General features: G+C 36.8%; 1 pseudogene; it reads right to left on the reverse strand.

Moving 5' to 3' along the window:
• Positions 1–124,956: 124,956 nt before the first annotated feature.
• On the reverse strand, positions 124,957–125,398 carry LOC130872239 (FAU ubiquitin-like and ribosomal protein S30; annotated as a pseudogene).
• Positions 125,399–144,179: the final 18,781 nt, after the last annotated feature.

Below are 144,179 nucleotides of genomic sequence, written 5' to 3' on the forward strand. Positions count from 1 at the left end.
CATCTTCCTCTCTAATCAAGCCCCATTCCTATTACCCCTCCCCTACCTTTCTTTGTCATTGTATTCTACTTTTCACCTTCCTTTAAAATTTTTCTTTTCTTCCATCTGATGACCCCTTTCTAGTTCCTTAGATTCCACAGTATTCATTTTTTTCACCATTATAAATATATTCTGTGATTAGTGTGGAAATTGTATCACAAATTTGAGAATAGACTAAAAACAAGGTATACATTTTATGGTATAGGAATAGTGTCTCAGTAAAAATGAAGTGATAAAATAGTGATAGTTGATTCAGTGGTCACCTTAAAAAAAACAAAATTATACAATAGAAAGCCAACAATAAAAGATAGAATTATGGTTCAATGGTTTGATTTTCACTAGAAGATGTACAAACTCCACTAAGATAAGGAATTTTAGCTTCTGTTAGTCTAATCTCTCTACCCAATGAGCAGCCTCCTTACAGAAGGCTGAAAAGCAAAAGACAAGAATTGTTGGACAAGACCACTTAAATACAGGAAAAAACTAAACTTAGATTTTTTCTCAAATAAAACAATTCCTAGAATGATTTAAATCTTTAAGATAGAAAAGGATAATAACTTGTAGGAAGCTGCTAGTTTCTGGCTGCTCAGACCCAAAATAACCATCGGAAACTCTATTAATTAAATCACTGCTTGACCCATTAGCTATAGCTTCTTATTGACTAACTTACATCTTAATTTAACCCATTTCTATTATTCTGTGTATTGTCTCATGGCTGTGGCTTACAGGCAAGGTTTTGGCATGTCTGTTCCTGACAGCAAGCTATATGGCATCTCCTAACTCCGACTTCCTTCTTCCAGAATTCAGTTTAGTTTTTCCCACCTAGCTCTAGTCTTTTGCCCTATCACAAGCCAAAACAGTTTCTTTATTAACCAATGGTGTTCAAAGCATACAGAGGGAATTCCACATCAATAACTCGAAGATAAAATGATATATGAAATGAAGTAACTTGAAGAAATGATCATGTAACATCCTGATTTTGGAGATTCTGATGTCTGCAACTGTAATGGACTAAATGTTGAGTTTTTAAATTAATTTGTAGATGTATATTCATTGTAATAATCATAATATTAACAAAGAAATGTTTATTCTAGTATTACTAGTACTTTAACCATATTCACTCTGGTTACCTTATTCTCTAACCTCTCATTAATTCTCCTAGAGTATCTATCTTCCAAATTGATATTTTGTGTTTATAGGTGATAAAAAGAAGAAAAATGTGATACTATCTTCAAGGATTTTAATTAATTTGCTAGCATCATCATTTTAAGTTGCATCCATTTTCTTGCAAACAATTTCATTCTTTGGGAAAGGATAAATCTCCATTGTTTATATGAATTATATTGTCTTCACACATTCATCTGTTGATGGACTTCTGAACTTATTTCATAAATTGAATATTGTAAATATAATCAAAATAAACATAGATATTCAATTATCTCAGAGGTAGTATTGACTTGGAATACTCTAGGCCTTTATTAAAAGTATATCTGTGTCATGTGGAAGTTCTATTTTTAGGTTTTTGAGGAACTGCCATGTAATATGAGGAGTGGGCTACATCCCACCACCTGGCTAGCTTAACCCCCAAAATAACCACATGGAAATTATATTAATTAAATTATTTCATGGCTCATTAGGTCTAACTCTTATTGGCTAACTCTTACATATTTGTTTAACCCATTTACATTAATGTGTATCGCCACTTGACTGTGGCTTACCAGCATGAGTCTAACCAGCGTCCACCTAGGGCAAGAGAATCATAGCATCTGCCTGTCTGTCCTTCTTCCCAGCATCCTGTTCTGTCTACTCCACGCAGCTAAGTTCCGCCCTATCAAAAGGCCATGGCAGTCTCTTTATTCAACCAATGAAAGCAACAAATAGAAGAACCTCCTACACCACTGCCATACTTATTTCTTTAGTATATCTACACAAATTGCCTTTCTACCCAAATCTGACAGAGGACTAATATACAGACTGTATAACTAGCTCAAAATTCTAAATATCAAAACTAAATGCTTAATTAATAAATGAGCTATTGAAATGGACAGGCAGTTGTCAAAATATGAAGTGTAGATAGCCAATATACATACTAAGGTACTCAAAGTCCAATTTTGTTTCCATTTTCATGGCAGCCCAGCAAAACAAAACACAATGCATGTGGTCATATCCTTAAACCAAACAACAAGTCACAAACACAAGTTCTAACTGTTGGGACTAATTGAGTCCTGTAGTAGGGAGCTGAGGGCCACTTCTCACCACTCAGCTCCCGGCCACTGGCTAGCTTTACCAAAAATAATTACGTGGAAACTGTATTCTTTTAAACACTGCCTGGCCCATTAGTTCCAGCCTCTTATTGGCTAGCTCTTACATATTGATCTAACCCATTTCTAATATTCTGTGTAGCACCACGAGCTGGCTTACCAGGAAAGATCTTAATCTGTGTCTGTCTGGAGTAGGAGAATCATGGCGACTGCCTGACTCTGCTTCTTTCCCCCAGCATTCTGTCTGTTACTCCACCTACCTAAGGGTTGGCCTATCAAATGGGCCAAGGCAGTTTCTTTATTAACCAATGAAAGTAACTCCTCCATCACAGTCCTGGCCTTCAGTTGCTCTTCCCTGCTAGAGCCTTCTAATTGAAGTTACTAGAAGCTGTGCCTAGCGTAGAGGATAAGAGGATGGTATTTTCACCTGTTGGCCATTGGCTGCAGGGTATTTAAACCTCCATGGTGCTATTAAAGGGCTCTTTTTGGTAGCAGTGTTGGAAGGTCTGTGTGTTGGTCTGTCTCTGCCTGTGTATTCTCAACCTCCAGCCCCTTGCCTGAAGCTCGCGAACTGGGTTCTAGAGCATAGAGCGCAGACGGGGGGGCATGGTGCATGGCATTAAATATTAATGTTGCCTTTATAGTCCTCAAGTGAAAGCAACGGACCATAGAAGGACCATTCTGAATGAATTCCCTGTCTACTATGTTTGTTCAAACTTAAGAGGAGTCACCCCTACATTTGCAAAGGATGGCAATCCTCCATCTATGGCATTTCTACTCAGTATGGGTCTACTCTTAAGTTTTGTTTTATCTTTTTTCTACACCAAGCAGAAATTGACCTGAATCATCCTTCCCTTTTCCTTCCATCATTTGATGAACACATGCTCCACTCCAACTGTGGGAAGTTCTGCTTTGTATGTTTTCCTCTCATGAAAGATAGTGAGGACTAGCCCTATTACTACTACTATCCCTTGTCATTCTGGAATATAATTTCAGAATTCTGCATTGAGCAATTAAGGCAAAGAAAGCCATGTAGACTTGAACATACTTTGCCAAGGCAACCATCCAGATTTTTATATGTGAGACCTGGAGGAAACTCATAGGAATAAGACTGAAACAGAAAGAATTATGCTATGAGATTTTCTTAAAATATTTTAAAGTAATCCTTCCCAAAGAACAAATAAATAAATACTACTACATTTGAAAAATCAATTGAAAGTTGTTGTATTGTACTTCTAAAAAGAGGAGATAGGACAGTTCTTTCATAGCTAACCTCATGATACAAATTCTTTAAAGAGCAGGTCAACAAATTACCCCATACCAGCAAAAGGGCCACAGCTGCCCTAAGGAAGACCACCCAGATTGAAGAAGTTGTTCTGTACCTTGCTCTGCATCTGCTCCTCTGGTTTTATGCCAGAGTACACAGCTGGCTTGATATTCTGCCCATTGCTACAGAAGAGGTCCTGGCAGCTGGGTACACAGGGTATCTTATCCCCTCTTCTATACATAAAACCTCATGAAGGGAGATTCTGTATATTTTGTAGTTTGAAAGGCTATTGCTTTACCATTGATTTCCATAATTACAGTAGTTATTTGGCTAGTTGATAACAAATAACAAAATTCAGCAATATGGATTAAAAGACAACAGATCGTGGTACATGGAGAGTTTTGGATTGACAGAACACATTCACCCTGTCCATGTTGCCATGGAAATTATACAAAAATGGAAAAAAAATAAACTAAATATTAAAACTGGAAGGAATGGCCTGTGATTTAATTCTAATTTAATATCAGAAGGATATTAAGACATGACTTGAGAAGGTATAAAGACGTGATACAGAAGAGTTAAGTAAGATGACTAAGTTAGGACTAAAAAATCCTTTATTAAAATGGTTTGGTTTTTCCCCCAGTCTTCTGATGATATTTCTTGGCACAGTATTTTGTCTCAGGGTCTGAAAACTCACTTGGAGTCCTAATGACTAAGCAAATTTCACTGGGTTGGCTAAAATGATGTTTTCTAGTGCTGTTTTATAGCAGGAATTTTGCTGAAGCATAGCTCCTTGGGTTTAATCTCTTATCCTAATTAGAATCATACACTCCATAATTTTCTGGTATCCAAACAAATTCAGTGGGCAGACATGAACATAATTTGGCCAGAAAGACTAGTAATCAGAACTTTCTCCTAAGCTGTAATGAAAGAATGATGACCAATGAACAAGAAGCCTGGTATCAATCTTGTCATCAATTTGATTTATTTCAGAAAGGAAGACACTAGCAAGCATATGAACAAAATCCTATGACTGTGGCATGAACTTTAATCAGTTTATTAGATCCTGAAACTCTAAACAGTGTAGAAAGTAGAATAATATCAAAGAAAATTTGGGCATTATGTTGAGGCTGAATGGTGTATTATGATGTAGGTTTTGCTTCTTACCTGTGATTAATTTGTACTCATTTGATCGCTAGAATAACAGTTGTCTTAATTTGCATTGAAGGAAATAATATCAAACTTATTTAATAATATATAATAATAACATTAATACTAATGATAACCGTTTACAACTGAGACAGTGTATCCCAACAGCTGCAAATGCTTGCTGGGCCAAAATTATCTTGGAGCCTGTAACTCGAGACCTGTAGGACAGAGAAAAACCTGGCTTGAGTTTAAGGGAACTGAGTGAGAATGAGACAGCACAATCTAGGTAGATGCCCCTCCAGCCAGAGGGTGGGCTTGGCTGTCTCTCATTGGTTGGAGGTACCCCAACATCACACCATGTTACTTAACCTATATAAACCTATATAAGCTGATACTCACAGTAATAACCAAGTTCCTGGTTTATCTGGTAGTCACTGCCACATGACTATATACAGATTAATGGAGATGGGTTAAATTAAGATGTAAGAGTTAGCAAATATGAAGCTAGAGCTAGTAGGCCAAGCAGTGATTTAATTAATACAGTTAATTTCTGCTCTGAGCTACTGGACAGTCTGGAAACAAGCAAGCAGTCTCCTGCAACACATCAGGAATCTTTTCTCATAGGACATGTGGAATCAGGTAGAGACTCTGGTCAGAGCTAGGGAAAAACACTTTGATATACCCCTGCCGCTGGGATTCTATCTAACTATTACAGCCCTTAAAGCATGTTTTCACCCTGTTGCTCTGCCTCCCCCAACGGTGGATAAGGAAAAGGTCAGAGACCAGGAGAGTTCTAAAGAATCCAAAAATAACCAACTGGCTAGGAGAGTGGGGAAGAAGGAGACAGGCGAGGAACAGAAAAGGTCAAAGATTGGGAGAGGTTTGAAGAATCCAAAAGTAACCAATTAACCAAATGAACAGGAGAAAAGGAAACAGACAAAGGGGAAGAACAAAAATGGGCTCAATTTACTGAAGAGTGGTTCCAGGAGGAAGTAATAAGGAAGGCAGAGGCAAAGACAAAATGGAAAGTAGATATCGTCTGTTACAAAGAGTGGCCACCTTCTTATGTCTTCAGCTGCCATGGACAGGGTAAAATGGGAGAGGTGAATGAGACAAATAAGAGGGCTCGATCCTTGCCAGGAGGAAATGAATATACACTTGGGTGGGGCCCGATGGAGACAAAGGAAAGGTCAGGCTTCTGATCCTCCCGAGGTTGTCTGCAAACCTCCTGGGACAAGACTTGTTAGGACAAATGGATACCATTATTACCACTCACCATCTAGTCTTTTATGATGATAAAACTGAACAAGGTGTCATCAGGCAGACCCCTGACACCTGGATTCATCCCCCAAAACAGAGGCCACTGGCCCCAGGATCTCCCCCATTCGGTGGGCACCTGGTATTGATGGAACAGTGGCCATCACCTTAACTTAAACTTAAGAAGCTCAAGGAAATCACCAGAAGTCTGCTTAAAGAAGGATAGATAAGGCCCTCAGTGAGCCCCTGTAACAGCCCTGTGTTTGGGATACATAAGCCTAATGGGAACTAAAGAATGTTACAGGACCTACAAGCAATCAATGCCCATATAGAGCTAGTAGGGGCCCTTTTAAGGGGCTTACCTTGGGCCCCAGCAATCCCCTTCCAGATTCACCTCACTGTAATTGATCTAAAGGACTGCTTCTTTTCAATTCTTCTTCGTGAAGAGGATTGCAAAAAGTTCACCTTTTCCATTCCTACAGTTAACTCCTCTTGACCTGACAAGAGATATGAATGGGCTGTTCTACCACAGGAGATGGCCAATAGTAGGCCTTTTGCCAACAATATTTGTATAGTTTTCTCTCTCCTTATTTTTACAAAAATAATACCATCTTCTATGTTTATATGGATGTTCTAATCATTGGGCATTTGGAGGATTTAAAGCTAGCTCCTTGGGACTTGTTTGAATATATAAAGGGCCACATATTAATTCTCTGCTTATGTGAGGATGAGATTTTTAAAGATTATTCAGTAGATGGGAGTAATAATCCAGTTAAAGAATTGTTATGTTGCCTTAGCATGTGGATGGATATAAAGATTGATGATGATGGTGGTAATGATAATAATGATGATGGATGGAGGGCTAGATGATACATACATACATACAAACATACATAATTAGAACTGGACTAATGTGCTTACTCTTCAATATAAGAAACTAGAACTTTTTATTAACAGTCTAGGCCCTGAAATATTTGACGTTCAATCAGTGATTGAAGTGTTACTGTTTCCATTTAGTCAGGGACCATCTACCACAAAATGATAAGAAAACATACAAAAATAGTAAACAAAGTTGTGAAGTCCATATTAGGGCTTTCAAACGTAAGTAAGCTTAAAATCTGAGCCCTTTCATTGCATCTAACATCCTCTAATAAAAATTAGATGTAGCTGAATTCAAAGCAAATATGCTTAACACATCATACTGTGGTAGTGAACTTTATTCTCTGAAAATACTGACTTTCAGAAATAAATCAGGTCATGCCAAACATCTAAACACTTGTACTTTTCTGACTCACAAGAGTGGGCATCTTTGTAAGAAGTAAATTAGATTTACTGAAAATGAAATTTTGATGAAGTGTTACTGAAGTAAAATAGTGTATGAAATCCTATGTTACAACAGGAGTTCAATGACAACTTTTGTATCCTTACCACACAGAAATAATGCACCATTTGATGCTCTGGACTCAATTGTAGGGTAGTGACTATTTTGGTGGTTTCCTTTTTGTTTTTGCAATATGTAATTAATAGTATTCCACTTTTAGGTCCAGGTCTTTGCCTGAAACTTCCTGAGATACAGATTTGCTACAAAAAGGTTCTTTGTTGTTCCTTAGCCTCTGAACAATGACAGAATTTAAAATTAATAACATCTTAAGGAAATCAATCCTCCCTTTCACCCTCCTTCATATGCCCTTTCTCTTCCCTTTCTTTCTTTCTTTCTTTCTTTCTTTCTTTCTTTCTTTCTTTCTTTCTTTCTTTCTTTCTTTCTTTCCTTCCTTCCTTCCTTCCTTCCTTCCTTCCTTCCTTCCCTCCTTCCTTCCTTCTTCCTTTCTCTCTCTCTCTCTCTCTCTCTCTCTCTCTCTCTTTCTTTCTCCCCTTCTTTTACTAATTTCTCTCTCAATCCCATCTCTCTTTCTTTCAATGACTATGCATATGTGCACTGGGAATTGAAACTAGGATTTCATGCATGCATTGTAAGAACTTAACCACTAAATACATCCTCAGTCAAATCTTTAATATCTTCTCCTTTTCCCGCATCATGTTTGTAAAATCTTAAGACAAAGTCTTATAACCACCACCCCACAGTTTATGTTACTGAGAATATAAAATTATCAGAAGTTCTTAGCATGGTTTTATAGATCCTTCAAAAGCTGTGTTATCAGGAAGGCCAAAGCTGATTCATGAATAAGAGGATGATGAATTAAAACAGTCACCTTCTTGTTTTACAGCTTTGGTATTCAGCTTAATATTGAGACTTTTCATGAAAATTGCCTTCTTTGGAGGAGCATTTTTTAAATTGCTAGCCCTTTAAAATTTTACTTAAAATTCTTTGTTAAGATTACACTGGAAGAAGCTTAAATAATGGAGGGAATCATGCCTATGGAGATCAGATGTTTGATTTTAAAATAATCAGGTGAAAGTCTCCTGGTTGTTTTAATTCTTTTATTTAAGACATAGAATTACTTGTCAGTTATGGCTGCAGATATTCTGACATGATAATGGAGGACAATAAGATGCCAGAATCTGCTTTTCTAAAAGAAATCCAAAGTACATCTTCAGATGTAGATGTTGGTGTTTTTCTAATTTGGGATGCTACTTGAGGAATATATCATCTCATGAACCAATGGTATCCTTGCTTGACACTTTGAGGGAAATCTATATATGAAATGTGTTTGAGTTCTATTCAGACAAACATTTATTGTGGGAAGGCTACTTGGTCGTTCTGGCAGATCAGTCCTGAAATAATCACACAGAATCTGTATTTAATAAATCACTTCTTGGCACATTAGCTCTAGCTTCTTATTAGCTAACTCTTACATCTTAATCTAACCCATTTCTAGTAATCTGTGTACCACCACAAGGCTGTGGTTCACCAGGTAAAGTTCCCGCATGTGTGTCCAGTGGGGGTACATAGCCTCTCTGACTCTGCCTCCTTTATCCCAGCATTCGGTTTAGCTTTCCCCTCCTACCTAAGTTCTGCCCTATCAACAGGACAAGTTAGTTTCTTTATTCACCAATGGTATTCACACCATACAGAAACTTTCAAATTTTTCAATTTTCAAATTTTCCTTTGTTTTCTTTCTTACTTCCTTTTTTTCTCGAGCTTTATTAGTCTGTGGTTCTTCACAGAACAGTTTGAAAATTCCAGCCTTTATCATTAGTACATAAAATATGTACCTTGAGGGACATTTTTATAAATACCTTCTTTTGATAGCCCTGGTGGGATTAATGAGGCTAATGCCCTCCTTATACAGCTTATTTTAAAACACCCATGTTGCTCAGTTCATGCTTTCTGGAAGAATTGCATATTTTAGATTTTTTTTATGTATTACGAAGTCTGCTACATCTTGTGCTATATGAGTTCATCAGAAGGGGTTCTCCTGAAAAGTGGGAAATTTAGAATGCTGGCCTCTGTAACTGAGCCTTCATGAGTGTGGAAAATACATTTCTGTTATTTGTAAAGTACAAATACTATAGTACTTTGTTATGGCAATTCAAGAAGAGACAACTTTTTTGGAAACAACACACAACAACAAAAAAAGAGAAGCAGATGGATCTTTGCGCAAAGGTACACATCTTCAGCATAAGTTTTGAAATAATTACTTTAAAACTTTGTACATTAATAAGAACAGTGTAGAACCAAAAATATCTTAAAAATAAAGAAAATAAACTACTGGATAAGTTCCCATTTATTTTGCCAAAACTAACACTATGCTTTTAATTTTATACAAATTAAAAATATCAGATTCCAAAATCTTTAGTTATCATAGAAAAGGGGTTTTATACCACATATTTTAAAATTACATACTCAGAGATTTATTTCCATGAAGTTGGGACTGGAGGTGGATTTGGACTTGTAAATACAATTATAGAAATAGAACCATTGCCAAATGTCTTTTAAATTTATATTTATACAGAACATTTGTGTTGCATTGTCACATAGTCATATATTCAAACAGCAATTGCACAGAGCACAGAGGATGAGTCATGTGAAATCTGAATTATCTTGTCTACTTAAGATTATCTTAGTTCTATTCATCTCTTACATCTCACTGGGAAGAAAATAAGAATGAAAAATAGTGATGATTAATATCTTCACAGAAAGAAGCACAACATCAAACCGAAAATAACGAAGGAAATGCCCAATTCCTTGCAGCATTTGAACTGAAATATTGGGGCAATATCCTCTTACAGATGTTCAGAGAGATCATTATGAGAGTAGTATGGCTCCTATCCTGGGAAATGTACATTGGAAATCTTTTCCCTTAAAACTGTAGGCACTTATGGAATAACATATTCATGAATAAGTAGTGAATACTCAGTGTTGTGTGAATATACAATGAAAGGACTTTTTAAATACTTTAATTGAAAAATAAATCAAGCTGTTAGAACCTGTTCCATCTCACATGCTCTGGTCTCCAAGCAGCAGGAAACTTGTTGACAGAGGTTTCTGTCCCACCCAGTCCCACAGCTGGTCATCCCAAAGAAACATACAGGGCTTACATTAATTATAAACTGATTGGCCTAGTAGCTCAGGCTTCTTATTAATTAAATCTTACATCTTACATTAACCGATTATTCTTGCCTGTGTTAGCCACATGGTTTGGTACCCTTATCAGTAAGGTGGTTTTCATCTGACTTCCTCTGTGTCTTGATGATGACTGCAGACTGACTCTTTCCTTTTCCCAGAATTCTCCTCTTTTCTTCACCCCACCTCTACTTCCTGCTGGGTCGTCCTGCCTATACTTCCTTCCTGGTTACTGGCTAATCAGCATTTTATTAAAATAATACAAATGATAGCATAAAAGAACATTGTCCCACAGCTGAAACCCACCAGAGTTGAGGAAGATAAAGAGGAATATGACAGAGCATATGGCTCCAGAAACCAAATCCTGAGTCACATCATCTCTAGACATCTAAGTCCCATCAAGAGGCCACACAAACATAATAAATAATAGAATAGAGGGCTCAGTGCTGCAGCGTTTTCTAAAACCAAAGTAAAGCATGCACACAAAATACACAGCACATTTCTGCATCCATTAACTGAAATACAAACCTATTATTATCCTAAAAAGATTGCCGAGAACAAATCAGTAGAGAATCCAGGCATGCATCCCAGTTTCTAAATGTGAAGAAAGAAAGAAAAATAATCAAACCTCAGTTGCTATAACTAATAAAATGTAAAAGCACTAGGAAAGATTCTCAGGGGTAGAGCATTGGCTTAGCATGGGCAAGGACATAGAATTGCACAGCAACAACAACCCAATGTAACCAGAGAATGTACTGAAGAAAATAAAACATGGAATGGATCGCAGTATAAGAAATAAAGTGAATAATTTAAAGGATCTACAAAAATAAAATCACACTTGAAAAGAGTGTACCTAGTAGGGCAGGAATCAGATAGAGTAAGAACCCACAAAGGAACCAAATGACAAAAATAAGAATCCTTATCAGATGTGAGTAAATATCAAGGCTTGATCAGAAAGATTTAACATCTGCCAAGTTGATATTTTGAAGTAAAGAAATAAACATTTGTAAGTGGGAACATAGGCTAAGACCTCTTTAATTATGGGACTGTCTTAGATCACATATATTGCATTAGGTCTCATGTAGAGCCCCAAATACAATTTTGGAGCAGTTGATTAACTCCTCACAAGGTTGTGTTTTCAAAGCTAGGTTAGATTATCAATGTCTTTATAATAAATACCTCATATTTTTCTGTAAAATAATCAAAAGTAGCTCTAATAATGCATTTCTTTACATCATGGAAGCCACAATATTTTCTACATTTTAGTGAATTACTGTACTTTGTCATACATTTGGAACTTTGCTCAAAATTTACTGTCTTAATTTGCAATAAATATTTTATGAAAACTATCTTAGGTATACTTCAAAGAAATATTTATAATCATCACCTCACCCGCTGAAATTTTAGTCTTTCATTACAAAAAATTTCTGTGCTTAAAGTGACAAATTTATCGACATAAATTTCCTTTTGCTACATATATATCCCCTAGGGTGGTGATTGTGTTAATATTCCCACAATCAACACTTTCTTATAGAACTTCCTTAAGATTTAGTGTAACTATGAAGAGAAAGTTTCTTTTCACAGTGCTGAAGGGGGATAATCATGCAAAGAAATGAATTATAACAAATATGTGTCCATATAATAATGAGCTTCAAAAAGAATTGGAAAACAATATTTTAAAACACAGTTTTCACAGTTTTTTCATGAGTATTTTAATAATCTGTTCTCAGTAATTGATAACATTTACTAAGAAAAAATCATTCCATGTAAAATCCCTTGAATTGTATTGGATGAAATAATCTAACTGAATGTTTCATAGTATATTAAGAAAAAAAAATCAAAGGGAAAGGAGAAACAGAATTAAATAGTGACTATTCAAAGAGAGAAGTAATGTGCACTTGACAAACTAAGTGTGTGCATGTGTGTGTGTCTTTATATGTTATTGATATTATTTTCCAAGAATGTAAGAGCAGGTGATGTCAGGTGAAAAAAAAATATAATTAAGGAGATAGTAAGGTTGCAAAAGTGAAAACTATCTCCCTTAGGCTAAGGTATTTGAGCATTTGATGATTAATTAGTATACTCTTTGGAAACATTACAGAACATTTAGGAGGTAGAACCTTGCTGAAAGTAATTGCCAGAGAGCTTTTATAGCCTGACCCTGCTTCGTAATTCTCTGTCTATGTGCTTTCTGTGTGAGCATGGAACATGATCTCAGGATGACATATTTTAATTTATATATTACTATATTACTTCCTTCCTCACTTTCCTCTTTCCAGTCCCTCCTAGATAATCTCCATCATACTTGTCCAATATCCCCCAACTTTCAGTTGAAAACTTTTTTCTTTCCTTCTATTTTTACATATATATGAAATATGTTAGGTACATATGAATTGTATAATACCATATGATATTACACATATATGCTACATGTGTGTACATGTGTGTTTATGCATATATGTATATCAATAGATCTTAAGTTCATTTTTGCTATTTGTGTTTATATGGTTTCAAGACTGATCACTCTCGTTGGACAGTCAGTAAGAGCTCTCAACTCTGAATGATGATAATTTTCTCCTAGCAGTCAATAGTCACCTATTATTCTTTATCTAGGTGTAGGACCCCACACAGTTTTTCTCATGCACTTTAATATATTGTTGCTGCAAGTCTTAATTAGCATAATGCAGTCTATTCTGTCTGTAAGTTCAAGCTAAATAAACCCTGTTCCTTTGTAATTTGCCTTTGTTCATGTTATTTTTATCATAGTGTTGAAGTGCCAATACACAATAGAAGTTATATATTTTACAGTGACATAAATATGTCATCTGGAGACATGTCAATGAAAATTCCTCTAATGATAATATGTATCTACTAGAAAGTGAAGGCAAACATAGTTCAAAACTAGAACCAAATGAGTTACAGTAAAGAATGGCTTAGCAAATCAGACCTACTTGTAATATAGCAGCATGAACATTATGGAAGTAAACAGACACTTTTTTATTGGAGTTAAGTCTTGCTCCACAAAATGTAACCCATAATTTACACTATTATCAGGCCAAGAATTTGTAACTACAGAGGTCATAGGTCACAGGGGAAAGCCACTTATCAAGTTGCTAAATAGATACAGTATTAAGCTGACTCCTAGTAATTTGTCCTTATATCCATGGATTAATGACTCTCTCAACTCTCATCAGAGATATTTTTATTCTCAGTACATCACAATTAGCACAGAGACTTATAATTGTTCAATCCACTTCCTCCTAAATTCCAGGGATTATTGTGGAAGATAGGTTCCCCACAAAGTCATGATTTATGACAGGCCAATCACAATGCTTATTTCATTCAGCAACAACAGACAATATGTGTAAAATATGTCAAAGCAGACAGGACCATGCTCTGTTGCAAAATATAGGATAACATGGTGAACCCTGAGTTTGTGTTTGAATTATTAAATAAAATCAACCTCGAGTCAGGAGGCAGAGCTAGCCACTAGTTGATAGAAAGTAATCATAGAGAGTCAGAAGGTATCTGGAAGACAAATAGAGGGATAAAGGGAAAGTAGTAGGGAAGGACTTTGTTTCTTTATTTATTTTATTTATTTTCCTACAGAAATTCTTATGTAGAGGGAAGATAACATCTTAGAATGAATATTTTTACCACAAACAGAGTAAAAATTAAACACCTATGTAGAAAGGATTTCTGAGTTGGTTCTGAATGGAAAATTGAGATTTTCTCAATTAGTAGGAATAGACACAGCAGAAACTGTCATACCTTTTAGTAATGCTGAAATTGACTTGTAATGGACACAAAATGAACATTGGCAAATGTTAAACTCATGGTCAGTTAAAGACAGGAGAGACTAGGTCACAGCAGTCTTGGAGCCTGACCCACAATTACAATGGAAGACCTTGTTAAAAGAAGACGCTAAGACCACTGAAAAAAGGAAATAGTGCTAGACATATGGAATTCTCAAAAGATCAACTTCTTGGACAGAGAAATTATGCTGCATACAAAGGCAATTTCTATATGAGCACCGCACCCTAGATTTATGTCATGCATTATCTTTGAATACTTGGGAAAGAATTTAAAAAGCAGGAAAGAAGATTGAGTCATTTACTAAAGGTATACAGGCCTGAAAGAAACCTTCACTGGTTGATATTAGCAGTAAAACAGAATGATAACAAATTCAGATGCTAAACAAATATTAATTGAATCTCTGACTTTTGAAAATGAAAATTCTCATTGAAAAAGAATAATTAGGTCTTTGAAGGCAAATTCAGTGCCCTTGGAGGAATGGATCCAAGATACAATCAATATTGAATCTCATGACCATAGTGATACTTGGATAGGAGAGATGATTTCCAGGGGTTTGAAGAAAAATCAAAATGTCAAGTGCTTCAATTGTGGTAAACACCTTAAAAGGGACTGTAAATACGGCATTCCTGGAAATAAAATTTATCTTGCTCCAAATGATAGAACAGTTTTAGAGAATAAAACAAGAATTTCAGGAGAATCCATAAATCAAAACTGATAAAGGTTTGATTTGAACAAGAGAGAGTTTTTAATTAGAAGAGATAATAGTTTATCAAGGAGCATGGCCATTTAATCTAAACTAAGTTATAAACAAAATGCTTTCATTTGATCAAAAACAACTTGCTAAAACTGAACCTCCACAAAGTCAGGGCTGGAAAAGTGTTTTGTTTCTGTTTTTTCAGGAAAACATAGGCATCCAACTAAAGAATCTAAAGACTACTGGACAAATAAGACACACGAAGAAAAAAAAGACAAGTCATCAGAAAAAAAATGTTCCAAGGGAACCCATTCTCATTGTATGGATACCTTGCTCAACCTAGATATAGCAGGGAGGACTTTGGACCTTCCCTAAAGCAATGTACCTTACCATCTCAGAGGAGTGAATGGGGCATGGAGTGGGGGAGATGACAGAGAGAATACGAGGAGGGGAGGAGTGGGAACTGGAACTTGTATGTAAAATGAAAGAATATAGTTTGTTTTCTTTTTAAAAAATAAAATAAAGAAAAAAAGCCCCAAGAAAATGCTTAAATAGGACTATTAGTGTAACACATTTATTAGTGTTACACATGGTGTAACAGGATATTTCATAAATCTTTCAAAATATTTGGTTCTGTTGTTCTCCACATACATATAATGCAAATTGTATTTTGTAGTCGTAGTCCAATTAAAAATTGAAAGTGACTTTGGAGTTGGGCTATGGCTCTCTCCTTCTCCAAACCAAAGTATGTATGTTAAAATAAAATCCAGAATCTCTTTCTCATGTCAGAAGAGTGACCCGATACGGTACAGAAGAAAAACAAAAATTAATAGCCTCTGACTTCTGAGTCATATTGATAAATAGAATGATAGTTATTTAGTTTTAACTACATTTTTTGTCAAAGGTAGGAGGTGAATCTTGTGGGCCATAAAAGTTCTGCTGGGCCACTACTGGAGAAGTGGGACAAAAACTGCAGAGCTACAGCTATTGGTGAAGCAGCAGTAGATTCAGCTTCAACCACTGTGCCGGATATAAAGTAACAATTATGGCTGAGGTTTTTTTTTTATTTTATTGGGAATCTACCTATTATAATTGAAACTTCTAAGGCTCATCTGAGTTACTGGGTATTCAGACTTGCTCTGGTACGACAGAGGAGAAATTGTTGCAGCATAACCCAGACCTAAACTTAAACATTTTTGTCACAGAAAATATGTTGTGAATATCATATGTCTTCAGCCCATCCTACAATTTAATATCTATGGTGACTGTTAGAAAGCAAAATATTTCTAGGGACTGTAGAGTATCAGTCTTAGGAACTTATTAAGATCCAGTTCTGAAAACGATATAGGACTTCAAACCCAGCTCTTCATTGAAAACCGTTTGCAGCGAACAGTTGCTTTTAGATAGTTTTGCTTTTCTTCTACATCACAGGCTCTGGGTGTTAAGCTCACTGGTAACATTCAAAAAAAATTTCTGTAAAAGCCCATTTTTATTTATTGGTCTGTACTAACTTAGTGTTACAAAACAATTATTTAGGTATTTCAATTTTATTTAGGTGATGTTTAATAACCCCATTCATTTCTGAATTTGCATTTAATAAGGTATGTGTATAACATGAGCTGATATGAACATAACATTTAGCGAAATGTGTTTGAAAACCTTAGTATCTGCACATGTGAGGCTGGAGAAAAGGAATGCCAGGAATTTGAAGTCAACTGTAGCTACACAGTGAATGTGAGGCCAATATGGACTACAAAGCATGACTTTGTCTTAGCAAAACAATAGCAACAATAACAACACCAACAACTCCCAGAAAACTAAAGCAATAACAAAAAATAATGAATTAAATAGGAGCCTCTAAAAAGTAATATGAGTCAAAAAATAAATGAGATTAAGGGTATAAGAAAAAATTTGAAGAAAGGATAACCTTAAAAATGACTGAGAAAACAATCATATAAAATACACTAAGCATATTTCTAATATAGTAACACATATTAATGAAAAAATTTTTCCCTTAAAAACTTACATGTAAAGAATTATCGCCTAAAGTTAGGTTGTTTAATATTAGTGTTTATATTTATAAAAATTTCAGTATAGTTTATTCTCTTGTTATTTTATTTTGTAAAATGTTTATATAAATGAGCATCTACAAAACGCTGAATTAAAAACTGATATTTATTTAACAGAAAAATAGCTTGAATTGCTAGTATAGTATGATTGCTTATTATAACACATATTCTTAAGTCGGCAGAGGTTGACCCCATAAAAGCCAAGATTCTGCCTGTATTGGCTTGAAAGTTTATTGCAAAATATTTTTCAGCCAAGGACACTTAGAGGAGCTTAGCCAAGTGACTGTGAAGGTGCCAATGTGGAGTAATCTTTATAAGATGGATGCTCCATTGCTGAATTAACTGCCAGTACAATTCATGTCATGTCAAATTAACTCAAGACATTTGCTTCCAAGACACAGAAGCCGATCTGTCTATTAATTTCTAAGTAGAACTATTCAGCATGTACTCACTCTCTCAATGTTAATAAATGTGCTGTAAGAACTCCCTTATGGCTGCTGCTTTTTATTAAGCCAAATTTCTCTCTGTGCTATTCTTGGCCATTACATCAGTTTTGAAGTACAGGTAGAAGAGAAGAAATGGACAAACAGAAAATTCTAACCATTTTTAAGATTCTGTCATTTTTTTTCCTTCTTTACTGCAGCATCACTGTGGAATTTTGTATTGTTTGCCAAGGACTTTGCACAGTCTTTACTTTTCTATTTCATTCACTGAGGACTTCTTCAAATGACTGAAAATTCTACAGTGGTGTGGGAGGTCCTTCTGTATATGTGTTACTTTAGTTGGTTAATGAATAAAAAAGTTGTTTTGATTAGAGCAAGGTGGGAATTCCAAGCAGAGATAGAGGAGAAAAAAAGGTGGAGTCAGAGAGATGCCATGTAGCTACCAAAGCAGAAAGACAGTGGCTCATCAGAACCTTACCAGTAAACCACAAGCCTCTTGGTAATATGCAAAATTATAGGAGCGGGTTAATTTGAGATGTAAGAGTTAGTTAATAAGAATCTTGAGTTAATAAGCCAAGAAGTGTCTTAATTAATAAAGTTTCTATGCATTTATTTTGGGTTTGGGCAGTTGGGAACAAACAAGCAGTCTCTGACTACAGTATAGGTCTTTAACAAATGCTAATTTAATGTTTATCAGTTAATTTTTCAGTCTTTCTGTTAGCATAAATATGATGCTATAAATGACAAGGAAATTTTCTGAAATAAAAGCCCCATTAAGTAAAAAAAAAAAAAAAAGAGGGTTGATTTAGAAAGAGTGACCTGTCAGAACGAACAAATTAATGAATAAGTAGTAGAAATATACCATCTACCAGAGACACTGGGATCAGGGTTTAAAGAGCTCCCACTTAAATTAGTCAGTCAATGTGTAGTGGCTAGCCCTAGAAACACAAATACAAATAACATTATAGTGATCTAGTGGGTTGTGCAATGTATATGTGTGTGTGTGTGTGTGTGTGTAAATTCATACACATATATAACAATTAATGGAAAAAAGAGTCCATGAATCCATGAATTAGCAAGAAATAAAGGATGTATATGTGTAAAAGTTTTGAGAAAGGAAATAGGGGAGAATATATAATATATATGTGTAATTGTAAAAAATACAATTTAAAAATTCAATAATAAAATTATTTTTAAAAATTCACATTGCTTTTTTTTGTTATTTAATTTATCTTAAATTGATGCCTTACATAATAAGTTCTTTATTTATATAATCTATATTTTGGTGGGTTCTCAAATTTTTGCAGACCAAGTAGCAAGTCTCATTGAATATGATGACACATAATAGCCTATTCTAAAAATTCAAATCATAGCGCTTACCTAGGAATTTTCTAGGGCTACACTTGACTCAAATAAATTGCAATTTTAGTCACTGGGTGATATACAGAAATTATGTAACAAAGGCATTGATCATAAAGTCAATGTTTATAATATGCTCAATTATATAAGCATACAACTTACCTTTCTGTACTCTTGTATATAGCATCAGTTTAACTTACAAATTGTCAGTAGATATGACGCTTTCATGCTTGTTTGATTTCTTTGATGTTTATCAGTCTTACTTCTGAGAGTGCTGTTGGCTCTCTATGGATCCAAATTCAAACAGCTGTTTTTCAAGTTATGTTAAGTGTAGACAAAAAATAAAAGGAATATGATCTCTTTTTTGCTCTACCCTGGCTTTTTAGATCCTAATATTTCAGTAAAGTATAGTTACTTTAAAGTATCAATTAAAAATTAAATGATCATAATCTACTTACTAACAATTTGGGATTTTTAACTGAATGGGGAGTACAACACTAAATAACTCAAACTTCAAGTTTTTGCAAGCAAAGGGATTACTGGACATTGATTGAATGATGTTAAATACAAAACTGCTTTGATTTTTCTAGCTCTAAATTATGTGTAGGGAAATTGTTCCAAATGCTAATATTTAGTGTTAGGTGACTGAGAACTCTCCTGTATATTTATGCATTAACAGTTAAATGGTTTGTACATTAAATTTAGTTTGTTGAATTGAAGAGTGACTTCATATTTAAAAAAAAGGAACCCTTCCAACTGCTTCTGCAAACTATTGCTGTAAGGCCAAAGACAACTAACAGAACAAAGCATGATTTTTACATTTCACTAGTGTTCACCAGTTTCTAATCCAAAATAAGCTTTTATACTCAAGCATATTTTTGTTTAAAATTTGACATAGTATTTATCAACAATATCATGTGTTTTTGATAATTGAATTTTCTTCTTATAGTTTTGGAATCATTTTTTCAATACCAAAAATACCTATTTAGCTATAATAAGAAGGCACCTTTCTCAAAGTGTCATCAAGTTCCCTCCAACATCCTTGAGCAAGCACACAACTAAATACTTCTAGTAGTATATGGAGTCACATGGAAGAATCTTCAGGAAAATATAACAATATAAAGAACAAAATAATCCTGGCTTTAGGTTCACTTCATTACTAATAGCTGAGTAATTTTATTGTGAAAATATTTAAATGTAAACAGGGTTATATTTTAAAGATATGACCATAATTTTGCAATAATTGCCTAAACTGTGAAGGCCTGACAAAAGCTCAGCTGTTCTTCAGCCTCTCAGGACTTGGGGCACAGAAGTGTATCCTTAGTTGCTATATGGTGTACAGAGATAGAAAAATAATTGCTTAGTCTTCTACAATGGCACTCACCATTTGTCATGCTAGGAAGTGCACCATAGAAAGTCAAGTTATTAACCAACTTCTCATATAAATGTACAGCTGTAGAAACTAATTAATAACATTATTATTTTTGTAATGAAGAGAGGAAGCAGAAAGTGAAAGAAATCATAAAACGTGTTTCATAAAAAAAATTATTGTTTTCAGTTTATTTTTTGTCTGTGCATGTACTTGTCTCTGAATATGCATGTGTGTGTGTGTACATGTTATTTCCAGAGTTTCTCCTCTCCTACTGGTCAGATGAAGGTATTTTTTCAGACTACTAATAACTAGCATTGAAATTAGTGAAACAAATATGTTATTATAGTATTTATGCATGACTACACAAGTGGGGAGACAATTTAAAGAGAGGTTCATTTTCAAGTGGAAATAGAGAATGTCAGAGTGAACCAGGGCAAGATACAAACCTCAGGCACATGCCAATTCCCTATAATGTCATCAGAATAAGACTCAATCTCTCCATGAGTTCACGGCCAGGCTGGTCTACAGATTGATGTCCAGGTCAGCCAGGTGTACAGAGACAAGCCCTGTCTTAAAAACAAACAAACAAGCCGGGCGGTGGTGGCGCACGCCTTTAATCCCAGCACTTGGGAGGCAGAGGCAGGCGGATCTCTGTGAGTTTGAGACCAGCCTGGTCTACAAGAGCTAGTTCCAGGACAGGCTCCAAAACCACAGAGAAACCCTGTCTCGAAAAACAAACAAACAAACAAAAAGAATCTGAATCCACCAAGTAATGAATCTATCAGTCAGGCTAGAGGCCTTGGAATCCAACCACTTCCCCAAATCTATGAGCTGGCTACCCAGATCTACACAACAAGAACAAAAGGGGCTACCTGTAAAACAACATGTTATTACATAAGTGTCATAAATATAAACAGTCCAGGGACAAGTGTGAGATGGTTCAGCAGAAAAGAGTATTTGCTACCATACCTGATTACCTGAGTGCTACTCCCAAGAGTCACATGGCGGAAAGAGAGAAGCAATGCCCAAAAGCTATCCTCTGGACTCCACGTATTAGCCAGGGTAGACATGTACATACATACAGGTAGAATACACACACCCTATACCACAAAATAAATAAATAAATGTAGCAAAAATATTTAAACAAAAATAAAATAGTAGCTAATAAATGCTTCTTTCCAATGCTAATTTTTCAGTAGCAGAAATTTATTTAGTATCTAAATTCATTAGAATAATCCACAGAAACAAATGAAGGGAATTTTATTTTGGTTTTCTTTTTCAATGAAAGGAATTTGATTTTGATTTTCTTCTCCATGAAAAAGGAAATTATTGTATACTCCATGATTTAAGTAAGTTATCAAATCTAGCACGTGTAGTTATGGAAATACATGAATCTAGTGATGCACTATCTCTACATATTGAACATCTTTTAAAAGATGTTGAAAATTAAGAAACTTGTGGATAATATTTTATTATAATTAAAAACTTTTAACATATTAATTTATATTAATATTAAAAATGAATATTCTAAACTGTAAGGAAAGATATTTCATAGAGAATTTAATCTAACAAATTGCTAATATTTAAAATCTATTAAAACATGGACTATCTAGTGATCCACATAATTTTTAATTTATATTTGAGATTATAATTTAATTACAGCATTTATTCCTTTCCTTTCCTCCCTCTAAAGACTCCCAAATAACCCTAAATTCTCTCCTTCAAATCTATGGCATCTTCTTTTACTAATGAACATGTATATGTCTATTTTTACATGTATATATTCCTCAATTTGACCTGCTCAGTCCATGGCTACATATAAATTTTTTTTTTCAGGACTGATCTTTTGTCACTGGACGAGCTTTTGGTGTGCTCCATCCTGGGGAAGGCCATTTCAGTTTCTCTTTCCCAATTTTTCATATTCTTATTTTTACACATTCTTAATATGAGAAAAATTGTTTTGGGTATCATGGAAAATATAAGTTCTGTCTTTATATTAAAATATTCCATGCTTTGCATATGAGATATAGTAATGTCACTATCTACCCTATTTCATTCAAATAAAATATTTTATTCATGAAAGCGATTTACCTCAGCTTTAGTCAAGCTTTGGATTAAGAAAACAGAATTCTGGTAACACTCCATGTGAAAAATGTACTATGAGTCCATGTATCTCTTTCAACGCACAATGCCATTTGGCTCAGGACTTGGGTGAAGATCAATGTCAAGGTTTTGCTGCTCCAAATTGTTTTCAAGAAATGACTCACACCATCAAGTGAGAATTTCCTTGTAATTTTCTTTACTGTTCACTGTTTCACACTAAGAGCATCAAAGCCCTGCAATTGTAGGAATTATTAATGACATTGTTTTGTTTGCCTATCCTATAAATATCATTTAGGCTTTCTTTAATGTCATTTTAAATTTGGGAGTAGAAGAGAAGAGGTTGAGATGGGTTGTTTAGGTGTTCTGTTGTCCATTTTTATCAATATTCATAATATAGTGACTACTATTTATTGTATTATCACATATCAAATTTACCCATCACTTATCTTTTGATGTCAGAGTTTGTATGAATCTGTATTGATGTGCCAACTGAGAAAGTCATTATTATTTGTTTTCCTTACATGTCCTAGTAGAAAATACCCAGTGATTATCATCAACCTGTGTGATTACTATGTCTTAATAAAAAAAAATTATTACACACACACTGAGACAATAGGGATGTTCTATCGGGAACTCACCAAGGCCAGCTGGACTGGGTCTAAAAAACCATGGGATAAAACCAGACTCACTGAACATAGCAGACAATGAGGACTGCTGAGAAGTCAAGAACAATGGCACTGGGTTTTGATTCTACTGCACGTACTGGCTTTGTGGGAGCCTAGGCTCTTTGGATGCTCACCTTACTAGACCTGGAAGGAGGTGGGAGGTCCTTGGACTTCCCCCAGGGCAGAGAACCCTGACTGCTCTTTGGGCTGCTTAAGGAGGAGGAGTTGATTGGGGGAGGGGGGAATGGGAGGCGGTGGCGGGGAGGAGGCAGAAATCTTTAATAAATAAATAAAAAAAAATTATGCTGAAACACTATTCACTAAGTCTCTTGCTTCATATGGCCAGGAACCAGCAATTGTGGCACTCACAAAGAGAATGCTTCTCGTAGGAAACCAGTGCTCTTTAAAAAAAATATATAATTGATAACGTAGATTGCAGTTCATACCTTTGGACAAGTTCTCCTACCCCATTACCTAGTGCTCATTTGGTAATTTGCAAGTGATTTTGTGAATTTGATTCCACAATGTTTCACCCTGATTGTCCAAATACCTGTCTCCAAGTATTTTGTTGGTATTGTCTATAGTACTAAATCTAGTGCTGCTTATGTAAGAGATCTTAGTACTTTTCTGTAGTTGTATGTAGCATGAATACTAATTTTTTTCTCTTTTCTTCTTGAGACGGGGTTTCTCTGTAGCTTTGGAGCCTGTCCTGGAACTAGCTCTTATAGACCAGGCTGGCCTCAAACTCACAGAGTTCTGCCTGCCTCTGCCTCCAGAGTGCTAGGATTAAAGGTGTGTGCCATGACCTCCTGTCTCTAATTTTTCTCAATAAAACCCCAGAGTCAAATATTAGGGGATGAAAAATGAGAGATCAGAGGCACAGTGCAGTCAGCCACTAGAGAGACTTTTACCTCTACCAAATCCTCAAATTGAAGGAAGGTTGATAAAAATTTGGAATATAAGGAGAGGGTAGAAGGGGAGGGAAGAAGAGCAGGGAGTGGAGAAAAAGTTAGCTCAATAAAAACAATATATATATATATATATATATATATATATATATATATATATAGTCATCTGTAAAATGTTTTCAGCGAGACAACTCCTTTAGTCATTTTATGTCTTGGAAAGTGGTTAAATTAAGCTGCAATGTGAGGATGATAGTAATTAAAAGAACTCTCAGACAATGAGAACAGAAAGATGGTCTCAAAGACATAGAAAACTAAGGAACATAATCTTTAGGCAAAAATGATCAACTCTGTTTTCTATATCATCACAGTTCTGTTCGAACATTGTTTTGTATGTGTGTCAGAAAAGGGTCTTGTGTACCATGGGCTGACATATGGCATTCTGTTTAGTGGAGATGACCTTGAACTCATAATCCTTCTACATCCACTCAAGTATTGGGCACATAGCTGTGTATCACTACTTGTATCTCTGCATTAACATATTTTTAGCATGTATTAGAAGACATGTAAAATACATGTCTCTAAAATACATATAACTCTATGTCGTATCAAATGGTGGTATTAATTGGCAATGCATTTCAATTCTAAATAACCTGAATAATATACTTTTTATGTACTCTAAATAGAATGCGTGGAATTATATTCAAATTACCAAGTCTTTTAAGTAAACAATCAAATATTTAGTGTTAAATTATTACCAATTATTTCTTTCATTTTAATTCATGGCAATTTATCACTAAAACAAGAACCTTATAATAACATTAACATACATTTCTATTATCATAAAGTTCTCAAATGCAACTGAATGAAAACAGTCAAAATCTTGACTTGAGTAGACTGTCTAGCTTCAGTCTGTAAGAAATTCAGTCATGGGGCAATGCTAGCTCCACAGCACCAACTTGACCTAATTGCTGTGTGTAAGAAGACAGTCTGACATTCAAGAAACTGAAATATTTATGTTTATTTGTGGCTCAGATCATATGACCATGTAAACATCTTTCTCAACCCATTTTATGGTTTTATTTTACTTTTTCCTCCCACATCAGTGACATAGACTTTGTGAAAACATTTCTGTTAATAGGCTTGTTTTATGAGAACTGGTATTATTAATACTTTTAATAAATGTTAATTTGTTAGTCATCGTTCCATTTGACAAATAACTAAGGAAAACAACAAAGGGAAAGATTTATTTGCCACCTGATTTCGACTCTGATCTATTAGCAGAGATATTTTTTGATTTGTGAAGTAAGTGAATATCATAGTGGGGATGTATACAAAACAAAAAGCTACTCCAAGACCCTTTATAAGGATACAACTTCTAATGATCTAAGTTCTTTCTATTAGGCATCATTTTCTAAAGGTACTACTACTTCTCAGCCGTGTCACAGACAAGCAAACCATCCTTTAGGATATAGCACCTTCCTGAGATATATAAGATCTGAACCATCCTTGTGTTATATTAATAAATGTTAGGATTATATACATTAAGCTGGCTAAGTATTATATTTTAGCAATATCTTTTAATGTACAAAATAAGAAAAAACCAAAGTAAGGCCAATTGTTGGCTAATCTAATAAATTCTTTCATGGTGACTTATTATATAATTGTTGATTTTACAGTTTGTAAGGGAATGGACATGAGCACTACAATAGAAGATGAAATGAGAATTCATTGATGACTATTCTAGAAGAGTCAACCTTTGTCAAGAGGCTTGAGAAACTCCTAATATAAAGAATCTCAAAAAAATTCAGCCAGGCTTGTTGGCTTAGTCTATGTATCAGCTATTTGGGATCTAAGGCAAAAAGATTTCAAGTTCAATATCAGCTGGTGTTACCAAGTTATTTCAAGTCCAGCATGGACAAATTAGTGAGATATTATTTTAAAATAAGAAGAAAGAATGAAGGCTGGAATATGTAGTTCAGTGACAGAGAGATCTTGTCTTTATTCCTCAGCACACAAGCAAAACAAAACAAAACAAAACAAGTCAATACAAGGATTGCGCAGAAGATTTATTGCCAATATAAATTTTAAGACTCTGCTGTCAGTAGTATTTGGTTTGAAGACTGATGCTTGCCATCTGAGGGTTCACGAACACTTGCTAGATTGAAGACTAACTAAGACATAGAACATTGAATAATTAGGTTAAGAGCACAACGTTATCTTTCCTTGAAATTTCGCAGTGATTGAAGAAGATAGATAAGTGGTATATTGATTGAATGGATAAATGAAGTATATTTATTTTGGAGGGTGTAAGTTAATAGAATATATTGGCGTAAAGAGTTATGAGAATCGGGGAACAGAAAATCATCCACATGTATGGTAGAGTCAGGAGTAGAGTTTGACTATAGCAGAGGATACAATGTCCTAGAGATTGCCTATTAGTCAGGGATTTATTAGTGTGGCTTATAGACTGTGGACTGGCTAATTCAAAAGCTTATATCTCCTGATGTACAAGTCAAACTCTATTGGTTCTGCTGTCCACAAGGTTGAATATCTCAGTTGATCTCCTGTTGGGATTCTATAGAAGTAGATTTTAACGCCAATGAAGGAGACCCTCAGCAACAGGACAAGTGAACTTGCCAGTGAGAACAAAAGGAAGCAAGCAAAAGGCAGAAGCTTCCCTTGTATGTAGGCTGCCACCAAAGGGTGTGGGTCACATTTAGGCTGGTTCTTCCCACCTCGAATGATCCAAACAAGAAAGGCCCTTATAGACGTGTGCAGTTGCTCAGGTTTAGATGAGTACAGAGGGAGACAAACTGACAACCAAGATTATCCATCACCAGTGACCAGGAAGGCAAAGGTGTGGACTTCAGAAAAAAGAAACTTGGAAAGGGAGTCATTTAGTAAGTTGGGACATTTCTCTTCTTTTTTTGGTGCTGACTTTTTTTTCAATATATAATTCACATTTATTTTATAACATTAAATTTATTTATTTACTTTACATCCCACCACAATTTCCCCTCCCCCCTCTCCTCAGATTCCATTACTCCACCTTCCCTCTGCCCCTCAATCCACTCTTCTTCTGTGTCTGTTAAGAAAGGGACATGGGTGTCAACAAAGCATAGCATCTCAAGTTGCAGTAGGACTAAGCTCCTCCCCTTGTATTAAGGCAAAAAAAAAGCAGCATGTATCTTTCAATAGTTCAGGGTTGAAATTTAATGACCTGGAGGAAAGATGAATTTTCCTTTTAAATCTAAAGAGATTGCTTATTGCAATAAAGATAAATAGGACAAAGCTCTGCTAGTTTTCTTAGAAAAAGTTAGTAATTCACTGTGTTGTGTACCATTCTGGATGCTTTAAGGAATGGTATTTTTTATAGCTATTGAGTTAGGACAGTGGCATAAGGGACTAATGAAGCAAATAACTGGTAAGGCTTTCATTTGGAGCTGAAAAGATGTTCCAGTAATTAATTGCACTTACTGTTTTTGCAGAAGACCAAGAATTGTTTTCCAGCATCCAAAACACATGGCTCAAAATTACAGGTAGTATCCATGTCCATAGATACTCTCTTCTAATTTCCATTGTCATCTCAGTACATATGGTTCACATGCAGACAGATAAGTAGGCACACACACATACTTAGAAATGAACTCAAAAATTTTTTCACCCCATTTCCCTTACCCCCATATCCAAGCGGATGACTATATGTTTTTCTTTGGGTTCACCTTCTTATTTAGCTTCTCTAGGGTCACAAATTATATGCTCAATGTCCTTTATTTATGGCTAGAAACAAATTGTGAGTGAGTACATCCCATGTTCATATTTTTGGGTATGGGTTACCTCACTCAGGATAGTGTTTCCATTCATTTCCATGCAAAATTCATGATGTCATTGTTTTTTACCGCTGAGTAGTACTCTAATATGTATATATTCCACACTTTCTTCATCCATTCTTCCATTGAAGGGCATCTAGGTTGTTTCCAGGTTCTGGCTATTACAAATAATGCTGCCATGAACATAGTTGAACAAATGCTTTTGTCATATGATAGGGCATCTCTTGAGTATATTCCCAAGAGTGGGAAATCCCCACTGGGCCTTGGGGTAGGTTGATCCCGAATTTCCTGAGAAATCACCACACTGATTTCCAAAGTGGTTGCACAAGTTTGCATTTCCACCAGCAATGGATGAGTGTACCCCTTACTCCACAACCTCTCCAGCAAAGGCTATCATTGGTGTTTTGATTTTAGCCATTCTGACAGGTGTAAGATGGTATCTCAAAGTTGTTTTAATTTGCATTTCCCTGATCGCTAAGGAGGTTGAGCATGACCTTAAGTGTCTTTTGGCCATTTGAATTTCTTCTGTTGAGAATTCTCTGTTCAGCTCAGTGCCCCATTTTTTAATTGGGTTAATTAGCATTTTAAAGTCTAGTTTCTTGAGTTCTTTATATATTTTGGAGATCAGACCTTTGTCTGTTGCAGGGTTGGTGAAGATCTTCTCCCAGTCAGTGGGTTGCCTTTTTGTCTTAGTGACAGTGTCCTTTGCTTTACAGAAGCTTCTCAGTTCCAGGAGGTCCCATTTATGGAGTGGGATGGGGGTAAGGGGAAATGGGGTGAGAAACGTGAGAAGGGGAGGATTGGGGGAGCTTGGGGAAATGGGATGGTTGGAATAAAGGAAGGGTGGATATGGGAACAGAGAAGTATATATCCTAATTAGGGGAGCCATCTTAGGGTTGGCAAGAGACTTGACTCTAAAGGGGCTTGCAGGTGTCCAGGGAGATGTCCCCAGCTAGTACCTTGGGCAACTAAGGAGAGGGAACCTGAAATGACCCTATCCTACACTGATGAATATCTTGCATATCACCATAGAACGTTCATCTGGCGATGGATGGAGATAGAGACAGAGACCTACATTGGAGCACCGGACTGAGCTCCCAAGGGCCAAATGAGGAGCAGAAGGAGGGAGAACATGAGCAAGGAAGTCAGGACCACGAGGGGTGCACCCACACACTGTAACAGTGGGGCTGATCTATTGGGAGCCCACCAAGGGTAGCTGGACTGGGACTGAAAAAGCATGGTGTAGTGAGAGCTGCAGGCTGTGTTCCTGCAGCCCCAGCTCCTGGGCACCTGGCTAGCTTATGCCCTGAAATAACAACACACAAACTGTATTCTTTTAAACACTGCTTGGCCCATTATATCTAGCCTCTTCTCGGCTAACTCTAGCACCTGGACTAGCCCATTTCTAATAATGTGTGTAGCACCCCAAGGTGAGCTTACCGGGAAGATTCTAGCCTACGTCCATCCTGGGTCGGAGCTTCATTGCGTCTGATCTGGAGAGCAGAGGCATGGTGTCTAAACTCACTTCCTCTTCCTCCCAGCATTCTGTTCTGTTTACTCCACCCACCTATGTTCTAACCTATGAGGGCCAAGCAGTTTCTTTATTAATTAACCAATGACCTTCCTCCATCAGCATGGGATAAAACTGGACTCTCTGAACATGGCAGACAATGAAGGCTGATGAGAAGCCAAGGACAATGGCACTAAGTTTTGATTCAACTGCATGAACTGGCTTTGTGGGAGCCTAGCCTGTTTGGATGCTCACCTTCCTGGACCTTGATAGAGCGGGGAGGACCTTGGACTTCCCACAGGGCAGGGAATCCGGACTGCTCTTTAGACTCTAGAGGGAGGGGGAATGGAGTGGGAGGAGGGGGAGAGGAGTGGGGAGATGGGGAGAGGAGTGGGGGGAGGGAGAGAAGAGTGGGAGGAGGGGTAGAAAGGGGAGGGAAATGGGAGGCGGGGAGGAGGCAGAAATTATTTAAAAAAAAAAAACTAAGGCAAAAGCAAATAAATAGATGAAACATGCCATGATAAAAAAAAATTAAGGATGTATTATTGCTGTGTGAGAATGGTCTTTTATCCTGTCACTTGTATTATTTTTAATAAAATGCTGATTGGCCAGTAGCCAGGCAGGAAGTATAGGTGGGGCAACCAGCCAGGAAGTAGAGGTGGGGTAATGAGAACAGGAAAATCCTGGGAAGAGAAAAGGGCAGTCTGCAGTTGGGACCATGTGGGACAGAACTTCAACCAACATATTAGGGCATTACTCTCCATCACTGAAGTTAGGTCCTTTGCCACTGAGCTAAATGTACCACTGCTGAAGTTTCTGTAAGCATCCTCAGGGCTACCAGTCCGGAATAACTTGTAACTACCACTGAACCCAACATTGATTCCAGCACCACAGTTCCCAACTCTTGTCCTGCCAGAGAGGAATATAACCCTAATAATATAGTCCTCTCTTACATGTGGAATTTCTAGCAATTGTCACTAAGAGACCCATTTAACCATCTTTTGCAGGACAATATACTATACATAGTATTCAAACTTCCAAATCTTTATGATACTAAGGACACAGAAAGGCCAGAGTGTGACTTCATGATAATGGAGTTGGTTTGGTCACCAAACCTCCTGGAGGAGAAGAGTTGAGATTGGGAAAATCGTGTATGGACAATTTCAATAATAGAAATACTCGGAGGAGATTGTAGTGTGGAAAACTGTCTGCCTGCTGCCTATACTTTAAGATACAAATGTCTATGTCCCCCACTTTTTTCTTTCTTGTTCTTTTCATATTTGTGTGTACAGCAAGTGGGCACATGTGTGTGTGTGTGTGTGTGTGTGTTTGTATGTGTGTGTGTACATACAAGTAAAGGTTTGATACCAATATGAGGAATCCTCCTCAATTTCTCTTCCTCTTCATTCTTTTGAGGGAGTGTCTCATAATTGAGCCCAGACATAGCCAGCTTCTCCCAGGTATTCCCTGTATCTGTTTTCCTAGGCTGGACTACAGTTGACCTGCCAGCCCACCCAGCATTTACATGGATTCTGGGGATATAGGATAAACTCCTCTCTCCGGCAAGTACTTTAGCCACTGAACTATCTCTATATCCCTATTTCTGCCTCTTCTCATCCCTATGCCCTGATCTGGGGAGTTTGTCATGGATAATACAAACTTACATACATGCACATATATGTGTGCATAGTTATTTGTATATATTTTTATTTTTTATCTAAAGCTTCATATTTGTTAGACACAGTGTTTTTTTTTAATTTTTTTAACAATATACATTCTTGATAGTGTCTTAACTTAAATATGACAACTCATTGAGTAATTTCAGAACTAGAATCTCTAGATCTATGTGTGTCACTGGAAACAAAAGCATGCAACAGCATGAAAATAGGTACATGGAGCTTAAGCAACTTCCTCAGTAGTGTATATTAGTCCGAGGTAATAGCAAGTTTTTAGTATTTTAAGGAAAATAAAATGTGTCAAATACTTTCACAGCTTTTCTTCACTGAGAATTGCATGGTTTGAACTGAGAAAGACCTTACATTAAATTAACACCCACACCCCTGCCAGACTGAATTTCAGTTGCTTTCATACAAATCTCATTTTCTATTTAAGGATATTTTGAAATACGCTTGTGGTAAAGTATATAAAATATGGAAATGTGTATAGTTGTCAAAATGCAAATAATTAACTGGTCAGTTTTTCTGGGATGCTTAGAAGTGGCTGGAAACTTTCAACAGGCTTCTAGGAGGATAATGACATCATGTTTCATACCAGGACCAATATAGATTTTCTAAATTTAGAAAAACAAATGTTTCTGTGTACATTAGGGCTGTGCTGAAGTCATGACATCATGCTGCCTAGAGAACAGCCAGGGTAAATCATACCACTCTCTGCCTCTTTAGAAGTCAAGCTATCTTCAAAAGTTTCTCACTTTTGTCCTTTGGAAACAACGGAGTTTCTTTTTGGCAATATCAAGTAGCAGCTAGTTGGCTGGTTTAATGGTTCCTACTAATTAAGACAATCATCAAGCCATGGCCCCTTAGAAAAATTAATCAAGTAGTGCTCATCACTAACTTTCTACCAGGTTGTATGTCAAGGAATTGGATATGTCCCAACCTGTAACGTGTCAGGGTTTTGTTGCAGTTTGTTTGTTTCATTTAAAAAATAACAACACTCAATATCATCCATATTTGCATACCAAGTAATGGTGACAAAGTTTGTGAATTTCTGGTTCTGGTCATGTGGAGTTTTTGTGCTTTGTTTTTTGCTTTTTTTAAGTTAAAAATTTTTGTTAGCAGCTAAAAGTTAGAAACAAAAGCTGAAACAACTACTTGAACATAGGAGACCGACAGTGCCAATAAAAGTTGGTTCAGAATGAAAAGAGAGCTACATTTGTAGAAGTTGCCAGAAAAGAGAAAACTTGAAGTCGAGGAAGAGATAACCGATGCTGGTCTTTCAAGAGAAGAAAATTGTGGAGTTGGATCTGGTAACCTGGGCATTGAGAGGACGTTCAAGGAAACACTCCAGCAAGCCTGGGTGTGCATGAAGATTAAAAATTAATGGACTTAAAACTAGAGGATAAAGGAAAGTACAAATTTCCCCTTTAGTGTTAGGAAAATGTAGCTGGTACTTAGTTTTTCTATTATCACAGATGGTGGGTTACACCTCAGAAATAAAACCCTAGGATGAATACTTTCATGGGATATTTTTAACCTTCGGAGAAGTAACCTCTTCCTTTCAAGGCATGCCTGAGGAGCTTTTGACGTGTCCAAAAGCCAAGGAGAATTAGCATTAATATCTGCACTATTTTATATATTACCCTAGGGAAGCTCACATCTGTTTTCCTCTTTTATCCCCACACTGACTCTGAATTAGGAAAGACCAACATTATGCTCTTTGTTTCATGGATGAGGATTTGGAATCTCATCAAGTAAAGTGAGATGGGGAAAGACAAGCAGCCAAGATAGATTAGAACTCAGATCTCATGAAGATTTCCTAGAGCTCACTGCACCCACACTGTAACCCCTGACTTAGAGAGTCTAGTAGTAGATTTGAAACAGAAGTGCAAACTGGATTTCCGTCCTTTGGATAACTTTTCTTTATTTACTTTATTTCTCCGCATTGGGATCTTTGAGAGGGCTAACACCTTAGTGTATGTACAATGGATTTTTCCTATTAGGTAAGCGCTGTCCTTTGCTTCACCCACCAAGCAGCTGGGCTAAGTCACTCTTAAAGAATGCTTTGTGCCAGAGGCTCATGCAAAAAATCTTTAGTGAAAAATCAATTTATTAAAGCAAATCCTGGCTTTTTAAAAAATCACTTTACATTTAAGAATTCCTCTGTTAAGCATTAAGGTGTTCTCACCCCAGAAATAAGTAATATTTTAAGTGTTTGAGTATATATTGTAAAGGTAAAAGCTATTATGCAGTCTGAAAACAGGACTGTTTACGAAGTCATAGAATGTGTACTTTTAAAAAGCTTAGAAACCAAACTCATGAAACACAAACAACACAGCTTTGACATGCAAAAGCAGTAGACTACAGTAGAGCTAGTTATTTTGACTCTTACACAACAGAACAGTACTTTTTTTTACTTAATGACTGATTTGGTTGATTTGCTTGGGAATTTCTGTAAAATAATTCATGGCGATGGATTTATTACCTGTTTAATTTAAAGGGAGAGAGAGTTAGAGAAAGAAAGACTAAAACTCAACACGCAAAGATTGAGGTCTAGCTTTGTTTGCCTCTGGCCTAGAACTTGGCTTGTTTTTCTTCATATGAGATGAGACTCATGTGACTTTCCCCCTGCAACAGAATCTGTCAGCATTCACAGTAGTAGGTTCTGAAAGATCAGTTACTTCCAACTGTCTGCTCTCTTAAAATAGAATTGCCATGAAATGACAGTGGGGCTTGTGTTTTGCTTGGAGCAGATAAACATCAATATCTGACCTGAAGAAGTAGGCTTTCTTAGATGTTTCCCTGAAGTTTCAATGCAGGGAGAACTGACACCTTCCAAGGTTAGAATTATTCCGATGCTCCAAATGAGATTGGAGAAAACAACACCAGTCTCTTTCTTTGTCTGAAGCTCAGCTGGAATATGTAACAATTTCCAAAAATATAATGTGACTCCAGCAGAGAATCACCTACTGGGCTACATTCTAGAGTTAGCTTTTATAAAGCCAGGTCAGCATAACAGAGAAATCAACCTGCCTGATGAAAAGACAGGTTCTGAGAGGAGACGGGAGGCAAAGCAGTAACTTAGATATTGGTCACTGTTGTGTTGATTTATGTGTTTAGTTTGTCTCATTTGCCAAATACTCCTTATTCTTTTGGAAATAAATATAAATAAATTGAATAAGCATAGTTATCTTGCTAATTTTTAGTAGAGAAAAAGTAAATGGTGACTTTGAAAGTCTACCCATGAAAGTGTGCATGGAGACATAACAGATCACTTTTGGAATCACATGTCATGTCAAAAAAATCAAGTTAGCCTGCTCAATATATAGAGAATATATTTCTATTAAAAATATTACCAGATGTAGATGTGGCTGAGTGATTAAAAGTACTTCCTTTACTTCCAGAGTATTAGAGTTCAGCTCCAGAAACCATCTCAGTCAGTCCATAAACAAATGTAACTTCATGTTCAGGAGTTCTGACAACTTCAGGACTCTGTGGGTGTCCACATCACTTATAATACATATACTCAAAAAATAGATAGTTAGATACATAAATATTAATCTTTAAAAAAGTACCATGCCAGGTGGTGGTGGTTCACACCTTTAACCCTTCAGCACTTGGGAGGCAGAGGCAGGCAGAGCTCTGTTATTTTGAGACCAACTTAGTCTACAAAGCGAGTTCTATGACAGCTAGGGCTGTTACATGGAGAACTCCTGTCCAAAAAAAAAAAAAATTAGGGTGATGGCTCAGTAGATAAAGTGATAATCACACGAGAGGATGCGATTTCAGATTTCCAATGCAAATGTAGTTTATGTAGAAGTTGTACTGTGGTAATGACCACAGTTTTCAGCAAGCAGCGAGAGGGGAGTACTAGGCAGGTTTGGTAGCTAAACTACCAAGATCTACTGTGCTTTGGCATCAGCAAGAGTCCTTGTCACAATGAATAAAATGGAGTGAAATAAGAAAAAAGACATCAGCCTTAGGCTTCCACATCAATATGCACACACACACACACACACACATTAGCATAGAAATATACACATATACACCTCCTTACATATATGTTCCCATGCACATAATGGAAAAAAAACCTTATTCTAAACACTCTGCTTTGGACTGGGAGGAGACAACACGAGCCTTTCCCGTGCCTTGTGGTATCAGGCTATTGGTCTCTATTATGGTGATGAAATACAGGAGAGAGAGAGAGAGAGAGAGAGAGAGAGAGAGAGAGAGAGAGAGAGAGAGAGAGAGTTTCCTCTGGAGAGAAGTAGATCCAAAAATGTGAAGGTGGGGAGGAGTGGGCTCAGGTGAGTGACCTACTTACCACCTAGGGACATTGTGATATCTGAGTCTGAGATAACGTTCTATTTATATAGGTTTTCAACATTCAAATTATATTATTATGTATAATTTGCACTATCAGTATATATTCATTATGATACAGTGTTTGAAATTATTAGATGACTAAAGAGAAAATAAAACGACTTTATTTATATGTAAAATGATCATGTATTTTTGATACAAGGACACAGTTCTCTGAGTGAATTCATTTCCTGAATTTCTGGAAGATTCTGTTCTGGAGGTACTCTAGGATAGACTTTTTCTCTTGCCTTATCCCAAAGATGGTAGATGGTTCCTTAGTTTCCAGATGTGCCTTTTGTAGGAGGAGGGCCCGCTTATTTGTCCCTGTCATGTGGTTAACTTAGCCAGGAAATACCCACACAGAAACTGTATTAATTAAATCACTGCTTAGCCTATTAGCCCTAGCTTCCTATTGGCTAACTCTTGCATCTAATTTAAGCCATTTCTTTTAATCTGTTTATCACCACGAGGTCATTGACTAACAGCAAAGTCTCAGGGCATCTGTCTCCAGTGGCGACAGCTTCATGGTGTCCCCTGACTCTGACTTTTTCCTCCCAGGATTTCATTTAGCTTTCTCTGCCTAGATCTGTTTCCCTATACCTCTATTATAGGCCCAAAGCAGTTCCTTTATTCATTAACCAATCAAAGAAACACATAGACAGAAGGACTTCCCACACCAGCATTTCTCCCAATTCTGCTCTCTCCTCTGAAGGTTGTCCTTCATAGTCTCAAGAAACATGATGGACTTTGTCTCTGTACTGTGTAAAGAGACATCAAATATTAGAAATGAACACATTCCTCGATTTCCTAATGTTCATCCTGTTGAACCTGTAAGAAGCATTCATCAGTACATTTCCAATTGAATAATTACAATTTGCCTTTAATTTTGCAATTTATATTGTATTGTATATTCATGTGTATGTGTGCATCTGTGGACCAGTGTGTGTTTGTGTGTGTATATTTCTCAACTTCCATTACTTAATGTTTATTTCTTTTTGAAGCAGGTCTCTCAAAAGTTAGAGATTCACCTGATTTGACTGAACTAGGTGGCCAGTGACCCCAGGGATCCATTTGCCTCAGTCTTCCCAGTGCTGGAGTTACAGACACATCCTACCATGTTCAGATTGTGTATAGGTTTTCTGTAATGGAACTCAGGTCCTTCAGCTAGGCACCAACTTTCCTAAAGGCTTTGGTCCCTCAGTCCTGCCATTGCTAGTTTCTTTTGATTTTTGCTCTCTGAATTCTCACAAAAAATATTTCTAATGTTCAGGAGCCATTATCATCTTTTTGAGATCACTGTTGTTCATGAAAATAGTTTAAAGAAATAGGTCAGCAGCTTAAGTTTCCCCTGTATGAAGAAATACATCATTCAGAAATGTACTTTCTTAAGGCTTATTCAATGCTGAGGAAATATTCACTGTAAAAGAAAGTAAGGAAAAATCTATGATTTTGGATAGTTTTCCCTTTTTAAAAATCTGTTTTTTTCAACCAAAACGACCATGTGGTAAAGTGCTTGTGGCACAGACACAGGTCTTTTTCTTCTTGTGGAAAAAGGGCACTGCTGTTTTACCATGGCCTGGAGGCCCTTGGGAACCTGCTGCCAAGGACAACCGCTGTGAGGTTGTCAGTGAGCAGGAGTTTACAAGTAAAGGGTGAATATTGCTCCTAGGTTGTACTCTCCAAAGGAGCTGAGGTTACAGATTTCTTCTTAGAGTGTTCCTTTAATTGTCATTTCTCTGATCTTCTCCAGCATCTTTCAGGCAGAGACAGCCCACACTGGTGGTAGATTTACCAACATAGTTTCGTGTGCTTTCAGGAGATTTGGAATAAGTGGGATGAATGCATAGATAGTGTGGGTTATTGGATTCTAAAGGATAAATTCTTAGGCTGTGTAGAAGACATTTTTTTTACCTGCTATCCATGTGTAATTTATTATTTATTGTAAATATTAGTGAAATGAAGTAATGAGAAACATGTTTATAGCAGCTTTGGTGTCTGAAATAAATCCTGGCTCTGTACCAGCATGCCTGCACCTGTCAACTGCAGGAGAGAAATGAATGCAAAATATATGGTGTCGACTACTGTGGAGCATTCCACATATTTCTGTTATTTTGCTCTTATGATAGTAATTTAAAAGTATGTATGATACAAATTAAAACATCTTGTGATTATGTTTTTTGGAGGGGAGAAGAAAAAGGTTTGTTTGGCTTACACTTCTGAATCTCTGTCTTAGGATCTCTACTGCTGTGAAGAGACACCATGATAACAACAACTCTTATTAAGATAAAGCATTTAATTGGGATGCTTGCTTACACTTTCTGAGGTTTTGTATGTTATCTTCATGGTATGATATGGTAGTATACAGGCAGACATGTTGCTGGAGCTGAGAGTCCTACATCTTGATATGCAGGCAATAGGAAGTGGTCTAAGACACCGGGTGATATCTTGAGCATGTATGAGACCTCAAAGCCTACTCCACAATGACACATTTCTTCCAATAAGGCCACACCTTATAATACTGTCACTCACTTTGGAAGTCATTTTCTTTCAAATCACCACACTCTACTTCCTGGCCTCCAAAGGCTTGTAGCAATATCATAACATAAAACTACATTCACTCCAACTTCAAAAGTCCCCATAGTCTATCACAATCTCAACAATGTTTAAAAGTATAAAGTCTCTTCTGCTATGCAATTTCTTTCTTTCTTTCTTTCTTTCTTTCTTTCTTTCTTTCTTTCTTTCTTCCTTCCTTCCTTCCTTCCTTCCTTCCTTCCTTCCTTCCTTTCTTTCTTTCTTTCTTTCTTTCTTTCTTTCTTTCTTTCTTTCTTTCTTTTTTTTCTTTTGGACTTTTTGAGACAGGTTTTCCCGAGTGCTGGGATTAAAGGTGTGTGCCACCACCACCCAGTGATTCATGCAATTTCTTAACTGTGATCCCCTATAAAATGAAAATCAAAAAGCAGATCACATACATCTAACATATAATGATACAGAATGTATATTACTATCACAAAATGTAAGGAAGGGAGCATCGTGAGGAAATACTGAACCAAAGTAAGACCAAAAGCAAGTGAGCAAACTCCAAGCTCTGTATCTCCATGTCTGATATGAAAGCGCTCTTCAGATTTCCAATTTCTTTCAGTTTTGTTGACTATAACCCACTTCTCTTTCTTGGGCTGTTTGTACTCCCTGTTAGCAGCTCTCCTCAGCAGCTATCCCATGACTCTGGCTTCTCCAACATCTTGGGTTCTCCAAGGCAATCCAGGTTTCAACTTCACAGCTTCACACAATGGCCTCTCTAGTCCTCCATTCAGGGACAATCCTGACGCATGCCTGACCTCAGCAGATTTCCTTAGTAGTGGAGACAAACTCCATAAAGCTTTTCTTCTATCATTAACCCTAAAGCCAGAACCACGGGACTGAAGCTGCCAGTTTCTGCTGCTTTCTGTGCCTGGAACATGGTCCCTTTGTTCAGTTACTTCTTCACCAGCTTTCTATTTTTGATAGGTACCTCCACTGCCTAATCTTTGCTGTCCTTGAACTTGCTCTGTAGACCAGGCTGCCCTCAAACTTAGAGATCGCTAGCCCCTGCCCCAGAATGCTGGGATTAAAGGTGTGTACCCCCACACCTGACTCTGAGCTTCTCCTTAATTCTTTTTCACAAATTTAGCTGGGTAGAACTTGCCCTGAAATCACCATTCCCTTTATTCCATTTCTTAATCCATTTATCTCCTTGAACACAGGATTTACCTCTATTCCTCTTCCTGGTACCTCTTTTCTCAGTCTATATATTTTGTATTTTTATTTGTTCAGCTTGCTCCTTTTTATTATAAATCTTCGTCATAGTTAACACTAATGACCACATGACAGAATCTATGCTAGATTGTTTTGAGATTTCCTCTGCCAACGGAACTAATCCAAATCTCTTTACTTTAGCCTCAGGCAGACTCCAGACACTGGCAAAAGGCAGCCACATTCTTCACCAAAATATCACAAGAATGATTTCTAGGCCATATGTTAATATCCTTTTCTAAATCTCTTGAGCTAGCTCCCCACAATTCAAATCATACAGAGCACCACTTCTTCCATTCTTCTATAAGAATGCCCCAGTAAGCAGCACTTAACACATTCAACCACTTTTCTAATCCACAGTCCCAAGGTTCGTATTCCTTCAAACAAAAGCATGGGTAGGGCTATCACAGCAAATACCCTGATCACTGGTTCCAAATTCATTCTTAGGGTTTCTATCCTTGTAAAGAGACACCAGGACCACAGCAATTCTTATAAAGGAAAAACGTTTAATTGGGGTAGCTTACATTTTCAAAGGTTTAGTCTGTTTTCTTTCTGCATGGTGCGACGTGGTGTCATGCAGGCAGACATGGTGTCATGCAGGCAGACATGGTGGCATGTAGGCAGACATAGTGGCATGCAGGCAGACATGGTGGCATGTGGGCAGACATGGTGGCACGCAGGCAGACATGGTGGCATGCAGGTAGATATGGTGCTGGAAAAGTAGCTGAGTGCCCTACATCTTGGCAGGCAACAAGAAGTGGTCTCATATTGTGATTAATTTATGATATTAACTTATAAAATATTCTAGTAAAATAACTTCATTTTACTGTGTTAAAATTGCAAGGACTTTTAATTTTTTTTAACACAGAATGAATCCACGGCCTTTCATTTTCTGTGAAAACAGAAGCAAAACCCCTTCTTCAAAGTAACATTATCTTTTGACTTAAATTTTGAAGTCAAGGCATTTTCAAAATATATATGTTGGATTAATCCACCAGCATTTATAATCAAATGTCTTTTAGCAGCTGTTACTTTTTCATGAGCCATCAAATATTTGAAAGACAACACGATAATATACAGTATCCAGATTCTGTGTCTTTTCCATCTTTTTATAGTGTAATTTTAAACTCACATTTTTCTATTTTTATTTTTAAATTATGGTTTTTGAGATAGGGTTTTTCTGTGTATCTTTGAATGTCCTGGAACTCACTCTGTAGACCAGGCTGTCCTTGAACTCACAGAGATCTGCCTGACTCTGTCTTCCAAGTGCTGGGATTAAAAGTGTGTGCGACCACACCCAATTATTCTTTCTTTTTTCTAAATGACTTTATCCTTTTTCTTTTCTCTCTCAAGGCTACATATATTTTTAAACACACTGTAAACTGTTTAAATGTTTAATTCATCTGAATCTATCTTTACTATATATCTCTCTTTTTCTGACCACAAGAGTCTTTAATTTGCTGAGCAATATGACTAGGATTAAAGCTGTCACTTTGATGGATGAATCCACCCCATTCTTTAGCTATCCAAGAATCTAATTTCATGGTGGAGGCACTGGAAGGAGCCAAATTTATTGCCACAACTCTATGGAGTTTCAAGGTCTCTGCTACCACCGAGAAGTATGTTATTGGCTATTCATCACCACCATTTAAGTGTTTGGTGGTGGGGCCTTGGTGTAGGAGTTCCTTATGTTTGTGTGTTGATTTCATTGGTTAATGAATAAAGAAACTGCCTTGGCCTAGTTGATAGGGTAGAACTTAGGTAGGCAAAAAAAAAAAAAAAAAAGTGAATGCAGGGAGGAAGAAAGCAGAGTGAAGAGAAGTCATGAATTCTCTGCCTGAGATGGACACAGGTTAGAATCTCTGGTAAGCCACTGTCACATGATGATATACAGATTAATGGAGATGGGTTAAACTAATATGTAAAAGTCAGTCAATAAGAAGTTAGAGTTAATGGCCAAGCAGTGTTTTCATTAATACAGTTTCTGTGTGGTTATTTTGGGTATAAGCTAGCCGGGTGGCCAGGACAAACAAGTGACCCTCTCCTTACAACAGGGCCTCCTAAAAGAGCTGCAAGGTTTTTGCTGCTAAAACTGATTCAGGAAGGCTCTCTTAATGAGATACACTTGCCTCTATCAAACAGAGAGCCTACCTGAGAAAATGCTGCTACCAAAAAGCCATGCTTAACTCTGTTATTTTGTGTCTAGAATTACTTCCCAAGCTCCCTCAGGTTTTAAGTGGATTTAGTTGTTCAAGTTGGTGCCATTTGATGGCAGAGGTTTCTGTCCTGCCCAGTCCCACAGTCATTCAGTCCCAAAGAAACACACTAAGGTCTACATTAATTATAAATTGGTTGGCCTATTAGCTCAGGCTTTCTTATTGACTAATTCTTACATTAACCCATAATTCTTGTCTGTGTTAGTCACATGGCTTGGTACCTTTTATCAGTGAGGCATTCTTATCATACTTCCTCTGTTTCTGGGTGATGACTGCAGATTGAGCCTTTCCTCTTCCCAGAGTTCCCCTATTCTGGTTGCTCTGCCTGGCTACTAGCCAATCAGTATTTTATTAAACCAATGCAAATGACAAATCTTTACAGTGTACAAAATGATTGTCCCACAGTATTTATGTTGATAAGACACATGTTCTAAAGAAAACTTTGATTGTATACTCTTTTTTAGAATCCACAGTCATTTGATATATATACATCCCAATATTACAACAAAAAATGCTTTTCAAGTGGTCCATATACTTATACTACACAGAGACTTCTTGTAGAGTGCATCTAACTTAAGAAATCATTAAATGCTAAAAATGGGAAAATAATTCCATGAGGTATCCATCTTAAATATACTCTGGCGTGATATAAACAGTAAGGTCACATGACGAATGGCAGATCATCAGAAATTCTTTTATAAAACTCAAAATTCTGCACATTCTTTTTTTCATCTGATCCATCTGTAGCTGCTGAGCTGCTGTTACATTCTAAATAACTTAATTTTCTCATGTATATCTATCATGTTGTACTTCTATACATGATAATTTTATGATTTCACTTTTCTTTAGAGTCAAATAAAATTCCATTGTGCATGTATGTTACATTTTAATTTTCCATTTGTTTGTTGCTGTCTATCTAGGTTTATTTCAGTCCCTTGCCATTGTGAGTAGAGCATCAATGAGAATGAATATAGAATTATCTTCCTAGTGAGATATCAAGTCCTTATGTAAATGCTTAGGCGTAGTATAGCTGAAGGATATGATGTTTCTGCTTCTAATTCCTTTAGAAATAATTAGAAGCTTTCCAAATTAGTTATACTACTTTGCACTACCGCCAGCAGTGTCTGAAAGTTCGTTTTACTAACTTCAAGTCTTTTTTCATTGCCCAAAAACAGTCTTACCGAGTGCTTATCAGTCTATCATATCTAGCCTTTGTTAACAAGATACTGTTGAACTATTAGTTCTTCAAAAGCAATTTTAAAATATTCTAGAAAGTGTTAAATAAAAAATAATGTTTTTAGAGTGTTTGTACTGTAGTGAGTTAGTGAGCTAGTCAGTATGTATAGGTATATGTATTGATTCTGTTTATGGATGGAGCATCTCTTTAGATACACAAACATCATTGTGAATATGTAGATAACAGCAAAAGACAGCCAGTGTCTTTCTTGTCTACTGCTTATGCTATTTCCTTGAGAAAGGCTTTATTACTGAATCTAGATCTAGGCTGGCAGCCGTTAAGCTGCTGTAACTCTCTGGTCTCTGTTCTTCAATGCATTTTGGGTTATAGCTATATGAAATATCATTCCTAGCTTTTTTGAAGGTTCCAGGGATTTGACAACAAATGTTCTTACATGCTTAGCCATTGCCAAAGTTCCCTCAATTTGTTATGACTACCATATGAAACTTAGATGGGATTGAAAAGTAGAATCCTCTCATTCAAATGCATTTCTCTTGAAAGTGTATAGCAGTAGTGTTTACAAATCATGGACAGATATAGTGGTATTTAAAAATGAAAAATGTACTAAAAACAGGTTCTTTTTTTTTTTTTTTTTTTTTTTTGGTTTTTTGAGACAGGGTTTCTCTGTGGTTTTGGAGCCTGTCCTGGAACTAGCTCTTGTAGACCAGGCTGGTCTCGAACTCACAGAGATCTGCCTGCCTCTGCCTCCCAAGTGCTGGGATTAAAGGCGTGCACCACCACTGCCCGGCTAAAAACAGGTTCTTGAATGGAGATTTAATCAGTGTTCATTCATGGCATGCATGTGTGTGTATTTTCCCTCTTATTTTATACTGTATCATACATGTATGGTATGTGTAAATGTTTATGGATGACAGAAAGAACAAAACCACTGATCAGGCAAGGACTAATGGGCTAATGTCACTAACTATTTGGAAAATCACTTTTAGACTCAAAGGTAAAACACCTCAAATGTGGTCTCACATCAGAAACACCCTGGATGTTCAGGCAGGAGTAAACTCTCTGCTGAATCACTGATTTCTTTTTCACTCTTAATAAAATAAGCTAAGCAAGAGTTTGCCCACAGCATGTAGCTACATTACCTAGGAGGGAGGCTCCTGAAAGAATTCAGTGACTTAATTTTTCTTCTTAACAATAAAAGGAGGTAATATGCATAATTTGGGAATCTAATCTGCTGAACTCATTTTGAACTTTAAATTAAAATAACTACAAAAATGAAAGTCCTCACCAAGTTTCCCTACCTTAACCGTCTCCCCATACTTGGAACTAAATGATCTTTTCACACATATGACCAAATTCCACAGTAATTGAATTAGTAGGGGGGAGTATTGGTTTCAAAATGATATTTTTTCATACTCACACATGCGATTTTGACAAGTACTGATAATATAGCTTACAGAAGTATTTGTTAAGCAGAAAAAAAAATTCAAGAGTGGTAATTTGGATAGGATTGAAACAGAATTAAATCACAGCAGGTTTAGGAAAAATGAGCCAAATAATATGAGATTTACTGGAATTTGGCTAGGGAGTTGCTTAGAAGCACGTCTGATGCATTTCTAGTTATAAAAAAGATTTTTACATTGCTCTTTCATGGAGACTTAACTTCAAAGAGATTATTAGCAACTGCCACTATGAAGGTGTGGGCAAGACCTTTGTTCACACCCTAGGATTCAAGAGAATGAACCCCCTCACCATTTTGTAACAATCAATTAGATTGTTAGAACAGGAATTTGGCCTCTGTTTGAATATTTTAAATATAAAACATTCTTCTGAGCTGCAGTTATCCCTCCAAGATGCATAGTGAAGGAGTTTACAGAGACAAAATCAAAGCTGGTGGCATGACTGTTCTGCTTTTGCCTGTATTAACTCTTTTCAAAATAAAAGCCTAGCATTGTGACTTTTACGTTATCCTTTAATGTAAAAAAATCAGAATTTTATTTATTTATTTTTAAGATTTTTAAAGTATCAGAGTTGAAGTAGCTACAGGGCATTAAGAACGCTCCCTTTATTGGAGCAGTGATTTCATTCCTGAGTGAAACACTTGAAACTTCCTGATGGTTAAAGCCCTTGTGGTGACTGCATTTTTCTGTAAAGGCTGAGAGTGTGGGACAAGAGCTCCATGACTCTAATTTGAAACTCTCACAATCCAGTATCTCTGGAATATATGCTAGTTTCATTCTATAGAAATTACATTCAAAGAAAATGTATTTCCATTGACTCTTTTTTTATATAATTTCACTCTAAATCATTAGATAAAAGCTTAAAGGGAAGATAAAACAGGTGCTTACCACACACCTGCCACAACTTCAGCGTTTGTGAAGTTGAAGCAGAAGGCAGGAGGTTACTGTATTTAAGGTCAGTCTGACATATATAGTGATACTTTGCTTCAAAATAAAGATAAAGGGTAAGAGTAGGGAAGGGAGAATGAAAGAGAAGGAAGAAGATAATTTTGGAGGGGAGTAAGGAGGAAGGAATGGAGTGAGGTAGGAAAGAGGAAGTTGATGGAGGAAGGTCATTGGTTAAAAAATAAAGAATCTGCTTGGCCCTCATAGGTTAGAACATAGGTGGGTGGAGTAAACAGAACAGAATGCTGGGAGGAAGAGGAAGTGAGCTCAGACTCGATAGCTCTCCTCTCCAGAGCAGACGCAATTAAGCAAGCCGCCAGGTCAGACATGCTGAATCTTTCCCGGTAAGACTGGTGCTACCCAGATTACTAAAAATGGGTTAGGCAAAATATGAGAATTAGCCCATAAGAGGCTAGAGCTAGTGAGCCAAGCAGTGTTTAATAGAATACAGTTTGTGTGTTGTTATTTCGGGTGTAAAGCGAGCCGGGTGGCAGAACACAGCGCATAGCTCCACAGAACAGGAAGTAAGAATGAGAAAATGAGGGGTGGATAAAATGAGTAGCTTCTGGGACACTGTGCAGCATAGCTCTGTGGTTTGTGGCTGTGCAGTACACTTAGCCCTGGGATCATTTTCTTTACCAGAAGAGCTCTCTGAGTCTCCTCCTAGAATCTATCAGAATCGATCAGGACTAGGAATAATAAAAAGCAAGCTGAGGTCATGGCAAAGAATAGCAAGATTTCTGGTCAGCTAGCAATCTCTTTTTCATCAGACATGCAGAATGTAACTGAAGACACATGTCAGCAAACACAGACATTCTTAGTTGGTATCAGTTACAACTACTTGACTCATCCTCTTATTAAAGCTCACATCACACACACGTTACCTAGGCCAAATTCCCTTTTGTAAGTGGGAAAAATACTTTTAATAAAAAAACCCTTACACCTCTTCATGACATAATATGCTATTTTGGAGGCTTCTAAATAGTATACATCCCTTTCATTTCATCATTTCATGATTCCTGAATGCTAGTCCTAACCATATGGTTAATGGAGGTTCATAAGGTAATTTACATATCTGTTATTGGTCTCTGTACTTATTTCTTACTTCTTGGAGTATTTGGAGGTTGAAAATCCACTCTCTCTATTTCTACTCGAGTCTGTAGACACACAATTGCTTTCTAAAGTCTATGAGACCTGGTTGAAGTAATAATTTTTGTCTTCTGTTAAAACAAAATGCTCTCATTTAATTTGGATTCTTCCAGCCCTCTGGGACGTGTGATCTACTTTGATCAAAGTGTCAACGAATCTTTTTTTTTTCCGAACCACAAATTATCACAGGCTGCCGTACATGACTATGGAGTGCTTTCGAAAAGTCACAAAGAATCAGGAAATCACTAGCGTAAGTAGGAAACCTTAAGAGCCAACATACAAGTACAAATCATTCCCTTGAGCACCTTGATTTATCCACATCAATTAATCATGTGATCTGCTCAATTTATAGTATAATCTTTTCTGATCACACATGCCAGGCTTCCGGAAGATGATGGAAATTGCAGGAGAATGCTAGTGAGGTTATTTTTTTTTATATTCTTATCATTGATTGTTTGTACATAGATTAATTATTGCTTATAGGATTTTTAAAAATCTGTTTTTCTCAAGATTCTGTTTTAAAAGATAAAACAATATCTAGAAGAACATTCATTTTTAATAGAACTAGAGTAATCTATTTATGACTCCTTAGACATATATTCTACTGCTATCCCTTCCCAATTTTAGCTGCCTGATGTTTAAAAAAAAACAGTAAAAACAAATAAAGCAACCATGGTATGCTGAACATAAATTTAAAATTTTATATAACAAGTGACTGTTTTAGTTTGCTGTCTATTGCTCTATTAAACACGATGCCCAACAATATGTTGGGGGAAGAAAGGCTTTATTTGGTTTACACATCCTGCTCACAGTTGATCTACAAGGGAAGCCAAGTCAGGCACTCAAGCAAGGCAGGAACCTCCAGGAAGAATCTATAGCAGAGACCACAAAAGAATGCAGCTTACTGACTTGTTCTTCATGGCTCTTTCAGATTACTTTCTTTATACAACTCAGAACCAGCTGGCCAAGTTTGACACCAACCCCAATGAGTTGTGCCCTTCCATGTCAATCTTTAATCAAGAAAATTCCTCACAATCAAATCTACAGGTCAATATTAAGGAGACGTTTTCTCAACCAAAGTTCCCTCTGTCCAGGTAACTTTTGATGTGTCAAGTTGACAAAAATGTAACCAGCATAATGACATTTCATCTTGTCCACACTTTCTTATTTGGTTTGTACTAATTAGTGCATTAATTTATTGAGTAGAGTTTACTGAGCATCCCAGACTCCATAAATTGTTTAAGATTCTAGAATTTATGCTGCAGATAACACAGGTGAATCTTTTTGTCCTTGTGATGCTTATAGCTACACTAAAATATGTTGTTTAAACAATCATGAACAAGAATATAGATTATATAAATGCTAGTCAGTGGTTCTACAATACACTACTGTAATATCTTTGAGCATTTGTTCATTATTTTTCTTTAAGATCAAATTCTTCATCAAAGCCTTAAGATACGTCCACAAAATGAAAATTTATTATATAGACAAATTTAGATAGCCTATTATTGCTAATAGATATGAAAATAGAAAGATAAGGTAGTCAAAGCATTTAGAATTGATCACAAAAGATGTTTATCATTTAACAGGTATTCTTACCATGTGCCAATGGATCTATAATTATTTGTTTAAGGTACAAAAGCTTTCATCTTAAATGTCAGCTAATTCATGATCTACCTGCAAGTAATTGAATGCTACAGTGAGATTAATGAAGACTTTTGTGAATTGTGAAAAGCCTAACCAGTCATTTTCCTGTGAGCCACTATCTCCTTTTTCTATTACAGAAGAAATTTCCTTAGGTCTCCTTCCCATACTATATTTAAAAAACAGTATTATCAATTAATTAGTTACTAAATATACGGGACAATAGTCCCCCAAATTCAATAATTTTATTCTCAGTTCAATATGATATACTGGTAATGTTGGTATTTGATCAAATATTTGATATTTTCTTATATGTTCTCACTGATGGTTTGGTTTCTCTCTTTCTGTTTCTGTCCCTGATGCTATATCCTAGATGGATACCATACAGTAGTATCCAGCACCATTGCCTCTTTTTAAATTTGTTCCCCTAACCCCTTAAATCAGTAAAATTAGAAATCTTCCTTTGTAATGAAGTTAAAGAACATTACTTAATACAAGAGCTAGTTCCATGATAGGCTCCAAAACCACAGAGACACCCTGTCTCGAAAAACCAAAAAAAAAAAAACCAAAAAAAAAAAAAGAACATTACTTAACAGTGTTAGCTACCACTTATCCGAATTTCACACCTCTTATTTGGTCATCTGCAATTAAACCACATATCTTGGATCACACATGTGGGTAAAGTTATTAAAAATGACAAAAATATATTTGGTTCTCTTCATAAACATGAATGTTAGAAACTCTGTGATAAAATTCTGAAGTAAGGAATAAAGACTCTTCACTGATTTGACTTCTGTACACAGTCCCCTTTCATTCAGAAAACTAATGATAGTGTTGTTACTAAGCATCTATCATGTGACAACTCCAGGAAATACAATTTTTCTTTTCAGCCATAATTTCTGCATACTTTGCATATCAGGATTGGTATCTAACAGAAAGAATCTACAACATTTGAGAAGCCACAGAAGTACCTTGAACATTAGTGTGTGGTAGGTACTCTGTAAGCAAACTACTTCACAACCAGCTCTCCTTCATTAGATCTTCACCACTTCAGCAGTAAACAAAACATTTTTAAAATACATTATATTTTCACTTCATGGAAACTCTATTTGATTGATCAGCTGAATACCCATGTGTTATGTGGTTTGGGTAGAAGAATGAAGAGAAATACTATTTGTGATGTGTTCTTTGAATTCCAAATACTTTATATGAATAAGAGTTCTATCTGAGGCCAACAAAGAGTTTTAAAGAAAAATATATCTATTTTAGCAGCTTATGGCCTTTCTCAGTGATGCTGTCTGAATGTTCCACCAACCTAACTGTTTTCTTGGGATGTGATGTCATCTTCTTGTATGTTCTAGCCTTATTCTTCTTTAGAGTACACAGAGATGTGCAGACTCAAAGACGGCTGTGGTGCAGTCAGAACACCTCAAAACTCCTGCAAAAGGTTTTTCCTCTTTGTTTACAAAAAGTTATTAAAAACTTTTCTCCAATTCTTATATATCTAGCAAGTTTGAGAAGTATTAGAGCTGGTAAATTTCTTCTTCTTCTTCTTCTTCTTCTTCTTCTTCTTCTTCTTCTTCTTCTTCTTCTTCTTCTTCTTCTTCGTTTTCTTTTTTATTTATTTATTTATTTATTTATTTATTTATTTATTTATTTATTTATTTTTATTGAAAAAAAATTTTCCGCCTCCTCCCCGCCTCCCATTTCCCTCCCCCTCCCCCCGTCCCTCTCCCTCTCCCCACTTCTCTTCTCCTCCCTCTCCAGTCCCAGGAGCAGTCAGGGTTCCCTGCCCTGTGGAAAGTCCAAGGTCCTCCCCCCTCCATCCAGATCTAGGAAGGTGAACATCCAAACTGTCTAGGCTCCCACAAAGCCAGAACCTGAAGTAGGATCAAAACCCCGTGCCATTGTCCTTGGCCTCTCGTCAGCTCTCATTGTCCGCCATGTACAGAGAGTCTGGTTTTATCCCATGCTTTTTCAGTCACAGTCCAGCTGGCCTTGTGAGCTCCCAATAGATCGGCCCCACTGTCTCAGTGAGTGGGTGCACCCCTCGTGGTCCTGACTTCGTTGTACATGTTCTCCCTCCTTCTGCTCCTCATTAGGACCTTGGGAGCTCAGTCCGGTGCTCCAGTGTGGGTCTCTGTATCTATCTCCATCCATCGCTAGATGAAGGTTCTATGGTGATATGCAAGATATTCATCAGTATGGCTATAGAATAGGTTCATTTCAGGTTCCCTATCCTCAGGTGCCCAAGGAACTAACTGGGGATATTGCCCTGGGCATCTGGTAGCCACTCCAAGTTCAAGTCTCTTGCCAACACTTAGGTGGCTCCCTTAACTAAGATATGAGTTTCCCTGCTCCCCTATCCAACCTTCCTATATCCCCAATCATCCCGTTTCCCCAAGTTCCCCTCATCCTCTCCTTCACACTTTTCTCTCTCCATCTCCCCTTACCCCCATCCCACCCTACCCCCAAGATTCCAATTTTTTGCCCGGCAATCTTGTCTATTTCCCATAGCCAGGAGGATAACTATATGTTTTGCCTTGGGTTTGCCCTCTTGTTTAGCTTCTTTAGGACCATAAATTATAGACTCAGTGGCCCTCTATCCATGGCTAGAAACCAATTATGAGTGAGTACATCCCATGATCTTCTTTTTGGGTCTGGGTACCTCACTCAAGATAGTATTTTCTATTTCCATCCATTTGCATGTAAAATTCGAGAAGTCATTGTTTTTTACCGCAGAGTAGTACTCTAATGTGTATATATTCCACGCTTTTTTCATCCATTCTTCCATTGAAGGACACCTAGGATGCTTCCAGGTTCTGGCTATTACAAATAATGCTGCTATGAACATAGTTGAACAAATTCTTTTGTCATATGATAAGGGATCTCTTGGGTATATTCCCAAGAGTGGTATTGCTGGGTCCAGGGGTAGGTTGATCCCAATTTTTCTGAGAAACTGCCACACTGATTTCCAAAGTGGTTGCACAAGTTTGCAGTCCCACCAGCAATGGATGAGGGTACCCATTTCTCCACAACCTCTCCAGCAAAGGCTATCCTTGGTGTTTTTGATTTTAGCCATTCTGACAGGTGTAAGATGATATCTCAATGTTGTTTTGATTTGCATTTCTCTGATTGCTAAGGAGGTTGAGCATGACCTTAAGTATCTTTTGGCCATTCGAACTTCTTCTGTTGAGAATTCTCTGTTCAGTTCAGTGCCCCATTTTTTAATTGGGTTAATTATCATTTTAACATCTAGTTTCTTGAGTTCTTTATATATTTTGGAGATCAGACCTTTGTCTGTTGCGGGGTTGGTGAAGATCTTCTCCCAGTCAGTAGGGTGCCTTTTTGTCTTAGTGACAGTGTCCTTTGCTTTACAGAAGCTTCTTAGTTTCAGGAGGTCCCATTTATTCAATGTTGCCCTTAATGTCTGTGCTTCTGGGGTTATACAGTGTTACATTACTGTGTGTCACAGTCCCAGCTGTTCTGGAACTAGCTCTTGAAGAATAGGCTGGCCTAGAATTCCCAAAGAGCCACCTGTCTCTGCCTCCCAAGTTCTGGAATTAAAGGTGTGCACCACCACTGCCCAGCTTGGTAAAATTCTTATTCTGTAAACGTAAGAACCAGAATTAACCCCCCCCACACACACCCCAAAATACCCTACAAATTAACCTGTGGATGAAGGAACAAAAATTGTAATCCTAATACTGGGCAATAGAGGAAGGTGGTAGCCTGGAGATTCTGTCTAGTCAGGTGATGGGCTCTCTCTCTCTCTCTCTCTCTCTCTCTCTCTCTCTCTCTCTCTCTGTCTCTCTCCCAAGGTAGAATATTGCTCCTGAGAAATGACACTTGATGCTGATTGGTTAAATATGATTAATGTATAATTCAATCTCAAAGGTTCAAGACAGTTTTTAGAAACAGCAAACATGGTGGAGAAACACAGTTGAACCCATTGACAAGATAAGCAGAGAGTGAAGTTGCTAAAGAATTCCTCTAGACTGGAGCTCTGGAGGGCAGTGTCCACCATGTGCACAGCATGAGCCCAGGTTAGACAAGAATGATTAAGTAGTGATGTGTAGTTGTCTGGCTATAGAGAGTTGGTCCAAGCCTTGTAAAACAGAAAGGAAAAGAGAAAGATTTTTTTCTGAAGGAAAAATCCCATCTAATATGTGGTCATTTACTTGATCATTTCTTTTTTTCGCTGTATGTTCCTTCTCTGCATTAAAGGTGGGTTTCTTTTTCTGTCTGTCAAGATGGTGGCTGTTTCTCTGCACCGAGAACAGCTGTTAGGCGTAAGAGCATCCCCTTCCTCTCCAAAAGTCATCTGGGGAAAATGCATTATAGAATGCAAGTTCATTAGTCTGCACCGGAAAACTCACAGGGAAATCCAAAGCAGTACTTCAGTGGAAGACAAGGGCTTTGTGCTCTCCTTTTAGTGGTGGCGGAAATGGGAGGTGCAGGCAGCTTTTGATGGTTGGTAAATCATTAGTTACGGGAATGAATGAACTCCGAGTACAGGCAGTAGTTTGTAAGTGGTTCTTTTTAGAAGCATACAGGGGACAGATAAGAGTTCGTGACAAAGTCTGTCTAGGAGTCCTGAAACTCTGCTCTGAGATAATGAAATACCATGGAGAGGAAGGAAGTAACTTCTTTGGTTGCTGATGGATCTAGTAATTAAGCAGATACAGGGTTTTTAGGGTTACTAGGGTAAAACATGTATTAGTCTCCAGTGCTTTTGACTTTCAGTGATCAGCATGAAATGATACAGTACTTTTCAAAGACAGTTTAGTGTCCTTCCTGCTTAAAATGTGTGAGAACACCTACCTTTTCTTGGTTATGCTTTCATTCCATAATGATATTTTCTTTCTTTGAAGTGCCTTATATTACTTATTCATTTCTACTGAAGTTATTCTCCCAAATGTGTCCCGCTTTACCCTTAATTTTGGCTTTGTCTAGTGTACTTCCAGAGTTTATCCTGTGTTCATTCTTGATCCTTCAGTCTGCTGATTTCAAAGCTTTGCCTGGTCATACACTCATCCATTCTCTCCCCCAACAGAGATACACAGATGGACACCTACATCTGTTTTCAAGAGTTCACATCTGCTCTTTGGTGTTAAAACCCAAAGAACTCTGGTTGTGTTTCGAACTACCTATGTGATATTTCAGTAAAGTGTGTTTGCTATAACTTAATGCTCACTAAAGCAAAATTGGACAAGTTTTATTCTACTTCCAAAAATTTCACCATTCCAAATGTTACCATTTCTGATTATATCACCACTCATATTTTAATACTTTATCAACTTATTCTCAATCCACTGCATTACCATAGTCCATATTTTAAAAGTTGGTGTTTTTTACAACAATCCTGGGAAACATATGTAAATGTTGAATCACAAATTGTAATTAATTTACCATTTGATTTTACTGTTATTTCTTTGGCACAACTAAATGATTCCTTCCTACCTACAAAGAACCCAAGATGACCTTCTGTAATTCTGATGTTCTTTCTCATTTACTGTTTGCTAAATTTCAGGCTGTGCTCACTGGGTATCTAGATTAATCTAAAATGTCTAGATTATTTCAGCCTTCATTATGCAAAAAGCCTCAACATTTTTTGCATGTGTCTAATAAACTGGAGGACATGTGGGTGAACAAATAATCAATCTGATATATGACAGAGTAATATATTAAATCATGTGATGGAAATTGCCACACCAATGTTCCGTTTCTGAGCCAACCAGTACATGTTGCTCTAGTAGTGAGCCGCAGGCTGCATTCCCAGCACCTGGCCGCCCACATGGCTAGCTTTACACTCGAAATAACAACACACAAATTGTATTCTTTTAAACACTGCTTGGCCCATTAGCTCTAGCCTCTTACTGGCTAATTTTCACATCTTGATTAACCCATTTCTAATAATCTGTGTAGCACCATGAGGTGGTGGCTTACCAGGAAAGATCTTAACCTGCGTCCATCTTGGAGAGGAGAGCTATAGCATCTGCCTGAATCTGCTTCTTTCCCCCAGCATTCTGTTCTGTCTACTCCGCCTGTCTAAGCTGTTGTTCTATCAAAGGCCAAGGCAGTTTCTTTATTAACCAATGAAAGTAACACATAGACAAATGACCCTCCTCCATCATGTTGCTGTTACCATTTTTAATTGACTAATGCAGGAGTTCACAGATGTTACATAATCCTTATAGTTTTTGCAGTGTGGCAATAACAAAGTCAGAAGAATCTACAGATTTCAGCAGAACAACTCCAGTAATGATTCTTTCCATTGCTCCTACTCTTGTAGAAAAAAAAATATTCAGGCCTCCTTTGCAAGTAAAACAAGCATTTCTACAGAGAAATCTTTGTTTTGGATGTCTATTTTGCATTTTTCTCATCACAATCCATCTCAATGACATCTTTGTAAAGTTCGACTTGTTTCTATTTCAATAGACTATCTGACTTTGCAGTGTAGCATTCCATGCCTTCTAAACCATCCTAAAATGCCCTTTCTCATACACACGCTTAACATATCTTTGGAGAAGAAGCTGATAACAAATACACTGCAGCGCTCTCTCCAGGGAAAATTGTGACTGCAATCGAAAGGCCAAATGCATGAGGCACCACATGTAACTTGACCTTTCTTTTGATTTAATTTTAGCTGAATAAAAATATAAATACATTTTGAATTTTGTTCTAATCTGGGACAGGAAATGAGGTAGACTGCAAAGATAAAGATGAGTTCAAGAAAATCCAGGAAGTGACATGCAGCTAACTTCCATTCTTATTGTTATTTGGAACAGTGTGTCCCTTCCTACTTTGAGTCTGGGTCATTTTTCAAGGAGTACAAGGACTTGGCAATACAACACAGCTTTTATGAGGAATTTAATTAACACATGTTCACTCCCAGTCCTAAAGTCAGTTTTTAATTGGGAGGCATTGATATCAAACTGGCCCAGTAGAATTTAGCAGCATTACCTGTTCATTCTAGTTGTGCCAAGTACCTCTTGTGTGGTCTCACTTGTAGAACACTTTGAAAACTGCTTACCTACTTCAAACTTGATTGACTTGTGCATTAAAAGTCCTTAGGGATGTAAAGCCTTAATTACTTGGAATAATATTTATACTTAACCAACTTATACATTACTTTCTAATTAACTTCCTCAACAGAACAATCATGCTTAAAAATGTGGATTCTTAATTTTTTAAAGTTTACTTTCCTAATCGTACAGATGAGAATATTTCTAGGAAATAACTTTAGCATGTGGTAAAATCTTTTCAGTATCATGTTCTTTAATTTAATATGCTCTTCCTTATGACAGTAACAATCCTGTCCTTAAAATAGCATGGTGCCAGAGAGACAATTTCACAGGACTTAACTCAACAAATAACCTCCGTGTCTTTTCCTCCTGGCCTTCCTTTTGAACCCTGTGCTGTCCTGAATTTTTCCTTTAGGAAATTATAAAAATAACTCTGATCCTAATGAGAACACAAGTATCCAAAGCAATTTTCAGAGATTATCAACCCCTGAGTCATACTATGTGACAGAGCTCTATTGTACATGCCATCACACATTCTAAAAGTGTTTCACCAATTTCCAAGCAAGGCTAAGTTGAAGGAGGATTTTAATCTGGAGGGAGTCTTTCCTTTCTCAATAAAGATGGCAATGTATCTGGAAGCATGTGGATCATATACTGTGTGCCTTCTTGTTAATAAATACATGTAAATGATCCTTAACATTAATAGTAACAAATACAAGATGCTCAGATTATGATAAAGTGTAGCCATGAAATATTCTAATCTTATGAAACACACAAGAGAATTTAAGTTTTCTGTTGGTCCTGTTAGATCCAATGTTTTAATGCTGTGATTTCATTTGAAAGAAAATGTATAATTCTTGGGAAATATCCTTAGTTATTACATTTTACATATATACTCAAGTGAATTTGAAAGGGAAAAGAAGAATTTCACTGTAATACAGAAAACAATAATGATATTTTAAATTTGTGACAGAGGAATGGAGGAACACTATAGAGTGTTTATAAGGATGTAACTGTATCTCACTAGCTCCAATTAGTGACACATGCTTTTAACCTCAGCAATCAGGATGTTGCAGGAGGATTCTGTTAATTCAAGGTCTTCCTAATATATTTAGAAAATTCAGTACAGCTAGGGCTACACAGAGAGACACTGTATCAAAAGACAAAGATGAGGGAGGGAAGGGAGTAGAGGAGGAGGAGAAGAAATAGAAAAAAGAAAATAGGTGGAATGAAAGAAGAGTAAGAAACAAAGAAAAATAGAAAGCAACTAAAATATGGTCAGTTGATATAACAATTGTCTAGGTTCTTAACACACTTCACAATATATGAGTTACAGAATGTTAAAATCGTTAGAAGGGAAGTAGTGGGCATACTTTTTTGTAATTTCAGTAAAGTGATAGGTATAGCTATACTAACTATTGTGGTCCACTAAAATATTGCATTGTCATGTGTAGAAAGGACAATTTGCAATGGTGGAGGCAATAATAGAGGCAAGATCAATCACACCTGCACAAAGATGGGGACGAAATAGCCCATAATGACAGTATTATTTATTTCTAAATTGTGAGTTTACATGTAATTGTTAATATGTTCATATATTCGTAAGGTCTTTAATTATCATGTAGTCTTTAAGGTTCCTATGTATACACACACACAGAGACACATACACATATTAATGATGGGGGAAAGCTTACAAGTATTTGATGAATGAAAAAATGCAACACTTATCAGAATTAATTATATTGGTTTGGTTTTTATTAACCTGTAGAAAAGAGTTTTCATTTAACAGTCAAGTGAGGATTTTCATGTGTGTTCGCTGGCATATAAGAAATGTCATTGGACTAGAGATTTCTAAAATTTCAGTGATTAAAAGTAGTAACAGTTTGGTTATCTTATTTCTTTTCTCTTATCCGTTTTCAAGCTGCCTCATTGACTCCACACACTGTAATATCTTAAGCCTCTTAATATGTGCAACAGTTTTGCAACCAATGAAGAATGGTGAGAAATACGATATTAGCTGGGTAATTGTAAACTTTTGTGTCTGTACCCCAGAGCTGTGTTATCAGAATGAGTGCCAAAGTCTCATTTAGAGAAGTACAAGCTGACATTAGATGGAGCTGTTGCTCTGAGCTATATGGTTAGAAATTGCTGTATATCTGTCTCCTAAGCCATCAGGCAATTTTTTCTTTTGAATACCATAGCTTCAAGAATTTTTTTGTGATTTTAGTTTGTTTTTTAAATTTAATTTTATATTCCATCCACAGCTCTCTCCCCCAACCTTCTTCCCACCCCCTCTCCTCTCTCCCAGCCCACCACCTATTCTCCCATGGGAAGTCAGCAAAGTCTGGTACATTAAGTTGTAGTGGGATCAAGCCCCTCCCCCTGCATTAAGACTGAGCAAGGCATCCCACCATAGGGAAGAAGCTCCAACAACCCAATCCATGCACCAGGAACAGATCCTGGTCCTACTGCCAGGCACTTCACTGAAGTTTCGCCACTGTCTCCCACATACGAAGGAACTAGTTTGGTCCCATGGAGGCTCCACAGTTGTCGGTCTCCAGTTCATGAGTTTCCACGAGCTTGGTTCAGCTGTCTCTGTAGATTTCTCCATCATGATCTAGACCTCCCTTGCTCATATATTGTTCCCTCCCTCCTCTCTTCAATTGACTTCCTGGAGTTGATCTTGGTGCTTGGTTGTGGATTTTTGCCTATGGTTCTCTCAGTTTCTGGATGAAGGCTCTATGGTGATAGCTGTGGTATTCGCCAATCTGATTACAGGGGGAGGTCAGTTTAGGCTCCCTCTCTACTACTGATAGGAGTTGTAATTGAGGTGATCCCTTTGGCTGCTTGAGGATTTCCCTAGCACCAGATTTCTTCTTAAGGCCATAGTGACTCTCTATGTGATGATCTCAAGAGCTTTCATTGTTCTTCCACTCTGTCCTCTTCCACCTCAATCATCTCCCATTACCTCATGTTCTCATCTCCAAACCCCTCCCCTTTAACACTCCCTTTCATCCCCAGTTCATCCAGTTACCCTATCCTGGGTGATTCGTGTGTCTCTCTTAGAGTTTTCCATGCTACCTAGTTTCTCTGGAGCTATGTCTGGGTATCCTTTCCTTCACATCTAATATCCACTTATGAGTAAATACATACCATGTTTGTCTTTCTGCACTCGTGAGACAGAGGCAGGCAGATCTACAGAGTGAGTTTCAGGACATCCAAAAATACACAGAGAAACCCTGTCTCAAAATACCAAAATGCTTCAAGGATTTTTAAAAAATGTGAATTATAAGTGTAAACAAGAGGGCCTAGTCTCTGAGCTCCTTTCCAATTCTTGACCAAGCAGATATAAACATTAAATAGACATTGTAAGAAGACATCACAACAATCTATAGGCAATGGCAGTTAGATACTGAGAGGGACATGCAGGCTTCCTGACAGGGAGTTGAAAAAAGAAGGGAGCCGCAAAATTATGCTTTCTAAAGGGAGAGAGCTTAGACACTAGTGAGCATGCCCAGAAGAAAGTATTTTTTAGTAACTGTCCCTAGAGATGGGATTTGGAGTTTTTGGTTTCATGGTGCATTAGGGAGACATTTACTTTTCACATTTTCCAGAGTCTTCATTTTAGGCCTTACCTCTCCCTGGCTCCCGCCATGTTTGAACTTAGGCTGGACTTCTCTCAGTTGTGAAACAAGGTTTGGAGGGCTCAGAACAAAGGAATTTGTTGTCATGGTACTTTGTTCTAGGGTGGAAAATATATAATGTAATTTAGGACAGTAATAAAATTAATAATACATTAGGATGTGTTTAGAAAAAAATTACATTCTTGGAAAAAGCCACTAAAGCATTAATATTGAGAACAATATAGTGTTGTAGAAGCTGCAGGGCTGCATTCCCGCCCAGCTCCCACATGGCTAGCTTTGTACCCGGAAATAATTACACAGAAACTGTATTCTTTTATTTATTTATTTTATTTATTTTTATTTTTTTGTTGAAAAAAATTTCTGCCTCCTCCCCGCCTCCCATTTCCCTCCCCCTCCTCCCACTCCTTTCCCCTACCCCCACTGCTCTCCCCCTACCCCCACTCCTCTCCCCCTACCCCCATTCTTCTCTCCCTAACCCCCACTCCATTTCCCCTCTCTCTCCAGTCTGAAGAGCAGTCCGGATTCCCTGCCCTGTGGGAAGTCCAAGGTCCTCCCCCCTCTTTTGAGGTCCAGGAAGGTGAGCATCTAAACAGGCTAGGCTCCCAAAAAGCCAGTTCATGCAGTAGGATCGAAACCTAGTGCCATAGTCCTTGGCTTCTCATCAGCCTTCACTGTCCACCATGTTCAGAGAGTCCGTTTTCATCCCATGCTTATTCAGTCCCAATCCAGCTGGCCTTGGTGAGCTCCCAATACCAGGCAAAATCTGGGAACTGTATTCTTTTAAACACTGCTTGGCCCATTAGTTCCAGCCTCTTATTGGCTAACTCTCACATCTCATTAACCCATTTTTAATAATCTGTGTAGCCCCACAAGGTGTGGCTTACCAGGAAAGATCTTAACCTGCGTCTGTGTCGGGTGGGAGAATCATGGCGACTCCTGACTCGGCTTCTTTCTCCCAGCATTCTGTTCTGTCTACTCCGCCTACCTAATTTTCTGTCCTATTAAAGGGCCAAGGCAGTTTCTTTATTTAACCAATGAAATCAACACAAAACAGAAGGCTCTCCCACATCAATATAGAATGTGTGCATAGAGGCAAAACAGTTAAAGCATGTGTCTTAATTAGATTTTCTATTGTTGTGAAGAGACTCCATGTCGTTCCTATGAAGAAAAACATTTATTTGGGGCTGGATTACAGTTCAGAGGTTCAGTCCATTAACCTCATGGTGGAACATGACAGTATGCAGGTTGACACAGTGCTGGAGAAAGAGCTGAGAGTTCCTATATCTCTGATTTATAGGCAACAGGAAGTTACCTGAGATATTGGTTGTGGCTTGGGCACATATGAGACCTCAAAGCCTGCCTCCATGGTGACACACTTCCTGCAACAAGGCTATATCTAATTCACCAATCCACACCTCCAAATAGTGCCACTCCTTATGAGTTTATATTCAAACTCCCATTGCATGTGATTCTTTTTTTAAGGGAGAGAGATCAAACAAAGAAGATTGAAGAAGGACACTTAAAAGAAATCCCACACTACCTCAGAATTGAAAAAAAGATGGTTATTTATTTAGGGGTAAACTTCCAAATTAGATTCCTCTGCTGAAACAGAGATTAGAAACCAAAATCCACAATGGGAACAGAGAGGCAGGAAGAAACCGGATGCAGGCTCTGCATCAGTATGTATAGTATAAGAGGCCATGCCCCAGTGGGTGGGTAACTATTAACTGTAAGATTTCCTACAGCGAAGATCACATTGAACACTGGATCATGGGCAACTATATATAATTTAAGATTTAGTAAAAGATTTTTGAGAAAACTCTTTTAAACTTTGAGAAATGAAAGTTTCTTTCATTTCTTTCCACCTAGCCAGAATGAAACCTTAGGCAGAACCACATTGGCGCTGTACTGTTTAATCAGTTCAACTAACTACCAGGGACAATGGAAGCCACAGTGCAAACTATTGGTTTAGTAATTTGAAATGAGCAACAACACATCCATTAGATCCCTTTGATGGACCATGCTAATGACACATGGTGCTATGCAATCTTATAGTCTGGAATCAGAATAGTTTGGTTCTCCTTTTTACAGTAGCAAAGTAATATGGTTGAAGGAAGAAGCAATTGCATGGGTGGCCCAATCTGCATAATTCAACTGTAATTAATAGCTCCAGATCTCTTTGAAGACTGACGTTAGTAATGTAAACAAACAGAGGAAGATGCTGTGGTTACAACCAATAAAATATAATTTAATTTAAAAATTACAGAATAACTTAAAACTTAAGCTGTTTCAAGTGCAAATGCTATGAAAATAAACTCATGGAGAGATAGCAAACTAAAGTAGAAAACAACCACTCTTGAATGACTTATTTTAAAATGTATTAAACATGTACATGTATTTACAGGGAGATAAATGTGCACACTTGTACACACACACACACACACACATCTACATCAAGATTACGTAAGACTGAACTGTCCTGCAAACTGCCATGGTAAGACCAAGATAAAATAACTTAATTGAATTGGCAGTAGATGAACTTGGCATTTGCCTGGTCGAGGGTCCTGCTAGGGGACAGCAGCCTGATGCAGAGGATTAGTTGGAAAATAATAAGACATGTACTTGTCAAAAGAGATGAATTTAGGAAGTACCAGTAGTTCTAATTGAAGGAAATTCATCTTTAATAAACTGTGACATCTTTAAGTTTGGTTTCCATATAGGCAGGACACGTAAAGAATGAAAATGATGAATACAAGGTACAAGTGTCTCAGCCAGAAAATTGAAATGTACTATCAGAATTTTGACAGCAGTGAGACATAGGAAGAATAAAAAATAAATAAATAAATAAATAAATAAATAAATAAATAAATAAATAAATAAACAGGAGAAATAGAGGAGAAGCTAAGGCCTACAGGTGAGCAGGAGTATATTTTGGGGGAGCAAACTCTACTTCTAGAAGCCAGTATCAATTCAGAAATTTAAAGCCACACTATCATAATACACCAGGGTTAATTTTGGTAACTTTTCTTTCTTCCAAATGACAAAACTATCAGCTATTATCATGCAAGGAAACCGGGATATAAATTCTATTCAGTTGAAATTAGTAATCAGCCTGAGACTAGCAGGAGTTTATATTAACATGAACAGAGACTAAAATAAGAGGGCATAGTAATTTTAGCCACCGATGGCTTCATAGATTTCCCCCTTAAATAACTTGTCTTAAACCTTGTGGAAGTCCTTCAGGCTGTGTATAGAATTTTTAATCAGTTGTACAAAGTGAAGGAAATATTATGTGTTTTTGTTTGTTTGTTGTTTTGCTTTTCTGTAGCTAAGTGAAGTGTCATCTTTAAAGAGAAAAATCAATCAAATAAATAAGCTGCATGGCTGCACTGTACAGTGTTGTTGGAACAAATGCTCAATAGTGAACAAACAGTACTTAACAAAATCAGCAGAAGAAGCAGGAATAAACATATTGTATCACAATCTTAGGTTCAAAAATATTTTCTCCGGGAAAGAAAGGCCCATGAGATAGAGGAAAGGAGCAGAAGGAGAGAGAACATGAACAAGGAAGTCAGGACCATGAGGGGTGCACCCAACCACTGAGACAGGGGGGCCGATCTATTGGGAGCTCACCAAGGCCAGCTGGACTGCTACTGAAAAAAACATGGGATAAAACCGGACTCTCTTAATGTGGTGGACAATGAGAGCTGACGAGAGGCCAAGGAGAATGGCACAGGAACTTTCATCTGGCGATGGATCGAGAGAGAGACAGAGACCCAATTTGGATCAACCGTCTGAGCTCTTAAGGTCCAAATGAGGAGCAGAAGGAGGGAGAACATGAGCAAGGAAATCAGGACCACGAGGGGTGCACCCACCCACTGTGACAGTGGAACTGATCTATTGGGAGCTCTCCAAGGCCAGCTGGACTGGGACTGAATAAGCATGGGTTGAAACTGGACTCTCTGAACAAGGCGGACAGTGAAGGCTGATGAGAAGCCAAGGACAATGGCACTAGGTTTCGATCCTAATACATGAACTGGCTTTGTGGGAGTGTAGCCTGTTTGGATGCTCACCTTCCTGGACCTAGATAGAAGTGGGAGGACCTTGGTCTTCATGTAGAGCAGGGAATTTGGACTGCTCTTCAGTATCGAGAGGGAGGGGGAGTGTACTAGGGGGTGGGGATAGGGGGAGGGGAGCGGGGGGAGGGGGCAATATGTGGGAGGAGGGGGAGGGAAATGGGAAACGGGGAGCAGTTGGAAATTTTAAGTAAAAAAGAATAAAAAATAAATAAAAATTAAAAAAACAGCTTCTGCTGAAGAAAAAAAAAGAATCTATGTAATTGTTACATTGTATGTTAGATAAGTAATGATGTTCATTTGTCAAAATGATGTTTAATTAAAGTATTGCTTTATATAAAATTTAAAAAAAAAATCATGTGTCTGAGAAAGCAGAAACTTGGAAGACTCATAGATAACCTCCATCAGTTTTATATAGAGGTGGTTGTCAGAACTGCTGACCAGGAGAATCAAGGAGACTCTGAAGAGACACAATCTCCAGGACCCGCTGGATTAAAGCAGGTAGTGCAGAGGGCTCCACTAAAAGGAATCCCGCTTTTCAGTTGTCAGCTGTGTTGGGTGTACTTTTCAGTAATGCAGCTGTTCTTTCTAGGTTCACTTCTGCTTCTGTAAGCAGCTGCTCACCCAGACTCCTGTTAGGAGCCACAATAATTGCTCATAGGCTCAGCAAGTTTGACGCTAGTATAATTGTTTGGTTTGTTGTGAGTTCCCTTTCTGAGGTGAAAGTGTTGAGTGTCCCCTGGAAAAGCTTTTCAAACAACAAAGCTGTATTAGACTCACTGTGGGAAATAACAATTAGAAGAAAGACCAAAGTTTTCCTAAGAGAAGTAGGGAACATTACTTGCTTACATATCTTTCATCCATAATCTCTCTCTCTCTCTCTCTCTCTCTCTCTCTCTCTCTCTCTCTCTCTCTCTCTCCCCCTCTCTTTTTCTCTCTTTCTTTCTCTCTATTCAATCCAAATACATTAGTATACCCCAGACACAGTAACACCTATTTCATAAATTTCAAAATATATCAATTGGAAGAACTTGTTTCCACTTGAAAGACCTTTAGTTTTCCTGTGTGTTTATGATACATGGCTTTCATTATTGTTATTATTTGTTCACAAGATAAGCCTTGCTGATGTTGTGAACAAAGAATCTGATAATTTGGCCATCCTTTCAAATTTAACCAGATCTATACTCCTACCCACCCCAGCCAAATAAGCATATCTTCAATTGAGCATTTAAAAATGTCCAATGAAAGGACAGACTGTCAGAGTCTTGAATAATTTTAAATTCTGGTTTAATAGTTCATTACTGTGGATGCTGGCTCACAACTGCCATGGAAACGAAGTCCTCATTATTCAGATAAAGAAATAAGGACACTATTCCCCCTTTCTCCTCTTGCCTCTGCCTGACAATATGAGCTTAATTTGAGCTTTAATTACCCCATTCTCAGCTAATGCACAGCACCCTAAAGTAAAAGCATCTCTATGCTTGTTCTCTATAATAGCTAGACCTAATAGCTAAATGTCTGCAGGCTTCTACTGAGGTAATAAAGGATCTTAAAACAAATCAGAACATGACAGTGGAAGGATGTTGCACCAAGGCTACTTCTGAATGATTTTAAATTCCCAAACCACTAGCTTCCTTTAATTTGGACTTTGCCTTGTTAACCCACAACATTATTCATATCAGGAAAGTCTTCAAAGAAGAAACCCAAAGATAAAGAAAAATATGAATAATATATAAACCAAATATACAAAGAGGCAATAGAGCAGAACATGGTGAAACCCTCTTCTTTGCCTTGAAAATCTATCAGTCTATTATAGGGGAGATAATTATCCAGGGGAGAAAGAAACCTTAGAATAGGATGCAAATCAGAGTTTGTGGATTTTGAGGCTACAGGTGCTAATACTGATACAGAATAAGTTGTTTTTCCTGAGTTGCCAGATTGTGATTTAGTATACACACACATTATATATTAAAAATATAAATAAATATATATATATAATCATAATATGTATCACTGAAAGTAAGCTGCTCACTAAACCATATACTATATATGTGTATATATATATATCATAATACAATATAAAAACACATATTTATTACAGACTTGGGTTACATCACCTCTTGAATTTTGAAACTGTCATCAGAGTATGAATTGGGAAATAGAGTGGATTTATAATCCAATATGAAGAATGTCATCAGACAAACAGATTTGGACATACACACTTGTTTTGAATATTATGTTGGGTGAAAGCAAAATTCAATGTGTTAAATCATGAGTATAGAGTATTAAACATAGACAAGAAACTCCAGACCTAGGAAAAGGAGACACTTATGATTATTACTGCACAACCCTTAGCACGCCAGAGAAACTAGGTAAAACAGAGTCATAAAAGATTGATCCTCAGAACCTTCATGAAACCCTACAACCTGTTCAGAGGAGACACTTATAACAGCTAGATACTCATAGCCTGGAAGATCCAGCCTTACCAACATTCATAGCCATGAAACAGTTCATTTCTCAACCTATAGTTTTTTTGTTTTAAAAGTCATGATGAGCTAATATATAATATCCTGGTGATGGAACCAATATAAAATTATTATTTGAGTCTTGAAATAATCTTTTTGATGAAAAGCTCTGTCTAAACCTAACAAAGCTGATAGAAATGCCCCAAACTGTTCTAGATCCTGAACTTTTTGTTATTTGAATATTTCTTAATGCTGATATTTTTATTAAATTAAATAAGTTGATGTGGAGAAAATTTTAGTAGTCTGCTTGTGCTTTCTGTGCCAAAGTTTTCTTTGATCAAAATAGTGCTGATTATAAGTTTTTAAAATTTTGGCCTTGTCCAAAACTTAGCTTGGCTCTTGATGTGTAATAGCTTTTTCTTTTGAAGAACCTAAAAATAGGAGAACTGCTTCCAGGACATCTCAGACACTTTTGGATATAAATCCATCATGTAATGAAAGATGCCTGGGCCGAATCAGAAGGCAGCGAAGAGGTACAGACAATTGGCATGTTGTTATTTTCTTCCTAATTAGGAAGGACCAGTAAGTAAGAGAGTTGTTAGCTATCCTGAGAATCAAGAAAAAGAGGTTGTTGACCCTGGGCCCTTCCGTTCAGAAAGAGACACTGGGAATCTAATTTTAGCATTCTATTGTGTGACTTTTCCTTGAGTGACATGAAAAAAAAAATGTCTTTATTCACACAAATAGCAGGCCAATGACAGACTAAATGAATAATTCCATCCAAACCATTTATGAACCAATGAGTTTAGTGGACTTAAATGCAGAAGCATGAGAGACTTAGTCGAGAAAGCGGAAAGCGTATCCTAGCAAGGGTGACTAGTAAAAGCAGAGTAAATGGTTTTCTATATGCAGTCTGTGTGCTATTCCACTAGAGCCTCCTCGACAAGAAGTTCTTTACTGCTGGTACAACTACAGGGAGGGATTCGTGAATCTATTACGTTTCACCCACTTTAGAAATCTTGTAAAATTTCAGAGCTTTCTGAGAATGAGAAGTCTCTAAACTCCCTTCAGGAGAGGGTGTTTCAATTTAAATATAAAAAATTTTAAATAAAAAATTAGTGGTATTATAGTCAACATAGGTGAATGATCTCTACACCCAAATCATGCTACTTTACTAGGTCATTTTTCATTTGTTGCTGTTATCAATGTATGTAAATGATACATCCTGCTATATATCAAATCCATTTTCTTTTTTTTTTCAAGTATATTTAGCAAGTTTATTTTTTGTTTTTTTAATTAATTAATTTATTTATTAAAGATTTCTGCCTCCTCCCCGCCACCCCCTCCCGTTTCCCTCCCCCTCCCCCAATCAAGTCCCCCTCCCTCGTCAGCCCGAAGAGCAGTCAGGGTTCCCTGCCCTGTGGGAAGTCCAAGGACCACCCATCTCCATCCCAGTCTAGTAAGGTGAGCATCCAAACTGCCTAGGCTCCCACAAAGCAAGTACGTGCAGTAGGATCAAAAACCCATTGCCATTGTTCTTGAGTTCTCAGTAGTCCTCATTGTCCGCTATGTTCAGCGAGTCTGGTTTTATCCCATGCTTTTTCAGACCCAGGCCAGCTGGCCTCGGTGAGTTCCCGATAGAACATCCCCATTGTCTCAGTGTGGGTGCACCCCTCGCGGTCCTGAATTTCTTGCTCGTGCTCTCTCTCCTTCTGCTCCTGATTTGGACCTTGAGATTTCAGTCCGGTGCTCCAATGTGGGTCTCTGTCTCTGTCTCCTTTCATCGCCTGATGAAGTTTAATATTCAGGAGGATGCCTATATGTTTTTCTTTGGGTTCACCTTCTTATTTAGCTTCTCTAGGATCACGAATTATAGGCTCAATGTCCTTTATTTATGGCTAGAAACCAAATATGAGTGAGTACATCCCATGGTCCTCTTTTTGGGTCTGGCTTATCTCACTCAGGATAGTGTTTTCTATTTCTGTCCATTTGCCTACAAAATTCAATAAGACATTGTTTTTTACTACTGAGTAGTACTCTAATATGTATATTCCATACTTTCTTCATCCATTCTTCCATTGAAGGGCATCTCGGTTGTTTAAAGAGAAACCACATCTTGTTCCCTATAAAGAGAGTGAATTCTGACTTATGACATTTTAGTGAAAATATGTCATCATTTATTATTAAGTAATTGAACTGATTATTCTAGATGACTAAATACAGCTGAAGAACTGAAAAATGAAATGGGTGCAAACATTTATGCACTAGTGTCTGTGATACAGTTCCATAATATCCAAGAAGGATAGCATAATTTCCCCTAGGTTCCAGATCCGATTAAATCAGCATGACCTTTCTGTAAAAGTATAACATATGAAAATCAAAATGATGACTCAGGCATTTGAGTAATATGCAATGTGTCAAAAACAGCTATTGTGGGCAGTTGGCTCTAAGCATCACTGAGTTCACAATCCTTGTCCAAGAACAGATAGCAGTAGTTTAAGGTCCTCAATCAAGCGAGAGATCTATTTGTATTCCAAGATGAAATTGCAAACTTGATTTTCTTCTGTCAATTTTACTAAATATGTTTTTCACTTTGAATGTATGGTTTTTGTTTGATTAACTGAAAAAATATGAACCAAGTACAACTGCACATAACTATCGTCACAACACTTGAAGGGAGGATAATGAGTTCAAGGCTAACCTGAGCTACAAAGTGAAGACTTATCTACAAAAAGTTATTTAAAAGTATAGAGCCCAGGTGTAGATAAGTAGGTGCTTTTGGGGGGCAAAGACATTGTCAGAACACTTAGTGCTACTGTAAAAAGTGAGTGACCACACAGAAAACTTAGAACCAGAAGAAACTGTAGCTCTATTTATGCTGCATTTTCTATTTCTATGCCTAGACCTGGGGAATGGGTTAAGAGCCAGAAAAAAAAAATCCCTCTTCTCTGCCACATCTAACCTACACTTTGATACAGCTCATTTCCCACAAGAGGATTGTTTTCTTTCCAGGAAAACTGGACTTAAGGGCTTCAGCAACTTTCAGTGAAATAGCTAACACTATAAAGAACATCATGCCTACCCTATGTCTAATGGAAACTTGAGCATCTATTGGAACATATGAAGCTATGAAGCTGTCTCACTACCCTTGTCCATATCTAAACTATCTCACATCAAAGCCATATCACTTAGGAATCCTTCATATATAAATGCTTAGTAAACTTTAGTGATTCTCAGAAGTGTTTACAACACAGTACTTTGCTCTCAATGTCTTTTTAGTAAATGCTTGACCAAGACCACACACACAATGCTTTTGCTGAGACACAGCAAATATAATCAACCAAAGTACAGTGTAAATCCATATTTATAGAAGAGTTGTTTTTATGTGGGCTACTGATCTACAACTGTAATGAGTCTTTTATATCTTTTGGTAGCATAATTTGGTTTCTTGGAGACAGGGTGTCTGGAAAGTCATATCTTAAAATCAAAACTGTACACATTACTTAATTCAAATACAACTAAAATGATTATCAATAAACAATAAAATTGTCTTCTCTGAAGATAAAGTCAATCAGAAATTCATATTTATTAGAAATTCATAGTTCTAATTTATGTCTCCTGAATATTCATTTTCTGTTTCCCAGTCATTACTTTTGAAAATTTAAAGTGTCTAGGATCAGATGTTCTATAGATAAGTAGGAAATCAAACAATTACAGGGCCATCAGGCAAAAGGAAAGACTGGTCTCAAGACCAAATAATAAAAAGATAAAATTAATGCATCAGTTTAATCTTGTTTAAATGTTTCTTCTTTATAAACTGTAGTTAACATTTCCTGTGAACTTTTATTTCAGATATTGAGCAAATTTCTATCATTTTATGTTTTTTCTTATAAATTATTATCCGTGTTTATCTGCAAGGGTGATGCAATGAACCTAAGAATCAAGCTGGTGTAGCTATCCTAATATCTAACAAAATAGACTTCAAACTAAAATCACTAAAAAGAGACAAAAAAGGACATTTCATATTAGTCACAGGAATAATCTATCAAGAGGAAATCTCAATACTGAACATCTATTCCCCAAGTACAATGACACCTTCAAATGAAAAAGAAAACACTACCGAAACTTAAATCACACATTAAACTACACACACTAATAGTGGGAGACTTCAACACCCATCTCTCACCACTGGACACATTTGCCAGACACAAACTTAATAGAGAAATAATAAGGGAGATAACAGATGATATTATTCAAATGAACATCTATAAACTATTCTATCCAAACATAAAGAAGATATGTTCTTCTCAGCACCTCATGGAACCTTCTCAAAAATGCACTGCATACTAGGTAACAAAGCAAACCTCAACAGATACAAAAAAATTGAATAACCCCATGGATCTTAATGGGTCATCATGGCTTTAAATTAGAGTTCAACAGCAACACTCATTTCACAAAGTCCACAAACACATGGATATTAAACAATGCTGACCTGAATCACTAATGGGTCAAGGAAAAAATAAAGGAAGAATTAAAGACTTCCGAAAATTCAATTAAAATGACCATAAAGCATACCCAATTTTATGGGACACAATGAAAGCAGTGTTAAAAGGAAAATTTACAGCTCTAAATGCCTATATAACAAAATCTGGAAAAATCTCACACTAGTGAGTTAACACAACACCTGAAAACTCTAGAACAAAAAGAAGCAAACTCACTCAGGAGGACTAGAGAGCAGGAAATAATCAAATTGAAAGCTGAAATCAACAAAATAGAAACAAAGAAAACAATACATAGAATCAATAAGAAAAAGAATTGATTCTTTGAGAAAAACCAACAAAACAGACAAGCCTTTATCCAAACTAACCAAAAAGCAGAGCTAAAATATCCAAATTAACAAAATCCGAAAAGCAAATGGGGACATAACAACAGACAAGGGGGAAATCCAGAAAATCATCAAGTCATACTTCAAAAACATGTATTCCACAAAATTCAAACACTTAAAGGAAATGAACAATTTTCTGGATAAATGTCACTTAGGAAAATTTAATCAAGACCAAGTGAGCATATTAAATAGGCCAAAAATGGCTAAAGAAATAGAAACAGTCAACAAAATTCTCCAAACCAAAAAAAAAAAAAAAAAAAATCCAGAACCAGATGGTTTCAGCACAGAATTGTACAAAATTTTCAAAGAAATGATACCAATACTTCTCAAAATGTTCCACACAATAGAAACAGAATGAACCATGCCAAACTTTGCCAAATTCTTTTTACAAGGCTACAATTACCCTGATACCCAAACCACACAAAGACATTACTAAGAAAGAAAATTACAGGCCAATCTGTAATCTCATGATTAAACAGACCAATCTCATGAACATTGATGCAAAAATAATCAATAAAATGTTGGCAAAATGAACCTAAAAACACATCAGAAATACATCAACCATGACCAAACAGGCTTCCTCCTAGAGATACAGGGATGGTTCTATATAAAAAAGTCTGTCAGTGTAACCCACCATATAAACAAACTGGAACAAAAAAAAACTGTATGAGCATTCATGAACTTGATGTTAGCAGGGATACAAGGAGAATACCTTAACATAATAAAGGCATAATAATAAATAAACATAATATCCACTAAGCCAACAGCTAACATCAAACTAAATGGAAAGAAATTCAAAGTGATTCCACTGAAATTAGGAACAAGACAAGGCTGTCAACTCCCTCCATATCTATTGAGTATAGTACTTGAGGTTCTAGTTTGAGCAAGAAAACAACACCTATGTGTTGTCTGAGTTTTCTTTCCTGTCTGGTTCCCATAATCATTAAGTCCAAAGAAATCACACACAGGTCTACATTAACTATAAACTGAGTAACCCACTAGCTTACTTCTTAGCTAAGGCTTCTTATTAACTCTTATAAGTTATATTAACCCATTATTTTTGTTTATGTTAGCCACATGGCTTGGTACCTTTTTTAATGAGGCAGTCACATCTTGCTTCTTCTGTGGCTGGGCCAGGACTGCCAAGGAATGGGCTTTCTCTTTCCCATAATTCTCATGTTCTCATTGACCCTCCTCTACTTCTTGTCTGCTTTTCCCACCTATACTTCCTGCCTGGCTACTGGCCAATCTGTGTTTATTTAAAATATAATTGACAGAATATAGACAATTGTCTCACATGACCTATGAACACCTGACTTTTGACAAAGAAGCAAAAAATATCAAATGGAAAAAAAGAAAACATATTTAACAAGTTGTGCTGGCATAACTGGATATCAACATGTAGAAGAATGAAAATAGACCCATATCTATTGCCGTGCACAAAATTAGAATCCAAATGGATCAAAGACCTCAACAAAAAACCAACCACTTTGAACCTCATAGAAGAGAAAGTGGGAAATAGACTTGAACTCATTGTCAGAGGATCCACTTCGTAATATAACCCCAGTAGAACATACACTGAGAGAAAACTTTAATAAATGGGACCTCCTGAAACAGAGAAGCTTCTATAAAGCAAAGGACACATTCAACAAGACAAAACAGCAGTCTACAGAATGGGAAAAGATCTTCACCAATGCCACATCAGACAGAGAGCTAATCTCCAAAATATACAAAGAACTGAAGAAATTTATCATCAAAAGAACAAGTAATCCAATAAAAAATTGGGTACAGACCTAGACTCTCAGCAGAGGAATCTAAAATGACTGAAAGACACTTAAGAAAATATTCAAGGTTCTTAGCCATTGGAGAAATACAAGTCAAAACAACTCTTAGATTCCATCTTACACCTATAGGAATGGCTAAGATCAAAAACACTGATGAGAACTTATACTGGAGAGATTGTGGGGTAAAGGGAACACTCCTGCATTGCTGGTGGAAGTGCAAACTGGTAAAGCTTTTGGAATATCAGTACAGTGATTACTCAGAAGATTAGGAAACAATCTACCTCAAGACCCAGAAACACCATTTTTGGGTGTATACCCAAAGGATTCTCAATCATACCTGAAGGACATGTGCTCAACTGTGTTCATAGCAGCATTATTTGTCAGAGCCAGAACTTGGAAACAACCTAAATGCCCTTGACATAAGAACTGATAATGAAAATGCAGTACATTTACACAATGGAGTACAACTCAGCAGGAAAAAAATGACATCTTCAAATTTGTGAGCAAATGGATAGATCTAGAAAACATCATATTGAATGAGATAACCCAGATCCAGAAAGACAAATATTTGTACTCACTCACTAGTGGTTTTTAGACATAAAGCAAAGAAAAATCATCCTACAGTTCTCAATCCCAGAAAATGTAGACAACAGAGAGGACCCTAAGAGAGACATACATGGATCTAATCGACATGGGATATAGAAAAAGGACAAGATTTCCTGAGTAAATTGGGCGCATGGGGACTATGGGAGACAGAAGAATGAGAGTGGAATGAAAGTAAGGGAACCAACAAAAATACATAGCTCAATAAAAACAATTTAAAAAACAAAATAAAATAAAAAACTTTAAATACAATCAGAAAAATATCTTTAAATACAATTAGAGAAAAACAAATGACATGAAGCCCCTTCTCAAATAATTCCTACCTCAAAATATATTGTTTCTAAAAAAGTAAAAAACACCTCTTGAAAATTGATAAAAAGAATGACAAAGACATTGTAAAAAAGGAAAAGAAAATCACTTAAAAGAACTGAGAACACAATTTTAGAAAAAAACAAAAGGACAAAGGATATCTTTCAGTAACTAGAGATGGTAAGAAGTTTATAAAAGAATGTATCTTTATAGCAGACCTATGAGGGAATATGATTTTCTTGAAAGCTTAAGGTTTTCATGTGAAGGACATTGAAACCTATGCTACATGATTTCATATCTGTTGATAATAGTGCTTCAAATAGTAAAATTTAAAGAAGAATTCAATTCTTGTCAGGTGAACACTTCTATGTCAAAACTTTCAAAATAACAGAAAAGCCTTATAGTGACTTAACAAATACACCACTAATTAAGAAAATTCATTTTTTTCTCTGTTATTGTGATTGTGGTGTTTTGGAGACACATGAGAAGCTATAGCCAAAACTATTGTCTAACATTAAGACATGCAAACATAAAGAAAACTTAAAGTTCTGCAGTTCTCTGTTCACACTTATAATTTACTTGCTTTATCTAATTTAATGGAAAAGAACACAAATTTGATTTATTATAACATATCAAAGGTATAATTAATGTCAGAAGAAAATTTATAATGTTATTAAATGCTAAATTCTTGAGTGCACATTCTGACAAGTTTTTGTTAAATCCAAGAATATTGGCTTAACTGAATGTAAGGCAGTTATGCTGATTTCAAAGGAAGTACATAAAACTTGCTCTTGTAAAATAAATATTTGAAGCATGCCTTCTAGTCATACACATAAATAATAAGGTGGAAAAGAAATAGCACTGAAATTTTGAATCCAGAATAAAATAATTGTTAAAAATAATAAAATAGAAATATAATGAAAATAAATGATGATAATAAATAAGAATAATATTAGTTCATTTGTTTTCTCCTAGCTCTATATATTTTCATAAGCCTTCTACATGCATAGGTAAGGCATGGGACTAAGTTCTTTAGGACTGTAGGATACTAATAATAAGCCATTTTGATGAACACATTGTTCAAAGCTCAGCAGGCTCAATATACCTTAAGTATATAAAATGGTATTTCATAAATTATCTTTAATAATGAGAAAGGGAACCTGGAAGTGTGAGTCCTTATCATCAGCATAGGTACACTCCTTACCTGAAACAACAAACCTCTTCCAAAATTACACCAATACTTCTATGACCCCATGCCCCACCCCAGATATTGACAATGAGACCTTATTGTGTATCTAGACACCAGACACTTCAGTTGGAGTCATCAGACCATGGAGGGTAACAAATAACCTTGACAGTTGCCTGATGTTCTGGAAACAAAATGACAGTCTACAAAATGAGAAAACTGCTTACCAATTAAACACCTAATAGAAGATTAATTTATAGAAATATGCAAACAATGAAAAGAACTGAGCATCAAGAAAACAAATAACCCAATTAAAAACTGTGTTATAGACTGGGTTATAGAGCTAAGTATAGAGTTTTCAAAAGATGTCATGGAAATGTTTAAGAAATAATTGAAAAATGTTTAATATTCTGAGCCAGCAGGAAAATGCAAATTAAAACTACTTTGAGATTTATTCTTACCCAAGTCAGAATGATCAAGATCAATTAAATAAATAACAGCATGATGATGATGATGATGCAGGGTAAGGGGAAAACCTACTTAATGTGGGTATAAGTGTAAAGTAATATAGTCGCTATGGAAATCTGTGGAAGTTCCTGAAAACTCATTTACTAAAAGGTGCAGCTATACATTTTTAGGCATATATCCCATGACCTTACATCTTAAGCAGTGATATTTGCTGAACCATGCTCATAGTTTCTCTATTCATAATAATCAGAAATTGGAGATAGCCTGAATACCCATCAATGAATGAATGCATATTTAAAGTTTTATATATATAAATATATATATATATTATTCAATTGATATATATATATATATAAATATATAGATATATTATTCAATTGATAAAAACCATGAAATTATGGATAATCTTGATTCCATTGTTTACTTATAAAGTTTTACTATTTCGTATATTGATTTAATTCTGTCTGTATTATTTGGAAGGGGTCTTGTTGTGGATCCTACACTCTGTCCCCAACCCTTTGCATTCAGTTTCTACATCATTTACTTTTAAATATTTTGCACATATTTGGTACTTTTTTTCATGTACCAGTTTAGTCAGTCATGTCCCTAGTTTACAATGGTATGGACTGAAAATGGAATTTCATATTGTATTTGCATTAAATTTAAATGGTACTTTATTTTCTTTCTTAGAACAGCCAGCTTTGGGTATTGCATACATTGTTATTTTGTCTCTTGGAAAGCTATGGTTTTTCATCATGACTACCAGATTGCTCAGAAATTATGACTCTAATTTTCCTTGTGTCATCACATAATAATGTAGTATTTACTTCAAATTGCTTAATAACTAAATCTAAAATTTTTATATCATTTCAGGATCTATTGACATTGACTTATGTCCTAGGGGTGCAACATTTCTTCTTGTATAAAATTCAGAGCCAAACATAGTTTATGGATAATCTTGATTCTATTATTTATTTATAAAGTGTTAATACTTTTGTATATTGATTTAATTCTGTCTGATAAATTTTATTTAATATTCTGCTCTATGTGTTATTATAACATATTACTTTTCAGTTTACCTCAATAATTATAAACTGAAAGATCATCATTTTATATACTATCACATCTAGAATCTTAATAAAATTATTAAGATCTTCTTACCTAGACTCAAAATTTAGGTCACTGAAGGGTATTCCTTCAGTGAATACTCTTTTGCATTTTAATTCTTCTAATTTTAGGTTTGTTGTAATATGAGCGGCAGGGCTGCGTCCCCGGCACCCAGCCACCCGCATGGCTAGCTTATGCACTGAAATAATTACACGGAAACTGTATTCTTTTGAACACTGCCTGGCCCATTAGTTCCAGCCACTTATTGGCTAGCTCTTACACATTGATCTAACCCATTTCTAATATTCTGTGTAGTACCACGAGCTGGCTTACCAGGAAAGATCTTAACCTACATCTGTCTGGAGTGGGAGAATCATGGCGACTGCCTGACTCGGCTTCTTTCTCCCAGCATTCTGTTCTGTTTACTCTGCCTACCTAATTCTCTGTCCTATCAGGGCCAAGCAGTTTTCTTTATTAATTAACCAATGAAAGCAACAGATAAATACAAGACCCACCTCCATCATAGGTTTAATGGACTTGTTTGACTATTGTTACATCCATTTGTGCATGCTCAGGTTTATTTGAATTTTAGATTTTCTAATTAGACTTTGGAGATCATTCTTTCTGTAACTAATCTTTTTTTCTGAGATTTCTCCCCAAAATTTACATTTAATTTAACCTCATTACTCCTTATTTCTGGAATCATAACAACCAGACTAGTTGCTTGTCATTGCAACAATATTTAGAAATATATTTTATGCAATTTGGAACACATCATGAAAATCTAGACAATGAGAATTTTATTTATGGAGAAATTTAGTAACAAATGCATTTATTGGGTAAGAATCAAGAGCTATGAGTCTAACATTTCAGGCATGATTTATAAAAGTGCATGAGAGAAGCTGATCAGGAAACCACATCTGCTACTGGCTTTATTGTTCCTTTAAAAATTTATACTGCTCTGAAATTTGCTGCTTTTGGCTGATACCAGAATTTCAGTCTGTCAAACACTACAAGTACAAAGAGTTAACTTGATGCCTTTCAGGGAAGTTTATTTTGACCAAACACTTAGAGGGTGAAAAAAAAAATCTGTTGATCTGTGGCCAACTCTACAGCATAAGAAAAAAAGAAAAACTCTTTAAGTTTTCCATAATGTCCTTCACACAATTTTCATAGTAAATTAAACACACTGGCTGCCTATCATTGCTGGCTACCTCCATAATGTCTTCTGTCCATCACAAGACATTAAAAAGATTTTATTGGTTGTTGTTGCTTCTACTTTATTTGACAAAATCCAAAACAGTTTAAAGAGTGAGATTATATTACTGGTCTTTTTTGCACACTAAAAATAATGAACACATAGTATGGAAAATCATATTGTTTTGAGTTAAAATTTAGGATGTTCCTTAACAATGAGATCTCTAACACAAGGGTAAAGTCTCAATAAAACTATTTTTAAAATTGGATATAAGTGACATTATTTACAAATATAATTACTAAGAAGATCTTAAATCCACATAATTGTTTCTTGTGGAGTGAAGCATAATGAATAAACTTAAAAAGCTATATAAAAAGGAGTATTTACATTATTTGCTAAATTTACTAGAATCTGAACATATTCTCCTATTAATATCTTGGTACAGGAGAATTGTCTGTACTCTGCTAATCATGTTTTAAATAAACACTGATTGGTCAGGCAGGAAGTATAGGCAGGAAAACCAGACAGGAAGTAGAAATGATGTAATGAGAACAGGAGAATTCTGGGAAGGAGGAAGTTGATTCCTCCCACTCCTGCCCAGACCACCAAAGCAGCAGGATGTGATCTGCCCCACTGAAAAAGGTACTGAGCCACATGGCTAACATAAATCAGAATAATGGTTAATACAAGCTACAAGAGCTAATAAGTAGCCTGACCTAATGGGCTAATCAGCTTTATAATTTATAGAGATCTCTGTATGATTTTCTTTGGGGCTTGCCAGCTGTGGGGAACCGGGCAGGACAGAAACCCCAACAAGCCAGCCCTTCATGTTACAATATCTCACAGTATTTCATATACAATGCTCACTGGTGCAACAAGTATGGTGATTTCCCAGAAAGTTAGGAAACAACCTATCTCAAGACCCAGCAATACCACTTTTGGGTATATACCCAAATGATACTCAATCTTACTACAAGGACATGTACTCAATTATGTTCATAGCAGCATTATTCATAAATACAGAACCTGAAAACAACCTAGGTGTCCCTCCACCAAAGAATGGATTAAGAAAATGTGGTACATGGATCTACATAGGAAGAAGAAAATGACAAGATTTCCTGAGTAAATTGGGAGCATGGGAGTCATGGGAGAGAATAAAAGGGGAGAGGGAGGAATGGTAGGGAGAAGACAAAAATATATAGCTTGATAAAAATGAAGAAAAAAACAGAAGGAACTCCCGTCCATTGTTTATTCTATGATGCTTTAATTATAACAGACATTTTAATAATCCAATAGTAAATTTCTTATGCTAGCTGAAGGTAATTTTGATAAATTCCTAGTTTTAACTATGTAATATTTATATATTTTAAAATTCTTACTATCACTGGAAGAAAATATTTAATTTGAGAAAATGAAACAATATGTGTTACTATCTTGATCATGGTAGACTATCCAGTCATTACAACACTCTTCAACAGTCTAGGGCCATTGGAAAAAATGAATAACAATATACAAATGAGTGAAGTATGTATAGTTGCTAAGTGGATGGATTTTAGGTTCTATAATGATAAGAAATGATTCTTATCTTTTTCTCTTGGATATAGTTTTATGCTTATACTTCGAAAAGCAGTAATATAAGCAAAATATATTAATATCCTGGAAGGAAATTTTCTAAATATTAAAGTTGAAATTGAAAATGGAACAATTTGCTATGAACTATGAGGTGTTGTACAGTGTTGCAAAGTCATAGTGTAGATTAAATACTATATAAGAGAGAAGCCACATTTGATTTCCTAGCCCTGGAACAAAATCTGTGAGCAGGGGAAGACAGATAGATGATATTACAGTGAAAACCCTCTCTGCTCTTTTTGGTTATTAATTTAAATGTGAACCCATGGCTGGTGGTATAGTTTAATAGATAAAGTGCTAGCCGGGCGGTGGTGGCACATGCCTTTAATCCCAGCACTTGGGAGGCAGAGGCAGGCAGATCTCTGTGAGTTCGAGACCAGCCTGGTCTACAAAGGGAGTTCCAGGACAGGCTCCAAAGCTACAGAGAAACCCTGTCTCAAAAAACCAAAAAAAAAAAAAAAAAAAAAAGATAAAGTGCTTGCCACATAAACATGGCAATTTGAGTTTGACCCTCAAAACCCATAGTTAAAAAACTTAGTGCAATTGTGCAGATTAATGGGGATAACTTGATGTACAGTCTAGCTAAACTAACATGCTCCAAATTCAGAGAGAGACCCTGACTTTATAAACAAAGCACACATTGCCTCACATATGACAAATAAGGTGGTTCTTCCTGCAAACACACACACACCTCACTGTGCATGTATGAGCACATAATGACATACACACATAGTGAATTTGTATTTCACCACCACTCCATGTGTCTGAAAATGTTTGGATTAGAATACTTAAAGGAGTATTATTTACCACTGTTGGGCAAAGAGCCCCACCAATATCTACTACCTATCTTATTTTTAAGAAAAATGGTGTATTGATATGTCATTTAATATGTCTGATCCTTTGTTTTATTTATATTTGGATATGAATTTCAAGAGCAGTTCATAGATAGAGATTAATTACATTTTTTTGTTTGTCTCATCTTAACACCCCTTGCCAAATTTCTCAAAAAGCCCTGTAGACATTGCAACAATATATCAGTTTTTGTTTGTTTGTTTTTATGTGTGTGGTCCATATTTCTGTGTGCAGCAGATGCCAGAGGACAGCTTTGAATGTCTTCAGGAATTCTGCCAATTTAATTTCAAGACATTTTTTCTCGTTGGCCTGTAAATTGCTCTATGGTCAGCATATCTGTCCATATACCAGGTATATGGTATTTATACCTGGTATACCACAAACAGGAATCTGCCTGTTCCTACAACTCCAGCAATAGGATTATACTAGGTAATACCCCACAGATTTTTTTTAAATGCTCTGGTACATGAACTCAGGTCCTCCTGTATGTAATGTAAACACTTTACTGCCAATTTAATTTCAAGACATTTTTTCTCGTTGGCCTGTAAATTGCTCTATGGTCAGCATACCTGTCCATATACCAGGTATATAGTATATATACCTGGTATACCAGATACCATAAACAGGAATCTGCCTGTTTCTACAACTCCAGCAATAGGATTACACTAGGTAATACCCCACAGATTTTTTTAAATGTTCTGGTACATGAACTCAGGTCCTCCTGTATGTAATGTAAACACTTTACTCAGAGCCATCTTCCCAGGCCTTAAGATGGATTTTGACTTGTTTAGAAGTAAAATGTGGGAAGGTCTATGAGTGCATCAGAGACAGTGTGTTTCTAGTCTCCTGGTGTTTTGGCATCCACCACAAGCAGAGCAGACTCCAGTTTGCTTTTGGATCCTGTTTCCCTTAGGGCAGGTGTGATTGCCCTGTGGTGCAGGACAATTCTATATTCTGTCAAATTACATTTTAAATAAACACTGATTGGCTAGTAGCCAGGCAGGAAGTATAAGCGGGAAACCAGACAGGAAGTAGAGATGGGGCAATGAGAACAGGAGTATTCTGGGAAGAAGGAAGCTCTTTCTGCAGTCCTGCCCAAACCACAGAAGAAGGAAGATGTGACCTACCCCACTGAAAAAGGTACCGAGCCATGTAGCTCACATAGATAAGAATAATGTGTTAATATAAGTTATAAGAGCTAATATGAAGCCTGAGCTAATGGACCAATCAGTTTATAACTTATGGAGACCTGTGTGATTTTTTGAGGGGCTAAACAACTGGGAACTGGGCAGGACAGAAACCGCCAACAAGCCCGGACCTCATGTTATAGCCCTATAGATGGATGACCCCAGCTGACTTTCCAAACCCTAAGGAAAAATATTTTTCTGTTGTTGTTTTGAGTTAAGAAGAATATACAAAATTCACATTACAACTATCCTAGTAAGAGCCTGGAACTTCAGAGGCAATGCCAAGGTGTTGCTGGGGAACCAAATATGTACCAACAGGCAAGTCCAGTTACTGTTTTTGCCAAGAAGAAAAGGATGAGAAACAGACCTCTCCCTTCCCAATACTAATGGGCTCAAAGCAACTAGGATAATGTGTCCTTTCCTTGACAGGCTAAAGACTTGTGAACCTCCAAGGTTGGGTCAGGTCTTGGGGAGTAGAGGGACAGGCCGACACAAAGACATGAGCCAAGCTGATTTCATCTAGGGATGTTTGGAAAAGGACAGAGGTCTACAGTGAGTTCATCTAATGAGTTCATAACAGGAAGGCAGAGGCAAGTCAAAAATTAAATTCAGCTCTAGAAATAAAGAATACATTACTTTGACACAGTTGAATAATAAAAATGAGTTTGCATGTCTGTAACATTTTAAAGGACATTGTACTATCCCAAGTTCAACAGTCCTAACATATCCCAAATAAACTCTTTTTTGATGCCATTTACAATGAAGAAAAACTAAGGTTACTTGAAAAGACCATTTCCTTCTAGTTGTTGTCATTAGTTGGATCCTATGATGGGTATCTGTGAATACATCAATCATTTTTGTCCTACCATATAAATACAAGGCCATTCTTAAAAACAAAAACATGTACATACCTACCTTCTCTTGTGGAACTCGGTTCCTGCTAAGGGAAGTACAAGAGAATTATTCCTATTGATCTGCTCAAGGTTCCTATTTATTATGGGTAACTCTAGCATTAGGAATAAAACTACAAAGACATACGTTAGTCCTTCTTGGGATGTTACCCATTTGACAAATGGCTCATGTATGATCACTAATACTTTGAAAAGCAGAGATTTAAAAGGTTTTATGTAATCCATTCTCCCTCTTCTTATTTTCTAAGATATGCAGTTACTTTTTCTTCAGTTTAGTGGCTTGTACTTTCCTCCATGTCTTTCTTTTTCTCTTTAGGGGATCTCTAAAAAATAAGATCTTCACCAGATGAATCATGTCAAAGTTTCCAAGCAGCCAAGAACAATATAAATAATAGCCGACTTATCCCACAAGGCAGAGAAGTTTATTAAGAAAATTAAGAATGCTCACATCAAACAGTTTCAACAGCCACCACATGCTATATTGGTATAGCAACCAACTTATAAGTCTATCAGCAATATAATCTAAAATAATAAACAGCCTCAACTTTTATTTTGAACCTTCACAAGCTAAGTGGAAAGCAGAACAGACAGTTCTTGTTAGAATGGGATTGAGAATTTTTTTCAGACACACCTTATAGATGCTGACTGTTTATCAGGATACCTCACTTATAATATTCATTTCTCATACCTCTCTATCTGGACATTGCCATGTTGGCTACATCCCTGACTCTGTGAATTCACTTAGCTCCAGACACCCCAGAGAGATGTCTGTCTGTACTTCCGGGTGTGAAGATGAGAAAAAGTAAATACTCATACTCTGCACTAAATGGGATGCTTGAGTTGTGAAATTGATAGCTACCTTAACAAACAAACAAATGAACAAAAGACTTACCTCTTGAACTCAGAAGAAGCAGCCACCTCAAGCTATTCTTTTCACTGAAAGATTCAGTAAAAGCAGGGAGAAAAGTTAGGAGTTCTGAGATTCAGACTTGCTTCTCCTAATAAAGCAAAGGCAGCCAAAATATGAAAGTTCTAAATATGGCTTACACATATCAAATCCTTAAAAAGAAATGCAGTTTTTGTTTTTGTTTTACAAAAAAACAATCCTCTATGTTTTTCACTAAGTTGCCTCAAAGTACTTTGACAAATATGGAGTGCTTTCAATCTTCTTCATTTTAACTTTCTGTCAAAATTTTCAGATGCAGTGAAAATTTAGGTAATATCTGTTTTCAGATGCATTGTATGGTATCTAAAAACAGCAGAGCAGTGCCAGTTATAAGAATGCTGAATCAGAGCTGTAGAGTTTAAGATTTAGAAGTTGGTCATCAACACATTTTGCTTTGATTGAATCAAATATTTTAATTTTGATAAACACTTTTGAGAAAAATAGTCTTGTTATTTCTTTTAATTTTTTGATATTATAGTTATGTCACTTCCTCATTCCCTTTCCTTCCTCCAAACACATCCTTGTACCTCTCCTTGCTCTGTTTCATATTCATGGCCTCTTTTTTACATTTGTTGTTATTACATACATATATGTTCCTAAATACAATCTGCTCAGAATGTATAAAGTTATGTCTAGGTGCATTTTCAGGGATTATCAGTTAGTATTAGATAATCAATCTGTATGTTCTTTTTGGGGGAAGACTATGCCCAGCTATGATGTCTATGAACTGTAACAATGACCAGCTTATCTTGATACTCCTACAGAAGCACAGTGACACATGTAACTTGGATGTAATTAACATCTTCCTAGTTAGACATAGGCCTGCTCAAAAGTAGTGAAATCATAACTTCTACTTGGTGAACCCCCAGGGCGAATGAGTCATGGATCTTGACAGAGAACTTATCACTACCATTTTACTAAACCAGTATTGCCACTAGCTACATTCTAAGCATTTGTATTTATACTCAAAAATTAGTATGGTCCTTATACCCCATATCAATATTTTCAAGAGGTAACTTAGATCTATTCTCAATTCAGTCTGAATTTAGTATGGTTGAAATAAAAAAGAAGTATAATAATTTAAAAATTAAATTGAACTTTCTGGTATGTTTGGTGTGTTATATCCATGTACTCAGTCACTGTTTTCTTTATATTTTAATCTCTGAAACAGTTTTCAAAACAGTTAAATGGTCCTTTCACATCATTTTAACAGCTCTTTAGATCCAGTGTACTATGTTTCTATATGATATTTGTCAAAGACCTCCAAGAATATCTCTGAGGACATTAGACTCTTTAATGACTGGATACAACAACCATCACAGGACAATACCCAAAATTAGCTGCTGCATGCATTGAAGGATGAAAGAAATAGAAAAGAGGAAATAGTTGGAATAATACCTTTAGAGAAGTACATGTGGTTATTTTTATATATCCTAATAGATTTATGAAGACAATTATTCATAAATATATATTGTCAGTTTTGCTTACTTTAGAACTGAACATGGGCTTCTCCCAAGCAACAACAAAAGTCAAGGGCATCTTTCATTACCTTGTCCACTTTGCAGCAGTGTTCTTCAAGCCAGATAGATTAACTAAAGCTCAAAGCATTGGGTGTCTAGTATTTTTAGTTAATGAAGATGTCTTTTGATGCAGCTTAAATAGACTTTCCATGAGTTAGTAAAATGCTATTCTTGTCACATAATTCCTTGGGAAACAGAAGATGCATTTAAAATAGTTATTGATGAAATAAGGAAAGAATCTCCTTTACCCTGTTTGTACTCAACGTCGACAGTACTTTCATTCAGAAAAGAGACAGTGGATAAGGTCTATTCTGGAAAAAATGGGCTGAAAATATTATGTTTTCAAACAACTTATCATTTATTTTAAATATGTTAGCTGACTCAGAATATCAGACCAGCCCACCACAGATGCTTATAAGAAACATATATGTTCAGTAAGTGAAAACTTTATACAAAAAGACCACTGGAAATTTGGTGGACTATTCACAGTGATAAGTATTAGAATTGGCAGAAATTGGACCACAGATATACATCAATTTTCTAAGTTACTCAGCCTTCATGACCATTCTAAAGAGAAGCCTGGTACTGATAAACAGCAAGTAATCTGGAATATTTACAAAAGCATTATAACAATTTTAGATGCCTCAGGTGTCAGAGCCCATAGATGTGGATCTGTTACACCTTGGCCAAACATCAGAGACTTCAGGCCTATTCTCACTCCTTCAAGGTTATGACAGGGGATTTGATCAAGGGTAAGGCTGCCTATGGGATGCTTGGCCAAGCGTGTGGTCACTGCATGTCCCATCTAAAAAGTAGTATATTTAACTCAAGATATAGTTATATGATGTTTATAGTATTGAAGAATAATTACTCTGTTTGTTTTTTGTATCATGTTAAAGCAGTCTTGCCTTCTTCCCCCATTTTGGAATGATATAGATAAAGCATATGGAAAATAAACATGAGAGAAATTAGTATTCACTGGGTTTTCCTTAAAACTCTATTCTGTGTCTCTGTCTTTTTCTTTTATATCTCTGTTTTTCTACCTAACAATTCAAATCCACATGCCCCTATCCTGGAATGTACAAACCTGTCTAGGCTGGGGAACCTGACACTTAAATTCATTATTTTACACTCATAAAATCCATATGTGTTACAAAGGGAAATCTTAGTGTTACTTAGGTCAAACACAGACATTAAGAAAATGTGTGAGTACTCAGAGATATGTTTTGTAAATATCTAAATATATATATATATATATATATATATACATGTGTTGACTACAATAACAAAGATCCATACCAATGAAAAGTATTCATCTCTATAGCATATTCCACTTTTAATGTAAACAAACATTTATAAACAATGATTTAGGGAATTTGGGCATTGTTCTTTAGACTACTTCCTGCTGATTGTGGCATTGTTAATCAGATCTTTCATGGGGTTTCCTGTGTAGCTGGTCTATCTCAGCCAGCAGTACTAAAGTTGTCATGGATTTTGCACCATCTGGGCCATTGCTTCAGGGGGTTTTGTTTGATCAAACCATATTAACCAATAATAAATCAACAACTTTCTAGTCTCTGTGGAAGCAAAAGCAAAACCGTTTTTCCAAAGAAATATATTCTTAGACCCAAATTTTGAAGTCAAGATACCATCAATATATATGTGTGTGTGTGTATTATATATTATATATTGGTTTAGCTTAGCAGCATGTACAATAGAACATTTCTCTGTACTTAGCTCATTCACAGTAAAAAAATTCAAAGAAAACACAATAATATATATATATATATATATATATATATATATATATATATATATATATATATAATCAAGACTCTCTGTGTATATCCCATCTTTGTGTGGTCTACTTTTCTTACTCTATTACTTTTTCTACAGGTTTCATATCTTTTATTATCTTTACTCCTTTAATCTATGACAGTTTTACTCTTTTTCCTCTTCCTCCCAAGCCTATGCATATTTATCAAACATTATGACCCATTTAGAGGTCTTTTTTATTTGAATCTGTTTTTATTGTGTGCATATCTGTGATTGTTTTTTGGCCAGTAGTGCTTTTTTTTTTTAAATGCTAAGTGGGCATAGCTATGACCAACGCCACAGCCCTGTCTGTTGATCCACTCAGTCCAACATGGTGGAGGATTGCTTACTGCCTCTGAGAGCCATGCACACTGTCACAGCTCCAGTGTCTGAGTGGGCTTATGTCACCACTAAGCAATTTGTAACATGCTGTTCACAGACCCCATTTAAGTGCTTGGCCCCCTGAAAGAGCCAGAGCTTTTTGTACAACTAGCATAAACCAGGAAGTCTTCTTAAAGGAGCTCTGTAATTTTCACTGCTACTGCTTAGTCAGGAAGCCTTTTCTTAAAGGAATTATGCCTCTCCTTGCTTCTAGTGAACAGAGAAAAATCTGAAAAAAAAATAAATATGGCTAACAAGAAGTTCAACTGTTCTTCTGTGTCTAGCATTCCTTTCCAAGCTTTCTCAAGTTTTATGTGGTTGTAGTTGCCTCACATTGGCTGGCCATTTTTTAAGTAGGGACTGCTTGTTCCTTTCCTGGCCTCATAGACCCAAATAATAACACAAAAACTAGGGGGCTGGAGAGATGGCTCAGTGGTTAAGAGCATTGCCTGCTCTTCCAAAGATCCTGAGTTCAATTCCCGGCAACCACATGGTGCCTCACAACCATCTGTAATGAAGTCTGGCCCTCTTCTGGCCTGCAGACATACACACAGACAAAATATTGTATGCATAATAAATAAATATTTAAAAAAACACAAAAACTATATTAATTATAATAGTGCTTGGCCTACTAGCTCAGACTTTTTATGAACTAGCTTTTAAATCTTAGATGAACATATTCCTATTTTTTGTATTTTATCATGAAACTCATGATTTACTGGTAATTTTCCAAGTTATATGTCTCCTTCAGCAGCTACATGGCATCTGCCTGACTCCATCTTCTTTTTCTCCTCTATCTCTGCTTAGAATTTCTACCTTGCTTGAATCTGCCATATCAAAGGCCTACACAGCTTCTTTATTCATTACCAATAATAGCAACACATATACAGGAGGACTTCCCACACCAGATAGGTCAAGTGTTCTTATAATATTTAAAAAGAGAGACAGAAGAAAAAAAAAAAAAACATTACCACTACTAGAGAAGCAATGTTTTCATACTGAAGATATAACTGGGAGGTGCATCTAAATCATGACTTCTGTTACTTTTAAAAATAACTTAATGGTTTTCTCTAATATTAAGCTCTTAATAATTCTTTTAATATTTGCTTTAAGTTAAGAAATTGTAGGTTAAAACTTAGGCAAAAAATTCAGAAGTTATAGTTGGTAAAAATCTGAATTTTAAAATGTACTACTTAATGCTATTAAAATATCCCCTTGATCAAGCTATATAACTCTCATGCACATTCAGAGGGCTTATGTTGGCCCCATGCAGGACCCATAGCTGTCAATCCAGAGTCTGTGAGCTCCCACAAGCACAGGTCAACTGTCTCTGTGCTTTTCCCAATCATGATCTTGAACCCTCTTTCTTGTATAATCACTCCTCTTTTTCTTCAACTCAACTCCAGGAGCTCAGCCCAGTTTTTGGCTGTGGATCACTGCATCTGCTTCTATCATTTACTAAATATAGACTTGTATTTGACCTTGGGGCTCCCTGGCAATGGGACCAGGACATATCCTAGGTGCATAAACTGGCATTTTAGATACCATTCTCTATGAAAAGATACATTACTTAGCCTTGATACAGGGGGAGGGACTTGGTCCTGCCTCAACTTGATGTAACAGACTTTGTTGACTCCCTAAGGGAGGCTTTACCTCTTCTAAGGAGTACATGAGAGTTGGAATTAGGGAGGTGGGGAATAGGAGAAGGGGAGAGAGGGAACTGGGGCTAGTAAGTAAAATTTTAAAAACTCTAAATAAAGAGATCCCTTTTAAAGTCTGTATATTTTTCCTTATAATAGACTATTAATGTATATTTTTGTATCAGTTCTTAAATATTGATACTCAAGTTCATTGTGGATATTAAATGCCATACCAGAGTGAAATATTTATAGTGGATACAACTTTGAGAATGCATCATCTTCAGTGGAAGAAAACAAAAATAAGGGCTTGCAGAACATTATCAAGACTTTGAAACTCAAATTATTATCATTTAAATAAAGAGGATGAAAATATTTCACATCTAATTATACTCTCATGCTAGAGATCCTGCATTCCCAAACCGAACCTGAAAACAAACAAGGACCTCACATCAGAGAATTCTATTGTCATAGGAAGTGCTGCACAATTGACATGCCAAAAGCTTAGCTGAGGGTAGGTATGAACTTCCATAACTCCTGGCCACTTCTTTATTATTCTTATTCCCAGTCTCCAAGTTCACCTCTTAGTTGCAAAATATAACTTTAGGTAGCATGCATCTTTTGAATAATCTGCATTTTAATATTGTCATATATTTAAGTGGAAACTTTCTTACTGGTAAAACATACAGCAATCTATATGGGCATATAAAAATATCATTCATATGCCAGGCAGTGATGGTGCATGCCTTTAATCTCAGCACTGGGAGGCAGAGGCAGATGGATCTCTGTGAGTTCAAGGTCAACCTGGTCAACAGAATTCTAGGACAATCAGGACTGTTACACAGAGAAGCCCTGTCTTGAAAAAAAGTCTGAAATCTCATTCCTTTTTGGATCAGAGTAACATTTCAGTTAGTCTGCATACAAAGAACATACACACACAAAGACATAAGCTCAATTAGGATTTTACGTTCTATATGAGGTGGTGGTAAGAGTATGGAATCTATTTCTTCTTTTCTCGATTTCTCCCTTTCTCCCTTTTTCCTTCGTTTGATTCATGACTTCCTCCTTATATGAATAAATGATCAGTAAAGCTATTGGGTATCCCTGATTGGGAAAGGAGATCTGTTCTGTTAACACTGAGGGCAGAGGTGTGTGCAAGGAAGTTGGAATGCAGAGGAACCCTGTGCAAGGACCTGGAGCTGCAGCAAGCTGAAGCAGTAAAGCAGAGCCAGGAAATACGGTGCAGCAGTCATGAGTAATAGCAGCATTCACAGCTATTACAATCAAGTGGGGGTTGCAATATGGAAAGGGGAATGGAACAGTGCACGTTCTGGTGCTTTACTACACATGAAATAATTTGTGTGAACACCTAGCATCTAAAATGTAGATATAGACAGGGAAATGAATGCTGATAAAAGCCTGGATGCATGTGTCAGTGTATACGCATACTTCCTAGATTTGTTTATTATGGGGATCGAGGCCTTGTTCCTCTCTTCGCAGCAAATACACTTAGAACTGGTCTTGGTTTCAGAGTTATATTAACATCCATTGGAAGGAATTAAGTTTCCTGGAGAAAAATAACTACTCTGAGGGCTGGGTTAGCAGAAGCACATGAAGGAATGTTGTGTTTGGCAAGAAAATATGGAATATCCAAAAGCAGGTGGGAACATGTCATCCAGGCGCAGAGGCCGGGCTTTAAAGGGCTCCTCTGGCCAGATGTGGGGAAACTATGGAATCTTAATTATGTGCTCTTGGGTAAAGCAGAAATCTGGAAGCATACACAGGAATAAAAATAAATGGATGAATGAGAAAACATGTAATCACACTGTAACAAGCTGTTCAAATCAAAAAGAATGATTGAATGAAAACACCATTATTTGATAACAAACTGTGTGCTTCATTTATTACAATGTGTTCCAGATTTATCTGTTTCTTAAACTAAAAAATAATTTATGTATATAAGTGTTTGCCTACATATATGTTAATGCACCCACCCTTTTTATCACTGTTGCTTTTGGAGACCAGAAGAGGGAATTGTATCCCCTGGGATTGGATTTACTGACAATTGTGAACTGCAATGTGGGTTATTGGGAATCAAACCTGGGTCCTCTGGAAGAACAGACCATGTTCTTAAATGTAAAGTTATCTCTTCAGCCCAGGTTATCTCTGTTTGAACATGTGTAAAAATGTCATTATTTTCCCAAAATCAATAATATTCTATTATACCCATCATACCACATTCTGGATATTCAGATTGCTTCTTCAATTTTGTCAATAACAGCACTTTGAATATCAATGTATTAATATTTCTTATAGATATTGCTTTTAATAATGTTGAATAAACTTAGTAGTGAATGGCTAGACCTTACTGTGATGCCATGGCTTGAGAAAGAGATCATGATAATGTTTCACACAGTGAATGGACCGTTTCCATTTCCATCAGAAATATGCAAAGATGCTACTTCTCTACATTCTCAATGATAGTTTTTTCCCTCTTGAAACAGCAAAATTTGTTTATGTGATCTGTTTAATCCCTAACAGAGCAGAGCAGTCTTAGTTACTTTCTTATTTCAGTGATAAAATATCCTGACAAAACAACCTTAAAGGAGTGGGTTTATGTTGGCTTAAATTTCCAGAGTGATGCAGTCCATCACAGCAGAGAAGACATAGCAGTGGTCAGAGAAGTCAGAGTGGAAGAAGCTGGAGGCTGTATGGTCCATTTTCATCCACACTCAGGAAGCAGAGGGTGAACAGGAGCTGCTCAATAAACCCTCAATGGCTGCCCCTAGCTACCTATTTACTTCAGTGAGGGTCCATTGCCTCAAGGCTCCAAAACCTTCCTAGAGAGCAGAGGACTCCGCCACAGAAAACATGAATGTATGGAGGAAATTTAACTTTCAAACTGCAGCAAATTATTACTCTCTTATATTAGCTGTTTTAACAAGTGTCTTAGTTAAGGTTTTTCCTCCTGTGATACAAGACTATGATCAACAACAGTTTGTAGACAAATGTGTATATTTCATCTTACACTTTCACATTACAGTTCATTATCAAAGGAAGTCAGGGCAGGAATCCAAGGCAGAAAGCTGGAGTAAGAAACTGAAGAAGGAGTTATGGAGGAGTGCTGCTTACTGGCTTGGTCCTCGTGGTCTTTTCAGTATGATTTCTTATACACCTCCCGACCATGCCTGGGGTGACACCACACATAATGGGCTGGGAGTTTTCATCTCAGTAGTTAATTGATACAATGTCCCAGAGACTTTCCTCCAGGCTAGTCTGATAGAGGCATCTTCTCCATGGTGTTTCACTCTCCTCAGGAGCATCTAGGTTTTCATCAAGGTACCGAAAACCAAGCAGTACAACAAATTACAGATTTCATGAGATGAACCATGCAATTTTTGCTATTTGTTATAGAAAAGCTAGTTATTTGTTGGCGTGAAGTCCACACAATTTTGAATCAAAGTAAATTATCCTTTTACTGAGACATGGTATCATTGGTGTCAGTTTGGTATGAATATGTTATTCTGAATAACAAATGTTAAAACTTTATTTTATTCATTTGATAGTTTTTTTAAAGTATGAGATAATAATATTTGTGGTTGGGCAAAATAATACTCTGGGAAAATGTCTGATGCTACCAGACTTGTTTACACCTGGAACAGTTGTAATAGATGGCAGTTGCTCAAGAGGTCATAACCTGTTCCAAAGGAATTGATGTGCATATCCTAAGGATGTGATATTTGAACTGAACTCTGAAATATAAGTAGGAATTAACTTGTAGAAGAAGAATTGGAGAAAGGATGAAAGATAACAATGCTGTCATGGAGGTGACAGGGTGCAGAAAAGTAAGTTTCTCAGGGGTCAATATTCTGCAATATTGACCAAATTCTGCAAGGTCTTCAGAAGTATGTGTAGCACGGATGTTAGTTATCTTGAAGATGTCAAATACTTCAGCCTCAGGTCTCTTCTCAGAATGTGGAGGAAGTAGTGAGCCTAGAAGTCCCGAGTATGCAATTTATAAAATGAAAAAAAGAAGAAAAAAGAAATTCATGTGTATGATTCAGCAAAGAAAGTCGAGGCACAAGCTCAGAAAACTCTGTTAATGGTCTACATCACAAAAAGAAAGAAATAGGAAATTAATTCCCAATCAAAAGAAGTATTAAGGAAAGAAGTTCAAGGAAGGAATGAGGTTGTGGATAGGGCGTTTTCAAAGGGAAAGTAGGTAGTCTATTAGTGTTGTCTGCAGCCAGCATATCACGTGACGTAACAGATGAAATCTCTGCTGGATTTAGACATACATAAAAGTCACTGCTGCCTTGAACATGATGGGCCACAGACAAGGGCATATTACAGTGGTCTAAGAAGTGCTAGGGAGATGCATATAGTGTCAGTCTGTGGACAATGTTTTGTAAAACAGGTGACAGTAAAGAGGGTGTGCTGTAAAGAACACATGTATGCTTAAGGGGAAAGATTTGGCTTTGTTTTGTTATAAATATTAGAAATCAGCATAAATTTAAACATTGATGAAGACAGGCTTCAGAAAAGAATTGGGGAGGAGGGAGAAAGAGAGAGACAGAGACAGAGAGAGACAGAGACAGAGAGAGACAGAGAAAAACTGAGAGAAAGAATGTAGAAACCAGAGGCTGGAGAATGTTTTATCAATGTAAGCATAGAGAAAAAGCATGAGGTCAGGCTGGATGTAGGTGTAGAAAGGTTGAATTATGATGTACATTTCATTTATGACTCTGCTTCAGTCCACCTAACTTAAAATAACCCAGGGCTACTTTCTGATGTGGGAAGGTCATTTGTCAATCTGTTGTTTCATTGATTAATAAGCTAGCCAACCAGGAGCCGGGTGGGATGAAAAGCAGGCCTGCCCACAGCTCCTTCTACAATTTTCTATATAGTAAGTTTTAAAAAACTGATATCGGTAACATAATACTTAGCATACATTTCACTCCTAGAATTTATCAAATTATTTGGGATTTTTGATTCTGCCAATGGCATAAAACAGTAAGGTTTTATATGCTATTTCATTTTCTGTGAACAGTGAATTGGATTCTGGCTTTTAACTAAATGTATACTGCATGAATATGTAAACAATAGCGAGTAGATATTGTTTAGTCCCGCTCTTCACTGATTGAGCAACTTAATGTGAGCTGCAGTTACCTACTAATGTCCAAAAGGAGGAGGGGTGAGATCCTTTAGCAAATGAGCTTTCTTTGTAATCTTCTTATCACAGTTCTTACCCAGTGACCAAAAGTTCAAACATCAAACATCCTTTCAAATTCTTGTACTGTGAACCTATATGACGTTTGCTAAAGCCTTTGAAGGACTTTGGAGCAGATTTTAAAGAGCTTTTATGTTTTCCAGATTACATCACACCTCAAAGCTATACCTTGAAATACTAATATTTATTGAATCATTTTTTTTCACATAAGTATAGAATTTAAGTTGATACCTCTGTCTCAGGAAACAAGGAACTAAAATGACTCACATTAATTTCATGAAGAAAAATTAAACCACAAAAGGCAGAGTATTACAAGGTGCTACAGGTTCTGACTTTAATTTAGATGAACTCTTGACATATTAAGTTGGAAAACACCAAAAACAAACAAACAAACAAACAAACTTGTGAGCAGTGCCTTGAGCAACTGTTTCAGGATTTGTTATGAGGTCATACAATTAGTACAGCCCCTGATGGGAAAGAGAAATTTATGGTCGTGTCTTAACAAGTCCTAGGTAGCTCTGATGACAAGATGCCTCAGATGCTACAGGACATGGCTCCCCCAAGACCTCTGTGCTTTAATTTTAAAGCTACCTGTGAACTGGGCTTCAGGAAAATATTTCTCCATCTACTGTCCTGGTACGAGGATGGTGAGGTGGCCACCAGGGGGAAACCTTGGACCATAAACGTCTATCATTCCTCGCTGCCCCACCCCCCTGCAGAATACAACTTCTTGAAACCACAGCACAATTTATCATTAATAACTAATACATCATTTCAAATGTTGTATAAAATCTGAGATATAATTTACATAGTATTTATATATCTATGTATAATTTAAATATTTATCCAAAAGGAAATATATTTTCTTGATTTTATAGCAATCCTATATCTATATGTGTGTGCATGTAAGCATTAGTATGTATGTGGAAACCTATGTGTGGGTGGATGTACCTTTGTGGATGAGCACATAAATCTGATGCCATGTGTCAATATTAGGTAATTTTGAGACAGGGTCTCTCACTGAACCTAGACTTCATCAATTCGTCTAGATAAATTGGCTAGCCAGCAACAGATATCTGTTTCCCCTGCCCAAGTTGTGAGTTTGCAAGAATGTGTTCTGCCTAGAATTATCATGCTTTTATTCTCAGAAGCTTTCTATTGGAGAAAGATAATCTATGTTTACACAAAGGTGTTTATTTCAGATCAAATTCCTCTGTTAGTTTATAGGTTCTGAAGAGAGGTGAATCACAGGTTGGAACTTACGCTGCACACCCAGTTTTTGTATTAATCATCTAATTCCCTCTCTGTGGCATTATGTCACGCTGCTGTGGGTAACCGCTCCCCATCAGCAGTCATTTGGGGCTTGACTCCTCACTGTGACTAAGAACATGGTAAATTCACCATATTCCCATGATCTAACACATCCTTATTTGGCACCTTAAGGACACCTTAAGGAATCCTTTCCCACATTTCCCATGATGCTTGGAACAATGCCTCAGTGCACAGAGAGATTGCCACTGACGATGAGTCAGGTGTCGGATGCCACGGCTGGACGTGCTGGTGATGTTTGCATGGTTAAGGAATGAACATAGTTACAGCATGAATCAATGACTGACAAAAGCACCGTAAAACCAAGATAGGTTCTCCAGAGCACAATTATCCATAACTTCCTCCTAAAAGGGTTTGTTGATAAAATGTCTGTCTTTCATGGTCTCTATTATCAGGCACTGAAAGTGGGGTGATCACACTAGGGAACATTCAAGCATTTCTAAAATCTCAAACTAAGTAGCTGAGGTTAGCCCACTTATCTTCCCCATGAAGGTCAAGAGTGAACTTGGGCATTAGAACATAGATCACATCATTAGTGCATTGCCAACACCAACTTCAGTGGTATATAGGAAAACCATAAGGATGTCCAGGCCCATTTACATCAGTTGTTAAATGTCGGGGTGTGTGAAGGTGTCATGGACCAAAATTTATTGTGGCAGGGCAGTCATACAAAATAAAACTAGCCATTTCTGCAAAGTTGTAAACACATTGTTTGCATATGAGCTGAAAAAATTCACTTCCAGATCAATGGCCAAGATACCATAAAGCATACATCCTCACAGGAATTTTATGTGTATGCCTGCCATACCACATGCGAAACTGCATGAAAGTGTTCTTAAGCTTATATTTACCACTAAGTAATGAAATACTCTGTGTTTATAAAATGGAATATTATGTGGCAATAAAAGTAAATGAACTAGTGATACATGCTATGACATGACATGGATGAGCCTGGAGTAACCTATTAATTTAAGAAAGTCAATTCAAGTTTACCTTTGCTGTGCTGTACTTTTGTGTAAAATCTCCAGAACTAGGAAATGCAAGAGACGAATATTGACAAGATTATCTCTGGCTTCCCAGCCCGCAAGGACCTGAGGAAGGACAATCGGGAGAAACCACTAAATGATAGAAGTTTCTTTTCGGGGTGATAACAACACTCATGACTACAGGGCTATATGTTCTCCTCCTTCATATTTCTTCCCTCTCTACATCACACCATTTCTCTCTCCCTTCATCTCTCACTCTTCCTTTCCTCTCTCTCTCTCTCTCCTTCCCTCTCTCTTGTCTTTTCCTTTTGGTTTAATGGAAACAAACTTCCTTCCCCTCAGAAACTTTCCCCTAGAGCTTGTGCAGCAAGCAACCTCTGCCCCAGCTCCATTTTATCTATTTTTTAAAGGTCTGAAGTCAATGCAGGCCCCCTACTAGTTTATTTCTGTATTTAGGACTTGTCTTTAATTTCATATACTGTGCCTTAATTCTTATACCATCAGATGTGGCTAACTCAGTACCTCTGATGTGTTGCCTCTCATCAAAGCTGAGTTTCTCAACAATGTAATTTATGGCTCATTGTTAATCTTGTGTTTTCTTTTTTATTTTTTTGCTGTAGTTTTTTTTTTTTTAGATCCTGTCCTAGAACTAGCTCTTGAAGACCAGGCTGGCCTCCAACTCACAGGGATCTGCCTGCTTCTGCCTCCCAAGTGTTGGGATTAAAATGTGCCACTACTGCCCAGCTAACAGTCTTGTGTTTTCTTAACACTCAATGTTTGAGCAACTGCAAAAATGATGGCACATTGCTGTTGAATTCCACTATATCCTTCCTACTCTGTCACTATGACCAGCTGCACACCTCACGGTTGAGAATGGTATCCAAAAGCTAGAAATGCCCCTCAGTCACATTGGAATGTGGCCTGTCTGAAATAAGATATGTTATGTGTATTCAATCCATGTGAGTCTCCAGAATAATAATATAAATAATGTTGCTAATTTTATACTGATGGTATACTGTAATGATTATATTTTGTCTACTTTGACATTTTGTTAACTTTTTAAAAGGTAAATAAGGTAAAGTTTTGAGCCACATTTTAGTCTAATTTTTTATCTTTATTGACATAGAATAATTTAAAATATATAGGAGAGAGTGTGATATTTTAATACATATATATACTCCTTTCATTTTCTTTATTTATTTTATTGTCTTTCTCTTTCTATATAATATTTAATTTTATAAGAATATATATTTACTCTTATTGTTTTAATACAGATTCTTTTTTTTTTTTTGCATCTGTCACTTCGTTTATTCTTTTTATTTGCAGGAGGAGTTGAAACAAAAACTTAAGGGTGTTTTTCTTTCTCCCCTAAACATGAATCATTCAAGTAAAACCAACTTAACTATAGAAATTAGCAAAGTAAGGGGAAGTAGCAATAACCCAAGAGCAAAGGCTGGGGGAAGAGGAGGGTGCAGTGGGCATAGAACATATGCACTGCTGGCTGTGGTTCACCTGCTCGGGACTGCCTTCCCGGAAGGCAAACACAAGGACCCTTTTATAAGAATGCTCCCCCCCACCCCCCACCCCCGAGCAGGGAAACTCATACCTTAGTTAAGGGAGCCACCTAAGGGTTGGCAAGAGACTTGAACCTGGAATGGCTACCAGATGCCCAGGGCAATGTCCCCAGTTAGTTCATTGGGGAACCTGAGGATAGGGAACCTGAAATGAACCTATCCTATAATCATACTGATGAATATCTTGCATATCGCCATAGAACCTTCATCTAGCGGTGGATGGAGATAGAGACAGAGACCCACACTGGAGCACCGGACTGAGCTCCCAAGGTTATAATGAGGAACAGAAGGAGAGAGAACATGAACAGGAAGTCAGGACCATGAGGGGCGCACCCAACCACTGAGACAGGGGGGCCGATCTATTGGGAGCTCACCAAGGCCAACTGGACTGCTACTGAAAAAAACATGGGATAAAACCGGACTCTCTGAATGTGGTGGACAATGAGAGCTGACGAGAGGCCAAGGAGAATGGCACAGGAACTTTCATCTGGCGATGGATCGAGAGAGAGACAGAGACCCAATTTGGATCAACCGTCTGAGCTCTTAAGGTCCAAATGAGGAGCAGAAGGAGGGAGAACATGAGCAAGGAAATCAGGACCACGAGGGGTGCACCCACCCACTGTGACAGTGGAACTGATCTATTGGGAGCTCTCCAAGGCCAGCTGGACTGGGACTGAATAAGCATGGGTTGAAACTGGACTCTCTGAACAAGGCGGACAATGAAGGCTGATGAGAAGCCAAGGACAATGGCACTAGGTTTCGATCCTAATACATGAACTGGCTTTGTGGGAGCGTAGCCTGTTTGGATGCTCACCTTCCTGGACCTAGATAGAATTGGGAGGACCTTGGTCGTCCTGTAGAGCAGGGAATTTGGACTGCTCTTCAGTATCGAGAGGGAGGGGGAGTGGACTAGGGGGAGGAGAAGTGGAGTGGGGATAGGGGGAGGGGAGCGGGGGGAGGGGGCAATATGTGGGAGGAGGGGGAGGGAAATGGGAAACGGGGAGCAGTTGGAAATTTTAATTAAAAAAGAATAAAAAAAAAATGCCCCCCCCCGCAACATTGGAAAATGTTTCAACCCAAAACTTAAGGTTAAAAAAAAAAAAACAAAACAAAACCAAAACACACAAACCCCACAAACCACCCAGCCATAACCACCCATCCTTAATTGATCATAGGAGTTTCTTTTCATTTTATAAAGAGATCAATAAAAAATATTGAAAAAATTATTTTCTCATCTTGTATTTGTAAAGATAATAGAATTCAGAAGTTTCTTAGAAAACAGCCCAGAAACTGCCCTCCAGTTTCCACTCTTTTTGCTGAGGACCAGCAGGACTAAAAAGTTTAGGATACTGGAGCTGCTGGTGGAAATGGGAAGCCCAGCCCAGGAGAAATCAGACAAGAGCAGGATGCATGGGGAGGCTGGGAGCAACTCCACGTGACACATGGCTGTGCAGAAAGGGGAACACAAGGTGGTCAGAAAGGCCTTACACTCCTCCGTGACATACAAAACCGGTTTTTACAAAGATCCAAGCAGTTTGGTCCCAAACTGAAGAAAACACGTCAATGTTTATTCACATGCTTTAAGAATCAAAGTTGCCCAAATTAAATCTTTCTGCTAATATACTACATATCCTGTAAAAAGAAAAGAAAAAAAAAGAAAGAACAAAAAGAGAAATATAAGGGCCTTTTAAAAATCAGGACAGGAAAAGACTGAAAACCAAGTTCATCCTCTTAGTTCCAAACGAAATTAAGGAAACTTGGGTTTCTAATAGGGAAAGGAAAACAAAACCAAACGAACAACCCAAGCATCAGCATCATTCTCCCTACCCTGCCCCCACCCCACACACCACCAACAAACAAGAAACAGCGGGAGCCCAGTGTGTTGTGGGCTGCTCAAAACATGGGCCTGATCCTAGGCTCTATACAGATTCTTGATTAAACATGACATTCACAAGGGTTTTTCTGTTCACTTCTGCATTCAAAATTTTAGGAATCATTATTTCCAGTGTAAATAAGCTTAAAAGTGCTTTTATTAACTAATTAATAATTTATTTTTATATGTAAAGCTTACATTTATTTAATCAATATTCACATATGGTTAAAGTCATTTGTGTTTGTTTTATTAGTTTGTATATTTTCATTTTGATTATTATTTATTTATTTATTTTGTTGAACCTATGACTGAAGTCTACAAAAGTGCTTAGTATAAAAATACATTCTCTAGACCACATATTTGTGAGAGATATAATATTACATTACTCTATTCTTAAGACTCAAAAGGAAACCTGTGTGTGTGTGTGTGTGTGTGTGTGTGCGTGTGTGTGTTTGTATGAAGCATTAGCCCAAATCATATTACCAGTAACCATGGTTTGTCATGTAATCAATATATTGGTTTAAAAAGATATTGATTTACAAATTTTAAAATTTTTATTTTGTTGTTTTTTAGTAATTTTTGAGACTTTACTTACACCATTTTCTCTTTCCCTTTTCTTTCCTCTCTCATGTATCCTCCTTGTTCTCTTTCAAATTCACAGCCTCTGTTTTTATTAATTGTTGTTGCACACACAGAAACACAAAAACATATATTTTTAAATAATGTTACATATATACATACATACATATGTGCATGTATGTTTCAGGGGCTGGTCATTTGATATTATATAATCAATTGATGTACTTTTCCCTGGAAAGGCTGTTTTTCCCACTCTCAGCATTCCTTAGAAGCCAGTGTTTCTCTTGGTTGGGTGAGGCATAGTGACCTTATTCTGACATTTGTTCTTATGTCTACAGATAAGTGTAATCTTACTCCTCGCAAAGAAAACTTCTCATTGCAACAGATAGAGTCCATAAGAGAAAACTACCATCAATCAAAATGCAGAGTTGTGGAGCCCAATCCCATTATATATGTGTGTGTGTGTGTGTGTGTATGTATGTAGAACATGATTCCCAACTTTAAGTCTCCGGGATCAATGCATGTGTATGAAGGGCTAAGGTTGTCAGTGCCTGGTTTTTACTTAGACATCGTAAGGTATCCATAGTCACATTTGCATTATTTAGTTAAAAGCAAACAAAACAAATAAAGAAAAAACCAAAATGACTTCATGGAAAAGAAGATTTAAATTCTCTAAACAATGCCACTGAAACCTGCTGAAGACACTGCAGAAACCTCACTCACATGGCACCCATCAAGGAGGTATGTTTTCCTCACAGGACTGTCTTATGTTCTAGATCTTTACTATCTGGTAAATTTTATCATGTTATCTCACATTGACCATCTTCAGAAGCACCCTCACTGCTGCTGTTTTTCTTCACTCCTTTAAACAGCCCAGAAACAGTTATAACAAATCTTTAATATAATAAGAAATATAAAATTCCAAGATGGCTGCCTTCTTCCTCACCTTACTTGACCTGACCCAAAAACCTGATGAACTTTTTCTCTGGCCAGTATAGCCTTCCCTGCTCTGCCTGGACCAATCTAATAAATTCAAGGCCAAACCAGGAATTGTTTACCCCTAGCATATGTACCCACCAGAATCCATATCTTTTATTCAAAATAACCAACTTTAAATGGGGAAAAAGACTTCCTCAAAGACTGTCAAGAGCTCCAAGGAGGGATAGGACCTCCCCAAGTGCTCTTTCAGCTCTTTAGAGTGTGTGTCTTGCTGTGTGTGAGTCTCCCTCTTCCTAGTGTGTGTGTGTGCTTTCCTGTCCTTAATTAAAACCTTTCTTTTATAGGTGGTTGGAGAAAGAGGGAGAAAAACAAATAGTGTAAATTGTTTTTTTTTTTTTTTAAAGACATTATTCCATGTCTTTGGCTCAAAATAAAACTTATCAAAGGCAGATGTTGTTTCTTCCATGAGTAAAATTTGATGATCCCCTAAACCTGCAGAACAGAGCCTGTGCTGGTGTCTGACCTTTCTGCCTCTTCCCTACTGCAAGTCCTGCAGTTACATTCTGCTACCTTATCTAGGATACACTTTATGTGAGTCTTTCAGACGTGATCTTGGAATCTGTGCTTCAGCAAATACTCTTGGTGGAATGAACACCAATAACGGGGAGACAACATAGATGTGAGATTATTACTCTACCCTCAAGACTCAAAGGGGATTTATTTAAATTCACAAAGGCCAAGATTGTAGTTGTAGAAGCTCAGGCCTTACTTGGCTCTCTTTTCCGTTCTCTGACCATCAGACATGCAGTTCTGCATTCCAAATCCATTGCTCTCATAAGCCAATTCAGAACAGTTTTTGTTTAAATAGGAAAGGTAGGTGGTTGGAATGTTAAAGAATCCTCTCTATTAAAACATAAAATACCCATTAATGTCAGCAAAACAGTAAGAATGAAGTAATTATTGCATACAAAAAACCATGTGAGTGTGTTTTTGAGTGTGTGTGTATGTATGAGTGAATGTGTGTGTCTTCTCTAATCAAAGTCTTTTTTGTGTGGGGGGGGCATGTACTCTTTGTGGGAGATAGAAATAGTGTTAAGTGTTATAAAAAGGAGTTAATATCTTTTTGGTTCAGAACAAAGCTTAACAATGGTAGACTTTTTTTTTCTTTAAGTGGTGAAAAGGAGCTACTTAAGCAATACCAGTATCTTAATATAATTTGCATAATTTAGTGGTTATATGTTTAACATTAAATTCTTAGAAATAATTTATTTTTTTCAGTTTTAAAAAAGTATGAACTATTTAATACTGTATAATTATTTTTCAGATTTAATGTTTCAATAGTTATAGTTATATAAATCTTAATTAGCAAGTGAATTAAAATAAAACCTCATCTAAAACTGCTAATAATTTGAAATGTCACTTTCTACTTTTAGTCTTAATAAATTTCCATCTAGTTAATTAAGCCATAATTATGAAACTATTAAATTGAGTATGAAACATTATACTCAATGTGAAGTTATGGTAGAATTATTTTATTTTTCACCTGAAGTAGACATTTCCTGTGACTTTCCCTAATGTCTCTGTCTTCCCTGGTGCCTGCTCCTGTCCATAGTGAGGACAGCTTCTGCACACACTCCACTGTAGTAAGATGGAGCCTTCATAAGACATACTGATAGCAAAGGGACAGAATTTCTTGATTTAATAATGATTAGAAAAATCTTAAAAATACAGGTACAAGACATTAGTTTACTCAAATAGAGCTATTTTGATTGACAAGGGATCCTAAAGATCTCTTATCCATTTTTTAAATTTTTTTCTCTTATCCATTTTTGATAATACACGTCACCCCAAATGAGTCCTCACTGTCTCTTTTGAGGTCACAATTAAAGAAAGAAAAAAAGAAAAGAAGAAGGAAGGAAGGAAGGAAGGAAGGAAGGAAGGAAGGAAGGAAGGAAGGAAGGAAGGAAGGAAATAATGAGTCATCTTGTGAGAACTTGTCTGGATGGTGTTGTTACTATACCCTGTCATTGACAACCCTGGGTTGGATATGACTCGTTTTGAAAAGATGCATATTCTTTCTGTTCTGTAATGAAACAGAGCTTTCTTTTAGGTATTCTCTGGTTTTGTGTTTGTTTATTTGTCTGGGGATTATTTGGTTGTTTATAAGTAACTATAGAAGGAAGAAGAAAATAAGACATTTGAGGGGACATGGGAAGAAGAGTAGGCACTATTTCCTTTTTTCCTATATTTTAAAATTTTTTAAATTTTTAATTTTTTTTTTCATTTTACATACCAATTCCCATTCCTTCTCCCTCTGCTCCTCCTGCTCCCTCCACATTCCACCCACCCTACCCCCATCCACTCCTCAGAGAGTGTAAGTCTTCCCACGGCACATCAAAATCTGGCACATCATTCTGAGGCAGGACCAAGAGCCTAACTGAACCACCCCCTACTCCATTTCGAGGCTGAGAAAGGTATCACTCTAAAGAGAATGAGCTCTAAAAAGCCAGTTCAAGCACTAAGGATAAATCTTGGTCCACTGCCAGTGGCTCCACAGACTTCCCCAGCCACACAACTGTCACCCATATTCAGAGGGACTAGTTTAGACCTATGCAGGGTCCTCTGCTTTCAGGCCAGAGTCATTGTGTTCCCACTAATTCAAGTTAGCTGTTTCTGTTGGTAGCCCCATCATGGTTTTAATGGTCTTAACCCCTTTGTTCATATTATTGCTCCTCACTCTCTTCAACTGGACTCTGGGAGCTCGGCCTAGTGCTAACTGTGAATCTCTGCATCTGCTTCCATCAGTTGCTGGATGAAGTTTTCATGATGACAATTAAGGTAGTCATCAGTCTGATTACAGGGGAAGGCCAGTTCAGATGGTATTTTTATTTTAAGCTGACACTTCTGTGAGCAAGTAGTGAATTAGCAGGTGAAAAAAAAAATAAGTGTTTAATTACTACCACATCCTACTCTTCAGTTATTTTCAAAATCAAAACTCATTTTTAATATTTTCCCTGAAACAGGAAAACAATTGATTTGAAATAAAAAAGAGTGACATTTTAAAGAAATTTTTTAAATATATATTTCCAGAGGAATATGGCACAATTTACAACATTAACCCCTTCTATTTTTCTAAAAATTGGACTATATGTGGTTCAGGGCATCATAGTTGGAGAGGAATGTTAGTTTCTTCCTTCTTTGGGTATATCCTGTGGTTGCCTCTGGCACCATTAAAGCTGGCCTCCACGGAGGGGACATTTAGGTCAGCTCAAGATTGGGACCTCAGGGTCTTGAGTCTGAAGTGCATGGTGTCTTCAGCAACAGGAAAATAACTTCCACCTCTGGGGATAACCATGGGCAGCAGCAATACCCACTAAACAAGTAAAAGAGGGTATTTCATGTCTGCTCTTGGGGTTGCTGGGTGGAATTTGGCTCTTAGAGGGAGCACTGTCAACCCAAATGAGAAGAGTTGATTAAAACTGTATATGTTAATGATGCATATGTACATGTGTATGTATAAACAGAATTGCATGTACTGCAGTTATTTCTTAGGTAAACAGTTTTTTTTTGTTATTTTTAAAGGAATCTTTATTGTCCTTTCTACCTATCTCTCTCCTCTGCATTTCCCTTTCCCTTTCTTCTTTCCTATGCATGCAATAGCAAACTGTGAAGAAAAGAAGCCATGGATTTGGAGGAGTGACTGTGGGGATATGTGGGAATGTTTCAAGGAAGAAATACTTAAAATGGAAAATACAAAAGAAACTGAGTCTATGGCAAACTAGTGTGGCTACTGGGATTAAAGGTGTGTGTTACCGCTGCCTGGTCTGTAAGGGTAATCAGTGGGACTCTTTTACTCTCTGATCTTCAGGCAAGTTTTATTTATTAAAATGCAAATGAAATATCACTACAATGTAAGAAAGTTTGGGAAGCATTTTGTTTATTAATGACTGATGTGGGAAGGTCCAGCTCACTGTAGGTGCTTCCATATTTGCCCTTCTCCCTTACCAACACCCGAACAATGATTACATCACTATGTTGTTTGTGGGCATGCACACATCATCTGGGCATCTGGTTCATAGTTCTCTTGAATAGACCAATCATGGTGATGTGTGTTAATATTACTTGTTACGTAAAAATGCAAACCAGGGGAATCATGGACTTTCTTTGTTCCATTTTTGGTGCTTACCGTGTAATGTGAGTTTCCTTTTGAATAAGATTCCAAGGGTAGTCATCCTTGACAATGATTATTATTGGAGGGAAAGCTGCTAGTAAGTGAAAAGGAAGCCACAAACCAGGTAGAACAGCGTGCCGAGACTGGCAGCAGGATGTATCAAGTGACTGGAATTGCCACTTCTTTTCTCGGAGACATCCCGAGGCCACATGTGTCATCTGAATACTGCCTCCCCTACGCAGAGTGGGAACTGACTCTACACCAGCTTCAGCACTTTAAACAGTGGCCTGGAGTAACCACACTCAGGGTTAAGACAGAGTGGAAATCCAACAGATTCTAAGATAAATGAAATATTCCATGATAACAGTAATATTTATTTATCTTCCTGCAATAGTTTATTTGAGAAGTTTAGTTTTTCACCACTAGAAATAGGAATACCACAAAAGAAAATATACTGCCTTCTTTTATTATTGTTGGCTTTTTAATGTTTGAATATTTCATAAATGAATTTATGCATTTGTATCATTTCCATTTTCTGTTTTCTCATTCCAACTCTTCCCATAACACTACTCCTTATCAAATTTATGGCCTTTAATTATTATTACAGTGTGTGTTTGATAATTTGTATGTAGAACCTGCTTGATTAATTTACTGCTATAGTATGTAAATATGTTTAGGGTTGACCACTGGGATTGGAAAAAACCTTTCAAGTGTCTTGTCCCTGGAAAAAAAGGTGATACTCTCTGATTTAGCAACCATTAATATTTTGTAGTTCTTTATATAAGGGGGGGGTCATACATTTCTTCTATTCATGTCAGCACAGAAACTTAAATTTTCATTGTTCAACTCTTGTTTGGGAACCATATTGTTAAGGTTTTGTACGAACAGTTTTCTTGTTCTGCTTTGCAGATGCTACCTACCACAGGTATTGTGGCCCGTTAGTTCTTACAATTGTCCTGCCCATCTTATGTGACTTCCCTAAGCCTTAAATTAAAAATAGGCACCTGTTATAAATGTTGAGGGGATATATTGGATTGTCCTATAATACACATATCAGAAAGATTACTAACTCAATAGTCATCAAACTTGGAAAGAAATAACACTGTGTTAATGATTAAATTTTACATACTGTATTAAGTGATTATGTAGGATTTGGGGGTGGCATTGATGTGGGATTTCCTTCTGTATATCTGTTGCTTTTATTGGATAATGAATAAAGCTGTTTTGGCTAATGACTTAGCAGAATAAAGTCAGGTAGGAAATCTGAAAAGAGAGAGAAAGGAGTAAGCAGAGTCAGGGAGATACCATGTAGTTGCTGAAGAAGAACGATGCTGGAACCTTACTGGTAGGTCATAGTCTTGTGTGATACACAGATGCAAAGAAATGGGTGAATTTAAGCTGAAAGAGCTAGCTAGGAATATGTCTGAGCTACTGGCCAAACAGTACTATAATTAATATAGTTTTATGGGATTATTCTGTTCTGGGCACCCCGGAAACGAATGCACAGTCTCTGTCTACACTGCATTGTAGATGATTCAGTCAGTGTTACACACAACAGAGCCATTCGTTTGTTCCAAGCATTTTGGTCAGTTTTAGAACTCTCTAATAATCAATATATGTTGCAAATAGAAGTTTATTTGATGAGAAGTTAGTAAATCTACACTTATATGTAGGTTTAAAAATAAGTGTAATACAATTGGAAATTATATTGATACAGTAAAATGGCAGTAGCATGTTTGCCCTTAGGGTTTATGACTTCTCTCTGCATAGGATGTTGTCTAGGTTTACAGTACAAGACATGGATACATGGATTCTCTCCTATTGATCTGACTTCAGATCTAATTAGACAGATGTTGGTTTCCCCACCCACTCAATATAAAGGTACCATTATTTTGCCATTGGGAATATCCTTCTGGAAGAATCATTTTTTCTGTTCATATGCCTTATAACTGAGCAGAAATATTGAGTGATTTTTCACCTTGGAGCTTCTCACTCAAAAATGAGTAAGTTTCTAAGAACCTTACCTCCATTGTGCCCCTGGCAAATGAAATATTCCCTAAAGCAACAGAAGCTAGTTCCATCCCTAGATGATTTTTCTCTATGGTTGTCCAATGACTACAGCAAGTCATTCACAGAAGGAAAAGTAATAAAGACAAGCAAACAATGGAATAAATTTTCCCCAACAACTGGCAGTCTTTTTCAATACATAGATTCCATGTGGATGTGAGTACACATGGTTGATAAAGAAACAGAATAAGACAACTTAAACCTATTGTAATATAGTAACCTTATTTGAGTGACAGAGAATCTTTCCTTCAAGAATGAAGCATAATATGTTTCTATTTTCTCTATATAATGCCTACATTTCTTTTACCAAAATGCTACAGTCTAAAACCTTAGAACTGAATTTTAACTGACATAATCCATAACCACATCTAAAGAAATGTAATTCTTTAATAAAGTGAAAAATGAAGGTCATAGTATAATAATACACTGTATAAAAATAATGTATTTCAGTGTCTTTTTATGGCTCCATAATCTATTAATTTTGATAAATTAATTTTATTAAAGTGTATAAGATTTGGCTATCATTTGAATAATCACTATTGCTGAATGTGATGCCTTTTAGGCTTGAAGCTACCTTTGAGTGAAGTAAGTCTGTGCAAAAGAGACAGTTACAAAATATGTACTGAAAATGAAACTCAGTCATCGTATCTAAAACTTCCATTGTTCTTGGAAGAACCATAAGTGTGTCTCCAGACTCATTCAGGAGGGATGCTGATGTTAACCTCTGCTTGAGCATAAAGTATTACAAAATATATAAATTCCATAAATACAACCGCAAAAGCCAAGAGAAGCAAGGTAATGAAACAGAGGAGAATGGAGGGATGCGGCTGTTCTCATGTCTAACCACCTACGATGCCGCTGGCAAGTTTATAGTAGTAAATGATGCCAGTGGTATGGTATGGGCTGACTGCTAGCATCCAATCAGCATCTCTTCATGGATATGAGGACATTTTTGCTGGTATGAGGTGTGCAACATTGTTTTTCAACATGAACATAGTTCAGGCTTGAGGGCTGGCACATGCTCCGAATATAAAATTCTATTTTGAAGTATTAGATTCTTTAAGGAAAATATTTAAACAATGCATGAGGTATAGTCCTAGTCCAAAAACTACAATAGTAAAAGAAGTTTAAATTCACAGCTAACTAATGATAAACTCACAATTTTATGTCTAGCTTCTTTAGGGAACTTGAACATATTTTATTATATGCAACTTAAAATATACAGAATATTTAATTTCCAGATATGTAGACTATAAAGTTAGCAAACTCACTGAAATGCCTCTTGGGACTTCAAATGATGATAATACTGTTCTGTCTCATCTTCACATTATGTGGTAGAGAAACAAAAATGAGGATGGTTGTAGAAACTGTTTCATTTGATTTTTCACAGAACTGTAATATGTAGTTAATGAGGAAACTCATTGTAGCTGAAATAAGTTTGATTATTTTAAATAGCCAAATAAGTTTGAAATAATCATTATTAACATTAATACACTTCAGTATGAAGGATCATAATGCTACTGCAGTTCCCTAAATGAAGCCTCCAAACTGTTTTCATGGTTGCTCTACAGCTTACATTCCCATCAAAAGTATTTAAGCAGAGACCTCTTTCCATGCTTTTGCTAACATATTTTCAATTCTTATTAGCAGATTGGTTCTACCTTTAAGGCAAAATTAAGTTTGAAATAGAGTTCCCCAAGTGTCTATCTCACTTCAAATTTCCTCCTTAAATACTCCAAAACAGCAACAGTGCTGGAAGTATCAATACAAACTATAACATTTTGGTTTTTTTTTTTTTTTTTGGTTTTTTTTTGTTATGGGTTCTTGGCAAGGAGTTTAAAAGCCTTTAAATTCACTTTATATCTATTGCCTATTTTGACCTTTACAATGTAAATTATAAACAGGACGATAAAATATGCACTGTTAAAATGCTAAGAATTATTTTTGTGGTGTTGAAAGATGGCTGAGAGAGAAATACTCACAGAGTAAGTTGTTTACGCTTTAGTGGTTGACTCTGCATGAATCCTAACATTGAAATCTAAATGAACTCAGTGAGACACTTGAAAAATAAGGAAAAAACACTTTAACAAGAAGAGAACATAAAATTATGAAAGGGATTTGGAGGCCTTGGAGAAATTGAAGGGTACTGTTGGACGTAGATATGATTTAAAAATATCATACACACTTAAAGGAGTTATCAAAGTATAACAAAGAATAGCAAAGACTTACTTTGAAAAAAAAAATGAGTAGATAAGCCTAAAGAGTAATTTCTGTTTTTCAGTTAACATCCCACCCTAAACACTATGAAGTAAAGATTCATAATGTACCAACAATCATGGCTTATTAAAATCAATGTTATTCAGGATTTAAGATTCCTACAATTCTGTAGCTTAAAAATACTTATAGGTAATATCCAGAAATGATCATTTCAGGGAACCAGTCATAACATAAAAGCATTTCAATGTCTTTTGTAATGAGGGAAATTCCAATTAAAGCCACAAAGAGATACCATTTAACACCCACCACATTGGCAAAATATAGCAAGTCCTTAAACATGAAGTTTTGGCAAGGATAATGTATAATGGGAACTCACACAAGACAGAGTTCACTACTCACATTTTTTAAAAGGAATTTGGCATCATTTCATGAAGCTGTGAATGAGAAGACACGAATGTTCATAATTCCACTCTTGGGAAAATATCCTAAAGAAACATTGTCTCAGCTTTGCACGGAGCCACATAACTCAGTGCTAATCCATTATAATTATAGTGGTGTTTGTTCTAGTAAATCAAAATAAAACAGCAATGAGGAAAGAAAAAAAAAACAATAAAACACCCTAAATTGTAAAATTCATCAAGGAGAAAATAAATGTATACAACATGGTAATTCATTGGCAAAAAATACAAATTTATTTCTTCATAATAATTTATAATAAAGTTATTATTAAAAGGTAAGCAGTAAACTGAAGAAAATGAAAAAATAAAGCACCTAGTCACTTCGTTTTTATATAGTTAAACCATAACTATATATATATATATATATATATATATATATATATATATATCAAGCTGAGGATGCAAAGCACAATTAGAGCTTGTCTTTTTAAGCTTGTCAGTGGCCACTGGCGTATTAGATGTTGAATTTTTAATTGTTTCCAAATACTGAAATTTAACTGTTTCTAGGACTTAAAAAAGAATGAGGCTACATGTAAATGGTTATCTAATAGTTTCTGCCTTGTGTTTGTTGATCAAATGTTCACTCACATACTTGGGAGAGCACACATCATAAGGAAGTATAAGAGGGGCCAGCTATTCACAGCAATATACAGGAGGTTAAATATATTCCTCTGCTGTTGTTCCTTATCGGAATGTACCAGCTTGTATTCAGTCTAAAATGGTGATTATTATGCTGGTTTTGCATATTGATAAAATCAACAGCAAATAAATCAAAGCATTCACACTGGTAGGAAGAACTAGGGAATAAGGAACTCTCTGATAGATTTCATATCCACATAGCTCCAAGATGAGTAGCTGCTAGGGAGGTGGAACAATTCTACAGAAATTTGTCATAATCAAGCTAGAATACAGATTTGTTCATTCTGTTGTCAGGCTCAGTTTCCCCGGAGAAGTTAGTTACAGAACATGTTGAACCTCCAAGAACTCCTGTAGTATATGGTCATCTTTTATTTTGCTCTTATCCGTTCTGAGGTGTTATATAACTGTACTTACACAAACATCATACAATTGCTTTCACTAGCGGTGCTGAGAATTCCAGGGAAAATAATGCTTGTGCTTTCCTGCCAGTCTCTGAGCACACAGTGGCTGTCTCCTTCAGTCCTCATTTCTCCTTATCAGGCTCCTGTGTTTGGGGTTGTGGGACTCAGAATGAGGCTCCTGATTAAGCAGATTTTTTATAGAATTATACTCATCGAGATTGTCACAGGCTACATTCAACTAAATCCTGCTATAAAATTCAGGAATATTTCCTACACGTTTTAATAAATAACTCAAGATATAAAGAAATCTGAATGTCTGTGTGAAGAATTGACTTTGGAGACGCTGTATCTATTTATAGTGTGAGAACTCCCCTATCACTTTGCTTTTGTATCTCACTCTTCAGGAAATGAGAGACGGTCTAACTTGTGAGTTCAGCACATGTCCCAGATATTCCATTTTGAAGGCAAGTGTGTGGATTAATCTGTCAGTCAGTTGAATATCTACCTTAAAACAAAAATTGAGTGTGATACCTATCTGGGATTGAAAAATGTTAGTGAATTGTTAAATTTCTTTTCTATGCATGAAGCAACTCAAACAGATCAATCTATTCTACTTACTAGGAAACTTTGGGGTAGGCCTGATGAATATTTTTAGAGTTTATTTTAAATATATTGTTTCCTTTTTATGGATGGTATCTGGCCTGTTTAAGATCTTGTAGCTTTTAGACAGTAAAACTCTAGCTATTGCTTCTAGATTTGTAGTAGGACACCAGACATCTTTAAGAGGTATGGACTTCTCTACACTCTTTTCTGTGCCAATTCTCTACCTTGTTCCAGAGAAACCCTATTAACCAGTCTTGCCATTCCAGAAAAGCTCCTCAAACTAGGGAATATTTGCTTTAAAAAATTAGTAAACTTTTCATCTGACCAAATGAAGCAGCTGTTTAAACCCACAAGTTTTTCCCAGACCCAGAAACCTCTGTTTTCTGCAGTCCTGTGTAAATTCCTGTGTAAATGAACGCCCACCTTCATCATTTTGGCAGATATAAATGGAACACACATCTCATAATTCTTTCCTTGGATGGGATTCTTTCCTGTTGCTCACTGGCCTGTTTTGACCTCTGTGATCTGTGCCCCAACCTGTAAACCTTGACTGCATTTTGTTGCTTCCTCCTTTGAATCTCTCGTGCAAATTCACTCCACTCCACTGTTCAACATTCCTTTGCCCATTTCTTGGCTTGCCACCAGCCTGGCTCGACCTCCAGAATTGAGTTCCTTGGCTTGGCTGTTTTAGTAGTTGTATTATATCTGTTATGGATACATCAGGGAGTAGTATTCTGAGAATCTCTCTCTCTCTCTCTGAAAGTCAATCACGTATTACCTGGATGTTGCATTCCTATCTCTCTCTTCTTCCTGCAATTTTATCTTCCTGCCCATCAAAAGTTCATTTCTTTGTTTGCTTCATTTATCTATATGATTGCAAGCCCATCTAATATTATTTAATTTTTTTGAATGAAGTCTAAGTATCAGATTAAGTTTCTAACCACACAAACATATTATTTCCTTTGGTAATAATTGTTTGAGATTACAGAATGCAATTTTAGACTAGGTATGCCATTTATTGATGTTTGTAAGTCCCACAATGATATTTCTGGCTCAACAGGATCTAATTTAAACAGTAGTAACTATGGAACAGGACTGGATTAAGAGAAAGAGAAGACTAGACTTGCCCCAGTTTTCATTCTCTATGTCTGAAGGGGTAGAAGGTGTCTTTTACTTACAGTTTTTAAGGTGCCTCCACTCCAAGACTGAACTCTTTTAAGTAATCAAAAAGAATTCCCCTCCAGCAGTGCGCAGAATGAAGTGAACTGATACCCGGCTTTCTGTTGCATGCTCGTGTAATTTAAGATGCTGCTGTGTGATGTGACCAGCTTACTGTTGGTTTTACTCTGTTGCTTATATTCAGATCCTTCATCTGTCCATCCCTGAGACACTGAACACCCTCAAACAGAGATCTTGCGGCTGTCTATAGTAACACCTTGAATTACTTACAGCTTCAGCAGGTTTGTCTCTTGTTATGACCATTGCAACCGATATATTAATTCTGTGTGAACGTGAAAATAAAGTAGCATAATAGCTCTTTTCAATGACTCCTTTTCTCTAAAATAAGAGAGAAATGCTGCTTTTGGTTTTCTATAACACTGAGTTCTTCAAACACCAATAATTTGTTTATTTGTAACAGCTTAATGGGTTTTTAATCTAACAGATTGTGGTGAAGCATAGAAAACAATACAATAAAAAAATAAATGAAGGAAAGAAGGGAGTAAGAGAGAGTATGCATGTGTTGGGTAAACTAATATATGAGATTTGGAACTTATTAGTTATTCTACCTTGTTTCGTCCTAATAGACTTATTTTAATATGATATAACAAAATTTAAATGTAATATTAAAAGTACTGACATGTTTCAGGATTTTTTCTTTAGGCATTATTGATGTAAGATGTCCTTTTGTGTCCTGTGTTTATATGTTTCTCTTATTGGTGGATGATTAAAGCTGTTTCAGTCAATGACCAGGCAGAATATTAATATACTAATATATTAATTAATACATTTTTCTAATGTTAAGTGTCCAATAGAATTTAGTGAGGCTTTAGATTGAATTCTCTAAGAAAATCTGTCCTGTTTTGCCACTTTAAAGTGGATCAGAGAACAGAAAGGAAGGAACAATATCTGTGGTATTTGGGGAAATAAAGAAAATGGAAGTGAAACTTAACGTCATGAAGGAAAGTAAAGTTTCAGTATAAAATAATTGGGAATTAGCTTGATCTGATGCTCTTTCCTGTCTATAAAAGTTTTATTTATTTGTTTCTACTGCATGTCAAATTATACACAATTTATTTATGTGTATGTGTGTATGTTTATTTGGGATGCATGTATGTTTGTGTGTCACGTGTATACCTTGTGCTCACAAAAGCCAGAAGACAGCATCAGATAGCCTGGAACTAGATTTCCAAAAGCTGTAAGTCTCTATGTAGGTGCTCTGATTTGAACCCAGATCCTCTATAAGAATAGCCTGTGCTCTTATCTGCTAAGTCATTTCTCCTGCCATTTGGAGTTTTTTGTGTGTGCCTTGACATTTGATTGTGCCGTGGAATGCATTCTTGAAGTATGAAATTTTGAATTGTCATTATTCAAAAGAGTGAACAAATTCACATTACAATACTGTTTCCTCTAAGTGCTGTGAACTTTTCAGACTTTAAAGTCAGATATTCGATATGCATTTAAGGTATTTTTCCATAGGTAGTGTATATTGCAAAGATACTTTAGCCCACAAATTTTGAAATGTCCCCTGGGGCTGCAAAAAGATGTGGCTCATTTCCAGGCTGAGGAAAGTGAGGTCATCAGATAGGAGAGATGCTGTTCACTTACATTTTTATATATAGCCCAAGTGAAAGAATGTGGGCATGCATTATTATGCATTATTCTAGAACATGATCAGCACATCTAACATGTAGTCAAAATTGTTTCTGTATTAAGCCATACTGTGGTTTTATTTATTTTATTAAATATTTAAATAGTTAAAATTCCTCAAGCAAATTAAAATACATGTCAACCTAATCTCAGCTTTCACTCTTTCCCAAGGAATAGCTAAAATATGCTTTCTCAACTGCTTTAATATATCTTTTAAGTTACCATTTGTCCACCACTCAGGGCTATATTTCTGCAACTTTTCTTAATGTTATGATAGCAGTAAATTCATTTCAGCAATTCATGATGACATTAACTATATCTATGTAACACTCCCCAAAGTTCATTTTTAATTAAGATTCTTCAGGAATTAGATAATTGAGCATGAGCTCACATTGTGGATAGTATCCAAGAACTAACAATAGTTATGTTAGTGAACTGTGTTACCTAGCAACAAGAGCACCATAGCAAGTCCATAATATTTTACTAAGAAAGAAAATTTGTCACAAAGTTCCCATAGGTAAGAACCTGGCAAAAAAAATTCAGAAATAATTAACCTCCTCATGTGAAAGGGGCTTTTTTTGCCTCCGTATTCTTTTTGCATATATTACTTTGATAATTTTTCTACTTCATTAAGGAAATTGCTTCTGTTGGAGAATGTAAGTCAAATGAAATGGAAGCAATGTTCCCAAACTAATTTGTTATTGTACAACTAAAGTGGAAAGCTTCTGAAACCTTATTAGAGACTACATCAATACAAGACAGAAAAGAAAATGGAAAAAAAATAACCAGCAATAACAGCAACAAAAGCAGCCTTAAAATGCACCCCCAAAATACATTTATTTCACTTGAACCTGGCTAGGTTAGTCATATGCACCGATTGGGCCTAAGCTAGTTCCTGCAATTTGACTACAACCATGTGGTTTTATGACCCAGTCACTTGCAATGGTTATAGCATCATGTTAAGGTAAGTTATTGCAAATGTGTAATCCACACGGGTGGGATCTACAGTACCCCAAAGTGAATACAGTAGTAAGGAGACAGGATTGCAGCAATTTTTCAGCTCAGTCCAACATGTCTGCATTTGATTTAGATTTTCCTAACTGTACTTATTATTTTTTTAACTTGGAATAGTTGATTGAAATGCTTTCAATTTTCCTAAAAATATGAGCATAAATAATATTTTCTACGAAAAGCATAGGGATCCAATAAAATTATATACATTGGTGTGTCTATAGGCTAAAACAATGGTCAACTTTGGTTGCATTTTGTGACTTGTTTCCCCGTTAATCTCATTTGAGATAGATATTTGTCATTTATTTATTTAGTTAGGTATTTCATTTCTTTGATCAGAGACCTGAAAACTTCCATGGATCTGATGATCTATAACTATATGGATTCAACCTGCTAATTTAAAGATGTCTTCTTCAAAGCAAACTGAGTCACAAATTACTTATAAAATTTTAGGATTTTCTTGATCTAGCGAAGATTTCTGGATTGTGTCAAACACAGAAATTCCACTGCATGAAAGACAAACCATTCCCTTGAGCTGTTTGATGTTGTTTGGTCTGATTTGAGACCAGATCTACCACTGTCTAAACAGTCTGTGAGCTGTCAGTGGGGTTGCAATCACACTGACTCACTTTGTCTAGCGGTTGGCTACAGCAATATGGAAACTTGGAGTTGTAACCTTGTGATGTCCCATATGCCTGTTGACGAGGTTTCCTGTGGTCTAGACAGTAGCCTGGGGGAGGATTTTTTTTTTTTTCAATATGTAGTCCCCAAGGTAGAGCTTGTAAATACAGTTTATCAATATTAGTTTTTGAGTCTGTCTTCAAAATCCTCAATAGAATTGCTTATAAAATCTTAAGAAGAGAAAATCCTGGATATTTTGTGTAGATTATTGTTGCTTAGTGAGACACATTCCAGGAAGGACTTCATTAAATTTTTGTGCCTTCATTATCTTTATTGGTAATTGTTTGAACATATTGATATAATTTTGTTATAAGTATATAAAATAGTAAATATTCTCATATTCACAACATAGAATGTTCATTCCTTCATGAGAAAATTGTATTCCTTAATAGGCATTGTATTGATCTAATCATCTGTATATTGATGTTTGCAGCTAGTTATGTTATTCATCAACAGAAAACCCAGAATATAAATTCAAATGGTGTTTTAAAGTAATTTAGATGTAAATTATTCACCTAATAAAATAATAATCTTAAATTTCTTAGGTGTTAATGAGTAATCAATTACTGCACTTTCATTTTAACAACTCTATTTTAGGAATATGTTGGTTCCCTCAATCATAGTTCATTTTTAAGTGACAAATATCTCCTGGTAGAAAACTGAACAGATTAATCTCCATTCTCCAAAATGTAAAGTTCACATAGGGAAGATGAGGCTAGATGATATAGGTAGATAATATAAATGTATGTGCAGTACACCTCCCCCCCCCCCCCCACAAATCAATCAATCAAACAAACAATCATTCAAATAATTCTTGAATTTTTATCCAGATTTCTCAGGTCACAAGAAGCATATAATGCTGTCCTGTTTTGTATTCAATGGGTCATAATTGTCCTCATTGGCAGAATTAACTTGAGTTACTATTAGAAGCTTTGTGTTTCCCAGAACACATACAAAAGGTAGTAGAAATTCTTGGAGGCTGTCAGGGAATTCCCATCTCATCTCCTTCAGCCAGGTTCCTACCAAGAAGAAATCTCTAAAATTTTAAGAGTCAGTTGTTTCCTAGGAATTCCCGTCCATTGTTTAATGGGCGTATTATTAGAAACAGAATAAGAGCATGGGGTCTCCTGTGGAGCAAATCACCACCTGAAAATGAATAGCCTTAGTCAAGACTCTAAGAAAGGTTGAAAGCTTAGGGCTAACAAAATGTGAAGAGTGGAAATGGGCCAGAAACTGGAAGCCCTGATATTGTCACAAAAAAAAAAAAAAAAATCTTCCTTTTAGTTTTAAAATAAAGAAACAAAAGTGTGGACTTCCAGAGTGTAGCCCTGTACAGTAACAAGATCGGTTTCTTTCAAGCACTCGAGATCCAAAGACTTCACAAAGAGAATGCTTATGGGCTTTTATTTTCCTTTATTTCCTTCCTTTCTGTTCTTGGTAATTTTTCAATTTGTCAAAGGAAAGATTCAGCTGACATGACCAACATAACTGCATTATTTCTAGTTGTTATACTTTCTGAAGATGAAGAATGGTTTTCTTTTCATTTCCTGTCCAGACTTGAAATTCTGTATTGCTTTCCAGATTCGAGGTTTTCTCTGTAGAAGAGCCTGTGCTGTGTCTGATAAATACTTGCCGTTCATCCTTCCAGGAACATCACACACTTAATTTCCTATTTGGGCAAAAGTTGAGATAGTTATAATATTCAAGATCAGGGAATTCTCCTGATCTTGAATTTTCCTTTATGAGGTAAGGTCTCCAAGATGAGTACTTTCACTGTTGGCTTATTTCCGTGAAGTTAACTGGCAATTAGTCACTGCTGTTTTAATAACCCCAAGGACACAATTCATGCTTCAGCAAGTTTTCAACTTCCCCACACGTAGTTAATATCACTTAATCTGCTGGCAATAGCTCTGAATATTTTATGATCTAGTACTTGTTTTCCTCCTCTTATTTCTGGGAAATTGAATTTATTTCATATTATCTTCCTTTCAGGCTTTGAAATACTGTAGTTTACTTAATGAATTAGGTCTATTGATAAATATATATTTATAGGGGTTAAATATCTAATATTCCACTTATATGTACTCCACTAAAATACAAACCTGGCAGTTTCTTTAGATCTATAGTAAATGAATTGTTTTAAATTAAAAATGGGGTTCATGATAGATCTTTTCTGCTACCATTGGCCTGACTCTCAGTGTCTCATACTGTAATAACATGACACTTTTTTTGGAACATGGAAAGGAGTAAAAGTGCTTTATAAACAGAAAACTTCATTTGTGGTTACAAACATGGCCACAAATTTTTCGATATGTTTCCAGTAATTAGTGAAAATATTTTATTTTCCCTTGGGCCAGTTCACTGTCTCAGGTAATAAAATGTAGAAGAAAGATGACTTCCAGGCAATGTTTTTATATAAAAGCCATGAAATTCTGTTCTTCTTAGTACCCTCTAGAAGCTTTTCTTAGACCTTTCAGGATGCAGTAACTGACTATAAAAATGACTTGCTCCTAAATAGTAAACAAGTTCAAGATCTCTATTTATCACAGTCAAGAGGTGAGTAAACCTCAGTCAGGGTCAGATATGAACGTGATGTGTTAACAGCTATCAGAACTTAATCTGGTTCACAGTTTTGTTGTTGTGTTGTCATATGTTGAGAAGGATGTAAAATTCTCCACACAACTCTTTTTAAAGGGTACAAGTATTGGCCTTAATCCTGGATCAAATTCAGAAGTCCTTTCCCACGCCTACATGAAGTGGAGTCCTTTCTACTACCAGTTTCAGGCTTCGTATCTAGGTCTTTAATCTATGTTGAGTTACTTTTTGTTATAGGTGACAGAAATTGATCCAGTTTATTCTTCTACATGATCCAGTTTTCTTTCTTTATTATTATTATTTTTATTCTTTTTTAATTAAAATCTCCACCTGTCCCCGTTTCCCATTTCCCTCCCCCTCCTCCCAAATATTGCCCCTCCCCCCACTCTATTCCCCCTTTCCCTATCCCCACTCCTCTTCTCCTCCCCCCACTCCATTCCCCCTCCCTCTCTATACTGAAGAGCAGTGCAAATTCCCTGCCCTGCGGGAAGACCAGGGTCCTCCCACTTCTATCAAGGTCCAGTAAGGTGATCGTCCAAACAGGCTAAGCTCCCACATAGCCAGTTCATGTATTAGGATCGAAACCTAGTGCCATTGTCCTTGGCTTCTCATCAGCCTTCATTGTCCGCCATGTTCAGAGAGTCCAGTTTCAACCCATGCTTATTCAGTCCCAGTCCAGCTGGCCTTGGTGGGCTCCCAATAAATCAGTTCCAATGTCACAGTGGGTGGGTGCACCCCTCGTGGTCCTGACTTCCTTGCTCATGTTCTCCCTCCTTCTGCTCCTCATTTAGACCTCAAGAGCTCAGACCGTTGCTCCAAATTGAAGCTCTGTTTCTATCTCGATCCATTGCCAGATGAAGGTTCTAAGGTGATATGTAAGATATTCATCAGTATAGGATGGTATCATTTCAGGTTCCCTCTCCTCATTTGCCCAAGGTACCAGCTGGGGACATCTCCCTGGACACCTGCAAGTCCCTCTAGAGTCAAGTCTCTTGCCAACCCTAAGATGGCTCCCTTAGTTAGGATATATGCTTTGCTGCTCCCGTATCCATCCTTCCTATATCCTAACCTTCCCATTCCCTCAAGCTCCTCCCATCCTCCCCTTCTCACGTTTCTCATCCCATTTCCCCTTAGCCCCAAGCCACCTCACCCGCTAGTTCCCAGTTTTTGCCCGGCAATCTTGTCTACTTCCCCTTTCCAGGCGGATGACTATACGATTTTCTTTGGGTTCACTTTCTTATTTAGCTTCTCTAGGATCACAAATTATATGCTCAATGTCCTTTATTTATGGCTAGAAACCAAATATGAGTGAGTACATCCCAAGTTCCTCTCTTTGGGTCTGGGATCCCTCACTCAGGATAGTATTTTCTATTTCCATCCATTTGCATGCAAAATTCGAGAAGTCATTGTTTTTTACCGCTGAGTAGTACTCTAATATGTATATATTCCACACTTTCTTCATCCATTCCTCCACTGAAGGGCATCTAGGTTGTTTCCAGGTTCTGGCTATTACAAACAATGCTGCTATGAACATAGTTGAACAGATACTTTTGTCATATGATAGGGCGTCTCTTGGGTATATTCCCAAGAGTGGTATTACTGGATCTTGGGGTAGGTTGATCCCAAATTTCCTGAGAAATCGCCACACTGATTTCCAAAGTGGTTGCACAAGTTTGCATTCCCACCAGCAATGGATGATCCAGTTTTCTTAAGCATTTGTTTTTGGCATCTTTTAACAAATATTAAGTAGTAGCAGTTATACCGACTCATATTAAGTCTTTGATTTTGTTCTAATGGTCTACATGTTTGCTTTTGTGACTGTCCCATACTGTGATTATTACTAAGGCTCTGAAATGTAATAATATCTCTAGCATTATTTTTTTTACTAAAGATTGTTTTGGTTATCTGGATCTTCTGGTTTGACATGAATTTGAGGTTAGTTTTTCTGTTTCTATGAAGAATGTGATGGGATTTTTATTGGAATTACATAAATCTGTAAATCACTTTTGGTCGAATGGCATTTTTTCCCAATATTAATTCTACCAACACATGAGCATAAGTTTTTAAGAGATTTATTGCAGAGATCCTGAACTTCCTGGTTAGGTTTATTCCCAGATAATGTATTTTCTTTAAGATTATTGTGAATAAGAGTGTATTCATGATCTTTTTTCCATCACTTGCAAATTGATTCTTTATATTACCACATTGCTGAACTGGGATCTCTTAGTATGACACCTGCATAATATAATATCATATATTATAACAATATTGTATATAATAAAATCATATATTAAATTGATGAATCTTGGAGAACATATAGTGATGACTTTACTAAGCGAGAATAAGTCTATAATGTATTCTAAATGTTTGCTCTTATACCTATGGATAAGTATAGCTTTATCCATCATCAAGCATTGCCTTTGCAATAGACAGAGACCACTACAGAAAATCACAACCAATCAAAATTCTGAGCTATGGAACCCAGTCCCATCTGCTACACCTACAATATAACTCTTGTACTTAGGACTCAGGGATTATTGCAGAAGAGCAGGGGGAGGAAAGATTGTAGGAGACAGAAAACAAGGAAATGTCAGTTATGACACACATGAAGTTTCTCCAACATTGCTGCCTAAACATGACCTAAATAATGATAAGCATGCTAATATGGAAGAGGGGAGCCCAAGAAACCTCATCTCTAAACAAAGAACTACAAACAAACAAGAAATGTGGAGAGTAATGAAACTAGTCTTCTCCAGGAAAAAAAATGAAAGACCATACCTACTGGTATTCTGTGTGGCATCTGCTCCACCTTGACTGAAGGTCAGAGACCTAAGCCTACTCTTGCTCTTTCAAAGTTATTGACAAGTTAAGTCTGACTTAAAGGAGTGGTTACAAACAAGATATCTTGTCTTCCTGTCCTAGGGTTTGGTTACTTGTTGTTAGAGGTGGGTCTGCACCACCTTGACCAAAGGTCAGAGAATGTAAGCCTATTCCTACTCCCTCAAGGGTGAGATAGGTTTGACCCGGGGCGTGAGTGGCTGTCTACAGTACACTTGGTCTAAGGTGTAGTAGCTTATACTGCTGCACGTAGTAGCATGTCCTGCCTAAAACATCAGAATCCTTAACACAGGAAATAGTGGCTTGATATCTCAAGTATTGAAGCAAGTAATTGTTCTGTTTGTCCTTTGTATCATGTTTTTTTTTTTTTTTTTTTTTTGGTTTTTCAAGACAGGGTTTCTCTGTGGTTTTTTTGGAGCCTGTCCTGGAACTAGCTCTTGTAGACCAGGCTGGTCTCGAACTCACAGAGATCCGCCTGCCTCTGCCTCCCGAGTGCTGGGATTAAAGGCGTGCGCCACCACTGCCCGGCTCCTTTGTATCATGTTAAAAACAGTCTTTTGCCTTCTTCCCCCCTTTTGGATTGGCATATATAAACAATCTCAAAAAAGACAAAAATAAAATGAAAAAATGAGTAGAAGTTTATTCACGAGAACTTCAACCCTAAAACCTCATCACCTTCCCTGGACACATCTCTTTATGCTCATATCTAGAAGTTTAAGACTTTAATATATGCACTTCAGAGGAACACAAACATTCATATCATAACACAGAGATATCTTGTTCAACTCAGAGTCTTAGACTCTGGCTTCCCGGAAGCATAGCCGCAGTAAATGATTATAGTATAGAAAGTATAACGGGCAGTCCTAGCCAAGCCCAGTCTTGCAGGTTTTTGAGCCCAATTTTGCCAAGGATGTATTTGAAAACAACTTCAGATGATCATAAACTTAGTCCCTTTAACCATAACATCTTCCTGATGTAGGAGGTATTTTACTTGAACTTTACCACCAGAGCTTTAATTTAAATCACTGGGTCCACACTTAACAAACAATATGCTGGTCCCATACCTGTTATCTACATAATTTGTAAAGAAAGTAGTCATTTTATTAGTTTGATTTCATTTGCCAGTAATTTGTAATTGGTAAATATACTTGCTATGCATTGTTCTAGTGAAGTTTAGCATTTGCTCACCTGTTTCAGCTTTAAAGACATGGGAAATGGAAATAGGAGAATTACCCAGAAGCTTGTGGTCCATCTACTCTGGAGTATGAAGTACAGTAGAAACAGGTGTGACCCTTCTACAACAAGGTGGAAGATGAGTACTCCTGAGAGTTGTCCTCTCATAGCCAAAACTACACACATGCAAACACACATACGCATATGCACATACACACACCATTCATACATACAGATAGATAGATTACATATATAGATAGATGATCTATAGGTGGATAGAATAAGCAAATAAACAAAAGTATTAAAAAGGAGAGCAGAAAACTTCTAAAAATATCCCTAAAATATAATCACTAAGATATTTTACTCTTCAATTTCTTTATTCATCTATCTATCTATCTATCTATCTATCTATCTATCTATCTTCAAATCATCTACTTATATATTCTGTGCATCTTTTATATCATGTATCTTGATCCCATTCAGTTCCTTGTCCCTTCGCGTCTGCCCTCCATCCCAAAATAAAATATATTTAGGAGTAAAAAAAGCAAAATAAATAAATAAATAAATAAAAAAGGGGAAAATCTTAAAAATCTCCTCATGGAAGCTACAGTGTGACACAGTGAGTGACTTGAAATCATGCACTGCAGAGTCATTTGGTCTGATTTGAGGAGTTTGAGGTCTCTGGTTTCTACCACCCTACCGATGCTGGACCCTTGCTAGGGCTCCTCATGGTTATTCTGATGTCATCCTGTGTTGTGGAGATCATGCCACTTTAGGTTTGCAGGCCAGGTCCCTTCACGTGCTCCAACAGATCATAAATGGGGTGAGTGATGGGGTAGGCCAAGTGGACCTTGGTGGATCTTGGGTCTGGTCCTGGGCAACTGTGGGGTTGGCCTGTCAGATTTGAAATGGGGACAGTTCTTCCATGCTGACAACTGCACCAACAGGGTTGACTGTAAAGTGCTTTCTGGAGAGGCGCAGGCCCTGCAGTATTGCTGCTGGTGGGGGTCAGGGTTAGTTCTCCAGCTCTTATGACCAAAGAGTCAGCTGTCCCCCCTACCACAGATGGTAATAGGTATGGGGGAGGAGAGGAACTCTTCCCCGCACATGAGGCAACAAGACAGATGGGTAATGAGGACAACTCTCCCATGCTCACATTTCAATTTCTTTGCAAGGCAAGAAGAAATGGAACTGAGTACAGGTTTTTATCATCTGTTCAGATTTGTCCAGATATTATTCCAACCCATAAGTCCACCCAAAGGATAAGCATCCATCTATTGATTCACAAATGAATTATATTGAGTTATTTGCTCTTCTTGTCTGGATATTATTTTAAAGATTGTGATTTTTTTATAAGATAAAGAAAGCCCAAAATAGCTGCCAAGGCTTGTGAGCATGCTGGCTGAAGAACACAGTTGCAGGCACAGCTGTATTCACTTTATGTCTTGATTTTAGATTTGAAGATTGTTCTTGAGGTCACTTAAAACCACTGATGACCATCTGAATCAAAGTTAGTGTCAAGACACTTGGAAAGATATTATTTAGTGAGATAAAGTTCAACTGTGCACATCTCAAAAACATGCAGCTTTTGTTTTCTCAGTGGTTATTAGGGAAGCTGAAGTTTTCCTTCAATAATTATTCCTAAACCCTAAGCGTAATCAGAGTCTCCTCCAGAAAGGAAAAAGAAATGCACTTTTAATTTCTGTTTTCAGTAAAATTTTGAGGCAACTTTCTGAAATATTTTTAAGTTTCAATATAATTTAAGTATCACTTCTGAAAACAAACCTGTCTTTTGTTGACAGAGCAAGGATCTTTAAGGTCTGTGTTTGGAGACTGTGCTCAAATGGAAGAAATGTTATTTATGAATGAACGAGGAAAGAATTAAAATTGCACAATTCTGTTTGGTCTGTTTCTCCATATCTGGGAGCTGGCATTAATAAAAAGTCAAAATCTTTTGGAAAAAATTGATTTCCCTTCACTAAACCCAAAGTCATCTTCTCAGATAACCATCTGTGTGTCACAATGAATAAATCTCATTGTCCAGGGTAATTTCTTGAATTCACTGGAAAGCTCTGTTCTTTTAACTACAGCTTTTGTTCACCTTTTCTCACTCATGGCAGTGGGGGGAAACGTTCCTAAGAGAAGGCATGAAAGGTGTGCTTACTGTGCCTTGTTTTACCTTTACCAACCCATGTCTCCCAAATATATTGATTAATGTCTACTTTGCACTCAGATACATACATACATACATTTATACATATATATATGAATACATATATATGTGTGTGTGTGTGTGTTACCCAAAATACACATATAGCTACATACCCTGCACCTATAAATTAAAACACAAATAGCACAAAAAATAGTCCTACAAATGTATAACCACACATATAATTTTAAATACATATTTATAAAATATTTACAACTTACATGGAAACCTTTATGTCAAAGTCAAATAGAATAGTCAAGAAAAAACTGTGTCTTAATTTTAGCTTAACCCACATACTAACCAAAGTAGACTTGGAAATTTTTGCAGTCTATTTTATTTTTGAAGATTGTTGGGTCTACAAAGACAAAGGACTAAGATAGAAGTAAGTTAGTTATAAGTACACACTAAATAAATGCTAATCTCTTTTTTCATCTTATTACAGGATCATAATATTGACCATATTCACATACTAAAATATCTTGAAAGTCATAGTCATAAAATACATATTTATATGGAACTTTTACCATTCATAGAAATGTTTTATAATATGTTGTTTAGATATTTAAAATAATGTCCTTTTTTATTTTTTATTATTTTCTTTCTATCCTCAAAAATTTTCCATACAGCCCTTCTTACTCTCCTTCAAATTCATGACCTCATTTTATACCAATTGCTAATACATGCATATAATTTCTAACCAATATTTTAAAAACATGACTTAAGTTGAATTCATCCTGTTAACTATATACATTTGATAAATATTATAATTTAGAATACTAATGTTTATGAAAAAAATAAATATTGATAATTTTTCAAAAACCCTTTCTTTTACCATTGTTCTGTTCATGCATATGAAAAATAGTAGGTTATGTAAATTAGTTCCACATTTGGAACAAATATAGTACTCATGTGAATTACTCTGTTATCATAACATTTCCATCTTAACATTTAGTATCAGGTTAGTTATACAATTTGTCTTGTTCATCAATTTTATGAAACACTTATTAAACAATCTCATGAGAAAATTTTCAAACTTAGAATTTTATTTTCCTTCCATCCATTCCTAATCTTTTAATAACTAGGCAAATTCTTGTTTTCAGAGCACTTACTATACTTCCTTTGTTAAAAATGTTAGGTAATGTCACAGTGTGTATTTTTTTTTTTTTTTTTGACAAAGGGTCTTTATTAGACTGCCAGGATCACAATAGGACTTAGGAATTAGCATTGGGGCCCTTCTTCTTGCCAAAGGTGGGCACGACGTTGACAAAGCGACGGTTGTACTGCATCCTCCGCTTGGCCTGGCCTGTCTTCTTCTTCTTCTCTCACTTTTTCAGCACGGGCCAGGGAACCATGAACTTTACCTCCCAGCATGCGGCCAGCTACTTCCAAAGTGGTCAGAGCTTCCACGCCACACTAGCCTAGGGTGGCCTCATCTTCCAGCGGTGAGCTAGTCAGAAGCAGGACTTGATCCTCCGGGGCAATGGCTTCCAGTGAGGTCACATGAGCTTTGATCTGGGTGACCGTTTCTTGGCCGGTCACCTCGAGGGTGTGTAGTTCCTGGGCATGTACGAAGAGCTGCATGTTGGCGACTAACCCGCGGACGCCGAGGCTGCTGCCGCGAAGATGGAGTCAAGAAAGAGCTCACAGTGTGTATTTGTTAGCATCGCAATTTCTTAGCCTAAATATATTCCTGCTCAATTACAGCTTGGGTTTTGGGGAAAAGTTATAGATAATAACTAAATGTACAAAATACTTACAAAGTGCTATGGCAGCTACATCCTGTGCCTTCATAGCAAACAATGACATTATTTTGAGCAAAAGATTGTGCAAATATTTAAGAGATAAATTAATATTGAGGTCTGAAGTTAGATGAGGATACAGAAGGAGGAAGATACAGATCTCAGAGTATTTGGCAAGAACAAATACTTGGTATTTAGCTCCCAACACGTGGCTAAATACCAAGGATTACAAAATGTTATATCTTGTGGGAGAAAACAGGAGTCCAAAAATGTTTGAAATGTTTTTTTTATATTCACAATGATTTTATTTATTTATTATTCTTTTTTAATTAAAATTTCCACCTGCTCCCTATTTCCCATTTCCCTCCCCCTCCTCCCACATTTTGCCCCCTCCCCCCACTCCCCTCCCCCTATCCCCACCCCTCTTCTCCTCCCCCCCACTCCATCCCCCCTCCCTCTAGGGATACTGAAGAGCAGTCCAAATTCCCTGCCCCGCGGGAAGACCAAGGACCTCCCACTTCTATCTAGGTCCAAGAAGGTGAGCATCCAGACAGGCTAAGCTCCCACAAAGCCAGTTCATGTATTAGGATCGAAATCTAGTGCCATTGTCCTTGGCTTCTCATCAGCCTTCATTGTCCGCCATGTTCAGAGAGTGCAGTTTCAACCCATGCTTATTCAGTCACATGGATCGAGATAGAGACAGAGACCCAATTTGGAGCAACGGTGTGAGCTCTTAAGGTCCAAATGAGGAGCAGAAGGAGGGAGAACATGAGCAAGGAAGTCAGGACCACGAGGGGTGCACCCACCCACTGTGACAGTGGAACTGATCTATTGGGAGCCCACCAAGGCCAGCTGGACTATGACTGAATAAGCATGGATGTTTGAAATGTTTAAGCCATCAATAGATGATTTTTCAATTGATGATGTCTAAATAATAAAAAGAGAGTATGCATAATAGAAGATCTCAATGTCATAGTCATGTGAAGCCTTGATTTGGAGGCTGGGTAACAAGAAGTCAGCAGGCAATGTGAGTGTCTGTCTATCTGTATAGCTGGGTTATAAGGAGAGCCTCAAGTCTTCTATAGACACATCCACATTTGGATCCTAGGATCATTTTGTTCTCTGGCCTGTATTCACTCAGTGCTGTCCCCTCTGGAGGCAGAGCTGTGGAGGATGACTCTTCCAGATCTGTGACCTTAGGTGATTGTTTTTGACTATGCTTTCTCTGTTCAATTGTTCCATTCATTTAATACTTGTCCCTTGCTGCCCAAGGTCCTGAGAATTACTGTGGTGCCTTATCCTGCAGCCCCTAAAACTCCTGCCTTTCAGAATCATGTTCAGGATTTAAACATTTCAAAATATTTTTGCTCATTTCCACAGGATATTTGGAGGGAAAGATGTAAACACTAAACCTCAATCTATAATTTTTCTCTGGTTCCTTAAACATTCATTGTATAAAGTATTTTACCTGGCGTTCTATGCAAAAAGGGGGAAATTTGCAGTGTAGACTAAGTGATAGTTTCCCATTGGAAACTGACATTGAGAGGAAGTGGGTAAAATTGATACCTGAGGAATATGTTTTCTTAACATTTATTAAATAGTTTAGAATTTTTGAGGACAGAGGAGCTCCTTTACAGCTTCTCACAGCACAGCTAGTGCCATCGACTTTAATACAACTCTAATGCTTGTTTGTACTATGAAATGGCGTTTTGCTTCTCTATACTAAAATTAGACTTCCTGGGGTTTTAAACACTCTAACTTTTAGGAAAGTTTAAAGAGAAAATGTGTCCATAATCCAATTCCCTCAATAAATAATCTCTTACATATTATTGTTTTTTACCTTTTTTGGGAAAATGATTACAAAAAAATAACCACTACAGAAATCAGACTTCCTTCAAGGGAGATTGCTGTTTTGATGCGCTAAAACTCTGAGAAAGCCTACCCTTCTACTCATTGATAACAGTTTTTATAAAATTGTTGCCATTCAAGGCTTTATCCATGAGAAACCATAGACCTGTGGCACAGAGAAGATTTGGTAGGTAAAGGTGCTTGCTATAAGTTTGAGGACTTGAGTTCAGATTTCATAAATCAAAAATATGTGGATACACAATGGAAGTATCTCAATACTTTTCTGGGAGAATGTGGTGTGAAGACAGAGTAATTCCTGAATCTCCCAGTTAGCTAATCTGAGATAAGCAGCAGCATAATAACAAAGCTGTTCCATGTCTATCAAGGTCAAAGGTGCTGGCCAACACTCAAGGCAGTCTCTGATATTTCTGTGACCATATTCAAGCAGAGGATTATACACGTCTTTTTCACATACATACAATTTACGAACACATACTCACATACACACACATACACACAAACACACACACACGCACCAACACATTCATAGAATGAGAACTTAATAGATATCCATACCATGTTTGCTGATGCTAGCAAATAAAACTTCACTTCAAAAGAATTCAGGGGTTTCTAGTCGTATTATTTAATTGGGAATTTTCATATTCTGCTGAAATCTATTTCATAACTGATATGAAATGCATGAATGCATGATGCTGATGTTCATTTGCATTAATTTTTTTATTTTAATATTTTTCATTTATTTTCTGCTTGCACCTGAAGTACACATCAGGAAATGTAAACCAGCTACAGAGTTTTTCCAGATGTGCAAAAGGAAATACTATTTCATGCTTTTCAGGATATTGTAAAAAGAAAACATTTTTCATGGCAGGTAAATGCATACCATGGATCTTAACAAACCCCAGGTGAATGGCTTCATTCAATGTTATTGTTACAATGGTTACAATAGTAAAAAGAGTTCCTTTGGCAAGCAGAATGAGTTAACTTTGTGTCTCATTCTACTTTGTGCATACACACACAAACACACCTTTTCTAAACAAACAGAAAATTGTTCTCCCTGATGCATTGATAGTAGCCAGAATGGTCTTGGTATGATAGCCCATCTTATGGCTAGATATGTACCATTTGTTTCTTAATCTATTTGTCTAAGAAGACACTGTCTTTAACAAAATAATTCATATTTCTGAATTTTCTTAATCTTTTCATTGTTTTTCATAATTATAAATTATTAAAACAAAGAGAGAAATTTCACAGACTCTCTACCAAAGATAAATTTGCCTTGCGTGAATTGAATTATACTGAAAATCCTAGATCTAGTTCTTTTAGATGACAAAATACTTTTGCCCTATGTGCATGGGTGTTTGTAACTTTCATACAAGGGGCTTTCACTTCCAGTTCAAACTCAATCATTTAATACTTACACAATTGAATTTCTCAGCTTCTTAAATAAAACAATATTTTTATACCTGTTTTGTTCTCCTCATCCATACCATTTCTGACCTGCTTTGGCAATCATATTACAATCTACATATTGTTGGAGGTAATAACATGTGAAATCTGTTCACTCATTATAGTTGAGATTTATTTCATTATAAACATAGATTACTTCTGTAAGTTAAAACAGTACTCTTTGTTAAGATCATGAGATTCTTCATTGTAATGTGGCAATTTTGGGTAAACTGACTTGTAAATGAACATAGTTCCAATAAAATCTTAGCATTCTTCATTTTTATGAAGAGCCAAATAAACCCTGTACAAGATCAAATCTGTAAGAACCCACAGTAATTCAGTCTTCTTCAGTATTAGTGAATTTAGTTTTCATGACTACTGCCAGATCTTGACCAAACTTCTTGACCTTCTCATAAGCCATGGATATTCCCCCTCCAGTAAATCAGTGTCCCCAATCTGGAAAGTAAAGGGAAGAAGCCTATTAGGGTCTCTCCATCCTAGAGGTAAAGATGGTTCTTATTTCTGCTATAACTTCTTTATTAGAAGTTATCTTTTTATTTTCATTTTCATTTATTTAATTTTCTTTTTCTTTTTCTTTTTTTTTTTTGGTTTTTTGAGACAGGGTTTCTCTGTAGCTTTGGAGCCTGTTCTGGAACTCCCTTTGTAGACCAGGCTGGCCTCAAACTCACAGAGATCCGCCTGCCTCTGCCTCCCAAGTGCTGGAATTAAAGGCGTGTGCCACCACCACCCAGCAATTGTTTCAGGTGTGAGAATATAGTTCCTGCTATTGCGTCTTGGCCAGAAGCAAAACTCTTTTTTATTAATTTATTTTAAAAAAACAAACTTTTTTATTGTAATATAAATCTAAATTACCACTCTTTCTACTCCTTCCAATCCTTCCACAACCCCTTCCACGCCACCCCATCCAATCCTCAGAGAGGGTAAGGCACAATGCTTTGTGGAAGGTCCAAGGCCCTCCCTACTATGTCTAGGCTGAGCAAGGTATCCATCCAAAGAGAATAGGTTCCCAAAAAGCCAGTATATGTAGTAGGGATAAATCTTTGTGCCACTGCCAGTGGCCCCTCAATCTGCCCCAGCCATGCACCTGTCAACCACACTCAGAGGGAATAGTTTGGTCTCATACTTGTTTCTTCCCAGTCCTTCTGAAGTCGTTGAATTCCTACTAGTTCAGGTGAACCCATCATGGTGTTGACATCTTTGCTCATATTCTCATTCCTCCCACTCTTCAACTGGACTTTTGGAACTCAGTCCAGTGCTCCAATGTGGGTCTCTGTGTCTGTTTCCATCAATTGTTGGATGAAGGTTCTATGGTGATATTTAAGATATTCATCAGTCTGACTACAGGGCAAATCAAGCTCAGGTCCCCTCTCCTCAATTGCTTAGGGTCTTAGCTGGGCTCATCCTTGTGGATTCCTGGGAATTTCCCTAGAGCCAGGTTTCTGCTATCCCTATAATGGCTCCCTCATTAAGACATCTCTTTTTTTGCTCTCATCTCTGTCTTTCCTCCATCCTGAGTATCCCATTCCCTCAAGTTCTCCTCACCACTCCCTTTCTGCCCCCCTCTTCCTCTTCTACCCTCTCTTCTCCCCCCACCCCCTTGCTCCAAATTTTGTCAGGCAATCGTATCTGTTTCCAATTTCCATATGTTTTTCTTTGGGTTCCCCTTATTACCTAGCTTCTCTAGGATCATGAACTATAGGCTCAATATCCTTTGTTTATAGCTAGTATCCACCCATGAATACATACTATATTCATCTTTTTGGGTCTGGATTACCTCACTCAGTATAGCATTTTCTAATTCCGCCCATTTGCATGCAAAATTCAAGATGTCACTGTCTTTTTGTTTTATTTTTTGTTTTTTTGTTTTTCCACTGAGTAGTACTCTAATGTGTAAATGTGCCACATTTTCTTTATCCATTCTTTGATTGAGGTTGTTTCCATGTTCTGGCTATTACAAATAATGTTGCTATGAACATAGTTGAACAAATGCCTTTGTAGTATGATTAAGCATCTTTTGGGTATATGCCCAAGAGTGGTATTGCTGGGTCCTGAGGTAGGTTGATTCTCAAGTTTCTGAGAAATCATCATACTGATTTCAAAATGGTTGTATAAGTTTGCATTTTCACCTGTAATGGATGAATGTTCCTCTTACTCCACATCCTCTCCAGCATAAACTATCATTGGTGTTTTTGATCCTCACCATTCTGACAGGTGTAAGATGGTATATCAGAATTGTTTTGATTTGCTTTTCCCTGATGGCTAAGGGTGTTGAACATCTCATTAAGTATCTTTTGCCCATTTGAAATTCTTCTGTTCAGAATTCTCTGTTTAGTTCTATACCCCATGTTTAATTGGGTCATTTAGAATTTTGGTGTCTATTTTCTTGAGTTCTTTATATATTTTGGAGATCAGTCCTTTGACTTACATGGGGTTGGTGAAGATCTTTTCCTATTTAGTAGGCTGCTTTTTTTGTCTCTTTGACTGTGTCCTTTGCTTCATAGAAGGTTCTCAGTTTAAAGAATTCCCAATTTTTTATTGTTGCTCTCAGTGTCTGTGATCCTGGGGTTATATTTAGAAGTTATCTTTGCCTTTAACTCATCAGTTCCCACTTAAATCAATCCTGGTTTTACCTTTTTTTGGGGGGGGGAGGTTAAATCTTCCTTATTCAAATTACCATGTGACTTCTCTGTTGCTAGGTTAGAATTTAGGCCCCTGTACTACAGAGAAACTGTAATACAACAATGCTCTAAGTTGGTATCTTTCTAATGTGCTTATAATGGGAGTTTGCTATTGATGGAGGTGGGTCTTGTATTTATCTGTTGCTTTCATTGGTTAATTAATAAAGAAAACTGCTTGGCCCTGATAGGACAGAAAATTAGGTAGGCGGAGTAGACAGAACAGAATGCTGGGAGAAAGAAACCGAATCAGTGAGTTGCCATGATTCTCCCACTCCAGACAGACGCAGGTTAAGATCTTTCCTGGTAAGCCACCTTGTGGTGCTACACAGAATATTAGAAATGGGTTAGAGCAATATGTAAGAGCTAGCCAATAAGAGGCTGGAACTAATGGGCCAGGCAGTGTTCAAAAGAATGGAGGTGGGTCTTGTATTTATCTGTTGCTTTCATTGGTTAATTAATAAAGAAAACTGCTTGGCCCTGATAGGACAGAAAATTAGGTAGGTGGAGTAGACAGAACAGAATGCTGGGAGAAAGAAGCTGAGTCAGTGAGTCGCCATGATTCTCCCACCCGACACAGATGCAGGTTAGGATCTTTCCTGGTAAGCCACATCTCATGGGGCTACACTCATTATTAGAAATGGGTTAAAGCAAGATGTGAGAGCTAGCCAGTAAAAGGCTAGGGCTAATGGGCCAAACAGTGTTTAAAAGAATACAGTTTCTGTGTAATTATTTCGGGACATAAGCTAGCCATTCGGGCAGCCGGGTGCCAGGAACTTAGCCCGCTGTTCCTATTACAACATCCTATGGCAATGGTGGGTTTGTTCTAGAAGTCAGTTGGCCCTTTTTTGTCTGTCTTCTCTCTTATACTCTTGGCTCTGATGCTTTCATTGCCCACCTTCATATTTTATTTCTCAGGTCTCAGAATTTTATAAATAGGCAATCTCTCTGGTATTCTGCTAAGGCAACACAAAATGGACTCGTTAACACCTCATGGTAAAATCCTAGTGACGACATTGCCAAAAATCTTGGAAACAAATCAAGTATGCATTGAGTGTTGAATATGTGACCAAGTCAGTATATCCTTACAATAAAATGCATATTTCCGTAAGCAGAAATACACTTCTAAACGTAACTGTTTAGATAAACAACAAGATGGCAGGAGTTAGGCAGAAAGTACAAAGGAATTATTATTGCAGCTGGTATTTACACACTGGAAGGCAGATGAGACAGGAAGCAGAGCAGTAATGAGGGCCTACCATTTGTAAATCCACCTTTGTGGGAAGAATGATTTTTGCATTTTGTTTGTGGTATGATAGTGGTCCCAGGTCTTCAGGTACACTAGGATTTTAGCACAGATGTGCTGTGTGTTTCCTATCTTTACTTCTAGTCTGCATCTCATGATTCCTTTCTCAGTGTCTCCTTAGGTTTTATTATTAAATTGTACAACTGGACAAATGGAAGGGTCTCAAACTCCTAAGACTTTAAAACACCTTCACTGACACACAGATGTAAAATTACAAGCTCTTCTCTGCCACTGTAGATTAGTGGATAATTGTCTTCTTTACAATTTATTTTATTATTATTTATTCTCTTATATCAAGATCACAATCCACCCTCCTCCCAGTCCCTGGCCCCCACTTTCCCTTCTCAGTCAAATCCACTCTTCTGCTTCCCTTCAGAAATAATTAGGCCTCCCTGGAATATCAACTGAACACTATATAATGAGTTATAGAAAGACTAGGCACAAACCCTCAAAAGGCTGGTCTAGGCAACCCAGTAGGAGAAAAAGGGTCCCATGAGATAACAAAAGATTAAGAGGCATCCCCACTCCAACTATTAGGAGTCCTATAAGAGCACTAAGCCATAAGATACATACAGCAGTCTTAGCACACACCCATGCAGGCTTCGTGATTCAATTTGTGTGAACCCCTATAAGCTCTACCTAGTTGATTATGTGTGTCATGTTCTCATGGTATCCTCAATACCCCTGGCTCCTTCAATCCTTCTTCCCTATTTCCTGTCGCGTTTGTCCAGCTCTTTCTAATATTTGTCTGGGTCTCTGCATCTGCTACCATCAGTTGCTGGATGAAGCTTCTCTAATGATGGAACTAGGATCTAGTCTATGAATATAGCATAATATCATAGGAATAATTTCATTGACTTTTTTTTTCCTATTGTGGTTGGTTTTATGCTAGGTCTCTGGGCTACCCAGTTTCAGCCTCTGGTTCCTGGGTCATCCTGGCAGTGGCTCCCCTCTGTATGGGCCTAAAGTTGGGCCAATCATTTGTTGGCCACTCCCACAAGTGCTGTGCTGCCATTACCCCAGTGCTTATTCCAGGCAGAACACATTACAGTTTAAAGCTTGGTTATGTCCAAGTCCCACCACTGGAAGACTTGGCTGCTTACAAAAGATGGCTGGTTCAGGCTCAGCATTCACCATTACTAGGAATCTTCTTTAGGGTTATCCTAGGAGATTTCAGGGAGTTTCCTTTGAGCTAGTTTTCTACATCCCTCTGAAATGCCTCCCTGTTAAATTCATCTTTCCCATGACTTTCTTCCTCCATCCATTCCCCTTTTTTTGCCTGACTCCTCCTATTTCTATCACTACCTGACCCCTACCCACAAAATCTATTCTATTTCCCTTTTTCCAGGGATATCCATGTGTCCTGCCTTGAGTCCTCTTGTTACTTAAACTTTCTTGGTCTCTCTCTCTTTCTTTCTCTCTCTCTCTCTCTCTCTCTCTCTCTCTCTCTCTCTCTCTCTCTCTCTCTCTGTGTGTGTGTGTGTGTGTGTGTGTGTGTGTGTGTGTCTGAAGCAGAGGTCTCATTATGTAGCCCTGGCTATCCTAGAACTCACTAAGTAAACCAGGCTGATGTTTTTAAAGTAGGGGAAATATACAAATGTGAAAATAAATCTCAGCATTCAATTTATAATTACAAAATGCAATACTTTCTGTAATTATGATTACCAGCAGTGGAATGCCCTGAGAATAAAGAAAATTATATTTCATTTGAAGAAAATGGTTTCCCTAAAAATGGCCTCTGGGAACTGTTTGCTTCCCAGTAAATGATGCTTCTGTGTATGATTACTGAATATGGTATGAGACTAATGGTCTGAAGGAGAAGTTTGCAGGATGAGACGACATAAGCATGATGGATGAGAAAGAATTGCATTATTAAATAAGTCATCAGTGCTTTGCCAAAAAAGCAGAGAGCAAGCACTCAAATGTTATTGTGAAGTCTGCCAACACAGTTTTTCAAAATTTCGGCTAAAATTTTAAGTCCTAATATTTATAAATGTTTTATTAATTTTGAATTAGTCATCCCAATCTGGTGCTGTTCACACAAGGTGTGATACTGACTCTTTGTGCTCTTGTGAGAGGACACCTGGTCTTACCCTTCCCTCCCCCCCACCACACTCCACCCCACTTCGGATCTTAGTGAAGAACTGGTTTCAGTCAGTTATCCGAGTACTTTTTCATTAACTAGGATTTTTCTTGCCTTTCATAACACTTTGTAGCCCAGGCGGGTCCGAAACTCACCTTCCTCTTGCCTATCTTCCCCAGTGCTGAGACTACAAGCATGCTCCAGTATCTCACGCAGAGAGGACATTTGTACTTCTTCATGGTATCTTGCTGTATTTAGACCACCCAGATGAGAGGAGATTATTTTAAAGGAAACCTTGAAGAAGTAACTCAAGCTTTAACAGTATTGAATAATTCCATAATTAGTCATTTATGCTTAAATGATCATTTTTACAGGAGCACAAGTTTTCACTAGCTCATGGAAGAGCATCTGATGGGTAAATTTCAGTCACAAGAATATTTTTGTCAAATTCATATAGGACTTCAAACACTTCATCTCATCAAGTATCATTTTCAAACCTGAAACTTTCTGCATTGTGAGTCAATTTCTTGAGCATATATACATTATATACATGTCCTCAGCATCAATGGAGACCATTGTATACCTTTATTCTGTCCCACATGCCACTGTATCTCCCTGCCCTCTTTTTCTCCAATGGCCAATAGCAATAAGCTTATTTTTTATACACACAATGTACTAGCTTCTTCCTTTTGTATCCTTCATTTGTTGTAACTTGGACTCGTCCCCAATCATTCCTGTAAACCTGCTTCAATTAGCGAAGCTTTGCAATAGCCTCCCTTTTAGCCAGTCTGTCTTTATCTAACAGTCTCTTGGTCTGGGAACAGTACTATTTTGCAATCTTACTTTTAAGATTACTTCTTTTCAGCTGCAATCATTTTTTTTTTTTTTTTTTTTTTTTTTGGTTTTTCGAGACAGGGTTTCTCTGTGGCTTTGGAACCTGTCCTGGAACTAGCTCTTGTAGACCAGGCTGGTCTCGAACTCACAGAGATTCACCTGCCTCTGCCTCCCAAGTGCTGGGATTAAAGGCGTGCGCCACCACCGCCCGGCAATCATATTTTTTTCATTTTGTGTCTCTACTTTGATTTTTTTCCTAGGCATCACTATCAATAATTGATTTCTGATATTCCACAGAATTTAGTCCTTGTATATTCCCTCTCAATTTTCATTCTTCCTAGAAGTAGTCATCTTCATGTTAATTTTAACTACTATCATGTCACGGTGTCTTTAATATTGAATTCTTTATAAAAAATTATTGCACTTGGTCTTTCAATCATATCCTAAAGTCAACTTTATTTTCTCATTTTTATTTATTCATCTCTATATTTATTTCACAAGTATTCACTAAAAAATGTTTATATATCTGGGAGAAGTTAGGGAAATAGCTACCCCAATACATGTCAAAACTTTAGTAAATGTTGGGAGAAGGTGTATCTGAGTCATAGAAAGAGTGTAGTACAATAAGGAAGCTGGCAAGAGGCATACACCTAGAGAGAACATGAGAGGTTTGATGTAGCCAAGGACAAACTTGAATGTCAAGTAAAGAAACAAATTAAAAATCTTGTAGATAATTAAATAAAAGTCCTGGTTGGAGATTTAGTTATATGTATGAAGCAAAAGGAATTAGTGATTTGATGCCCTGGAGACCAGTATTATAAATATCATTTCTCTCTTTTTTAAAAAAAAGCATATTTGAGCATTTTTATTTATTGACAGAAAAGGAGTGGGTGACATTTTCCCCAATGATTTGCGAAACAGTTTTAAATTAAATAAAAGACTAAATAAAATTTAAATAATTAAATTAAATTAACAAAATGATTAAGTAAAGCTGTATTTTAATAATATAAATGATAGATAAATAAATAAGTAGGGATTAAATAACAACTCGAAGCAAAACCACAAATTAATGAACAATTTCAGAGAAACAGTGTTGTTAGAAGCGCCTAGTAAACATTTCACAGAGAGCAATAGACAAGGTAAAGTCTGTTTATGATTAATATGCATAAAGTACCATAGTGAGTTTATAGCCAAAAAAAAATTGTTAACATGAACACGTAGATTTGGAAAAGAGAGAAATCGTCATAGAAACAGTGATCTTGTGAGAGAGAACTGAGTGTAGAGCACCAGGAAGGCAAGGACCGTTGACGAGAACCTGCAGCATTCCATTATGAAAATACTCCTGAGTGAATCTAGGAAGACAAGAAGTTTACTTAGGTCCCATTTCTGACAGAGAGAATGCTCAGGTTGAGTACCATCTGATGAGGGCCGCCAGCTCTAGCTCTACAAGGCAGATGGCCTCACACAGCAGAAGAACATGTGATAATGGTGCACCACTATATAGGGAAACCGGAATGGGAAATTATACTTGATAGCAACCAACGTTGAGAAAACTAAAACTGAGCATGGCTGTTAGAACTAATGTAGTCTCGTGAGAAATGCATTAACAGTTCTTAAAGGCTCCCTCTCTCTCGACACTGGTGCCCCAACAAGCAAATTTCAATAAGATTGATGAGAAATCACATACAGGCAATCTCAGTGAATCAGGTCTTGGGACCATTTGACCTTAAAAATTCTCACTTCTGAATTCACAGCTCTCATCAAGGCACCAGACACAGTGCCACCAAGTGTGTTTGTGATAAACAGGATGGAAAGAATTTTTAAGCAGAGATTTTCTTGGTATTTATTTGGAAAAGCAAAGGATTCAGAAAGAAAAGAGTGAAGGTGGATTTCACAAGGTTGACCCACAGCTACAAAGTGAATCAGACGCCCTGGAAAGAAGGAGAACTGATGGTACAAATCCAAGGGCAGAGGATGTTTCGGGTCAAACTCTGTTAGTAAGTCAAGCAAAAAGCTTTTGTACAGCTTAGACTCAACTTATTCAATAGTATTCAGATACACAGGTTAAGCCCCTCTGCTTTATTCTATATACATATTTTGATACCAATATAATTGCAGACAGCATCATGGTCAGTCAAAATTTGTCTTGCCCAAATATCTGAGGTTTTCATCAGCTGGTCTCAATGACTGACTCACATAGTCATCATACTAACCTGACAGAGTACGCTCTCTTGGCGAGTATCACTTTAAAATGTTCAGGTCTTTCAAGTTTCTTTCTGTTGCCAGGATTTGATGATTAGCCATGAGGGATGGGATAAGCTAAACTGCATAACCCTGGTGGTAACCCTGGTTACCAACCACAAATTGAAGAATACCATAAAACTCAAGATATTGGAAATATTTCTAAAACAGCTCATGCATTCTTGTCCATGCTTTTGGTGACGGTTTAGATTGCCAGCACCAATCCTACTCTTCTCATCTTGTCTACGAGAAGAGACCAACATTAGGAAACTTTTCATTATGGTGTGCAGAAAATCCTCATGGATGATGTGGTAAGGCAGAGCATCAGAAGCTCAAACAGAAGCTTAGAATTATCCGTAGATGAGCAGATCAATCCACTCTATTGACTGGATTTTGTTTAGTCATATCCTTTAAAATCTCAAAATAGGTGCTTATTAAACATTCAGTTTGGGGGGTTGTTACAAAGTGCCACAGGGACTTGTCCTCTATACTTTGCCTGAAATGGCTATAAATAATCCTATAACTGAAAACAGCTCTTGTTTTGATCTTCATACCAACAGTCCCTGAAGGTACTGAATACAGTACCAGAGAACCAACTTTACAAAAAAAAGAACATGTGATAACAAACATTCCCGGGGCTGAAATGAGACTTTACCTTTCCAAACATTGTGATGTGGGATTCTATAAGGGTTCATGGTGAAGATACGATGAATGTTGGAGGAGACAATGGGTTCACTCCAATTTAAATATCACATAAAATATACATGTACTGTGGTGTGGGATAACTGTCTGTATTCTGTCAATCATGTTTTAAATAAACGCTGATTGACCAGGCAGGTCAGCCAGACAGGAAATAGAGATGGGGTGATGAGAAAAGGAGTAATCTGGGAAGAAGGAAGCTCCCTCTACAGTTCTGCCCAGACCACCGAAGACGCAAGATGTGAGCTACCCCTCTGAGAAAGGTACTGAGCCAGGTGGCTAATATAGATAAGAATAATGGGTTAATATAAGCTACAAGAGCTAATAAGTAGCCTGAGCTAATGGGCCAATCAGTTTTATAACTTATGGAGATCTCTGTGTGATTTTCTTTGAGACCAAATTGCTGGGGGACCAGGCAGGAAACAAACCCCAACAAGCAGTTTGGCCCTCATGTTACAGTACTGGAATATCATGGCAATATAATACAATTAAAATATTAACATAAATAAAAAGTAACAAAAATTAGTTGGAAAATAGTCAATGAATTTGAAAAAGGGTAAGGCAGAGGATATGGGAGGATTTGGAGGGATAAAGGGAAATAAGAAAATGGTATCAGTCTGATCTACAAAAGCTAGTTCCAGGACAGGCTCCAAAACCACAGAGAAACCCTGTCTCGAAAAACCAAAAAAAAAAAAAAAAAAAAGAAAATGATATAATTATAATTTCAAAAATAAAAGAAATAATGAAGAGAAAGCAAAATAAAATGAACTTTAGTTTTACTCAATTTCTTTTAGCTAAGGACAGGCAAGAGGAATTTTGGTTTTGATTTGGAGACACTGCCTTATAGGCATCCTGAAAGGCAGGAAGAAAAGAATGTATAAGTATCAACTGACAAAACTTGGTACTGAATACAATCTACATACAATGGCTAATGTTTGAAACTATAATTTCTGAATAGTGGTAAGAATCAACAGTTCGAGATATTAAATTTCCCTCCATATTTCCACAATGCTTCTTAGAGTTAATTCCCTTGCATATAGGAAATCTACAATGATTTTAAGATGACTGATACCCAAGAGATGCCCAATCATACTACAAAAGAATTTGTTCAACTATGTTCATAGAAGCATTATTTGTAATAGCCAGAACCTAGAAACAACCTAGATGCCCCTCAATGGAAGAATGGATAAAGAAAGTGTGGAACATATACACATTAGAGTATTACTCAGCGGTAAAAAACAATGACATCTTGAATTTTGCATGCAAATGGATAGAAGTAGGAAATATTATCTTGAGTGAGATAACCCAGACCCAAAACTGTGAATATAGTATGTACTCACTCATTAGTGGATTCTAGCCATAAACAAGGGACATTGAGCCTATAGTTCGCAATCCTAGATAAGCTAAAGAATAAGGTGAACCCAAAGAAAAACATATATAGATCCTCCTGGAAATTGGAAGCAGATAGGATCAATAAGCAAAGGTTGGGAGAATAGGCGTGGGGTTGGGGGAAGGGAAGGGGAGAGAAAAGGGAGAAGGGTAGGATTGGGGAGAGCTTGGGGAAGTGGGATGGTTGAGATGTAGGAAGGGCAGATATGGGAGCAGGGAAGAAGATATCTTAATTAAGGGAGCCATTTTAGGGTTGGCAAGAGACTTGGCTCTAGAGGGGTTTCCAGGTGTCCATGGGGATGTCCCCAGCTAGGTCCTTGGGCAGTGGAGTAGAGGGTGCCTGAACTGGCCTTGTCCCATAGCCACACTGATGACTACCTTGAATATCACCATAGAAACTTCGTCCAGCGACAAATGGAGATAGAGACAGAGACCCACATGGGGGTACTGGACTGAGCTCCCAAGGTCCAGTTGAAGAGCAGAAGGAGGGAGAATATGAGCAAGGAAGTCAGGACCGCAAGGGATTGGTCCACCCACTGAGACAGTGTGCCTAATCTAATGGGAGCTCACCAAAGCCAGCTGGACTGGGACTGAATGAGCATGTGATCAAACCAGACTCTCTGAATGTGGCTGACAATTGGGGCCGACTGAGAAGTCAATGATAATGCTATTGGGATTTGTCTCTACTGCATGTGCTGGCTTTTTGGGATCCTAGTCTATTTGGATGCACGCCTTCCTATGCCTGGATGGAGTGGTGAGGGCCTTGGACCTCCCACAGGGCAGGGTACCCTGCCCTCCCTTACTTAGGACTGGAGGGGGAGGGGGCAGGAGGAGGGAGAAGCAGGAGGGAAGTAGGAGGAGGGGAGGGAGGGGAAATTTTGAATGGTATTATTTATAAAGCAATAAAAAAATGACTGACAACATCTTCAATAGGATAAATCTTGAAGATATTCCTATCTGTTAATTTTGAAAGCTCAGATTTCCATTTACAGATAAGAATCCTACTGGAGACTGAGCTGTATTTGAAATTATTCCCTTATTAGAAGGACCTCGGTTTGACTGAGCTCAATGTAGGTTAAAATTTTGTCTAGAAACTGGGTGGTGATGGTAAACATCTTTAATCCCAGCACCTGGAAGGCAGAGGCAGGCAGATCTTTGTGAGTTCAAGGTGAGCCTGGTCTAGAAAGTAAGTTCCAGGACAGGCTCTAAAGCTGCACAGAAAAGCCCTGTCTTGAAAAAAAATCCGTCTAGAATATTTTTATGCATAAAAGAGTCCTAATTACAGCTTAAGTATGACTGATTTATGAACTTTTTTGCTCCAAGTCACAACATTTTACAGAGTCTGCCTCTTAAAGGAAAGCTCAAATTTAATGACAAAGGCAGGTTTCCAAAGTCACATGAAAGCACTTTACAAGAATAAACAAGTGACCCATGACCATGGGTCTTAAGTCACACTTAAGCTTTTAGCTCTATATGGAAAATGGTATTCAGAGATTCCTTTTGATTTTTTTTTTTACCATACTAGGTGTTTTAGAAAGAACAGGATGACAGTAAAAATGAAAAATAAGAGCTTGCCAATAAAAATCTTTTTCATAAATGAAATCCATGTTCATTAGATGAAGTTGAAATCCAACTCCCTTGATTTAACACATTTTATAATAGTAGATTCATTTGGATAGAACCTAGCCCCACCACCTGGAAGCTTCACCGAGCCATACCTATCCCTTGCATGTGGCCCTACACCTACCACAGTTCTATCTCTCACCACCTGAGTACCAAGCAGCCCATCCCCACCTCCTACAGATAATATTGATCCCCCTACCACAATCCATCAAATAGAAATAGATAAGATTTTCAGGTTTTAAAGACAAGGTAGAGGAATTTAATTATTTGGAGAAAGAATACAACAAATGTACAGATTTTCAAGAACCAAACATTCAGGAACTGTGGAACACTACAAAAAGATGAGACATGAATGGTAGGTATAAAATAAGTAGAAGAAATCCAGGTCAAGGGACAAAGAAAAATTTTCCCATTCTAAGAATGGTGCTAGATGCAAAACAAACAAACAAACAAACAAACAAACAAAAAACGATAGATAGAACCAGATAAAAACTCCCTGTCACTAAATAGTCAAATACCAAATATACAGAGCAAAGAGTGGATATGGAAAGCTACAAGAGAAGAAAGCAAAGTCACATATAAAGGTAGACTTTTCAGGAAAATGGCTTAGTTTTCAGTGAAGACTTTAAAAAGTAAGTGTGGCTTAGACAAGTTTTGAAATACTGCAAATGTCTGCCCAAATTATTGCACACAGCACAGAGCCATCTGTTGTAACCCTTTAAGGGAGAAATAAAGGTAGATTTAATATATAAACATCATGTATCAAGAGTTTATACATATAAATGTATTTAAATGAATATACATACATGCAAACACACACGTGTGCATGAAAAGGATTCTAAGTCAATATACAGCAGAATCATTTGTGCATTATTGATATAATAGTCACAGTAACCAACATATGTAACTAATTTAGAAGTGCATTGACAAATGAACTGATGAACTGAATGTGGCAATATACTTAATAGAGTTTTCCATTATGAAGACTATATGTCATTTGAAAAATAAGACTGGAACTAGAGCGCTTCATATAGAGTTAAATTAGACAGTTGAAGAAAGACAAACTTTATGTACTTTCTTGTGTGAGTGTGCATGAGTACATGTGTGTATATTTACACATTGTATGTTTGTGACATACAAGGAAAATGTGGACTATGAGGGAAAAGGAAAAATTGTAAAGGAAGAAAAAAATAGAGATGATGAGAGAAAGAGAAGAAAATATTCCTTGTTTTCTCTCATATGAAGGATGTATATTTAATGACATGTATGTGTGTACATATGCTTACCCAGAGAGGAGAGAGGATATTTGGACAGGGTGAGTACTGTATAATGGGGAAAAAGGATGGAGGAAGCAGTGGGAGACCAAATATGAGCAAAGTACAGCAATTTACATGTCTGAAATGATACAATGGAACCTATTATTTTATATATTAAAATAGTCCTTAAAATTAGTCATTGTGGAAGGCTGGGAGACACACAAAAGGAGTGTAGTGATGACTAAATGTTTGACTGGGCAGGATAGTGGAGCTCCTCTGCGTCATACTGCAATGATGGATACATGTCATTATTTATGCATCAGAACCCACAGAATGTGCATTACAAAGGGCCAAATGAACAGTTCAGAGAGGAAACATTGGTGATGATTTTCTAATTATTTTGAAATTTCTTATAAACCTAAGACAATTCTAAAATTCAAGATATACTAATTTAAAACGTACATATACTGCCTATGAATAGAATTGTATTGTAACACGATATAAAATAATCATCCATGAACCAAAGTATTATAAATGACTGAGTAAATAGAAGAAAAGGCAACATAGTCATGGAGAATTTAGAGTATTCACATAGATATAAGATTCACAGTGAACTGTAGCATAATTCACAACATACTAAATGTAGGATGCTTATAGAAACTGCATGCTACAGAGAAAATTCTGGAAAGCAGGACATACCTATAGTGGATATACTTGAAAGCAACTGTTTCAGCCAAGTGACAAGATGCAAAGTCAACAACCATAACTTAGGTTAGAAGTGTGGCTGAATCTCCTATAGGTTGTGATGAAAATAATACTTGGCTTCTGAAGGTGACCCCTGGAAATTCTACAGCCTAGTCTATCAAAAGAACAACAAAACAATAACAAAATAGACAAAGTGAGTAGCGAAATACCATTCAGTATGACAGATTTCAGGGCTATAAAGAGCACCAAAAGCAATAGGCATGCAAAAAGTAGTCACAGCAAGACAATCCTAAGAATATGCACAGCTCAGATTCATATGACTCCACAGGGTGGAGTCACAGATGGATAAAGTACATTGAGTACAACCCAAGAAACTAAATCAAGAAGATATTTCTGTTGATGGGCACATAGCAACCTTGATCATTAATTATAATAAACACACCTCACTAATGTGATATATATTAGTTTCTTTCTAGATTTCAGTGAAAAAAATACCCCAAGGGAGTCAATTTAAATTT

The sequence above is a fragment of the Chionomys nivalis genome, chromosome 3, assembly GCF_950005125.1.
Source record: "Chionomys nivalis chromosome 3, mChiNiv1.1, whole genome shotgun sequence".
NCBI classification, from domain to species: Eukaryota; Metazoa; Chordata; class Mammalia; order Rodentia; family Cricetidae; genus Chionomys; species Chionomys nivalis.